Source organism: Sciurus vulgaris, assembly GCF_902686455.1.
Source record: "Sciurus vulgaris genome assembly, chromosome: 4".
Taxonomy (NCBI): domain Eukaryota; kingdom Metazoa; phylum Chordata; class Mammalia; order Rodentia; family Sciuridae; genus Sciurus; species Sciurus vulgaris.
The window spans coordinates 113,020,041-113,164,219 of record NC_136464.1 but is presented as its reverse complement, the minus strand read 5'-3'; the positions used below and the strand labels follow the sequence as shown (position 1 = coordinate 113,164,219).

General features: G+C 34.2%; 1 protein-coding gene, 1 long non-coding RNA gene and 1 pseudogene across 9 annotated transcripts; 1 reads left to right on the top strand and 2 right to left on the bottom strand.

Annotated features, from left to right (window-relative positions):
- Positions 1 to 29,793: 29,793 nt before the first annotated feature.
- On the bottom strand, positions 29,794 to 110,828 carry RBM26 (RNA binding motif protein 26). Of its 7 annotated transcripts, none has more exons than XM_079138184.1 (22): positions 109,110 to 110,828; positions 88,756 to 88,874; positions 87,215 to 87,351; positions 83,747 to 83,835; positions 82,876 to 83,093; positions 80,742 to 81,002; positions 79,724 to 79,963; positions 79,135 to 79,305; positions 78,621 to 78,776; positions 74,397 to 74,508; positions 73,114 to 73,273; positions 70,791 to 70,955; positions 70,193 to 70,324; positions 69,021 to 69,092; positions 59,850 to 59,975; positions 59,558 to 59,632; positions 57,971 to 58,138; positions 56,486 to 56,590; positions 53,272 to 53,472; positions 50,969 to 51,055; positions 40,232 to 40,345; positions 29,794 to 32,629 (listed from the first exon to the last, which is right to left on the bottom strand). In XM_079138184.1, exons 1-22 carry the CDS (start codon positions 109,178 to 109,180, stop codon positions 32,606 to 32,608), a joined length of 3,003 nt encoding a protein of 1,000 aa, XP_078994310.1. In that variant the 5' UTR covers positions 109,181 to 110,828; the 3' UTR covers positions 29,794 to 32,605. The 7 variants fall into 7 exon arrangements, with proteins under 7 accessions (XP_078994310.1, XP_078994306.1, XP_078994308.1 ...); XM_079138180.1 differs by lacking the exon at positions 29,794 to 32,629 and adding an exon at positions 37,656 to 38,489 and having other exon boundaries at positions 109,110 to 110,822; XM_079138182.1 differs by lacking the exon at positions 29,794 to 32,629 and adding an exon at positions 37,656 to 38,489 and having other exon boundaries at positions 79,135 to 79,275; positions 109,110 to 110,819.
- Positions 60,606 to 66,134, top strand: LOC306660092. Its single transcript, XR_013763537.1, has 2 exons — positions 60,606 to 62,276; positions 63,009 to 66,134. It is a non-coding gene; the product is annotated as an uncharacterized lncRNA (long non-coding RNA).
- An 11,982-nt stretch (positions 110,829 to 122,810) lies between the features above and the next one.
- Positions 122,811 to 135,596, bottom strand: LOC306658969 (NADH dehydrogenase [ubiquinone] 1 beta subcomplex subunit 8, mitochondrial-like; annotated as a pseudogene). The gene is made up of 2 exons: positions 135,493 to 135,596; positions 122,811 to 123,464 (listed from the first exon to the last, which is right to left on the bottom strand). The product of its transcript is annotated as an NADH dehydrogenase [ubiquinone] 1 beta subcomplex subunit 8, mitochondrial-like (transcript).
- Between the last annotated feature and the right edge of the window lie 8,583 nt (positions 135,597 to 144,179).

Below are 144,179 nucleotides of genomic sequence, written 5' to 3'. Positions count from 1 at the left end.
TGAGTTTGAAAACCCTGCTCTGTGACATATCTTGCTAGTAACATAGTTTATCTCATAATCATTACCTATGTTTTTTTTTTAAACAAATGTTTTGTTTATTTTTCCAAATAACTTGTAAGTTTCCTAAGGTCATGGAAATGGTAAATACAATTAAAAATTTAAATAAGGCAGGAGGAGTGGAAAGCACTTTGTAAATATAATTAGACAAGGAATTTTGGAAGCTATGTCTCTTTTTCCCCCAAGTCCTGCCAGCACCAAGAGCAGGAAGCTATCTTAGAGCAACCAGGTACAGAAATGGTTTTATTCACTGGAGAAAATTTATAAACATTTTCTGTCCTCTTTTCCCTCACTTCCATCAAATGGACACCTTTTATTTTCATATTAATTGATGGATTCCTTCAGTTTTTTACTTCAATTTAATTTTAATTATCAAACAAAAAATTCTATATGTAAAATTATGCATTGGCAAGATCTTCAAATCCTAAACAAAGAAGTAGTTGAAGTGGGTAAATTCAATAGAGAAAAATGAGGAAAGATGATTTCAGAGAAAAAAAATACGAAATTCAGTAGAGGGCACAAAAAAGAATTTCAATTGTTTATAATGGTTTGGAGATAAGAGAGAAAAAATGCCAGAATATTTTGAGAAAAGAGCAGGAATAGGAATATAGTAGTGATTGAATCAATAAATGAACTATTATTGGGTGCTGACTGCCAGTCAAAATTCTATGCACCTTGCATCACAGGAACCATGCAAGACTGGTACAGTCGTTCTTATCTGAAAGATGGGAATCAAAGTGCATGGAACGTACCTAAGGTTACACAGTTTGTAAGCAATAGCATCGGGATTCAAACTCGGATCTCTTTGAGTGGAAAAACCTGCATTCTTGGAACTAAGCTACACAGTAACTTAACAAAATAAAATAGAAAAAGTAGGCTTGGTAGATGACAATTGGTATAATGCTTTAATTAATAAAAACTTGTAACTTTATTCAAAAAGAAATAGAAGCCACAGAACAATTCTAACAATGTCATGAGATAAACAATGGTGGAGTGGAATTATCCTAATGTGAAATGAATAAGAAGAAGGACGGGTGTCAGGCAGAGAAATTTAAGACCATGGTAGAATTTTCAACCTGGACCCTGACTTGAGATAACACAAAGGAAACACTACCATGAGCAACACTGAAGAGGGCAGTGTCTGCAGTTGACATTGTAGGACAGCTTGGATTTTTTCCCCCTTTAACTTCTCCATTTTTATTTTTTTATTATTTTTTATTTATCTTTTAATTTTTTACAGACTGCATTTTGATTCATTGTATACAAATGGGGTACATCATTTCGTTTCTATATTTGTACACGATGTAGATTCATACCATTCGTATAATCATACATGTACATAGGGTTATGATGTCTGTCTCATTCCACCATTTTTCATGCCCCCCCTCCCTGATAAGTGGAGAAAGACAGCTCAGTTTTTTGGGATGATGATTCTGCAATATAACTTAAAATCCATACAATGTCTATGCCATGTGACACAGGAACCTCGCCTCCCAAAACCTAACTCTGAGGTCTACGAAGGGTAGAGGTAGGTAGAAAGGGAAGCTTGAATGAACAAAATAAAGATGGTTGCATTTACTTATGAAAGAATAAAAGCGGGGACTTGGAAATGTTGCTCAGTGATAGGATTTTTGCCTAGCATGCATAAGTACTGCCTAAGGGGAGGAAAACTCTGGGAATGAATTAAAAAACTAGGAATAATATAAATAGTTGGGGAAATACTAGGTAGACTATGGAACAATATATAATACCACTAAAATGTAAATATGATTGCTTAGAAAAGGATTTAAAAATTGGTCAAAGGCAAAATAATGCATTATATAATAATTGTTTGAAGAGAGAGCTATGCTTAACCTGATTTGAACATTACACTATGCATATATGGATCAAAACATCACATAGTACTCTATAAATAAGCAAAATTTTATGTATCAATTAAAAATTGATACATAAATGTATCAATTAAATGTATTAATTAAAATGTGTATCAATTAATCATATCAATTTAAAAACTGTATCAATTAAAATATATTAATTAAAAATTGATACATAGTACCCTACAAATAAGCACAATTTTATGAATCAATTAAAAATTAAGAAATTTGTTAAAATTTTCAAAGTAAGGCATTAATCCTAAAAACACAGTGTTAGTAGTACTATTTTTGAGCAAATTCTGATCTAAAACACATGTGCTAACTTATTTAGAGTTACTCTGTGAGGAGGTGTTCTTATCATTATTATGTAGAGAAATTTGAGGAAGCTCACGGAATAGATGCCCAAGGTCACACAGCTACTACAGACATTATGCAGGACTCAAACCCATGAAGTCTTGCTCCAAAACCCAAATTATTAGTTTCAGTGGTGATACTACAGCCATAATTATAAAATCCATAGTTAACCAATACAAAAATGAAATGTATGTAAATAAGAAATCTTCCTAAAGAGGAATTACCACAATTTGTAAGTGTAATGAAAGTAGACTAGAATATTAATTAATTTTGTTCCTACTCTATATAAAGCTATGTACTAAGTGTTTAAGTAAATAATTTCTCTGATAACAGTTTCATTCAATCTTTTTTGGAGTGGGAACTTCTGTGTGTTTTTTTTTTCCAGATTCTTGGTTTGGAGACACAAAAATTAATATTTACCAACCACTCTTATTCATATGTAACTACCGAAAATTATACATATAGGCTCATAGAGACTGTCATTCACAAAAACAAAAAATTCAACTCTCATTTATTACATATGTTTTAAAGTAGTAAATAATTCATTCCATAATCTAACCTCTCTGAACTAAAATGAGATGAAACATTTTCAGAGATTTGTGGTCACTCAAATTTTCAAGTTAGATTTAGTTCCTCGGCATCTTAGTGGGTTGTGGAAAAGAGACACTTTGTTTTCTTTAGGATATGACTGTATAAAATGAAATAGTTAAGTATGTATATTCTACATATTCATGTGTATATACATTCACATATTTTTCCATTAATCCACTTCATATGACCTACTAAAAACAAATCACAAAGGAATAGGGCAATAAATGATGCCACTTCCAACTTTTGCAAACCACAGACTATCACTGTAATGTCACATTTCATTTTAACCCAATTTCAAGATTATCACCCTCAATTCTCAAAGGTGATTTAAGCCATATTCATTCTTAAAAGGTTTCAACTTTAGTTAATGCCAACTTGGTTGATGCTTGAACATCACATACCTAATATATTAGTAACAAATTAATGCAGCAGAGCAGTCAGAGGTATTGTTTTAAACAAAGAATATTTTCTTGTGTGACTTCTAAAAACTGACTTTTGACTATAGACATGCTACATGTATTGTTGTAATAGGCATCAAGAAATTACCAACCTAATGTCTGTAAAAATAACATAGTTAAGGTGTCTTTATAACAAACACTGGCCTGGGTTGTGCGTATTACACATACAAATTTTCAAAACACTCATATTATATACTATTTAAACAGAGCTTCTGTGATGGAGTATTGTAAGCAAAGGAGTTTTATCCATTGTTTCTAATACTATTTCAAATAGAATCATTTGAAACCTCGATTAAAAATGTATACTAGTATGTCAGGTCAGGTATTAAGGAATAGGAATATGCGTTTTATGACCCATTAAGCAATTTTTGTTATTTAAGAAAAAGAAAGTGAGAAACAAAATAGCTCATAGGTTTTAAAATAACATAAAGCTTGCCACAACACCCATCCTTAAATTTCTTCTACCAAAAGGTTATATAAAGAAATAAAATTATGGAAAAAAAAATGAGCACATGAAGGGATACACCAGCATTATGAAAATCAATTTAAGAAGTGCAACTGCAGTTGTCTTTCCTGGGTTTTTAATTATGTGTTTGTTTGCCATGGTGGCCTAATTTAGTCCAGAAGATGAGCCAACATTAAAAACTGGTAGGAGAGGTAAGTAATCCCCAGGGTGGGCTGCTTGTGCTCAAGAGTTTAAAAGCTACATAGACAGAGGCAGGAGCCAAGGCACATTTGAGAAGGGGGTCCACATGACAAACAGTGAAAGGCGAGCAAATCAAATTTTTCACAATTAGTTGAACAACAACTGTGACAGGTTTAGCGCTTAGCATTTTCATTTGTGTGCTCAAATTTGGTTATCTGTCCTCTTTTATGCAAATGCGATGTGACAGGAGAAGCTGGGAGCACTGGAGCAGGCCAATCACTCACAACAGGGGCTAGGGCTGCTCGGCTGAGAGGCTGGGATTAAATGGACTGAATGCTGATGGATAAATGACATGAGCCGTGCTGAAAGCCTCATGAACTGATTTAAAACTTCTAAGGGAGGATGCTAAGAATATAATTATGCTTTATGCCCCAGCCTAAACTGTCAAAAATAAAAAGATAAAAGAAGAATATAAATTGTACCAAATGAATATTATCAGCATTCATAATTTAGCCAAACCCAATATGTTTATCCTACAATGGAAAATAGGTAAGATTGCAAAGCTGCGTCCTTATACCACAGGCCTCAGAACTGAAGGAAAGTTTAAAAATTTACAAGCAAGCACAATAGAAAAGAATTCAAGTCACCACAGACTTCTTTTTAAAGGGGTGCCATCTCCAGCAGGACAGACGCCCCCCTCTAAGTTGGTACAGCCAGTTCATCTTCAAAAGTATGTTTACTCCATTGTATCAAGAAGCTTCTATAACAAGAAACAGGTACAAGGGGGTGACTCCTTTGCTCATAGAGCCTTGAAACACAGTCACCAGTACCTGAAAGACTAGAGGGATCATTTCCATGAATTTGCCCCCTGTTCCACCCACCTCTAACATTCTATGATTTGAGTCAAGTGAAAAGGGTTGAAGCATGCTGGACTCTGTTATCCTGTTTTCTTTACCCAGGTCTTATGATTCTGTTGTTCCTACAGTTTCTTAATAGAATGCTTTACAGCACTAGATTTCTTAGTAAAATCTCCTGTCTGAAAACAGATACCTGAACTATTCTCATTTCTTTTCAATATGACTTTACAATTTTCTTTCTTATCACTATGTATGCACATGTGACTTTCTGAGACAACAATGATAATAAACAAAGACAGAAAAAGCCCATATATATAAATATATATATATATAATGGATAAATTCATATCTATAAAAGAGAGAATATAATCTTAAATCATTTTTAGAAAAGGGCAAGATACCAAACAGGACAATACAAGAGGAAGAAAGCAAAGGTGGTAGCAAAGGCAAACCATGCTTGAATGGTTGTATAGTACCCACATTCAATAAAACAAAGACATAAATGTTAAAATTTTCCTAGTAGTGGATGCTATTAGTTAATAGAAATTTTTTTATTCTATAAGAATCTTTGGCATAATTTGCTACTGTAATCCATCTCTTAAAATTCACAAGTGTTTATCATACAATTAACCACTATAGAGACTGTCATAAAATTCATAAAATACTTACTAGTATAAGAAAAAGAAAACTACCAATCCCTAGTGGTAGATATTTGACTTTAATGTGCTGATATCTAAGAAATAATCAAACTCATCCTTATCAAACTAGAATGTTATCAATAAAATGTTTGCTACTAAACCATTCTTGATTATTTCATAGAAAAATATACGTTATAAACATCCATATATATACAAAAAAGTGCACAAACTGTAAATGTGTATGCTAGTGAAAGTTTAATGTAAACATACTGTGTGACCATTACCAACATGAAGAAATGGAGTGCTACCAACATGCACGAGTCCCTGACAAGCCCCTCCCAGGTACCAAGCCCTCCAATTGGAAGCAACCTTCCAAGTTCCACCAGCCGCGCAGCTCTGCCTGATTGTCTTACGATTCATACTGGTTGGCTCACAAAATCTATATTCTGTTGTCTGAATCGTTTGGGAGAGGCATATCTGATTTCTTACTCAATATTACTCAGTATTTGTCTATGTGATTGTACAAGCATCCGTTTATTCTTTTTCATTGCATGATAGTCCATAGTGTATACAGAATGTTCTACCGTTGATGAACACTTGGGTTTCTCTCAGTTTGGGACTATTACAAATACTGTTATAAATATTCTTGTACATTTTCTTTGCTGCAAATATATTTTCATATTTTTGGAATGTGTATATACCTAGGGGTGGGATTTCTGAGTCTTTAGATGTATACATGTATTTTAATGTGAATTTTAATAAATATAATCAGTTGGATCCTCCTTAACAGGCTTCTAAAGTGGAATAAAGTACTCTTTATATAGTAAAGGAATCTCACTATTCCCTATAAATTTTCCTTTTAGGGAAAGAAAGAAAGAAAGAGAGAGAGAGAGGAAGGAAGGAAGGAAGGAAGGAAGGAAGGAAGGAAGGAAGGAAGGAAGGAAGGAAGGGAGGGAGGGAGGGAGGGAGGGAGGGAGGGAAGGAAGGAAGGAAGGAAGGAGAAAAAGGCCAAAATGAAACATACATACTATGCACATAAGTGTCAGCAAGAAACTATTGTGGTTAAATTGAAACTTAAATGTTTATATATCCTAATTCTGTCCCATTGTATGTGAAAAGAAAGAAGTGGAGGTTTTAGCTGTGAACTCTAATGCAATCTGCTAGAGGAGTTCATTAATTGTACTAGAAAATAATCACTTTATTTAGTGATTTTCCAAAAAGCAAGTCAGACTAAAACAAGATACATCTGCCCACAAATCCTAACCTTATATGGCAGAAACAGCATGCATGCTATATCATTCAGATGAGTTACATTTTTATTCAGGATATGAGCCATGTTTTTATTCCTCTAACACATCTGAGTTTTATTTATCTACTTATTTATTTATTTATTTTGGACAGAAGACTGGCTGAGCTTCTAGTTTATAACTGTACTTTTACAGTGAAATAAATGGACAGAGATCCCACTGTTTAGCCAAAAGATGGGCCAGGCTGTTCTATAAGCTGATCATTGCCCTCTGACTCATCTGCTGCCGAAATGGGTACTTAAGCAAATTCCACCGCAACTTTCATCTACTGGGCATGCCAACACATACAACTCAAAGCACGAGCAATGAAACCCTTGGACCAATGTACAGGACTATGCTAGGGAAATTTGCAATTAAGCTCACCCCACTTCTGCCTAATAGGTTTGATTTTCTCCTTCCTTCTCTTTCCCTTCGTTTCCTCTCTTTCTTTTCTTTTTTGAAAATTTACCAGTTTTATTATCCTGAATTTCAGTGTTTTTTTTTTTTTTTTTTTTTCTCTCCCCTCTGAGGGGCTGGGGATCCGAACGAGGGTCCTTGTGCATGCTAGGTGAGCACTCTCCAAGAGGAGCTACTGCTTCAGCTCCTATCCTGAATCTGAGAAAAGTGAAAACAAAAATAGTTGTTACAGGAAACAATATCCGTCATACATATTTAAACACAGAAAAATGCACAGCATTGCCAAATCACACAGCTCTGGAATAACATTTTTAAAAAATTAAGGACTCCTTTCAAAAATTATCTAAGAATATGTCCAAAAGCACTGAATTTAACATGTGATGGGCTTACAGATCTGGCTCCATGAGAATGTTACAGGCCAGACTCTAAGGGAAATGACTAAATAGACTCCATTTTGCTCTGAGACCCCATGTTATGTAGGGTATAAGCTTCTCCCATGGGAACACCCCTCCTCTGTGCTCATCATCAGTTACTTAGTGTGACATGTTTAACAATACAGAATGATAATTCCTATGTAAAGAAAAATTGCTCTCTTTTGATTCCTATTGCTCCTAAACATGTACCATGTGTACAGTGATTGTGTGGATGTTAGTAACCATTCTTTAGTTTGTACCTAGGTAAGGGTCAGTTTGACCCACTTCCCCCTCTGTTGATGATCTCATGATGTTAGTTTGTAATTTTGAATCATAGCAACAGATACTTATGATTCATATGATTTTTGGTATAAGAACCCCAACAACCCTATGGTCAGATCTGTTCTCCCAATAGCCATTTTTTGGGGCATTGTGTGAGAGTCAGCCGGGCAGCTTAATAAAGACTCTCAAATTTGGACTTCTCAGTGGTGATCGGTCTGATCTTAAGTTGCCTCCCATAACGAACAGATTATTTGAGCAACAAAAGGAAACATCCACTAATCAGGGAAGAAAATAATCTAGTTATTTTACAGAAAAAGAACCTAAATTCTAATTTCATTCTTTTTTACATTATTCAGTTAATAATTTGGAGCTACAGAATTTATTAATATTCTTTATATGTATGTATTTAGTCATATGTGAAAATATAAAGGTACAGTACCACAATGACTATAAAGTTTTGGGATATTGTTTCAAAGCACAATTAATATGTTAAACAAAACAATCTCTGTAGTACTATAGTGTTACTTTCTTAATAAGCTATGATAATGTTTTAATAAGCAAATTAGAATTATATCCATTATCACATGTACATATCCATATTGGTAATTTTATTTAATATAATTAACCACCTAATATGAGTCATCTTTTTTCTTTTCAATTGTATAAATCCATTTGTACGAAATGTTAGAATAAATGAAACTAATACATGGTGATAAAATCAGAGCAATGGCTGCTCCTGGTCCCCAGTAGCTTTTAAGAGTTCATAGGGAGAAGGGGTTGGTTGTAAATCTCTTCCCTCCATGAATGTCCCAATTCTGAGAATTTTCCTACTTTTCCCCAGAAATCCACGTTATACACAGAAAGGATTTTTTTTCTCTCTTTTTTTTTTCTTTCATTATTTCATTACACACATTAAGAGCCATGTTTTGACTGACTAACACACAGTTGCCTCATCACTCAGTGGCTTCCACATGATCTTCCTCCTCATGCTGCTTTTACTCTCACAGCACCTCTCATGACACTTTCCTGTCATTTTCCAGCGAAATTTCTTTCTTTTTCCTTTTTCTTTTTTTAGTTTTTTATTTGTACTTTTTAGTTTTACATGACAGTAGAATGTATTTTGACATATAATACATACATGGAGTATAACTTCCCATTCTTGTGGTTGTACATGATGTGGAGTTACACTGGTGGTGTATTCATATATTAGCATAGAAAAGTAATGTCTGATTCCTTCTGTCTTCCTATTCCCATCCCCATCCCCCACTCCTTTCCTTCATTCCTCTTTGTCTAATCCCCTGAATCTCTATTCTTTCTCCAGCCTTTATTGTGGGTTGACATCTGCATATCAGAGAGGACATTTGGCCTTTGCTTTTTGGGGATTGGCTTATTTCACTTAGCATGATAGACTCCAATTCCATCCATTTACCAATAAATGCCATAATTTTATTCTTCTTCATGGCTGAGTAATATTTCATTGTGTATATATACCACATTTTCTTTATTCATCTGTTGAAGGGCATCTGGTTTGGTTCCATAGTTTACCTATTGTGAATTGAGCTGCTATAAACATTGTTGTGGTTGCATCACTGTAGTATGCTGATTTTAAGTCTTGTGGGTATAACCAGCATGAGATTTCAGTTCAATCTCTAAATCCCTCGAGAAACTTGGTCTTCTCCTGAGAGGCCCTTGACTTCTGGTCACTCTTTCCAAATCCCCACATAAATTTCCAAATGGGCCCGGCAGTGCCCCTTTCTCAGCCAGTATACCCTCCTTCTCTGTCTCTGAGTTTCCAGTTTTGGTTAGCATGGTTCAGTCACCTCTCTTTGAAACTCCCCTGAGGTCAACATCCGGGGACATGTTAGTTTCCATTTGAAGTGTCTCATCCCTCCTCTCCCACGCATTCACCTCACATTTCCAGACTCACATCATCTGACCAAGTTTCTCAAATATCAGAATAATCATTATTCATTTACTTAAATTATTTCATTTTCTAAACTCTAACTTAACCAAAATACCCATCCAAAATACAAATAATCTATAGGTGACATTCTGTTTTCAATAATGTCAAAATGTGTAAATTATCTTTCAAGGACACATTTTTATTCATTCTTGAACCCTCACCTCAGTTGTCACCTCCTCTGAGGAATCTGCAGCAAACTTCTTGAGACAAGCTAGTCATTTCATTTTTCAGGTTTCACAAAGCATTATAGTATTTAACAGGTTGTATTATAATTACCTGCCAGGACATCTTCCTTCCCCACTGGGCCATGAACTCCATAAGAGCAAGGACTGTATCTTACTCACCTTTCAATCCCCTATTTCAATTCAATTCAGCAAATATTCAACATTCAGCATTGTGTCAATTTCAAAGTTACCACTTAATAAATATTTCATGACAGAATGAAAGAGCCAAGAAAGATAAATTTACATTTTCTTAAGATACTTCCAGGGATACCCAACTCTGGGGCTCCTTTTCAGAGAAGTCTCTCGGTTCTATCCTTTAAATAAAACTTGCTTTCTATGCTTGCCTCAGTGTTTCTTAGGTGTTCAATCTTCACACCAGGGAAACAGGACTCAGCCCTGATTCTCATCACAGATATCATATTTGGAGGTTCCACCAAGATCATCACCAAGGTGAGCTCCATCATACACACCCCACATATTTCTGAGGTGCGTATTTCTGTTTCTTTCTTTGTAGAGGACAATAATGGGCACTCAACAGCTAATTAAATGCAATTGGTGCAAACCACCATTATACAAGATACAGGTGAGATGATTTGTGGCCTTGGAAGTTCCAAATCACCTGTCCTGTCGGTCAGGCATATTGGGTTCTGCCGAAGCCATTTCTCACTATCCTATCCAGGGTTGGAAACGCATTTGGTATGAGAACACAGTCCCTTATCCTGGTCTGCTTTTGGATGCGTGGAGACGGACAAAGGGTCGAAATAACTGAAAAGTTCTGTCCGGGGCCTCGCCCCAATGAACCTCAAAGGTTTCTCCCCCATTGTCCTCCTTACCTCCCCTATGGGGTATCATGTGGCAACCCATCGATCAAGTGGCATTGAACAAAAGTCCAATGACATATGCCTCTGGATGAGCCGTGCTGCACTCTCCCACACTCACTCCTCTGGAAGATTTCCCCCCAATAGCAGATCAGGCTCTAGCTTTTCAGACTCTAGGGTTGAGAGAAGGACATGGAATAGTTAGTAAGGAAATGCCTGGATTCCCTTTTTTCACAGCTTTTACAAGCCTGTAGGGATTCCCATTGTTGTTTCTGTGCTCCTGTGTGCTCTGCTATTTTCTTTGGCTGCAAAAAGACAGACTTATACCCACAACCCTCTGAAGATTCCTTTGACCCACAGTGAGCATAAACTCTTTATCAGCCTTATCTATTGTTTGTTCTTCTCCTGCCAAACATGGTCTTAATACCAACTCTATCTGATAGAGGTTCATGACCATCAGAGGGAAGTATAAATTTTAATACCTTTCTACAGCTCAGCCTATTCTGGACAAAGGAGGGAAATAGTCTGAGTTTCCTATGTGCAAGCCTAACAACTTCTCAGACCTTGTTTAAAAAACCCAAATTGTGCCAAAAATGTAAATTAGACTCAGCTATGATTCCCCATTCTAGGTGAGGCCAAATTTCCTTTCCCAAAAGTTCATTAACTGATGGGAGGCTCAACACAGACAAATCAAGATTTATTTCAAACAGGGTCCCATGTTCTCCCAGGGAATCACAAGTCACATGGTAAGAATGGATAATCTGGAGGCTATGGGTTATGACTACACAGGTAAGGCAGCAGTTAAATTCAGAGGTCATGTATGGAAGGAGGGGTGGAAACTGCTGACTGCTAAAGGTTCCAGGAGCAAGAGTCTCCAGCATCAGGAAGATATCTCATAGCCAAAGAGATAGTTCCTCAGAGCAGGCACTCATGAGTCCTGTTCTCTTTTTCTCAATTCATGTTCATGTTGTTCATAGGGGAGTCTCATCCTCAAAAGTAATGGGAGATGATATCTTATAATTTTCTGCATCTAAACGTAGCCTGATTACCAACTGGGGAATTTAAAAAAAAAATGATTAAAATGCCCTATGCATGAGGTTTTAGTCAAAACAGCAACTTCCCTTATTTAGATACTGCCAGATCTCTATCTCACCAAGGCTTGCATGTGAAATGCAACCTGTGGAGGTCTGCAGGGTTTGCAAGGCTTGCAGAGAACCAATTTGGGACTGAAAAAAAAAAAGTGTCACTTTTAAATTCAAGACTCTTGTAAGACCCGAATGGCTGGCTACCTTATCTTCCTCTTGTAGTCTACCACACTGCTTTCTTAAAAAGTTCCTCCCTAAACACTATACAACTCTGGTTAAACAACAACTATTATTTTAGAGTATTACACTGCAGTACTGAGTCTAAATTTTTCTTTAAAAACTAAACTTGGTTAATATAAAAACATTGCTGTAATTGCAGTGCTATTACTGGCTTCTTGGTATAATAAATATATCCATTTCTTCCAAGTACACAAGTCTTTAAAGTATAAGGTTTAGAAGAACCAAGGTGCTGTTCTTCAAACTAAGGTTTAAAGTAAAGGTTTGAGACTATATTTCTTGGTTCATAGCTATTGTACACACCCAACATGTTTTTACTCTTGTTAATTTCTTTGTGTATTTTCCTTGTAAACTTTAGCTGTTGTCTGTTAGTGCCTTACAGAAGCATAACTTCTAATATAACAACCTGAGTTAATTTGAGATAATAGGACAGACAGGATGTAAGGATAACTTCCAATACTAGTACAGACCCCAATTAAATAGAAGGGGTAAAAAATGGTAAAGTTATAGACATTAAAGTTAAAACCCAGTACTCTTAATTTAAGACTGGTGAAATTGGCTTGCTGGATGTTTAAGAACAAAGATTAGAGACTAACGTTAAGGAAGTAGAGCGCCAAGAAGAAATAAGCCAATATTTGGGTCTTGTCTTTTGAATCAGCTTAAACCCAGGGAACAAGGGAACTTTTCTAAGGGCTTTCCGACTCTGAGATGCATGACCTAATGATCAGGGGGATCACTTAGACCCTGGACAACAGAAAGCTGCCCAGTGCACATGTTGCAAAGAGGAGGGTCACTGGAGAAGGGAGACGTCCCTGATGCTTCAAAGGGAAGCCCCATAGTTAAGGAGACCCTGACACATCCTGACAGATAGCACTAAAGGAGCTAAGAGGCTGCTCTCAAGTTCCCAAGAGTGACCCCCTGAAGGAACTCAGTTGACTCTTACCAATAGACAGGAACAAGGTCAATTTGACTAGCTTAGTATTAAACACTGAGCAAAATAGTTATAACCAAAGTACGGTGATACCTGGACATTTAAAAGGAAAGACAATAATTCTTTTAATGTAACTTAACATGTACGCTTGTGCTAGCCCCACCAAGAGTAAGTAAAACTGGAAGCTACAAAAGAGGAATTCTTAGACAGGAGTACCTAATTACTATCAAAAGAGACTGTCAGAGTCAGAAGGATTTTTTAGTCAATTTTAGGCCTACAAATCTTCGTAACCTCCAACATAGGCAGGTTGATATATGTTTGCTAGCATGACTGTCTAGCCCTAAGTGACAAAAATAAAGGGATCTCTACTAAATACAGAGGTTATGCCAATAAAAAGGTATTTTACAAAAAATCAGATGACATTAGATATCTTAACCCCACATCTTATGGGGGCATCTGTGACATTATAAAAACTAAGTGATGTGTTTACATTCCTGATAACCTAACATCCTTAAAGATTTCCAGTCCCAAATAGAGGCCATGTCCTCAGCAGCCTTATTATTGAAACAACTTTTTAGTTCTTGCACCTCCTAATGAGAGATTACTGGTTTCTATCATCATGATATTCATTGATATGTTCCAGATGCTACAACATTTATTTTGTATTAATCTTATTCCAGTACTCATGCCTTTTGGTTTCTGTCATAGAAGCACCCACCTCTCAGACGACTTTACAACCTGTTCTTTCTGAACCAGACTTTTGCCACAGACCCTCGACTGATCCAAAACATTCCTAAGAGAGAAACTCAAACTATTTGCCCCATGTAACCACCCCTCAACTCAAAGCAGCCAGAGTGGTCACATCCATTTTCCCTTATAGCCCTAAGGTTTCCTTCTCAGAGATGGGGGTTGAGGCTGGGGGGTGGGGGGGGATAGCCAAAAGGACAGTGTTTCAAATGAATGATTGGATTAGAAGGATGGGGCTGATTCAAGAGGAAATAAAATGCTATTACCTCCAGAGCCCTCGCTGCCCCTATTCACCTGTTGTCAAGATTACCTGCCGCAAGGGAATTGTTCCTCCCTGCAAGCAGTTGTTAATGAATGAATGCCCCTTAGGCCACTCCCTTCCTGCCTGTACCCCTGGGTGGCTTCATTCTTGTCCTTGGATCACTGCACATTTTGGCCCACCTTTTGGCCACTAGTCATGTAGGCAGGATGGGGAAGGAGAGAGCATGAGAACAAAGGAAATCTAAAATGTATAAAAGGGGCAGGACATCCCCACTTCTTTGGACACCCAAATCTGGGGCTGCTTCTATTCAGACAAGTCTATCTCTGTTCTATCCTTTAAATAAAATCTCCTTCCTACACTTGCAAAAAAAAAAAAAAGTTTTGGAAAAAAAAACTCCCTTTATTATTCCTACTTCCAAAATCCATACTTAGATCAGGGTACTTCCAAGATTTTTTTCCAGTTTATTTTATATTTATAAACTTAAATTTAAATGATAAATAATTTGAATTATATAGCATTGCACAAGTGACCTTAGAAGTAATCTAGTCTAGGGAGACAAATAATGCATGGCACACGCAGCCCCCTCTCCACCTCCTGCACCCATACCAGACAGCACTAGATGATCATGGTGCTCTTTCTCATTAGCCCTGACTCAACTTTAGAATTCTCAATTCAGCACTCAACACACTGCTTTCAGGAGTTGGTGGTAAAGATGAATTCTGGTTACCACCCTTGATCTGGTTTCTTCTCTTTTATTGCAGAAAAGCAAGATAAGATTCTGAGAGGTTAAATGACTTTGCTTAGGTGACAGAACTCATTAGTACCAGAGCCTCAGCTAGAACTCAGACCACCTAAGATTCTTTCCACCAGAAAACACTTTAATTTTCTAGTTGGTTAATAGGAATGAATACAAGAAACACTAGTTTTGTTCATTATATGTATTTGTACATAAATATATATGTTATGTGTATTTATACATAAATATAAATATTTACATATATTATTACATATGTTACATATAATATTATATGTAAATATATACTTTGCTATATGTAAATGTATATTTATATATACATACATATAATAAAAATCACATTTTCTATGAAGTATTCTTTGCTTTTAACCAGCTATATGATATAGATATACCTCTGTGTAATATATTATGTGTACTATATGTTATATAATATATACATATGTATTTTTAAGTCAAAGTGACATACCTCTGAAAGTGTGCCATACAAATAGTAAAATACAGAAAAAAATGAAAAATAAGCATTGACTCTTGTAACTGATATCTTTCATTTAGCATCTTAGCATATCCAAGTCATATCTAAAAAAATAATAGCTATGGTAATTAGAATATAAGTGAGACTGGTTGTCTATATTATTTTTGTAACTTGGCTATTAAGTGGCTAACTTTTACAAATTTTCACTGTATAAATTAAAACCATATTTCTCTCCTGAAGCAGCACTGCCACCATACCAGTACAAAAGAGAATCAGGAAGGATTCCAGAACTTTCATAGTGGCATTTTTTTTTTAGATTGCTCAAATGCTATAGATAATTATCTCTATCATGCACAATGTTGATGTGCAAAGAATATACGTAAAAGAAAATAAGAGTTATATTAAGAAGTAAGTGTAAGCTACTGTTTTCCTTTTCAGACCATGAGCTTAAAATTCTCCAAAGGGATGGATTTGTTTTTTCCAGCTGGGGTATGAGAAAGAAACAGAGAAAGTTGAAATAAATTAAAGTCTCAGATTCCTTAGCATTCTTTTCTTTGAGAAGAAAAACTGAAAGATATTCTCAAAGAATCAACACCCAGGATACCTCATTACCAGAAAAAGAGACACAAATGAGAAAAGGAGTAAAGAGAAAGCAGCCCCACAGCCTGAAAATGGATAAAAGAAGACAAGCAAAGGCCTTGGACATGGAACCACACAAAGTTTAGCCATTTGAGGACAAGAAATAAAATGAACTATTAGCAAATAACAATGATAGACTTTGGGAAAAGATGTCTGATTTCTGTGGACCAAGAAAAAGTAGTTGCCACTGACCTCTGATTTATATTTGCACTATGTCTGTTCATTTGTATCACTGCATGATTTACAAGGGTAGCAGATTCACGACTATGACACTGTAGATGTGCCTCTTCGGAGACAGGGTACCAGAGCAAAGCATTAGCAAATCTCTTTTGCCAACAATCCCTGGGAGAAATGAAGATAGCAGCTATGGCAGTCATTTACCTAGTGTCTCTCACACCCAGTAGGTGTCTGTAAACTGTATTTCCCAGACTAACTTGACAGCTGGCTTCCAATTAACTTCTGCCAATAGAAAGCACTATTGGGAGATCATGAGGTAGGGTGGGGAAGAAAGGGAGGAAAGATGCTCCTAACTCCAGCTCTTGTGTGTCTCCTTCCAGCATCTTTCATCACTTTCAGAACAGCCATGTGTGATCCCCTCAGAAGTCCAGGTACCAGCTGTGAGTACGTCCCTTCTCCATGACAGCTGTCTTCTATTCTTAGCTTTTGAGACAGCAGCAACCACCCTCAATTACTTCTAAGCTGTTGTAACTAACACTTATTATCTGTGTAGGTAAAATGTTACAAGAATTTATCACTGGGAGACAAGAATTCAACACATCTACATGCTTTGTTGTATGTGCATAAACTGAATAAAAGATGCACAGTGACCAATCACTGACAGACCTTGAAAGAAGAAATATGATTGTCACAGATCATGATGCCCATCTCTTATTTACACAGTGGTTTGTGAACTGACGAACTACCAGAGAATAGTGTTCTTTACACGATTAATTACAATTGATTACTGTGGCAACTCATTTTTGAACCATGGTATTGGAGTACTGCTGTTAAGTAAGGAAACGATGGTAACTAAAATTCACACATATCAGAACAGTGTAATGCAAGCACTGCCCATATCTACTTCTATTGTCTCAACTATTTGGGTTAAACTTCCTTTTGAATCATAATTCATTTCTTTCAACAAATGCATCTCCAAGCAGACCTGATCAATCTTTCTTTTTGTAAAAAACTCATAATAAGATTTACAAATAATAAGAGCAATCTGTTCCCTCTGTTTCTCTCTTTTTTTGGACTGTCCACGCCTTTGTTGGAACTCATTCATTAGGTGAGTCATGACCATTGACTCATTGGGTTTTTGTGGGCTGCTCTACTCAACTGCCTTTCATTAAAGGATATAAAGCCAAAGAATAGAGGTGAGTTGTACACTTGATGCATCCATAGGTTACATGGGTTGGCACAAAATTTGATAGCTCATTTGCAATTCTTTACCAGATCCTCCTCCAGTCCTAGCAATATGAGGATTTATTTGGATTCCAACCTTTGCCTTTGCTTTTTTTTTTTTTTTTTTTTGGTGGAGGGGCACCAGGGATTGAACTCAGGGGCACTCAGTCACTGAGCCATATCCCCAGCCCTACTTTGTATTTTATTTAGAGACAGGGTCTCATTGAGTTGTTTAGTGCCTCCCTGGTGCTAAGGCTTGGCTTTGAACTCACAATCCTCCAGCCTCAGCCTCCTGAGCAGCTGGGATTATAGGCATGTGCCACCGTGCCCAGCTACCTTTGCTCTTTGCTTGCTACATGTGCTCACTGTGGAATCTCATCTATACATGTATTCCCAGACCTATATCTGCAGCCTAGACATCTCTCCTGAGCTTTAGAAAGCACACATCTACTTGTAAGATATTTCCACTTTGATATCCCAAAAGGCCATGTAGATCAACATTTCAGAAACAAATTCAACTCATTCTCTTATTCTACAAATCCTCTCCCAACCCTGATCTCAGGGTATCTATCACATGTCCATCAACTTGATTTTTCGTCCCAGAGACCTAGCATTTCTGAATTACCCAAAGTCGTCTTTACTACCAGTTCATAACTTTTATCATTATAATGATTGTTAAAACCTGAAAATATAATCAATCCATACTTCCTCACTCTTATCCCTGTCCTCCTTCCATTCCATTCCCTTTCTCCTTCTAAACTTTGAAAACTTTCAGTGATTCCCCAGTACTTTAAGGTAAAGTTCAAACTTCTAACTCTGCTCTGAACCTTCTTTCCGGATTCCTAGTTTCTTGTTTTAAAAAACCCTTTACATTCTAATCACTTCATGCTTCTTTGTCGCTCCTTGGAGTAATTATTTGCAAGAATTATTCATGAGAACTTTTTTTCCTAAATAAGATAATAGAAAAGAGAATGGAATAGGGCAGAAAAGGAAAATTATGGAAGGAATGGCAAAAAGTTTGTCTACTCATGAGATTGAGAAGGAAATAGAGTTGTGATCAAAAGACAGGTCTGAACAGATGCTATTCACTGGGCCTCAGAAACAAAGATTCACAGAGCTAGGGATAGGTCATTGACTTCCTCAGATCAAAGTACAGCTTTGGTGAACACAAAATATAGGATGGGAAGGAACATGGGCACTAGAGGGGCTGGGTGTACTCAGTAAAGCAGAATTCATGCAGAGGCCACTGATTGGCTAGAAAGGCCATAATGAAGGAGCCTGATGAGTTTGGAAAGAAGAATGTTAGAGGTATAGTTGAGACTAGATATTCTAGGGAATCCCCAGAGGTAACGGGGAAAAATGGTAAAAGGTGATGATCTTCAGGGTTCATACAAATGAGGATTATGCAGCAAATTACATTCTCCCTAGTTGAAAAGATGACTGAAACACTGATGGAAAATGTCTTTTTATTTATTTATTTATTTTATTTTTTTTGCGGAGCTGGGGATCGAACCCAGGGCCTTGATGCATGCAAGGCAAGCACTCTACCAACTGAGCTATCTCCCCAGACCTTTTAATTTATTTTTATTGTAAACAAATGGGTGGAAACTGTCTTGAATCAACTGCCAAAATTAAAAATAGAAGGAAATGTTTTTCCTTGTCTTACCTCCAGTTACAATGGAGGACTTATCTTCACTCCTCTCTAAAGGCAATCCCAGTAATTGTATTTTGGGTCTTTTCTCATCCCATCTTTTTGAGTACCTTAAACTATCAGTATTATATACTCTTCATATTGGCACACCTCTCAGAGGAGATACATAAACATGATTAAGGCTCTGGCCTCTACCCTATCTGCCTTGGAAACTCTACTACTCTTAAAAATCTTCTGAAAAAAGGACACAAAAGGGATAAAATAAGAAAGGAAGAAGTCAAATTGTCACTGTTTTCAGATATATGAATGATCCTATACATAGAAGATCAAAAAAAAAAAGAACACCAAAAGACTGCTAGAGCCAATAAATGAATTTGGCAAAACAACAGGTTACAAAATCAACATACAAAAGTCAATCAATAGCTTTCCTACTTACCAACAATGAATCCACTGAGAAAGAAATCAGAAAAACAATCCCATTCACAACAACTTCAAAAAATAAATACATAACTAAGAATAAATCTAACCAAGGAAGTGAAAGTCTTCTACGATAAAACATATAGTACATTAAAAAAATAAATTGAAGAATACCTCAGATGATGTAAACACCTCCTGTGTTCATGGATAGGCAGAATTAATATTTATAAAATGGCCAGACTACCAAAAGCAATATACAAACTAAATGCAATCCCCATCAAAATACCAATGACATTCTCCACATAATAGAAAAAAATAGTCCTAAAGTTCATTTGGAAGAAGAAAAGACCCAGAATAACCAAAGCAATTTTAAGCCAAAAAGGCAATGCTAGAGGCATTACAGTACCTAACTGCATATTGTGCTACAGAACTATATAACAAAAACTGTATGGTTCTGTCATAAAAACAGACACATAGGCCAATGGTATAGAAAAGAAGATAACAGAGATCAATCCACACAGATATAGTAATCCTATCCTTGAGAAAGGTGCCAAAAACATACATTGGAGAAAAAAACAGCCTTTTTAACAAATGGTTCTGGAACACCTGATTATCTAAATGTAGAAGAATGAAACTAGACCCTTATCTCTCACCTGGCACAAAAGAAAAAAAAAAAATCAACTCAAAATCAAAGGATCAAAGACCTGGGAATTAGATCAGAAACTATGCAACTCCTAGAAGGGTCAACAGTCCAGCTTTTAGACACAGGCAATGACTTTCTCAACAGGACCCCTAAAGCTCAGGAAATACTGCCACAAGTTAATAAGTGGGACACCATCAAATTAAAAAGTTTCCACACAGCAAAGGAAACAATTAATAATGTGAAGAAAGAACCCACAGAATGGAAGAAAAATTTTGCTAGCTACTTTTCTAGGATAGGATTAATAATATCCTAGAAGGTAAGATCAATGGTTAAAATATGTAAAGAGCTCAAAAACTTCATACCAAAAAAATAAAATAACCCAATTAATAAAAGGGCAAAGGAACTAAAGATACTCTTTCTTAAAAGAAGAAATACAAATGGCCAACAAATACATGAAAAAATGTTCAACATCATTAGCAATTAGAGAAATGCAAATCAAAACTACACTGAGATTTCATCTCACACCAGTCAGAATGGTAGTCATCAAGAATACAAATAACAGTAAATGCTGGAGAGAATGTGGAGAAAAAGGAACACTTTTACATTGTTGGTGGAACTGTAAATCAGTACAGCCTCAATGGAAATCAGAATGGAGGCTCCTCAAAAGAAAAGGCATGGAATCACCAGATGACCCAGCTATACCACTTCTCCATATTTACCCTGAAGAATTAAAGACATCTTACTACAGAGATATATGCATACCCATGTTTATAGCAGCACAATTCACAATAACCAAGCAATGGAACCAGCCTAGGTGTCCATCAATAGATGAATGGATACAGAAAATACAGTATATATCACAATGGAGTTTCATCCAACCATAAAGAAAAATGAAATTATGGCATTGCCAGAAAATGGATAAAACTAAGTACCACCATGTTAGGCAAACTAAGTCAAACTCAGGTTAAGGGTGATGTTTTCTCTCATAAGTGGGACATAGAAGGAAAAAGAAAACAAAGGTGAGGTGGATCTCCTAAAAAGCAAAGGAAGATCAGTAGAGGAAAGGGACAAGGGGTGGGAATGAAGGGAGGGGTAAAATGCTGGTGAGTGATATTGGCCAAATTATATTGTTATATATTGTGTGTGTGTGAATGTGTAACAAAAAATCCCATCAATATATATAATTACATTGCACCAATAAGAAAAAGAGGGAGAGCAGAGCAGCGGGAAACAGTGCAGGCTTTCTCCATCCAGTCTAGGATGAAGCTCAAGTGGTCTATGAAGTGCCTTGAGGACAATCAGTGGAACTACATCAGAGCTGGTCAGGTCTTCACTATGCTCCAGACCCAGGGCAAGATCCCAGAGGAGGCCTTCAAACGGATGCCCTGAAAGGAGCCCTTGGATGTCGTCCTCCTCTTCATCCACATCATCATTTTTTTTGGTCACTGACCTAGGGCCACACTCATGACTGGGGTTGGAGGTCTGGCTGACCAAGAAGTCAGAGTTAACTTGTAGGCCAGGTAACATAATCTTCCAAATGACTAGTCGTTCTTCGTGTTTTCCCCACTGAAGATGGCTGTTTATCTTCACAATAAAGTGATTTTGCATGTTGTAAAAAAAAAAAAAAAAAAAGGGAAAAAAAATCTAAAAAAAAAAAAACTTGCCTATTTTCTGTCTCTATAACCTTATCTTCTTTTGGCTCCTATATCCATCATTTAAAACACAAACAAGCAAAACTCAAATAGCAACAAAAACACTTCCTTATTCTAAAATCCAGTGGACATTTTTTACATTTCATCTTATCTTACCTTGCAACAGTTGACACTGTTAATCGTTCTCATTCCAAAAAAACTTTCTTTTCTTCCTTGTTGACTTTGGCCCTTAAACTCCCCTTCCCTGTTTTTCTTCATAACTCTTTGGCTGCCCCTTCTAATTCTCCTTTGTAGAATCCGCTTACACTAGATTAAACTGAAAGTTTCTAACTCTACACTCTCAGAGACTCTCATCCTAAGCCATAGATTGAGATTTACATATAAATACATCTCAAGCTTTATGTCTCTGTACTGCAGCCACACTGCCTTCTTTCAGTGCTTGAAATACACCATATTTGATCCCCCTATACTTTTGTACAAATTATCCATCAAGAATACACTTCCCCCCTACTAAACTCTAGCTCAGCTTTCAGATCTCAACTGAACTTCTTATAGAAAGTCTTTCCTTCCGTCATTCCAGATCACGTTAATTTGCTTTACACTCCCATTTCCCATTTTGCAGTGTAAGGTCTTTTTCAGGTAGCATGTTGGTGAGACTATTTCATTTACTACTGGCCATGGTTATAGTGTAACCAGTGAGATAAATGAGTCTGTGGTAACTTCAGAAATTCTCAGGTATGCAAACTGCATTTATTCCTTGTATATATTTGAAATTCTTACTCTCAAGACCACATTCTTTTCAGGGAGCACACTTCCTTCCAAGGCAATTCTCTAGATTCTGTATCTCCATTGTAACTACTTAGATGTCATTCTGGCTTTGCTAACTTTTTGGTTTTTGTTTTTCTAAATTAAACTAATTTTGAGATCATTTTAAATTCACATGTGGTTATAAAGGGAAATGAGGGGGGTATGAAAAATGGTGGAATGAGACAGACATCATTACCCTATGTACTTGTATGATTACACAAATGGTATGAATCTACATTGTGCACAACCATAGAAATGAAAAGATGTACCCCATTTGTATACGATGAATCAAAATGCAGTCTGTAAAAATAAAATTATTTTTTAAAAAAGTTAATAGAAGTGAAAACATTAAAAAACACTGATAATGTATGTCTCATAAGTATGTAAAAATTACATAGCTGATGATTTTGTAAGGCAAGTTACTTGTCAGACATTTAGAAAAGCATAAAAAAAGACTTATCTACTCTTTAAAAAGAAAGATATAATAGAACTCCCCTTTACTAAGTTCCCTCTGATGGTGTTATCTTGCAAAACTGTAGTATCGTATCACAACCAGGATATTGACAGCAGTGACAGTCAAGACACAGAATACATCCATCCTCATAAAAATCTCATTACTCTTTCATAATCAAGCCTCCTGCCCTCCCTCCTCTATCAACTCCATAACCCCCTAAAGACTACTCTGTTCACTTCTAATTTTGGCATTTCAAGGATGTTGTATGAATGCAATTTCACAGGAACCTTTTGAGATTGGTTTTTTTCACTTAGCATTATCTCTGAAGTTTGTTCCATAGTATCAGTGAGTTCTTTTTGCTGAAGAGTATTATTTCATGAATGGATGAACTGCTAAAAGATTATCTCCAGTGTTTTACTATTATAAATAAAGCTCCAATGAACATTTGTGTACAGGAATAAATAAATGCCCAGGAGTGTAAGTTCTGATTCATACAATAGTTGCATGTTTAGCTATTTAAGAACTTGGCATACTGTTTTTCAGAGTAGAAGTATATAGTATTTTCACAAGCAATATATGTATGGTCTCATTTCTCTGCATCTTTGTTAGCAGTTGGTGTTGTCACCATTTTTCCTTTAGCCATTCTGATGGGTGTATGTAGAATCTCTTATTGTGGTCTTAGCTTTCATTTCCCTAATACTAATGATATTCAACATCTTTTTACTTGCTTGTCATTTGTATATATTCTTTGGTGAAAGATCTCTTTATGTCCTGGATGCACATTCTACTTGGGTTGGTTGCTCTTTTATTGTTTTATTTATATATTCTAGATACTAGTACCAGAATCTATGGAGTTTGCATACCTGAGAATTTCTGAAGTTACCACAGACTCACGTACTAGATATGTGGCTTAAAAATATAATCTCCTATTCTGTAACTACTTTTAAAATCTTTTTAAACAGTTTAATAGAACAAAGGTTTTTCTCTTAACTTTGATTATATTCAATTTATCATGCTTTTATGGATCATTCTTTGATCTCAAGTCTAAGAATTTGTTATTTCTAGGTACCAAAGGGGTTTTTTCCCCTAAATGTTTTATAGTTTTAAATGATTCATTTTAATTGTTGAATAAGGTGTGAGACTTTGGTCTGTTTTGTTTTTTGCTTATGATGCCCAATTACTCCAGTACCATTTGTTGAAGAGGGTTTTCTTTCAGTTATTTTTGTACCCTCATCAAAAGTCAGCTGGAGAATGAGAAGTTATACTCCATTTATGTATGCTGTGTCAAAATACATTCTGTCATGTGTAATTAATTAGAACAAACAAAAAAAAAATAAACTGAAAAAAGTCAGCTGGGCATGTGTATGTTTATTTCTGGGCTCTGTATTCTGTTCTGTATCTGTGCATCTATTCCTCCATTAAGACCAGTCTTAATTATAGTGTAAGTTTTGAAACTGAATGTACTGATCCCTCCCATTTTATCTTTTAACAACTGTTTTAGCTAGTACTCTAGTTCTTTTGCCTTTCCACTCGTGTCTACAAAAACTCTTGTGGAGTTTCCAATAGGTATACTGTTGGACTTGTACAACAAATTTGGGACAACTGACCAAGTTATCATGTGGGGTTTTCAATCCATGATCACATGTCTCTCCATTTATTTACGTCTTGATTTCTTTCATCAGAACTTTGTAGTATCTAGGAGTCATACATGGCTCATATTTATACCTACGTCAATTTTTCTGATTGTAATTTTGTCTTTTGTCTCCTTGTGTTCACAGATAGTATATGAAGACAATTGATTTTAATGTTTACCTTTTATCTTAGAACCTTACTAAACTCTGATATTTAAGATTTTGTAAACAGATGGTATTTTCTCTAAATAGGTTGTTTTATCTGTTCGGTTTATTTATTTTTCTTTCTTTTCCTTATTATATTAGCTAGAATTTTCAGCACTATGCTGAATTAACAGTAGACATCCTCCCCTTGTTTTCAGTCTTCGGGGAGTCATTCACCATTAAGTAGAATATTAAATCTAGTTTTGTAGAAGTGTTCCTTTTCAAGTTGATAGATTTATCTGCTAATACTATCTTTTTAAAAATCATGGACACTAAATTTTGTCCAGTACTTTTTGACTGGCATGATCATGTGATTTTTCTTCATTAGTCTAATATGATGGTTGATTAAATATTAAACCAGCTTTGCCCCTCTGAAATAAATATTGCTAAATTCTACTTAATATTTGCTAAAGGTTTTTGTATCTTTATTGGCGTTTAACAGTATGTAGTTTTCTCTTTTTTACTGTCTCTAGTTTTGATTTCAGTATAATGCAAGCTTCGTATAATTAACTGTGTAGTATTCATTCATTCCTCCTCTACTTTTTTCTGGAAAAGACTGTATACAATTGTTAATTCTTCAAATGTTTGGTAGAATTCTCCAGTGAAACAATCAGGATATAGACTTCTTTTTTTTTGAGGAAGTTTTTAAATTACAAATTCAATTTCCTTAATGACGAGACTAAACATCTTTTTTTTTTTAAATAACAATCAAGTGGAGTGACAGGGTAAGGAGAGAGTCCAATTAACAAAATTTGGGGATACAAATATAGAACACTTGTTTCTAAATTTTAAAAGAGCTCTGTGTCTCTTCTATCAAATGTAACCTGATAAAGAATGCTAGTGCCTATCAGCTGCTCTAGTTAAATCTCAGGTTGGAAAGCTATACCCTTGTTAAGCATGGAATCTGAAAGGATGCTGTTGCAGGCCACTGCACATAAGGCCCTATGTGTACAAATTTGGAAACTGCTCTGGTTCAACTGGGTAAAAGCAGTCACAAGTGAGTTATGTTTAAGCATAAGCAAAATTCTTAGGACACTGAACCTTGACATTAGGTCTGAAGAATATGGCCTATGCCTTTGTGTGACAACATAAATTATGCTGAAGTGCTCTTGTGGCTGGGAAGATAAAAAGGCAACTTGGAGCTTAGAGTTTAGGAAGATAAAAAGGCAACTTACAGCAGTGGTGCTTGCCTACAATTCTAGCTATTCAGGAGGCTGAAGCAAGAAAATCACTTAAGCCTACTATTCGAGAAAGCAACAAACATGAGAAACTCTAAAAACATAACAGTGCCTTGAAACTCAGATGGCTGATCACATTCACTTTGAGTGCTTCCCCATGAACATGAGATCCTAAATATACGCTCTTGAATGCACCTTTATCTATGAACTCTTAATGTCTAATGGTTAATAAAACTTACAGTTGGGGAAAAAACAAAACTGTTACTTAATTCTAGTTAGCCTTCAATCTAAATAGAATTTTCACAAATGCCATCTATGTGACCCATCCCTTCCTTTCATCCTTGGCACCTCAAGCTGTTCTTTTGTAAACATTCTTTTAAGTAGGAGGTTCTCTTCTTCAGTGAACATCTTAAAAAAAAAAAAAAGCCCTCCTTCTCTAGGTTAACAAAAAATGTTCCTATGAAATGTTTAGTGTATGTAGTTGTAATCCACTTAAGTACTATAAATATGGTTATGTGTGAGGGCTGTCATAATAAGCAGATAATCAAAGAATATTTTTGCCAAGCTACCCATTTGGCTTTTATTACCTCAGACGTAACCATTGCTAAGTGCCAGAGATTGTCCTATCATTCCTTAGTTTAATATTAAGTTGGTAAAAAAGTAAAATGTAAAATCAGCACATTACCCACTAGACTACGTTTGACAGTTCTCTAACTCCAAGAATGCAAATACATCTTATAATTTCTAAGTACTACTTCTAGACACTTTTATTTTTCAAAAATCAGGTTTGGTCATGTCCGTGACACTGCAAATATTTACCTGCATTTCCAGACACCCTGAAAAACTAAATTCAATGAGATCTTTGGAATAAATGCATTTTAATATTTAAAATCCTTCAAGAATATCAGACACTGGAAAGGCTTACTTTTTTGTGTGATCTGCACTTTATCCTCCCTGAATTATCAGTTGACCTCATTAACTCCATGTCCTAAAATCAAAATCCTCAAATACACTGCATACTTAAGGATCAAGATTCTCAGAGTGCTGAATATAAAAGGTATTACTGTGTGACACTTTAATATCAGGAGACTTATAAAAAGTGAATCAAAGACTGTAAACTGAAGAAAATGCTGCCACTCTCATTGTACATCCTGAAATACTGGAATTCATGTCATACAACACTGTATACTATATCCAAAATGTGCCCATATCCAATTTAAACAAAAGCATTACTATCACAAGGATAACAAGAAAAATATAGTTTGCTGGACATAATTTTCCTATCCTTGTATTTGAACACACAACCAGGGTAACTCCGCATCATGTACAACCACAAGAATAGGATCCTAATTAGTATGTTATACTTCATGTACATATGCCCAAATACACTCTATTGCCACATATATGTAAAAAGAACAAATAAAATGAAAAATATGGTTTACATGCATGAAATTCTTCTTTCCAATAAGATGAATTTTGTTTTCAAAAATGGTTTTATTACAGAAAAAAATAGATGGAACAATTATCTTCCCATTATCTGATTGTCTTTATACTCTACTTCATATTTATGTGCATCAGTATGATCTTCATAAAGAAAACACAAATACTTTTCTGGAAAAAAGCATTTGAAGATTAAAAGTATAGAGATTTTCAAGTTATTCTTAATTGGTGACTGAATTCTTATAATACAGTATTAGAAATGGGAATTTCTGGGCTGGGGAGATAGCTCAGTTGGTAGAGTGCTTGCCTCGCAAGTGCAAGGCCCTGAGTTTGATCCCCAGTACCCGCGGAAAAAAAAGAAATGGGAATTTCCAATCTTGATGCTGCCACTATTCTATGTTAATGAAGATTTGCCATATCTTTCAATAAAGACTACTTCAAGAACATTTTCTTAAAAATGTATAATATTGCAGTTAAAAAAATTATAAAAAATCATAAAAAATCTGTAGTTCCAAAAAAGGACTACTGTGGTTCTCAAAATCCTAGCCACTATGTGTTGTGGAAAACGTCAGTAACAGTCACAACACTGTATCACAGCTTAATTATTTTACCAGGCATGATATAATTCCTGCCATAATATAAACATGGGAATAAATTCAATGAATTCTAACACGAGTGCAAAGAAACTAAACTTAGGCTCTTCTCAAAGCTAAATTATGGCAAGTACCTGACTATTTATATGTATTATCAGCTTTGTAAAAGACCAAATGCAAAATTTATCACAAGTTTTAAAAATCGGTATGCTTTCACCAAGCAATTTTGAGAATGTATCATGAATAATCAAAGGTACAATGATGTATCATGAATAATCAAAGGTACAATGATATACTTGTACATTCAAGAAATGGAAAGGCCCTAAGTACCCCAAATAAGAACTGATTCATTACATTATGATTCATCTACAAATGATGAACTCTTAAAGATACAATTAACTCTGGAAAACGCTACAGAATAAACTATGTAATCATATTTTAAAAATATCTAGTGATCATTTATAGATGAAAGTCATATTATACTACATCTTCGTCTTTTAAAATTTCTTTAGTTTTTCTACAATAACACATATTACGTAAGATCTTTAAAAAGAACTCAAAAGGGCAAGTTTGTTCTTTGTGAAGAAATGTATTGCCGGTTAAGTGAAGGCTAACACAATCCTTAAATACTCTACAGGCAAGAATATATACATATATTCGCAAATATATGTATATATAAAATTATTATACTTTAAAAAGTTTTACCAACATTAACACAAGTTGTCTATTTTACAAGCACCTTTTAGATTTTTTTTAATTAAAGCAGTGAGATGAAAATGCATTTTTGCAGCTTTTTCATAAAATCCATTTGATAAAATTAAGTATGAAATGAACAAGCTAAATGCAGGAAAAGTAGACCAAATCAGATCAGGAGGAGAAAAACCTTAGGTGAAAATTGTGAAGTATAGAAAGAACTTTGAAAGCTTTCAATCGTCTTGGGGATTGATATTGTAGCATTTCACTTTTAGAAATCCATGGAGTTCCTCCTTTGACATCATTATAGTATTTTTATACTTATCATTCCTAAGTTGTTGGCCACCAAATGAATAGAGAAAAATTCCAATAGTGAAGAGGCAGAAACTAGGGAGGAAAGGGAAATGAAATTTATGTATGCATATGTGAGAGAAGTTATTAGGCTATCAACACACCAGAACCAAAATTGACTCAAAACAACTTAAATAATGAGGGGTGAAAAGGGAAGAGAAAATGTGGAGACATTTCTTTGTATAGACAATTTTCAGAATTCTCAGCTGTTATGCCCAATGGGTACATATCTTTCTAGTTTATATTAATATAGTTGATGCAAGATGTAGGACAATTCTAAACGTTAACAACTGTTTTTAGTAAGACTATTTTATTTTAAAATTTTCAAAATATAAAAATAATAAACATTATGGATATTTAACAAATGAAACATAATTCAACTATAAATAATAAAAATGTTGACAACCCCACATAAACCATGTAATACTATAAACATTCTAAGCATACAAGAGTAGTTTTCTAGTTCAAGTTTTGCCTTTGTAAGTTCAAGTTTTATTATCACTTTTAAAAATAAACAAAAAGCTGCTACAGCTTAACCAATTACTTTCGCTCCACTCAAAGAGCAGGGAATATTTTTCCCCATGCCAACACACATTCATGAAATGGGATACTTATGGGCACAGGTATTAAACACTGGAACAATCCAGTCTTCAGACAAAAAACTCCTTTGGTGTTTTTAGATTCAGCAGTCCACAAAAAACTAAGTTAAAATAAACCACTTATTAAAGGAAATCTTGTGCCAGACAATATGTTCTGAAGTAGTACCACTCAAAACAAGTTCAGGATTCTGAGAATCAAAAGTAAACATCTATGAATGCTTTGCTGATACTTAACAATAGTATCTTAAGAACATTCACTAAGGTGCTGGGAATAAAATCTTGGGGACAAAAAAAACACCTCTACACATCAATGCAAAACTTGTACAATGTAATAATACATCTCTTAATAACTCATCAAGTATTCTGTAAATAGTCAAGAATTACTCTGCCTCTTGTTAACTGAAAGATGGCAATTTAAAGCAGAGGAAGATTACATAATATTTTAGTACTAGGAAAATTTTCCATTTGAAGTATGAGAAACAGCCATGCTGAATACATCTTTTTAAATTTTAGTCAAATTAATAACCTTATCAAAATAATCTTTTGGAGGAAGCTGGGCACAAAAAAGTGTAGTCATTCTGTATCATTTCCTTAAATTATGAGGTGTTTCTAATAGGCTGGGCTCTTTATCTGACTCAGCATGGACCACTTTTATAATTATGCTGTTAGATTAGAATAAATCACAAGCAATCATAGATTAAAGCCTAGCAAAGTCTAGGTTCAAAATGATTAATGAAAGGTTTTGTAGCACCGACTTTTTCCTAAGACACTTGAGGGGCCTGTATCACTTTAAAGTATTATTTTGTAAACAAGACCAAAAATATTCAGTTGATCTGTACTTTGAGCATAAATATTTATAAACTCTATTAAAAAAACAAATATAGCATGACTAGAGTGGCTAATAGTGTAAAATCTAAGTATATTGAAAAATATAAAGATATATAAAAGGCTTCCATAATGCAATCATGCAGAGGTAAACCATTCATTACACAAAAGTGATTCTGTACAGTTATCTACACATAGCTCCATGAGAATCCTATTTAGGGAAATAAAAAAAATGAGAACCTTATCTTTAATCAACATATGAAGATTTAAATACATAACTGACCAACTGGATCTCACAGCAATTTTCAAAAAACACAATGATCTTATGAGAATCAAATCATCTTGACTTTTGATTCTGACTGGCATATTCAATTTTGCTTAGATTTATTTTTAATTTAAAAGCAAAGGGAAAAAACATGACAAAATAAAGTTGAAGGTGGTAGTAGGTGGTCCACATCCTTTAAAGAAACAAAACTAAAGAGCAAGTAGGGTCTCTTCAGAAAATGTTCTTTGAGTTCTAACCTAGCAGCTAAACTACTATTATAGGGGCAGGGAATCCTTTCTTGAAAATAATAAATACCAAACTAATCTGGGAAAAGTTTTTGAATTCTCAGTTACTAGTTTGTAAATGTGAACCAAAAGAAAAGTCTAGTTTGAAAAAAAAAAAAAAAAAAAAAAAAAAAGCCTTGTAAGCTACCAGGTAATAACTCTTATCAGGAAGACTTTCTACAATATGACTTTTCCTTTACCATGCTGTGTGTAACCAACGTGGATCAAAACAGATAATTTACATTATGACTGATGTATTTATTAATGCTCTTTTCATTTTTTTATGAAGACAATCACAATGCATACTGGAGGGAAAAATGTAGAACAGTCAGCTTTGCACACAAAAAGTGTAGATAGAACTTGATAGAACTTAAAAAGAAGGTGAAATCAGTGTAACTTGGACTTTTCTAATAAAGAATTGCCACAAGCATAACTTGAGTGCTCAAATCCCTCCTAGAATCTATGAATAATGAGAAATTAATTTTGTGAAAACTTTATGAAACCCTTTGTAAAAAGGATATTTTGAGTGTACATTTAGGATGAGATTTAATCACAGTCTTAGTAATTCTAAGTCATTGTTTATAAATAATTTGTACATACACTTTTTTAAAAACTATGGAACACTTTACGAATCTGCATGTCATCCTTGGGCATGGGTCATGTTAATCTTCTCTGTATCGTTCTAACTTTAGAATATGTGCTGCCAAAGCAAGCACCATACACTTTTTAAAGTAGCTGAAAACTATATAGTCTTTAGCAATGTTAGACACGAACACTATTTCCCCTTGCTTTTAAGATCATCTTTGATGTTTGATTACAAGTGAAGAAAACAGGAAAAACTGTGTAAATTGGACATTTAATAGATATCTTTCATTATTTATAATTCACAGATCATCATTTATTACTTGAAAAGAAAATTATTCTCCTTGTTGATTTTGAAGAGCTAAGAATTAAAAAAAATATTTTGGTAAGTGGTGCCGGCAATGAAGTATATTCATAAGAAATAGGCAAGCTATTACAGTGTGTAAAAATATCTTATTTGTTCAAAATTATTTTAAGTGACCATCGTAATCTCAGAAATATATCTTAAAACCAAGAAAAAATTAAAACCAAACTATGCTTAACTTTTTTAATTCATTTTCTTCATTATAAATTGTTCATGCTCTAATGAACACAGTATCATGGCTTTATAGATTTCCCAGACACAATTCTCAATTTGGCTGAGGTGAATGTATCTCATATTAGGAAACTAAGAGGCCCTGTTCCTTCTTAAGGAGTTTAAAAAAATAATGGCTATAAAGTAAGGGGAAAAAACCTTTATGGTAAGGTCACACAGAGCACACATTCAGATACTTCTGGACTCAGGTGTACTGTAAAGATAAAACGCTAATTATAGTACATGTAAACATCTATTCAAATTGGTAAAGGGCAACAAAATGATAGGATGATATTATCATTAACAGTCGTCTCCGGACAGGAACAGGTCTTGCTCTTGTAGTCACAAAACTAAATTCAGGCAATGATGATCTCTCTCTGCTGGAAAAAGAGAAGACTATTAAAAAAAACTTTGAAAATAGCAAATAATTCTAAAAATTGAGTCACACCATAAATTGATCTCCAACTTTTCTAAACATTAAAATAATCTTTTTGAGAAAGGAATCAAAATCAAAGTTGCAGACAAATTACTCAAAGGATCAGCTTTGGACTAAAGTGATTTTAACAAAACCTCTCTGCATCATGCTTCTTTGAAACATCAAGTTTCCAAAAATCACAGCACTATAACATGGCTCTGACTGAAATTTTCAGCTAGGAAACTTAGAACCTAATCAGGTTGTATATTTTCATTTTCATAGAGGTATGGATAGACAAAGAAAAATTTTTAAAATACGAACTTTAAGATATTTTAAATAAAGCAAAATAAAAGCAAGAACAGTTTTCTTAAAGTTTTCCAAAGACTTCAAAGTAATTGCAAGGTATAACTAATTTCCTTAAATTCCATTCAATGATCATTTCATTCTTTAAACACTCTGTATGATATAAATTCTATACTAAGCACTAAGGTCAACAATAAAATAAAAAGGAACGCATCAAAATGTGACAGTGCCTTGTATACCAAGAAAGACTAACTTTGGATGATGAGAAAATGAGTGAATAAATGAAACAAAGAAACAGGAAGGGAGAGATTTAGGAAAAAGTAAATATAAAAATGTGATGTCAAATTAAAAATGCTTTCAATTTATTAAGTAATGAGCACAAAATACTAACTGCAAATTATTATCAAATTAGGTGTTTTTCTACTAAGCTAGTATGATCTTTCATTAGAAATTACTGACAATGGCGGTCATATTCACCAAAATTTCTTTCTTCCTAAGACTTTCAGGTATCTATTTTAGAAGACTGTTCCATTTGATAAGTATATAATGTCATAGAGAAAAAAAAAGAACTCTCTTTTCTAAAACTATATATACATACCTTAAAACAACTAGCCAGTTCAAGAAGTTAACATAAATAAGTTTCTGATATATGGGAAAAGAAAATTTTCTTTCTGATTTACAAGTATTTTACCCTGCTGATTTAATTCTACATTAAATTTCCATTTTTAATTTATAGGATTTTAAAAGAAAAGTTTTGAGAGAAAGATCAAAAAAGTGAACTAATTTAATAATCATACAGGACATGTGTTTTAAAAGGCCAACAAACTTTTATAAGAGGGGAAAAAAAACTTATAAATACTTATGTAAATTCTAGAAGAACTTAAACTAATTTTCTGTAACTAGTTAACATTACTTGTAAGGGGAAAAATTTATAGACTGATAAAATTTGTATGATACTCTACTACAGTTATTAATATTTCAACATACCAAATAAGCAACTACTTTCTTTTTTAACCTTTATGCCCAACGGTTAGTGTTCCCTGTAAGGCTGGAAATACAGTGTGCCAAAACCAGTTTTAGTAATAAGATATTTCCTTCCATTAAGTTCAGTTATACTTGCTACAAGTTAATCAGCTAAAACAGTGAAGCCTTTTTACACTACTGGTTGTTACACTGGATCATATGACAATAAAACAAAAGCTATGGAATATTCCCCATTCCTGCAACATGTTTTCATAAATTTGTATGGGTATCAGTTAAATACTTAATTTTTAAAAATGTTACAATTATCCAATTACATTTAAAACAATAACTGGTAGAGACATACTGAAATATGTAAAATGACAACTCAACCATCCCTTGAGGTAATCCTAATCAATCTTTTAACCAGTAATATAAAATTTTCCTGTAAGATAACCTATACTGCCCTTAATCCTTTTCCCACCCCCAACTCAGCCTGCAACAGCTCAAATACAAACAGTAAAGCAAAAAACTTGTTAATAGAATTTAAAATGTTTCTACTTTTAGGTAGCCTATTATAAAAAAAGAAAGTAAACTGAAGTGGAAAGGATTTAAATCCATATTTACATAAGAGACTTGTTGTATTACAGGCAAATATTTTTATTTTTAAACCTTGAGTTTAGACGTAAAAGGAGAAGTTATAATAGGGAAATGGAAGTTGCTAGTGAATAGAGAAGTTAATCTATACTTACTAGGTTGAATGGAATTTGTGCTGGCAAATGTTCACATTTGGGAAGTCTATATGTAAAATTGTACCAAGAGACATTATATGAATTATCGTAACTACATCTAAGTTGTTTCCACTGATAAGATGACAGAAACAACAGCAACAACAGACAGAAAGAAATGGTTTATGTATAGTAAACTGCTTTGGATCAAACACTAAAATAGCACCAAAGAAAGTGCACATTTGAAAGGGATCTTAGAGATCATCTAGTCCAACCCCTTTCATTTTACAGACAAGGAAACAACCCTGGATAAGGTAAGAGACTTGTCTAAGGCCACAGTTAGCTGCAGAGCTGAGACCAAAAACTGTTATCTCTTAACACTTGTCCAGTTCTCTACACTAGGTCACCTTTGGACATAAAAAATTAGTGGGATGGACTAGATTGGTGATTCTCAGCATTTGTAATCACACTCGCTAGTAGAAACTCAAAGGCTATTTTACCTCTGAAACTACAATATTTAATACTCCCAAATATTAATGCCTTACTAATTACTGTGGAAATTTCACTAAGACTATAGGTATAAACCTCCATCAGTATAGTAAACCCTCTGAAGAAAAGTTTAACTGTATGTATTGTTTAGCAAAATGGTCCCAGTGACTAAGAAGACCATCAAGAGAGATTTTTGTAAAATTGATAAGAATTAACAAGGGAGGTAATTGTCACCCTATTATTGGAGATTTAAATATGCATTCATTCACTATATTATCCAGCAATCATCTTGAGTGCCCACAAGTCAGGCTTTATGATAAACAGTAGAGATAAAAAGATGAATAAGACATGGTCCCCTTCCTAGAGGAGCTTGTAATCTAGTGGGGAATACAGACATATAAACCAGATAAATTGTATTACAACATAAGTATTGTAACAAAGATATGAACAAAGTGCTGCATTAAAATGGAGGGTAAAAGTATGAACTTCCTAATGACAAAGAAATCTAATAATTTTGTGCAGTATCTCTCTGAGGCAAGAACTACCACATTTACTGTGAACACAATCTCATGACTAATAATAATTAGGAAGAAGGTAGCAATGTAGTTAAAAAAAAAAAAAAAAAAGTTTGGCTGGGCACTCGTGATGGTGGGTTGGAGGGGATGGGCACGCCTGTAATCCCAGTTATCTTAAGGTTGAAGCAGAAGGATCCTAAGTTTGAGGCCAGTCCCGGCAACCTAGTGAAGCCTTTAGCAACTGAAGAGACCCAGTCTCAAAAGAAAAAAAAAAAAAAATTATATATATATATATATGTATGTGTATATTTGGCTGGGGATGTAGCTCAGTGGTGAAGCACTCCTGGGTTCATCCCCAGTACCAAAAAAGCAAAAAGCTGGCACTGTAATCAGAACACCTGTATTCAAATCTAGTCCTTCCACTCACAAGCTATGACTTTGTGTAAATCACTCCATTTCTATTAGTGTAAGTTTCCTTATCTGTAAAATGGGAATTAATAACTACTTAAAAGGGATATCTAGTGTTTTAAATAAGAACATACGAAAGTACAACATGTAGAGAATGAATATTTAGAAATATACCATAAAAATCCATAACAATACTAAGTAATATTTATAATTAAAACCATATTAATGTCTATAAAAGTGTGATTTCTGAACCTAATGAATGTTGGTAATATTCAATCCTCATACTTTGGAACCAAACTGAAACATACTTTTCTTGTGATTCATTTAAAGCAACATAGCTTAAAACAGATAAATTTTAGGACTAGAAATTTTAGGCTAAGTAAATTGGTTAGCTGTTTATGGACTGAAATAACAAAGCAGGTAATTTCAGGTACATCATAAAGGAATTTTACAGTAATTTTTGAAATACTGGGTTAAAATTTACTAATCAAATTATAAAGCCAAAAATCAGCATGGAGATTTAACTGGCCTTCGAAAGATTTACTTTCTTTATAATACCTGTTTGGTGTAAAGAGAAGAAACGTGAGCCTCTGCCAATTTGGCATCTTTCACGACTACTAAAAAGAAAAGAAAAGAAACTTACCTAATGAATCAGAATAGCACATAGTCAACATACAAAAGACTACATAAAAGTATATCATAGACCTAAGTAAAGTTTTTGGTAAAGTATTTTTGACAACTGAAATCTGAGTGTGTAATTTAAATTATAAACAACTGCAAGTCAAAACATTCCTACAAAATTGTATTACCATCAAGAAAATACTACTTCAACCCCAAGTGTAGGGGGAGGTTAAAAAACAAAAACCCCAAAAAAACAGCATCCACAAATAAATTCACTGGCAGCATACTACGGTAGTGGTGGAATTTAGGTTTTGATTGTAAGGTCTCCAATATGGAAGAAAGTGATTTTTTTTTAAAATGTGATTTTTAATATTATCACTATAATCTCAAGAGAGGCAGAAACGCTTGCAATTGAAATGATGGATTTAAAAAATAAATATAATAATCTCCCACCCCCTCATTCTACAAAGAATATATTTATTTCCTGAAAACTGCTATATCAACTTTCAATAATCATGTTTACTTGCCAGAGAAATCCACTTAAAAATCACAATATTTTTGCAAATTTCAAAGGTTTTTATACAAGTATAGGAAATGCACACTTAAGAGTATCAGACTGGAACACTTACCAAACAGTGTTTTCCTAAAGTAGTATCTATAGTACATTTCTTTATTCATACATCTTCAAATGGTCAAGTTTTCTTTCATACATCCAAAATGTAAAATGATGCTTTCTTATTCACCAAATGTTAGCTCTACTTGAAGTCTGGCACCAAACTAATCAGCCTGCTTTTAAATTTTAAGACATCTGTTGAAAATTCATAGTATCAAACCAAACTGAAGTGGTATAAATTTTAAACATTGGATTGTACATTATTGTAAAGGTATCATTAATCATTATTATTGAGTGATTATAGCTCCTTTTGTGATAATTGGGGGGAAGGGTAGATCACCATCTGGAATGGTCTATTTTAATTTTTTCTTTTTTTTTTTTTCCTTTGTTCTTTTTCTTTTTCTTTTTTTTTTTTTAAATCAAGGAACATTGTCTTGGACTTTTTTTTTTTTGTCACTTTTTTTTTCTTTTCTTTTCTTTTTAAGAGACCATTCCACTTTATTTTTAACATCCAGATGCATAAGGACTCATATGTAAAGCAGTCATACACCATTATCATTAAAACCCATGTGGTAAAATACATACACAAGTCCAACAAAAGGCTAATACATAGTAAAGCCTAAGCATACTACTATGTAATATTATGAATACATAACTTGGAGACTTTAGTTAGAGTACTATGTTATCTATTCATTTTGAAAACATTCATTAAGATTTTAAATGCAAATTCATTCCTTATTTGGAGTAAAACAAAATCTTCTAAATTATAACAAGTATTGGGTCATAAGTTTTCAGACCTATTCATTAAATTACAAAGAACCCAAAGAATTCTGTAATGTTCAGTAGAAGTATGTAATAAAAACATTGCATATGTTCTAGTGTGATGTCTTTAGCATTGTTTACTGAAATAAAATGCAAACATCAATCTTTCAAAATACAGGATCAGAAGGTAGTTTTCTTCTCTTTTGTCTATTTGTGAAATCCATCTTCATCACATTTTACCAAAAAATTGTTTTTACAAATATGTAAAAGTACATTAGATAATACTAATGAAACACAGGTAGAGTTCTAGCATATGCCGATCAATGATCAGTCAAATCATCTTCTCCAAGAACGAGATTCATTGTCCTCCTCTTCTTCATCATCATCTTGAAGTAATGAGTCATCCACCAAAGACTCTTCCTGAAACTTTAGGTTAAAATGTATTTAGGAATTTACCCAAAAAAAAAAAAAAAAAAAAAAAAGAAAAGAAAAGAAAAAAAAGGTGACACTTTTAAATACTGATCTCTCTCAGAGTCGAATACAATAGGTATTTTTATAGCTAGAACATTAAAGAAACAAAGAAGAGCAACCTTTATCCACTCAATTATTTCTCTATCATGTCTCTTCTGTTGCTTGCAAGAAACAAGCACCAAATCAATACCAAATTAAGACTCTGTATATGCCATTTCTCCTATCTGTAACAAATTATGCCATCTTCTGTACCTTCAAAATATTACATAATATTTCTTTTAAAAAAAGAAAACATTAGTTTTTTCTGACTCTAACTCTGAACACTAAATCGACTAACAGTTTGTAAAAATTCTACCGAATTATCTATTTCTGCTATATGTAACAAACATTTTATAGCATTCTTTTCTTTTTCCATTCCCTTCACAAAAGTTTCTCAGACTGCTTTTCCAAACTTTTCAAAATACCTAATACCAGGAGCTCTCCTGCTTTTCTCCCCATTCAATTCAAACTCATGGAAGGACAAAGGTATAATCTAAAACATAAAATGACAAATCATGTATATGAGTTTCAAAATATACATTTTATTCTTTCATTTGACTATGGATATGTATAACAGCCTTGAAATGCTCTTCCAACAAAATGAAGTGCCATTATAAAAATCTAACAAAGGTTAAAAAAAAAAAAAATCATTTAGTCTCTTCGCCTTACCTTTATTTCTTAATCTCTTACTTTTCCCTACAGTTTCCATTAAGACTAAGCAAAACAGAGTTGCTTACTTGTAAGTTTTTCGTTTCAAAGTGTTTTCTCACTTCACTTCAAAGGTAAGATGTTCATACCTTTCAGTCATCAGACTAATCACTATTACCCAAGAAAAATACACCCTTCCACACCTATTCTGAAGTTCATGGTTCTGCCTAAAATATGTTTCTCAACTATATTCCAGCCCTAGGACCTGGTAATGGAAAACTATGTTATCACTTTAGGCCCAGTTCCACTGCCAATACCTTTCTTGAAGATTCTTTTGGACAGAAACAATCTCTTCTCCCTCAGGGTTTTCACAGCACGTTGTTCAAATCTTTATTCAGCACATCAGACTGCCTATTATTATAATTAGTTTCTTATGTATCTGCCACCACCCACCTTTCCAGATTATAAGCTCGTTGATGATAGGGACCGTGTCTTATTCATTCTTGTGCCTATCACAGAATCTAGCATATAGCAGGCATTCACTAATGTACTAAAACAATATGAATTACAAGAAAGCTGGAACATTAATACAGTAATTGAATAGAATAGATATCCTAAAACTTGAAATATTACAAGATTTCCTGTGGATAAAAAACCCAATGAATAATTATTATCTTCTCAGAGTAAATGAAAACTGAGTATGTGTGTGTGTATACATACATAAGTAAATATATATGTGGTACACACATACATACATATTTAAAATATGACTTTCATATATTCTCTCTTACGATTAGCAATCGATAATTCTTGTCATTAATCCAGAAAATTTAAGGTTGTCTGCATTTATCTGATATCCCCTGTCTGGAATATGGCTCAAGAACAAAAGCTTTAGGTTGAGATCACAGCCATTTAAAAAATAAAAAAACAAAAACAAAAACAAAAATCAAATTTTATATGTAAACTATGAACAGTAAAGGGCATAAACAAGTGGGAAAAAAAAAACATACTTCCTCTTCATCAGGTTCAACATCTTCTGTTTCCACAGCTGAAATATTAGTTATTGGTTTATTCCATGCCAGTTTTAGATCCTGCCCTTTGAAACGAGCTCCATGAACTGCAGCCTGAAACAATTAAGAACATTGGAGTATACAGCATTAACAATTTCTGAAGAAAGTAAATTTTATAGTGCCTAATTTTTAAATTAAAATAGCCAAATTCAACTGCAGACAACTACTTATTCATTTGATTTTTGGTACTTCTCATTTTACTATTTATGCTTATATTTATTCTTATAATTTACAATTTACTTTTTATGGTTATTTACTTCTAAAATCGGACTTGTGATTCAAAAAACTTTAAAAAAGAAAACAATAATAATTTTTCATTACTGAGTAGAGTTATTTTACTACTGGCCAATACTTGACGAGAAGAAATATATTAATAATACTACAGTTACAACATAAAATAACAATCCCAAGGTACTTCTATTTCAAAATCTTGGCTGTAGTTTCTGAATCAATGTCTATATTAGAATCAATAGGCTAAATAAACTTTATTGCATTTTAATTGTTAATTCAAAAATGACATATACAGTAACTACTAACTAGAAACGTTTAACATATAAGAAAAGGTTGCATATAAAGTGTATTATTATCAAATTATATTAAATGATCACAACTACCATAAAATGTTTGATATGTAACTAACACAAATGTAAACTTCTTAATAAATGAAGGAAAAACTCTGAATTGTTCTATTGAGAGTACAGTATCTCCTACAAAGCTTTTAGTACTGACTATTATAAACCTTGAACTAAGGTAGTAATCAAGTCTAAGTGCTTGCTACATTAAGTAGCTTGTTTGGAAACAGGACATTCAAAGTAAAGTAACATGAACGAACATAAATCAGTGTTAACAACATACTGAAATAACTCATAGTCACAAAAGATTTATAGTACAATCTCAAAAGTACAGCATTATGTGAAATGTAGAAACAATGACATGCTCTGTGACATCTGAACATGAGTTGTGTAATATTAAAGTTCCCAGGTATAAACTTTAAATCTGCACATATAATTTATGATAAATCTAAAAGATTTTGTGCCTATTAAAATGCGGCTGCAAGCTTTTTAGTTCATGGCCTCATCGCAATGTCACAAAACTAGAATTTTTTAAAAAAATTATATGTATTTAAGTACAGAAATAACCTGTAATTTTTTAAAGCCATAAACATTACATAAAAATGTTACGGTAAGGAATTCCAATTATCTCGTGCAAAATGCCTACTCATAAAACTCTTCTTTTCACTCAACTAAAAAAATAAATCTATAGGGCAAAAAATATTACACGTTCTACAAGTTCTTAACATTTTTAATTGTATACATCTCTATATTCAGCACACACTTCAAATTTGTAAGTCTACAACTTCCTAGAATTTTAATTTTTAAACTTTGTAGGATGATTTTTAAAACTAGGCATATATTTAATTAATTAATTAATTTTGAAGTAACAGATTTTGCTTTTTAAAGATGCAACTGTATTCAAGAAAACTACAAATTTTTTGTCATCAGAAACTTTATAGTCCATAATTACTTTCATTCTAAGTAAAAACCATGTTTGTCTAATTAACAAAAAGTTCAAGAAAACAATACTCCAGGTAATTTTCAGCATTAAGTTTTTAAAGAATTCATTCTGCAACTAATTTTCTTTTTATAAAAAATTCAAATTTCGGGCTACAATAAAAAAATCATAATCCATGATTATCTTTCTAGGAAGACTTTGGAATAAAGTCTTACAAATATTTTTCTACACACACACTAAAAGACTTTGTGTATACAAATATGTATGATATGGGAAGATATTACTGGTCTACAACATCCTACTTACATTAGTAACCCATTGTTTTTACAGATAACTTTTGATATTCCTACCATCTAACATTTTTCTTGAAAGACTATCCTATATTTAGCATAATTAAACAATTTCCATACACATGAACGACCTTGTGTATTTGTATATCTCATGTGACTTTTAATAGGATAAAATGTTTCTTGACTTTATCCAAGATCTGGCCTTTTTCTAATGGAAAAGCATTTTGTCTTATTTATGGCAACATATTCGCCAACTAGCTTTTTATTTATAATGCATGTTTTTATTGCAGAGAAAGGGGTATTTACTATTCTTTTACCATGAAGATTGTTTTCAGAAATTGCAGTCTTTTACTAGTAGAAAACTCCTTTATCCAATTTGAATTTATTTAGATATAAAAGACATATTACCTTATTTTTCCCACACAGCTAATCAGTTATCCCAATACTATTTACTGAGTAATCAGTTTTGTTTTGCGATTTTAAACATCTTTATGATCCTCTAAAATCCTTATATATAGATCTATTTCTGAATGTTGCTTTGGTTTATTATTTGTCTATTCTATATCATTACCATGTTAGATTTTATTTCATAAAAATGTAATACCATTCTTCATCCTTTTCATGATACTCTTGGTTATTTTGATGTTATGTGCTCTTCCAACATTTGGAAACTTTTGGCCAACTCCAGTGTTATACTATCTTAATAAGTGTTGTCATACCAATGTACTAGTCAGTGGTTCTAGAGTTCTGCAAGTATTTCATTAAAATGTACTTTAAAAAATATCATAATCATTAGTAAAATGGTAATGAATATCATGTTTACAAGTGCTTTAAAAGATGCTTAAGTAGACCAAGATTTTACGGTTATAAAGGTGTAGGTGAGGCTAAGTGCAAAACTTCACAAACTAAAAGTAGGGTAAATAATTTCTGATTAAGATAAAATTATGTTTCCTCATACCAATGTAAATACAGTCAATCTAGTACAGAAAACATTTCTTTGAAATAAACTACCAAAATACCAAGCTAAAGCCAGAAAAGATTTTTTAAAAATCTAAAGCAATTATTTTCAGACCTTTTAAGAAGACATGCTATAAAAATCTCTAGGTCTTAAGTTTCACAGATGAATTCTAATAAACTTTTAAGAAACTTTACCTAAATCTCAGAGAACAAAAAAAGATGGAAACTTTTCCAGTTACTTTTGATAAAGACCAGTAATGCAGATGCCTGACAAAAATAATGTTTCTTCCCCAAATCTGCAAACCAATATTACTTTTAAAACTTGATTTATAAAGGAAAGAGGAAAAGCCAGGCATGGTGGTGCAAGCCTATAATCCCAGCATCTCTGGAGGCTGAGGCAGGAAGATCAAGAGTTCAAAACCAATCTCAGCAAAAGCAAGGTGCTAAAGCAATAGAGTGAGACCCTGTCTCATAGCCTCGAAAAAAATAAGATACTTGAGAATCAATATAACGAAAGAGGGGAAAGACCTCTACAATGAGAACTACAGAACACTAAGGAAAGAAATTAAAGAAAACCTTAGAAGATGGAAAGATCTCCCATGTTCTTGAATAGTCAGAATTAATATTGTCAAAATGGCCATACTACCAAAAGTGCTATACAGATTCGATGCAATTCCAATCAAAATAGCAATAATGTACCTTACAGAAATAGAGCAAGCAGGGTTGGGAGATAGCTCAGCTGGTACAGTGCTTGCCTTGCAAGCACAAGGCCCTGAGTTTGATCCCCAGTATCTCAAAAAAAAAAAAAAAAAAAAAAAAAACATGAAATTCATCTGGAAGAATAAGAAACCCAGAATAGCTAAAGCAATTCTTAGCAAGAAGCGTGAAGCAGGGCGCATCACAATACCAGAACTTCAACTATACTACAAAGCAATAGTAACAAAAACGGCATAGTATTGGCACCAAAATAGACTGGTAGATCAATGGTACGGAATAGAAGACACAGAGACAAACCCAAATAAATACAGTTTTCTCATATTAGACAAAGGTGCCAAAAACATGCATGGAGAAAAGACAGCCTGTTGAACAAATGGTGCTGGGAAAACTGGAAATCCATATGCAACAGAATGAAACTAAACCCCTATCTCTTACCCTGACAAAACTCAACTCAAAATGGATCAAGGACCTTGGAATCAGACCAAGACCTGCACCTTATAGAAGACAAAGTAGGTCCAAATCTTCATCATGTCAGCTTAGGATCAGATTCCCTTAATATGACTCCCAAGCACAAGAAATAAAAGCAAGCATCAATAACTGGGATAGATTCAAACTAAAAAGCTTTCTCTCAGCAAAGGAAACTATCAGCAATGTGAAGAGAGAGCCTACAGAGTGGGAGAAAATCTTTGCCACCCACACTTCAGATAGAGCACTAATCTCCAGAATATATAAAGAGCTCAAAAAACTGTACACCAAGAATACAAATAACCCAATCAACAAATGGGCTAAGGAAATGAACAGACACTTCACAGAAGATCATCTACAAGCGATCAACGTATACGAAAAAGTGTTCAACATCTCCAGTAATAAGAGAAATGCAAATCAAAAGCACCCTAAGATTCCATCTCACCCCAATTAGAATGGCGATTATCAAGAATACAAGCAACAAAAGGTGTTGGCGAGGATGTGGGGAGAAAGGTACACTCATACATTGCTGGTGGGGTTGCAAATTAGTGCAGCCACTCTGGCAAGTGTGGAGTTTCCTTAGAAAACTTGGAATGGAACCACCATTTGACCCAGCTATTCCACTCCTAGGCCTATACCCAAAGGACTTAAAAATCAGCATACTACAGTGGTGTAGCCACATCAATGTTCACAGCTGCTCAATTCACAATAGCCAGTTTATGGAACTAACTTGGATGCCCTTCCATTGATGAATGGATAAAGACACTGTGATACATATACACACACACACACACACACACACACAATGGAATATTACTCAGCCATAAAGAATAAAATTATGGCACTTGCAGGCAAATGGATGAAGTTGGAGAATATCATGCTAAGTGAGATAAGCCAATCCCAAAAAACCAAAGGCCAAATAAATGATCTCGCTGTTAAGCGGATGATGATACATAATGGGGGGTGGGATGGAGGCAAGAATGGAGAAAGGAGGAACTTTATAGAGGGAAAAGAGGGGTGGGAGGGGTGGGGGGAAGGCAAAATAACAGAATGAATCAAACATCATTACCCTATATAAATGTATGATTATACAAATGGTATGCCTCTTACTTCCTGTACATCCAGAGAAAGCCCCATTTGTTTACAATTTTTTAAAAAAAGAATCTTAAAAGAAAAAATACAAAATAGGACTGAGGATGTGGCTCAGTGGGCAAGTGCCCCTGAGTACAACCCCCGGTACCCAGAAAAAAGGGTAGGAATGATGTGGAAGCAGCATGATAAAAATCCATTTCTGACCAAAACTTCTACAGCTTTTAATAAAACAGGCATAGTTTATATTCTATCTTAAGACAAAAATCCAACATCACACATAATACTAAAAACAACAGAGGCATTTTCATTCATTTCATGACAAAATATTACTGCTACTATGCTTTTAACATTTTTCTGAAGGTACTAGCAACAAAAATAATAAAAAGGATTAAATGTTGGGATCAAGATAAAACCATCATTATTTACCAAGGATATGCTCAAATACCTGAACACTCTAAAACAAAACCATCAAAAGAGAATTTATTAAGATGTTATTTATGAAGTTAATGAGATGAATGTTGGTGGGTGTGTGTGTGCACCTTAAAATGCTCTCAAAGCGTAAGAAAAGACTGAAAAGACTGAGAGGCAATGATGTGTTACAGGAAGATTTAGTATTAAGATATTAATTCTCCCATAAATTATTTTGTAGTTTTTGGAACCAAAAGAGCTTATTTTAAAGTTTACATAAAAAACATTAAAACATACAAGGAAGATTTTAAAAATGAATAACGGGAACACAAGAAAGAATCCACACAAGAACCAACAAATTAAAATATATTATAATAGCAATCAAAATAGTGAGGAAAAAGCACATAAAGAGAAAACTCATCAACTAAAGAGTTCAGAACACATACAAACAAACAGAAAACATGTACATATTATTTCACATAAGCTTGGAAAAATAAGGTTTACTCAATAAAATTCAAAATCTCCCTTTTTTATTCCTTACAAATAAATATCCTATAAATTTTTACAAAGTAAATATGAGATCTAAAACACAAAGAAAAAAATACATAACATACTGGAATAAAACAAAGAAAAATGTTTATTATCTCAGATTATTGAAAGTCTCCAAAATTACAGGGAAAAATTACCTGAACAATTATCTAATACTGCACAAAATACTGAACAAATGAAAATTCATAAATGTCACTAACTTATGGGATGGGGGTGTAGCTCAGCGGTAGTGCATTTGCCTAGAATGTGTCCAGTCCTGAATTTGATCCCTAGTACCATTGAAGTAATTTATAAGCTGATTTCCTAATACAGAGTAGTCCCACCTTATCTGTGGCTTCACATTCCATAGGTTTAGTCAACCTTGGTCCAAAAATATTAATGGAAAATTCCAGCAACAAACAATTCACAATTTAAACTGCCAGAGTATCATGATGAAATTTCAATCCTACCTGGAATGTGAATTATCCCTTTGTCCACAAAGTGTCTATACTGTATGTACTACTTGCCCCCACAGAAAACACTTTTACATAATTTTTATTACAGTGTATTGTTTTATTTCTTGTTGTAAATCTCTTACTGTACCTATTTAAATTAAACTTTATCATGGGGGAGTATAAATAAGGTTTAGCACTGTCTGCAGTTTCAGGCATCTACTAGGGAAGGAGGCTACTGGTAGGTATGCTTTGATAAGAAGGGGACTATTACATAAATAATACAGAAAAATCAATTATTAAGAGAAAATCAGTAGAAAGAAAACTCAGCAAAAATAACAGGCAAATGGTATTAAGTTAACAGAAATAGAAATAAATAGTACATAAATTCGTGAAAACAGCTCAACTTCAATCATAGGAGAAAAGTGAATTAAAACTGAAATGAAAACTGGGCACAGTATCATAACTTTGTAGTCACAGGTTCTCAGGAGGCTGAGGCAGTACAGTCCAATATCTGAAGCCAGCCTATACAACACAGTGAGACACTGTCTTTATTCAAAACAAAACAAAGCAAAAAACAAACTTAATGAGCTCTCATCTTACAAGGATAAAACTGATATCTCACTGTATCAAGAATAAAAAGATGGTCTGGGGTTGTGGCTCAGTGGTAGTGCACTTGCCAGGCATGTGAGGCACTGGGTTCAGTCTTCAACACTACATAAAATAAATAAAAAAATAAAATAAAGGTATTGTGTCCATCTACAACTAAAAACATATATAAAAAAATGAAGACAAACTACATACCCATGATTTTTTGTTTTGCTTTGTCTTTGACGAGTGGTAAAACTACTATATAGTGTGCACATTACAGCAAGAGTGTTAACTTTATTCATGTGTATTCATATATGCATGTATAACTTGATTCATATGTATGCATATATGCATGTATGTACCCATGTATATGTATATTGTTTTACTCCCAGTTCTGACCACTGAAAAGGATTAGTGACTGTAACATACTTAGTGGTAATAAGCATCCCTAGTATTCAGACTGTGGTTTCTTAATACCTATGTTTAATTAAAAAAAGAAAAGTTCTTTAGAAAAGTAATAAAGTCCATGCCTGAAAAAGAGAGTTATAAAGTGAGCCAAGAATACCTTTTTAAAACCAGAAAACAAGGACATTATCACAGATCACTAGTGTCCTGTCAAAAGGATTCAAGAACCACTTTATAAGTCTCCTACTGGACAAAAATGGGACAATCTGAACATTAATAACTGAGAACAATGGATTAATACTCATGAAATGCTTAAATCTATGTGTTCATGACAGTATAATATCAATCAAGCTATATTACAATATGAGCCTTATTGGATCCTTATTTACATGAAGAAAGTTAAAAAATTTTTCAAATATCAAGGGAAGTTAAGTTCTCAATGAACATTTGCTATTTAAGAAATATCATACTTAAGCACGATAGTAGTATTGTTCTATTTTTTAAGGTTCTATTATTGAGACATACACACTGAAATACATACAGACAAAATGACATGATGTCTAAGAATAACTCCAATATTCGAAGGTGAATGTTGTAGTGAGTGGGATATAGATAAAATAAGATTGGCCATAACTGGATAATTGCTGAAAGTCCAGTGTTGAGCCTGTGGGAATTCATTTTATAATTCTAATTTCTATATTATGACCTACTAAAAACAAGTGTCTGAAAGTATTTTATTCATAGGCTTGCACATTCATTTGAGGTTTACTGAAATGTAGGAAGGAAAGCAGGCATACACACAACAGAAAGAAAAAAACAGGCTAAAAATATGACGAAGGAAAAAGAAATAACTATGAAAAGTAGTTATGAGTTCCATGTCTTACATGGAAAAACGTTCTGGAAAACAGTATTTTTAATGAAGTTTAGGAAAAAGGTACAAAATTATACAAATTAAGATTGTGGTTCCAAATGGAACATACAAAATGAGCCTTTCACAAGTTTATCTGACAAGCAAATTCTTTGTTAGGAGAACTGTGCCAAATCAGAGTTCTGTGGAAACTGACAAAAACTAACCTAAGGTATAGGTGCTTAGGGGCAGGAGCTTTAAACAACCACCCAAAACAACAACAACTTCTACTCCTTCAACTCTTGAATTCAAGGCACATGGCCACTTTCTCCCAAGCTTCAAAACCTAGCATTAATTAATTCCACAAGCACAGAGACCATCATATACCATTAATAGTTATTAAGACAGTAAAAGCACACACGAAAAATATTCTGTATATAATTTATCTACTAACATAGCTCTTGCTATAAATTTTCCATTTACTTAATAAATTTAATTGACTTCCTACTACTGATGTACTATTCTCTACAAATCCAATTCTGTACTTCTAAGTTCGGGTCTGACAACATTTACTCCATCTTGCCACTATCCCATTCCATTCATTTGCCAATCACTCCTCATATATATATTAAAAAAAAAAAAAAAAAAAAACAATATCATCAATAATAGCTAATAGAGATTTTACTGTATATCAGGAGCTAATTTACAGATTGTGAATCAGTAAATTCTCACAACTATTAGAAGTCAAGGGATGGGTGTCGAAATGTGTGCATAGAACAAGGTTCTTTCCAATTGATATAAAAAACTATACTTCCGAGTTTGGGATCATAGGCTTCATCTTTGGGACTGATTCTTCTAAGATAGTAACTTAACCATCCCTTCACCGGCTCACTCTGAGAATAAGAAATTGATCTCCTAAAAAACATACTGGTGAAATTGAGAGTATAAAAAATAACATTCTAATCAGTCATGTGATGAGGTTACTTCTTTCTATACCATTTGGGTACTTACTCATCTTGAGTACACTGGCACCATGATAAGTAGACAGGAAAATAAAAAATAATAGGAATCACTTTCTAACTAACCAGATGCAAACCATAATAACGAACTTAACTGAAAACTGAAAGTATTCTGCTTATAGTTTATTCTTTAAGATACTTCGATCTTTTTCCTGGGGAAAATTTCTCTCTTCAGGTATACTTCAATGACTCAATTATTTTATACCTGTACTTTCACCTAGAACTATTATAAATGCTCCTATTGGTTTATAGAAAAACAAAAATTCATATGCTCATCTACAACAATAGTCCAGAAAATAAGAAAAAGGTAATAGTTAGAAATAAACACTAGCAAAAGCTGACAATTTTCTTTTCTCGGAAAGGCCTATCTATATTGAATTTAGATCCTTCTACATTTTTGGTATTAGAATTTCTTTTATTTTATATAATGATGACAATAGTACACGACAATCTTTTTTAAATTTCTTAATCATTCTTCCCTCACAAAATAATAAATGTCAAAAGCACTAATTTTTAAATTCCTAATCATTCCTGTTCCCTGAAATCCAGAAATTTCAAGATTATTTTTCTCACCTGTATTTTTGCTTGTATATAATCAGCTTCAATCTAATTTTTTTTCTTTTCACAGACTGCTATAAAATTTTAAGAAATTTTTGGCTCAAGGAAATGTTTATGGTTTCACAACTTTTTTAACTTAATACCAAATATTCATCATAGCAATGGGAGTTATTTCTTCTAGTTCATTAAGAAAATTCAACTAAAATGGTTTACCCCTAACAGGTAACTCACTTGACATACATAACTAAAACTTACTTATTCTGTTACTTAATAGAACTTCATATAATTTAGTCCTCAAGTCTTTCTTGTATATTAATTCTTGACTTTTCTGATTATTATTCAGTTTGAAAAATAAAAATATATAAAAGTAAACATCTAAGGAAGAAGGGAAGACATCAGGATTATATTTTCCCAGCTTCTATCTTAACATTACCACTCATTCTGTCAAAGCAGACTTTATTTTGGGAGAGTTGAAAAGAAGAATAATGGAAAGTAGGGTAGCTCGATATTCTTAAAAAAAAAAAAAAAATTAAAAAGATATCTAAACAATAAAATTTGACATTCAACTTGGTGACTATTACAATACACTCTCTCTACATACATATATACATACATATATATGTGTGTGTGTGTGTATACACCTTCTAATTATGTAACACTATATACAGAATTGCCTAACTGCATTAGGACATTTCTTATGGCATAAGTTCCACTTCAAATATTCTACTTATTGTCAAACATATTTATTCATTAAATTTAAAAAATCATTAATTAAACCTTAAAACAATATTGATCATTTAAATCCAAATTGTTGATAAATTATTTTTAATACTTACTGCTTCTGCTTCTGCTCTTGTCTTGAATGTAATTACTGCATGAAGTGAAGAGTCATCAATCTGACAATCTTCAATTTCACCATATTGCTTTAAATTAAAAAAGAAAAAAGTATTTCCACCAAAAAATATTTTATAGAACACCTACAGTCCTAATGACGTTAAAAACATTTACTTACACACACACACACCACCCAGAATATATAACAATTCCTACTGGTTAACAGAAAAAAACAGTGAATATTTTATTTTAGTACTTGGTATTGTAAGATAAAGGGTAGCCCTATCTTCCAACCTCACTTCTAATTCCACACTTTCCAGAATTAGTGAACAGACTTGAGTGAGTGATATTATTCTTTAAGTGAAGGTAACAATTGTCAAAGTCTGAGTTCCCTCACTGACCTTCCTCTTATACTTATTACTCTAATCTCAGAACATGCTATTAAACAGCATACTGAATCCTCAGAATACTATGAATTTTTTGCATCAATCCCAATAAATGGGAGTAAAAAAGATTAAGAGAATTTAAATAATCTTCCCAAAGTGATTAAGTACTTAATGAGATGAGAGTCCTGGTGTTTTGATTAGAAAGTTTAACACTCCAAGTAACCATGTTTTCACGTACTGTATATTATATGTATATAGTATACTATACACACTTATAGACATTTAAAAGCTAAGCATAGCTACAGACTGTTTTTAGTTTGTTGGATTTTTTTTTTTTTAACCATATAAAGAAGTAACTTTTATCCATGAAATAATTTAGGTCCCTTATATATTATTAATACTTTCTCACCCCAAACTAAAACTATAATCATAATCTCATTAATAATACACCTGCACACATGAAAGACAAATTCTGTAGGGCATAGTAAAGAGAATGAACTCTAGAGCTAGTCAGAAACCAGTTCTGCCAGTTACTGTGTAAACTTGAACAAGTTACTTCATCTCTTCATGTTTCATCTTCCTCATCTCTAAAATGGGCATAATAAAGGGTGATTCAAATAACTCCTAATATAATGAGTTGTTTTTAAAGCATACAGAATAATACCTGCCATAAAATAAATGCTCTAAGTTTTAGCTATGATTTTTATCTCCATCATTACTGGTTCTGTGGATAAATTAAATAAAGTGTTCTGTTAATCAAATGCGCCCAGTAGCCAAATGGTTCTTTGATTAATGTTATCTCATGTGTTTCAGTCACAGGTTATGATGGAAAAGTTCAATTTTAGACCTATGTTTCTATATAAGATTGGTAATTTAAAATGTGAAATACCACTAACTTTTAAGAAGAGTTCAAATCTTCAAGTACATGAAAGAATTTCCATTTAGGGACTTTGAATATTTCTCAAAGCAAAATCATCTTACTCTCAGCAAAACACAATCATAACAAACTAACCTTGCTTGTTTGGATTAGCATATTCATTGTTAGTTTCCTAATTAGCTGTATAACTATATGAAAGATACTTAAGTTAACTGGATCTCATTTGTGGAAGGTGTGAAAGTGGGGTGCATAGAGGGGAAGAGCTGGGCTAGATTATTGCCAAGTTCCTTTCTAGTTCTCTGATTCCTTTCCTTATCCCTTTGAGTCCAAGCACAGGACTCTTCAGACTCTTCATCCTTAAATATTGATCATTTTAATTATTTCTTAAACATAAACTATTTCTTGTAATACCCCTTTATGTCTTGACAAAGTACATGTTAGCTGCTGCAAGGCAGGAATATAACTGTCAATAGTTAAATCTAAATTTTCTAAAGGTTAAATCATTTTTGTAACTATGTACAAGTTGACCTATCCTTCAAGATCTAAGCTCCAGTTTTACTACCTGATTAACTTTTAATGTTACATTATTTTCCATCATATGTCAGTGACAAAGATACTTTTCTAAGTTACTAAAGTTCTTACAGGTTTTCAAAAACTGAACTCAAATCTATATCATGCTCACAGTTCTAAATTCCATTTAGAAAAAAAGCCCAAGTAACACATTAAAATTTTCCGTAAGTAAATATAAAATAAACTACAGGATGTCTTTGTCTAAAACAACAGTTTAAATCATTCCTTTCACAATTCCTGAAGTAATCCTAAATATAAGAATTTTAACATTCCTTCTAGATAATTAAACAAAAAAATTCTATAGCTCCCATTTTATAATTAACAAAAGATTGCTATGGATTTAATCAAATCCTTTGCTCAGATCAACTAATTTAAATTAGTCATGTCATTTTCATAATTTTTTTCTTTCACTATACCAATTATCCACAATGACAATTATCAGTGATTGTTCTGTTGGGTAGTAAAACAGTACCGCAAAATGAGGAAGAAGATCTTCTCTATCACTCTCTGTAAATGCTGAAATCTCCAACGCTCTGGGACGATGATCCACCACAGCATGACCAGGCACACCTCGTCCACGACCTCGACCCCTGCCTCGGCCATGAGTGGCACCACGGCCTCTTGAATGAATTCCTCTACCCCGACCAGATGAAAGAATCCCTCGTTTCGCAGCCTACAAGAGATCAGACACATAGGCTAAACAATGCAGTCATAACACACTAAGCATATTTTATCTGAAATGTTTGGGATCGAAAGCATTTCAGATTTCTGAGTTTATCAAATTCTGAAATATCTGCATAGATTTTACTAGTTGGACATCCCGAATACAAATCTAAAACTTTCAATTTTGGAGCATTTGGGGTTTCAGATTGGATATACTCAACCTGTTTTAACATAAGACAAGTGTTATAGTCTGGCAGATGAGTCAAACTTTTATTCAATTTGACATCTTATTCAAATAATGTCCTATAAAAGGATCACATAATTTAAATTAGGGTTTTAAAGTGAAAGCTTTAGGTGGTAAGTGAATTCAGATAACAATATTAAAAATTCTGAAATTACTAAATGTGCCTCCTTCTACTTTCTTGCTGTCAGGATACAGTACAAAAAGACCAGGGACTTGGGATTTCTTAAATAGCATACAATTGTCAAATGTTACTTCAAAAGTCAGGTTAATACATAGACATATAATATCTACATACACAATAAATACATTTTCAAATATAACATTCTATTTCTTAACCTGTTGACTCAATGGGTCAATTATAACTGATCAGTTAGGTACAATTAACTCAAAATCTCATTTTGATCACTTATCACTAACATCATTATAAAACCAAGGTAGTGTACTAATTAAAATTCTTCTGTGACACTCTATATAAGTAGTGTATCATTCCTTCATTTCAGAAATATTAACCAAGCATTTGCACTGTGCAAGCCATACCCTCAACAAGCTCAAATCCTAGAGATAAAAAGATATCAAACAGCTAAATTATCTAGTTATACTAATGAGCATTAACTCAAAAATGAGGAAATACTTTAAATATTTGAACAGAACTTAAAGATCTTAAGTGAGCAACCACCTATAATGAAAAGTTTCTTGAAGGTGATTTTAAATTCTCTGATTTATCCTTAGTACCTTCAACAGTAGCTTGCAGGTCATATGTAATATCTATTCAATGAATCAAAGAAAAAAAAATGCCAAGTGTGAGGTAAGAGTTTCAATATAAAAAAAGGGCACTAAAGCTGAAAGGAACATCATTTTCCAAACAGATAAAATTTAGTGGACCTGGATGAATTGAATTAGGGATCAGGTTAGGATTTTTACTTTTATCTTAAGACCAATAAAAATATCGTAAGCAATAATAGAGTGATATAATCAATTAAGTGTTAAAAATGAAATTCCAGCTAGACTTTTAGGAACACAGTAAAAGGAAGAATGAGTTGGGAAACCAATCAGTATCAACATCTAAAGATAAGTGGTGGCAAGGGAGACAGAGAAGAATAAACATTATTTAAATGTGGGAGTAATACAAATAAAATTGGGTAATTAAATGGATAAGGACAATTGAAGGAAAGGGAGGAATCAATAAAGTCTTCTCCCATGTTTCTGGTTTGGGTAACTGTATAAATGGGCTTTAGAAGCACGATACGCACAATTCTGAACTTATTGATGAGGATATTAGACATCCAAATGGAAATGGCAAGCAGGCACAACTGTCAAACCTCTATTGGTATAAATATTTTAGTTTCTTCATCTCAAGGCAGTTAATCTTCACATTAGCTAAAATAATCATCTAAAATCCAAATAATAATGCCAGCTGATATGTCATGCACAGCAAGACAAATACAATATAATTTCATTTATATGCAACATCTAGAAAAAAAAACCCAAACTCATAAAAGCAGAATGGTGGTTACCAAGGGCTGTAGTGGCATGAAGAATGAAGAGATGTTGAGCAAAGGGTACAAAGTTTCAGTTAGACAGGAAGAATAAGCTTTGAGTATCTTGCACAGCATGGTGACTATAGTTGATAATGTATTATATACTTGCGAGAAAAGATTTTAAATGTTCTGTTTTCCTAAAAAAGTATGTGAGGTGATAGATGTTACACATTTTCTAACGTATGCTCCAAGGAATACATCAAGATGCTCCTTGAAAAATAAATTTAGGTAAGCAGGAATATTAATTATATTAATTAGTTGTATTAATATTAATTATATTTTTCAAGATTCACAAATTAAAAGCCTCTAAGAAATCATATAGTCAGGTTAATACATTCCTGCCACCAATAGTGGCACAAATGGGAACAACACAATTTCTATAATATACAATATTTTTAACATAAATCTTATTCAAAATTTTTTATCTTGGGTAGGACATGCACTCAACCAGAGAGTTCTCAAGTTCCTAGAGAATGCAATGTCTACATGGTTAAGGCAATCCTATAACATCCTCTAACTGACAAAATAGGACCTTAAGCCAACTCTGGTAGCTGCTAAAAGTTAGGTCTTTAATAACTACACAGTAGTACTCAATAGATTTCTACGGCACTAAAACAAATACAAAAACAAAAACAAAAATATGACATTGCCAAGAAACTGAAAACAGCATAATCTACAGGAAAAATTTAAATTATCAAATGGTGAATACATGTGCAGGGCCCTGGGTTCAATCCCCAATAACCTCCACTCCAAAAAAATCACGTAACTTTATCATAAGAAAATAATTTATTTTTCCCTTTTAAAACATCCACAGCACCATCTATAGGCAAAACATAAGCAAGCATGTTTTCCAATACAGTTTTATCACTAGAAGTCTGACCTTTAGAGCAAGTTAATGTGTCTTTATATGCAAAGAATAACTCCACAAGAATGCCTGAAAGCCTTTAACAGTTTTTGGTCTCTGGGAGAAAGATCAAAAAGAAATAAAAGGAAAAAAATAAAATTCACAAGAAATTAAGGAATCTGAGCATATAGGTAGAACCACTGCCTCACCTCATTAAATAACATTTTCTCCTGTAGTTCTGAAAAAACCTGTTTCCTCTTCCCTCTTTACTTCAACATCCCAACACATATGGCAGTCAACAATTGTTGACTACAAGGAAGGACATATACTTTCAAGTTAACCACTACAACTATATCTGCTTCTTTTAAGTATACTGTGTAGCTGTGATAAAACATACTTCCAGCTGTAATTCTGTATACTTTCTCCTAAGTTCAGTGACTTCTTCTCCAGCCTGCATCTTCTTATATAAATCCAATTCTGTGTCCAGTAATTCCTTCTGCATCTAAAAATATAGAAATATTTCAGTTAACAATTAATATCCTGCATGTATGCAAACTTTTTTTTGTTTTACAATGAACTTCTACATATTTCCATTTAATATATACATTTCTTTCCTATCTCTATGACTAATACTCCAGTTCAAGCTATGGTCCACCTTTGGTTTACAATACTGCAAGGATTTCCTCACTTGTTGCTAATTCTATGGATTTCCCTATAATTAATTTTCTGTACAACAGCCAGAGTGAGATTTCTATATATTGATATGGAGTATTTTCAGGAAGTAACTGTGAAAACAATTTCAAGATGCTAACAAACAATGTGCTTTTATGTAGGTAAGAATATACACACACATACACGTTTGTGTCTTAGATACAAAGGCATATATGTAGGTGTGTGTGTATTTATGTGTTAAAAGAATAAACCAGAAATGAATGATATCTATTGGAATGGGTCTTCTATGTTTAGTTTTTCTATGTAGTTTGGCTTCTAAATCATGTCACTTGTTTACTTCTTAAAAAAAGAAAACTAAATCAATAAGAATAGGGCTAGGGAGAGGGGATCCGAAACTACATACAATCACAAATAAACCTAACTGTCAAAACCACAACATAGTATATCCAAGGAAGAAAATAAACTAGACCATACTTCTGATGCTACCCAGAGAAGAATACACAGATATTGTAAAGAAAGCAAATATATTCGAAATTTTGGAAGTAATATTATTGTAACAATTTTGGAATTGTTTTGAATGTATTATGGATTCATGTCAATGAATAATAAATTGGTATAATGAAATCAAAGCATCATTATGAAAATAGGAAATAAAATAAAGAAAATAAAAAAGAGGAACCATGTGGCTTTGGATTAGAAATATCGATATGATGATTGTAGACACATATATACTACACACATACCAAGTATAAACACTGTATAACCCTGTATTATATTTAATCACATTACTATATAAAATTATCCTGCTTACTTGTTTACATCCAATAAATTCATCTACCTGGATTTTCCCCTTTCGATCAATCCATTCTGTACAGTACTGTTAGAATGTTACTTCTGTCATCAACCTTTTATACCACCAACTACTTATAATATAAAGCTCAAACAACCATATCATTTTGTCCTCAAGCTACCAATTTCATAATTATTTTCCTAATTACTAACTTTCTAACTATAATGCCAAAGGGTTCAAAAGATCAGTAGAATTTATTTGTTTGTATTTTTTTACTTATTAATGGTGGGATGGGGGAGAATGTTACATATAATGATCAGACTTAGAAAAAAGGATAGTACCTTAAAGTAAAACTGAATCTTAAAAATACAATATTTTTTAAGTAAACAATAATATGAACAGTATATAGAAATTAAATACCTGAGTCTTTGTTTTTATACTTTTTGGAAGGCAGCGTCCAGGAGAAGTAGCTTTGACCTCATCTTTCAACTTGGTAATATTTTTTGTTAAAACCTCTAAAGTCTTCATTATTTCTGCTTTATCTTCAGACTTCATTGCTTTATTTTTCTCTAGCTTTGAAATTAACATCTGCCAAATTTTTAAAAGAGAAAAATCTTAGGATGCTTGCTCCTACTATTATAAATCAAATATAGCAAAGTAAATATAAAAATAAATACTACTATTTCTTAGTTTAGTATTCATGACAAAGCTAATAAATACTAAGTATTGAAAGAAAGAAGATTTGGTGATGCTAACTATATCTCCATTCAAGTCTTATTACTGGTTTACTTTTAAATAAATAAATAAATAAATTTATTACAGTTTGGCTCTCTTAAAACATAAATTCAACAACCAAAAGAAATTCAATTTAATACCTGAAAAGTTGTCAATTTGAAATAGTATCAATTTTATTTTCTCATTCATTTGTTATTATGCTTCTCACTCTAAATGTAGTCTTGCAAGCCAGGAAATAAATAAATATATATATATATATATATATATATAAAAAATGAGAAATTAGGTACAATGTATAACATAATGAGAAATTAGGTACAATGTACAATTACTTTTCTTTGTCACAGGGAACAAAAATCAGTTACCCTGAGAATGTTACCCTCAACATGGAAAGGAAATAAGAAGATGAACAAAGTAACATTGGGTAGAAGAAACCACATAGTATTATTGCATGTTCTCCGAATTAAGATGGCTTTAGTTTTCAATATAAAAGGCCTGTGATTTCTCTTTATAAGGTATACCCAAATTTAAATTAGAAAACACATACATTTCTAATTAAAATGCAGTTTCTATATTTTCAAATGTTCTATACCAACCTTCATTTACTAGATATAATCAAGAACTGACATTAATTAAATATCATAAATTAGAGAAAAATTGTCCAAAACAAATGTCAATCACTTAATATTTACTTCTCCAGCAGTAACATTAAAAAGATATAAAAAGAGACAAGTAAATTGAATTCAGTAACATTTAATCTAATATATTCAAAATGTTAAATTTCAGTAAAAATTTAGAGACATCATCAATTTTTTTCTTCACACTACATCTTTGAAATCTGGTGTGTATTCTACACTTAGATCATACTCAATTGTTAGATGTGGGTATTGGCACAGCACAACACAGGACTAGGGGATTCCAAGATAGTAAAGACAGGTACAAAGCAACGTTGAGATAAAGCTTCCATTTCAATAATTTTTAATCAAACTACTGATAGGTCAATGAATACTATCTTGTTTTAATTTCATGTTGATAACCATAGTTCTGTTTAATCTACACCCATATTTTAATGTTTATTCTTGATCAACATAAAATATTGATAATAGCAACATACATAATACAGATGAGACAATATCATGATAACGATTTCATTTTTACCATTAACATTTCTAATAAATCTGTTTCTCAGAACTAAATACTATTAAAATTAAATTCACAAAAAATTATAACATTTGTAAATACATTTTGCCAAATCTAACTTTAGTATTTTACCTTTTGTGTTTCAATGTGCTTTTCTAAAATTTCTTGTTTCCTTTTCCTTACATCCTGCTGAAGTTTCAGTGCCTCCTGGAGTCAGGTATCAAAAATATCATTAGAATATTACTAATGTGATAAAATAATTCAAGAGAAGAAAAGTGTAGAAGATTGGCAACAAAATTATATGTAAAATTCGGCTACATAAAACTTCTATATGCAAATTTCAGCCACAGCCAACATACATCTTTTATTATTATTTTGTGACAACTTATATGCAAATTTTGTTCAGTATACTAGCTGTACTTACCTGTTTTTTTTTCTGTGCTTCATTATTATCAACTGCAGGGGTAGAAACAAGTAAGGCTTTTTGTGCAGCCTTCAAAGCAGCTGGATTATACACCGTTTTTGTTAGGCCAGTAGATGTAGACAATACCTACCAACACAAATTCAATTTCTTAAAAAAAAGTATAAATCCTTAATAATTTCCTAGGTCCTATCTATGAAACTCAGCTTTAAAGTATTTCTGACAAAATATAGCAAATTGAACTAGATACATCATATACTTATAATAACTAAATCACATTTGATGATCTGAAAGGAAGAGTATGAATGAAGAATAAGTCCTAAATGAAAAATATTTCAAATTACCAAATACCTTTGGGAGAGAGAGCAAAGACAAACATACAAAAATATAAAATCAAGAAAAAACACTTCCATTACCATACTACTCAGAAAATACTAACTGCAGAATACATTAACTACTATCTACAGTGACTAAAGCAAAAACAACACACAAAAGCATGGCACAGGAGAAAACTAGATGCTGTTCTTCAAACAATTTAACATAATCACTTGTAATTTGCAGTTCTGAAATAAATGCATTAGTTCTTCATTTCTTGACTAGCAGTGTTCTCTCTGCTTAAGCTTATTCTCTTTAAACCCAGTTCATAACATAATCAAGACTTTCAAAAAGTCTTCATCATTCCCCTCTTCTACCTAGGTCTTCATATGAAATTTTATACCTCCAACTATCAGGTAAAAATACTACAAGTTACTTTTACCTAGTATTAGACTTAGTAAAAATGACTTGATATGTTGATACGTCTTTCTCCCAGTCCACACTGCAAGGGCCTTGAAACAAAGAACACATCTTTCTCTTCTTCATCCCTCTAGTACCTAAGTCTTACTTATCAACTCATGAATGGTGAGGCACACCACGGCTAAGATCAAACAGCTTTTTGGGTCTCAGTGCACTCATCTATAAAATGAAAAGGTTCAATTTGGTATCAAGAGTCTTTACAAACCTCAAAATGTTCTCCTTCAGGAGAAATTTTTTTTCCTTTGTTCATTGTTATATCTTCTAGATATAGACATTACTAGAACAGTGTCAGGGGATGTGGTAAATACTTAAACATTTTTGCACCCAACTAAACTAAAATATTAGAGGTCAAAGAGCATAACCCTTTCTACAAAAGGGTTAATTCAAAATAATAAGAGTGTTTATAGGCTGCTTTTTCTTTCTTTCAAAAGCAAAACAGTTAAAAGTTTCATGGGGTAGTTCTGAGAAAAGAGCCTAGGGATCTCTTCAGGGAGATCTACAACTGCTACAAAAAATAAACATAAAACCATGTGTGTAAACATGGTTGATTTTCCAGAGGGAAAAAAATATTGCTTTTAAAGTCTTAAAGGAATTCATAACCTAAAAAAAGATTAAGCCAAACACTCAAAGGAAAGAGTAACTATGAGCAAAATCATCCTACTTTTTAGCTCCTAAAATGTTAACATCTGGGTATATCAGGAGTAGCAGAAATCTAATCTTCTATCATAAAATTAGAAAACATCATAAAGATTAGAAACTTACCACTATTCTAAGTATATAAGAATGTCTCATAAGCCTCTAAATGAAATAAAAGTGAAATGTAATTATACTAACTCTGTACAGCACAAATGTTATCAACTAAAGTTCCTAATGCTTGATATATACCAAAATCTGACAGATAATTTTCTTCAATGATAAAAACTAATAGATATTACTAAAGAATATGAAACAGAGTTAACCTTTTTAGTTTGTAGTCTAACTTTGATGACCATTCTCTGTAACTTTGGAGAAAAATTTCTTCTACGCTATCTTACCACACCACAAAATGCCAAACTGCATGATTATACAGAGACAATAACTTGATAAGGGAAGAAACATAAGATAATATGCTGAAAACAGAATCTAATCAAGTACATTTTTCTTTCTTTGTGAAGAATTCATAACAAATTAAAAAGTTGTGACCTAAGATTTCTATACTCAACATAAGTTGCAAACATTGCCCTGTTTTCCAGGATCAAATGTTTACCTCTTACCAAAACCACTGACAAACCTCAAAGCAAGGAAACCCACATAATAAGTTTTATCTGGTATTTCTCTAACTTCAGTGAACAAGAAACACTTCTTTTCAAAGTGTCCTTAACATCTGGTATCAGACTAAAGAGTGTTGCTTCAAAGTGAATAAAAGTATCTGACAAGAAGCAGAAGACTGCTAATAAAGGAATCTTCTCATTTGCCTAGGAGTCCTAATTCCTTTGTTTCATCCAGTAACTTCCATCTCTAAAAATAGGAAATGTATTTCACTGAGTACAAGACTCAAGGACTCAAAGATACACTATCATTTTATATACTCCTACTATAAAAGAATGCTGAATATAGCCATAAACACCAACCATAAAGTACAGCCCAATATCAGCGGTATTTTTTTTTTTGGGGGGGGGGGCTGGTGGTTTTAAAAATACTACATTTAATATAGGAGAAAATGTGGGGTGGGTTCACTTCCTCTCAGAGCAGTGGATTTGGGGGCTAAGGTGGGCAGGCCTCAGAGACAGGATGAGTGGTTTTAGGAACTCTCCATAGCGTTTTGCTCACTTTTAATCCTTGGAGATACAATCCCAATCTGAGAGATACAATCACTTTCTATAGCTGAATTTAAAATATTTATCACCTTGTGAAGTAACTTTATGTTAAAACCTACTGTTAGTCTCTAATCTGTGGCTTATTGCTAGATCAGATGTTCAGCAACCTGTACCTGCTATTTAGAAAAAAAAAATCCTGGGGGATGGGGAGAGTGAGAATGAGGAGGCCGGGTGTATACAAGCCGAGTGTGTCATTGCCATCAGAGTTCACTTTTGGCTCTCCATACCCAGTTTGTGTGAAGAATGTTACTAGGACCTGAGAATCCTAATGTGTTTTTGTTTCAAATCAAATTAAGTAATTTTGATCAACCTAGTGCTAATGTATAAACTCCTCAGGAGTCCTAATTGCTTAGTATTGCTTCTGTATCACTGTATGTAGTAGATGTTAAATGAATGCTGGTTAAGTCAGTGAATCTCCATTTTGTTAAATTAATGAAAGAGTATTAGTTTAGCTACTCTATTTCCAATATCTTACTGGACTTTCAAAACATACCCATAACCACCAAATCAGCGGTATTAAGATGTAAAAATGTCTTAGAAATAATGAACTATGATTGTATTGTTCAGTCTGAATCTATTTGATTCTAGAGTTTACATAGTAAGAGATAACTCTATCTTTATTTTCAAAAGATAAAATTATAAACGGTGGCCTTTCCAATTAAATATTAAGTATGCCCAAAAAACTCATGTGTGAGACAAGGCCAGAAGATATAGAGGGGGGAAAATTGGGTTATGAGACCCTTAAGTCAATCAGTGTGTTAATCCCAATATTAATTAACTGGGTGGTAACTGCAAGCAAGTAGGCTGGGTCACTGGGATGTGCCTTTGGTGTATATATTTTGTCCTTGGAGAGTGGAGCTCTCTCTGCTTCCTGGGTTTCATGTTTCCAGATGCTTTCCTCAGACTCTTCTGCCAAGATGTTCTGCTTCACTTCGTGTCCCCAGGAATGAAGCTGGCTATCTAAGGACTGAGATCTCCTGAAACCATGATCCCCAAAATCATCAGGTTTTTTGGTCGCAGTAGTGAAAAAGCTAAAATACTCTACTTCACTGTTTTACAAATGGGATTTTCTGAATATGCTGTAATTTTTACATATTGAACTTACTATATTTACCTATTAATACCAACTATTTGCAATTCTTTGGAACTTTCTACAAACACCATCATGTTTTCTGTGAGTAAACAGTTGAATTTTCTTCTTCCTAATCTTCAATTTATTTCATTTTCTTATTTAGTGTATAGTTAGACCCTCCTGTATAATGCTGAAACAAAATTATAAGAGTGGACTTCTCTGCATTGCTTCTGATCTTGGGGAGAAAATACGTTATTCAAAGGTGAAATATTAAAAATGGTAAAACATTTTTAAAAATCTAGGGATTGTTCTCCCTTTTTTGGTAGATATTTTTCATCAAAGCAAGGAAGCTTTTGTCTATTCTTAAAGGGTGTTTAATGTAACTAAGACATGAATTTTATCAACTGCTTTTTCCTTCCTTATTCTGTTAATGTGGTCAATTAAACTGATTTTCTAGTGTTAAAACAATCCTAAATTTCTAGAAAAAGTCCTGACTGGCCGTGATGTATGATGTGTTTTCTCTATCAATGGACATTTGGTAATATTTTATTTAGGGTATTTATGCACATGCTCATGAGAGATATTGGTCTGCATTTGCCTTTCTTGTAATATCCTTGTCAAGTTTTGATATCAAAACTCAGAGGATGAGTTGAAAACCACCAAGTGCTCTTCTGAAAAGGAATACCTCTTATTTTCCAAGACAAAAGTCAATTCCCTAATGAGAGAATTTATAATCCATTAAAATGTATTCCTTTTTTCCCTGTGTAAAATATAACCAGTCATAAATATTATAAATACCTGTAATAAAAGAAAAAAAGTTTTTTCTCATGGATGAAAATGGAAGGACAGAGTATTTTGTAAGTTCTACAAAAGATTACTACAAATTAGGTCATCATTCAAGAATACTTTTTTAATAACTGATATGAAATACTTAACAACCATGGTCACTATAAGCAGCTGTAACATTTTTAAAGCAGAAAAATCTCATTTTAATACAACAAAAAGATAGTACTGGAGGAGTTAAGTGCAGGAAATTTATTAATACAATTATTAAGTGGTCAATTTTTACATTAAGTATATAAGCATCTGTTCAGAAAATCTAAATTTTCTTTTTGACATTCTCTTAAAGCAGAACTTAAATGTCCATTTTATACCTATCTTGCCTAATTGGGAATTCTAGTAGGAAGAAAAGGATTTTAGTTAAGTTTAGAAAATATTTTTAAGATTGGCAGTCTGGTTTTTTTCTTAATTATTTTTTTGACTTTTAAAAAATGTCTTAATATTAGACATACATGACAGTATACTCTTATATATAATACATATATGATGTATAACTTAAACTAATTAAGATCCCATTCTTGTGGTTGTATATGATGTGGAGTTCTATGGGTTGTGTATTCATATATGAGCATAGGAAAGTTATGTCTGATTCATTCCACTGTCTTTCCTATTTTCATACCCTTTCCTTTCCCTTCATTCCCCTTTGTCTAATCCAATGAACTTCTATTCTGCCCCTCTCTATCCTCCCTTTTTGTGAGTTAGCATTCACATATCAGAACACTTGGCCTTTGGTTTTTGGGGATTGGCTTATTCCACTTAGCATGATAATTCTCCAGTTTCATCCATTTACTAGCAAATGTCATAATTTCATTTTAAGAACTTTTTAAAAAATCCATTGTATTAAGTATCTTTAATAATTTTTAAGTTATTTTTTAACTGACAAATACTGAATACATATATTGTATATATTTTAAAAACTATGTACCACATGAAGGGCTCAACTGAGCTAACTGCATTGCCTTATATATTTTGCAAACAGAACACTTAAAATCTACTTCTCAGCAATTTTTAAGAATATAATAGTTATTAAATATCGTCACTATGTTGCACTTATCTTTTGAACTTATTTGTCCTAGTTAGCTGAAATATTATATCCTTTGACCAACGTCTTCCCAACTCCCCCAACTCCAAGGTATATTGCCAGTCTGCTTCTGAGTTCAACTATTTTACATCCCATTTATCAAAAAGGATTAAAGGAAGCAAAGGCTTAATAATTTTACAAAGAAGTACTTTAAAAAATATCAAAGAAAAAACTGTATATAGTCAATAGTCAATTTCTACTACAGTAGCTTAGTTCCCAGAAATTTCAGCAAATACTTTCAAATAAAGCATATTTTCCTATAAGGAAAAATAACCTAGGTAGTAATCTTAACAAAAGACAATGTGCTAAAAAATAAAAATTAAAAACTCCTAGTAACAGTTATGAAAGGAAAAAAAAAAAAAAAAAACCCACAAATTTCCCTGATCTTTACACTCAAAGTAGCAAAACTACCCCCCCCCCCAAAAAAAAAAAAAAAAAATCAAAGGGTCACTGGGTGAGGTGGTGCACACATGTAATCCCAGCATCTCAGGAGGCTGCGGGAGGAGGATCACAAGTTCAAAGCCAGCCTCGGCAACTTAGCAAAACACTTAGCAACTCGGTCAGTAAAAAAGAGGTGGGGGTGTGGTTCAGTGGTTAAACAACCCTGGGTTCAATCCCAGGTAACAAAAAAAAAAAAAATCAAAGGGTCTTGAGAACAACTGTATTTTATAGTTAGGCATAGAGAATAAAACTTGTTCAGCATCACACACAATGCCAGTTACTAAATCAATAGCTGAAGTCCCTATATGACATTAAATGTTCTTTCAATTATACCAATTTTCCTTTTAAAAGTTTCATGATATTAATGTCAATGTATCACAATACAATGGGACCAAGATTTGTTTTTTGACAGCAAAAATATCCTACTAAAAAGCATAACATTTTGTATAATAAATACCTAAAACTTAAATGATAAAACATTATATATTAAATTTATTTTTACTTTATTTTCTTAGAATTTAGCAACATAATTTGAGTACTAAGTCTTTTTAAAAAACTAACCAGGATGGTATTATATACCCACAAACCTTTATTCTTCATAAGTCTCTGTAGACTAAGCAGAAGCACTCAAACATCATTTCAATGATCAAATCTACTCAAATAATATTTAATAGCAATTGCAATATCTTTTACAATCAATTAGATTTTAAGTTTCCTCTCTTCCAGACTTCTCACAAAAATGTAATCTTAGAATAAGTAATAATCACTAAAGAATTAATGGGTATCATTTATAGGAAGGTTGTAAAAGTTTCATTTATTCACTTTAACATTGACAGAGGATATTGTACAGATACTAGCTTTGAGCCTTCTCCTGACTTCAGTTTAGGAAAAAGAAATTAAAACCTTTTAAGTAATATTTGATGATGGGGAACATTCTTCTCATCTTCCTAAGAATTCTCTGGATCTTTGCCCTCTAAAGATTCTGAACCAGAACCCTCTAATGGGCAGAAGAGAACCAAGAATATATAAAAATAAAATGTTATTCTGTAAATAAATTCACTGAAGCTGACTATATATTACGTTCTTAGCAGTAATTGTTTTCCCTAAAATTGGTTATTAGTAATTTTTTTCCACAAAGAGCCTACTACTATTAGTGATTTTTTTACAAGTTCAATTAGGTGTTACTATATTAATATAATATATAAACATATATTATTCAAGCCCAAATTGGTACCCATTTTATTCTATAGCTAAATGAAAGACTCTAAAATAATGAAACCCATATCAAAGCACATTACTAAAATTTTGTAAAAACTTAGTAGACTTCAAATTTCAGAGTCTAAATCTTGATATAAATAGATCCTGAACCCAATTGAGCATTTAGATATCTCCAGAATTGCTCAGCAATAAACAAGTACAGCAAATCTTACAGTGTGTTCTTTTCAGTTCCTAAATTACTTATTATCAAGGAGGATAAATCTAATAAAAGTAAACATTTGACATTGCTAAAATTAATAGCACAGACTAAACTGCACAAAAACTGAAAGGAGATAAACCTTATGAAAAAATGTGGTGGTTTCAAGGAAAATGTTAGAAGAGATTTTCAATCTCTAAAGAATGAACAGAATTTAGTTAGAAAGTGGGAAATGCAATCCAGAAAAATTACCACACACAAACACACACAAAGAGGCTGGGGAGGCAGGAAAGGGCAAGGGACAGTAAGTAGAAAAGTATTCCCCAGTGTAGAAAGGAAACCCTACAGCAAAACAGAACTACAATAACTGACATATGGATGAGCTGTAAATCAGGTAAAGTAATTTTGCTAAGAAATTCAAAGTTTTCATAACGAATTAACAGTAAGTCTGACAACATAATGGTGATACATGTAAATAGAGAAGGGGAATTTCAAGATGCCAGTTCAGATATTATAATCAGAGGCCAGGGACCTGAAGGTGGTAGAGAAAAAAAGATATGGACTATAAATGCAATTACATGAGTTTTGAGAATTTTAGATTTTACAGCTTAGAAAATGAAAGTATCACCTAAATAGGGACTAGGAAAAGTTAATTTATATGGGAAAAAGCTCATTTTAGGCACATTATACCTAAAATAACAGAGATGCCCAAGAGAAAGGTCTGATGTACAGAATGATATTCAGATTCAAGTTTAACAAAGTAAATAAGAGAAATAGTATACTTAAGAACAAGTGATGACCGCAGGCCAGCTAGCTCATTGGAATAGAAAGAGCCACGGACTAGAAATAGGAGACATAAGTTCTAGTCTGGCTCAGCAAGTAGATCAAACTATACAACTATTTGTGCCTTGGCTTATTGGGGACTTAGGACTATTCAATTCTAATATTATGAGATTTTACATACCTCAAATAAAACTAAAGATCAGGGCATTCACTCACACCTAAACAGAAAAAAATAACATATCTACAGCAGACAGATCCACAAATGGTCTTAACACAATCTGCAATTAACTCCTCATTCAAAAAAAGAAATAACTAAATGTAATGCCAGGCTACATCAATAGCTGTTAGTAAAAAATTTTTTAAAATTATATTTATATCATCCCTTCCTGTTTACAAAATACTTTTAAAATAAATAATTTTATTTAATCCTCACAAAACCCCATGAGCAAGACAAATATTACCATCACCATTTACCAATGAGTAAAAAGATTCAGAAAGGTTAACAGCACTGCCCAATATCATGCAGTTAGTAAGTAAAGAGCCAGGGTTCAAACTCAGGTAAAATTCCTAGTTCATGGCTCTTACTGTAAGGCTGCCAGAGTTTTCAAACTAAAATGTACAGTGTCTCTAAAGAAAATAAATATAAAGGAAAAACTAACAAAAAGAATGGAGCAGATGGAAATAGAGAGGCAAGTATTAAAATGCTGATGCAAAAAGTAAAAAACAGTAGGCTAATATTTTTTATTTTCAGCAAATGGAAAGCAAAAAGGTAGGAATAAAAGATACAGATACTATTAAGAAGCAGTTTGAAACTATGAAAAAATTAAAAATTAAGATGCCACCTGAAAACATTTACAAAGCCAAGACAAACACATCATGCTATTCTTCTTACCTTTTCAGTTGCTGAAACAGATGGCTTTGATACAAAACCCAACCTGTCCTTCACAGATAACTTAGTTACATTCTAAAAAAATTAAAATGGACATATTCAGTGTTTCCCCAAACATAGATAAGTCTGTTGGGATCTTGAACATTCTGGTTCTACTAATATATAGTGAGACTATGAGTATACTGATACTAATCACAGAAACTGAGGCCTATTTAAAGAGAGGGAGGGGGAAAAGGAGGGAAGAATTGTGTGTAGAAAAACAAAAGTAAACAGTATGCAATATTAATCATGAAAAATTATGATGTAAAATAATAGGTCTGAACCAGGTATTAATTGAAGTCCCTTCCACTGATAGGGAATCATAAATTCTTAGAACCCTATCTTAACAAGTATTAAGTCAGCCCATTTTAAATTAGATTTGGATAATGAAAATATATGCCTGCTTCTAAAGCTTAAAAATACGTGTCCCATACTTAGCTAAAAGATGGCATCTATTAGCTAAGTAGGATACTACATCCTAACTCCATTTACACAGCAAATCCTGAAATATGGAGAAAAAGGAAAAGTTAAGTTTCAGAGACTGAGAGTATAGAAACAAGAAAACTCCACTTAAGTGTGGAAGGAAGTGGGAAGGAAATGATATACGGAGAAGAGCATCCCAAAGTCAGATTTAAGTGATGCAAAGTTTTGAGTGACCTGCTTTAGTACATCAAACAGTATATCAAGCATACTTAACCTGATGTTTTAAAAGCCTTCCCTTCCCAAAAGCTTTCAGTTCAGTCTACTGTACAATTATCTCTGGAACAGGATTCTGATTAAGTAAAAAGATGATGGAAAAAATAAGATTTAGTGTACTAAACTTCATTCTTTAGGCAGTTTTGCAGAAATATATCCTCCACAAAGTGAAAAAGAAATCTTTCTCATCAATGAGTGTTAACTGAAGAGAATTTAAGACTCAAATACCATATAGGAAAATAAAGACAGTGAAAATGTTATGATAAAAACAGTAACTTATAGGTGGGATTCTAAATCTGTAAAGATCACATTTCTGTGTAAAACACATACAACAACTATAATGCAAGTCATGAGGGAAACTAATTTACTAATTAATAGGTTAAAGTTAATTTACTAATAAATAATAGATTAATTATTAAATAGGTAAGACCTTCCATTACCTGAGGAAGGTCTGAACTAGCACTCTGGGCTTCTGCTGGTTCAACAGTAGTTGAAGGTACTGGGCCCAGTCGCTCTTTAACTGACTGCTTCACAACAGGCAAAATGGGCTGCTGTACTAAAGGTTGCATTACCTCAGAAGAAGAAAAAAAGTTTTAAACAAGCTGATTAGTTCAGGAATTTGGAAAGTAAACTTTGTTATAAACTGTACTAAATTATTCATGCATAGAAAGTTTTAAAAATGTAGCTTATAATCAAAACTCAAATGCCTTTCAATTTTCTCCATAGATGTAGATTTTTTTCCATGAACTGACTTATAAAGTACAGAAAGAAAATTTATGGAATATATATATAACTACAATTTACTTAGTGCTTCTGTGAGGACTGTTCTACAGGCCTTACACATACCATCTCATTCTCTAAACTAGGAATTAACTTCACAATTAAATGAGAGAATAGGCTACAGAGATTAAATAACTTTCTTTAGTCTACACAGTAAAGTCAAGATTTCAAGTCCTGCTAATTTCTATACATCTGTTCTTCAATACATTAAGAGCTCTTGAAGAAGGCATTCAATTTCACACAAATCTCTCCCTTTACCTTTGGGGAAGTAGTTTGTAACTGTTGGGTGCTTCCTTCTCTGTGCCAATAAACCTTAATAAAGCGATTGTTTAATACTGCTTCGGTACTTGATATCGCTTTCTTTGCTTCTTCATATGTTGCAAATTGGATAAGGGCACCTTCAGGATCACCATTATATGCAACCTATGATTTAAAAAGTTAAGAACAATGAATTCCTAAAGGAATCTGTTTCTTCATACAGCAAAATTCCTCAAGATGTCAAACACTTTTCCTTCCAAGTAAGATTCCCATCTTTGTTTTCCTTATATTTAAAGTATTACCATAGTCTATTTTTATTCCAGGAGAAATAGTAACCAAGGATTGTCTACTGCATTAAAAGAACCTCTTTTGTTTACTAGCAAAGCTGACTGCACAAATATTATATACAGACACTCAAATTGTTTTTCTTTTTACCTCAAATTTTAATACAAACTAGAAGAAATAATTTCTATATGTCAATGAATGTCATGGCCAAGATCCACACAGTCTGGAGAAGGCAAAGACTACTTTGGAAGAGGTAATCTTCAACTAAATATTATAGAAAAAAATAATTGTACAATATCCCAAATCTGTAATTTTCACAATATTTCTAAGATCAAGAGAACAATTTTAAGGAAAAAAAAAAAAGAAAAGAAAAAGAAGAAGACCTATATACAGCAGCATCAATCACATCTGACACATAAGGAAAACAGATTCAAAGAACGTTTCTAGTGATAGATCTGTACAACTAATAAATAAAAATCCAAGACTGTTCACTCTAAATTTCTTATTCTTGCCTAACAGCAGTGTTTTCCAAAGTATGGTATATAAACCACAGGCTATAAACAGCAATACAGGATCAAGATAAACAGCAATAAGGGATCAAAATTAACAACACAGTCTGAATCTCACTGCCTGGCTCAAACCCTGACTTACTCTCACATAAGAGCTAGCAAATTACTTAATCTTCTGTGCCTCAGTGTCCTCTTCTATAAATAAGAACAAGAATACCCACTTATTAGTGTTGTTTTAAGAATACAACAGGGCTGGGGATATAGCTCAGTTGGTAGAGTGCTTGCCTCATAAGCACTAAGCCCTGGGTCAAAACCCCCACCACCGCAAAAAAAAAAAAAAAAAAAAAGAATACAACAATAACATAAAAAGAGAGTATATAAATATTCAATAAATATTAGCTACAACTATAAGAATAATTTTAGGTAGCATTTTAATTTTAATATATTAGAATTTAATAACATCAATTTCACCAATGTTTAAACAGAACACTAAAAATATTTTTGATAATTTTGCAAAACATGCATTTTATAAATAATAATGATGCAAGTAAAATAAAGACACAGCAAAGGACCAACAAAAAGAAGATATCAACCTCATTAGTAACTGCATAAATACAATCAAAAACAATAGGGAGATCCATGTTTTATCCTAGCTTTGAAATATGTTTTAAATTAATATTTCCAGTGTAGTTAATTGTATGAGAAAAGAAATATTCTGAAAATGTTTTTATATCTAGATATAAATGTGGTAAACTGAACTGCCATAAAAAGATATTAAGAGATATTTAAGAGTAAGTAAACAACTATAAACAACTACTGGGTAATATACATGCTATCGGTCCATAAATATTTTTAAATTTATGCATGTACACAGCAATATATATGAAAGACAATCTAGAATAGCATAAAATAAATTATAACAATTATATAATTTTATATGGGAGGAGAAATGTGTGGAAAACATCAAGCTGAAAAGAAAACATTTCCTTAAAATTCTCCATACATTTCTATTGCCTTACTTCAAACATGCATTTTTCCCTCCATCACTTTTATAGCAGTGCTTTATAAAAGCAAAGAAAGTTCTAAAACATCAACTCAGGATGAGCTATATCTACTAAAATTTATTTTATTGGATTATAAAACAAGTGGAGAAAAACAACACATTATTTCAACATTTTTGATGTCACATAATTTAAATAATACTAATAGCAAGTATGACTGTATCACTTCCTCTCATGTGTATTACCACTTTGTAACACCATCCACCCGTAGGCCTCCGATGAGGGCCTAAGACACTACCTGATCTTGAACTTTCAGCCGCCAAAACTGTGAGTTAAATATGCTTTTTTTCTTTATTGTTAGCCTGCATCAGGTCTTCACTATAGTAACTGAAAACAGACTATTTATAATGGCCCAACTTTAGAATATTAACAAATTTCCATAATATTCTTTATAAAAGTAGTTTTATTATTACATTAAGGTCCTTAAGTAATTAAGTAGGGACAAGAGAATCATTTTATGTCTCTTACCTGTAAGTTAACCAATGTTCCAAATCGACTAAAATGTTCATTAAGTTTGCTGATATTATTTAATTCTGGAGGAACTTTTCTAAGCTCAAGTTTGGTATTTTCATTTCCAAACTGAACCTTCTTCTGGAAGCCTGGGCTGTTTGTCCTATTAAAATTTGGCCTATAAACAAAAATCAAGTTGATCAACACATTTATAAATCCTAAGCCCTACCAAGTACAAAGGAATAAAATTTTACATATAAGATGAAAGTCCAATATTTCTCCAAAACTGAAAGTACTGAAGATTAATAAAAACTGAACTATTTTTCTTCCAAATGGTTTCTAAATTAGTAGTGTTATCATCATTCATGGATTTGCCATAACCCTGGCAAAAGTATTTTCCATACTTTCGATCTGCTCTTATTTAACATATATAGCTAGAAAAGGTACTAATACCCTTATTTAGTCAATTTGCACATAAAACCTTTCTTCCATTTCTGTAAAAGCTAGCTTACTGAAATGTATTCTATTTAAAAATGTTGATTAAATTTTAAATTTGGTTATTATTGGTTCAATGACCACCTCAACCTCTCTCCAGATTAACAACAACAAAAAAAGTATACATAGTACACTTGACATTTGCAAAAGGGACAAAACTGTGACCCAGAGAGGTTATACTATTGGCCTTAAATCACATAAATAATCACAGACAGAACTAGAAACTATCTATTTTAAATATTAAAGTTCAAAAGCATGGTTCTCATTTCAGTTCATAAATGAAAATCTACAAATGACTCATGATACTCTTCAACATTCTGACTCCTTACTCCTTTCACTAAACCTCTCCTTAACAACTCAGTGCCTTTCTAACTTTTCAACCCCTTAACAGCTCTTTCTAGCTCTTAAAGAGAAATGGCCTACATGTTAAGATCTTCCCAGATCTGATCCATACCTTTTTTCCCTAATGATATGGGGTTCATGACCATCCTACATATAGCTAGTATTAAAATATATATCAAGTTAAGTAAAGGGCAATCTCTTTTGGAGGAAGGAAAAGTAGAAAGAGGAAAAAGCAGTGTATTCCTTAGCTACTATACTGCTTTTAGAAGAAAATGCCTTTCCAATACTGAACGATGAACTTAAAAACTTCTAGAAAACAACTTAGATTTGGGGATTGCTTATTAAACAGAAAAATGTAATAGAACAATGTAACATGTTTAAAAGAAAACTACTTGATCTGACACAGTAATAATCCCCAAAATCTGTGTACAATAAAATTCTCCAATTATCCCTTGCCAGCTTACTTATCAAACCAAGTCTTCTTTGTAGGAACTCCAGGCTCCCCAGAACCTATGGTTCTTTTTCTTGATTCTGAATCCACTACTATCCTCATACTGCTTTTATTAGGAGGCTTTTCTGTGTTAAAAGAAAATGAAAGAAAGCATAAATTAATATTCTCAGTTTTTATAGCTACTTCCTTAAATTCATATTAAAAAGTTCTGGCTTTTTGTCCACACACACACACACACACACACACACACATTTATGTATTATATGATATATATATTAGAAGAAATCGAAATATATATTAGAAAAAATAGAAAAGGAAGAGATTTTTAACCTATTTCAAATATATTCTTTCATTTCAAACCTACACATAAGAATCAAACTTTGGATTATGCACAGGGGAGTGATGGGAGGGGTTGGGCGGTGGGAATGGGAAAGACAGGAATGAGACAGACATTATTACCCTATATACATGTATGTACACTACGGTGTGATTCAGCACAAAGTACAGTCAGAGGAATGAGAAGTTATGCTCCATATGTGTACAATATGTCAAAATGCATTCTACTAATTGGTCATGTATAACCAATTAGAATCAATAATTCTCACAAGCTAAATAAAAATGTGATTCTGAAAGCTATTTTTTTTCCTAAGTGTTTTTATTAGTGCATTATAGTAGACATAATAGTGGGGTTCATTTTGGCAAAATTATGTATCCATGAAATATAATTTGCTCCATTTCTTCCTCTTTCCCTCCCCTTGCTTCCCCCTATTCCCTTCCTCTACTTTACTGGTCTGTAGGTCACTTCTTTAAGGGAAAAACTCATGTCACCATTCCCATCTGCCATCACTTTTACCACAATTCCATATATAAATATACAAATAAATAAATCACCTTGAAGCAGAAATTCAGTTTTGAAATCAAATGTACAATCTAAAAGATTCTTTTTTTTGGCGGGGAAGCATACCAGGGATTGAACTCAGGGGCATTTGACCATTGAGCCACATCCCCAGCACTATTTTGTATTGTATTTAGAGACAGGATCTGTTATGGTTTGGATGTGAGGTGTCCTCCAAAAGCTCACATGTACGACAATCCAAGAAGGTTCAGAGGAAAAATGATTGCTAAAAGTCCTGATCCAATCCATAATTTAATCCCCTTATAGGGATTAACTAGTGGTAGCTGAAGTGGTATGGTGTGGCTAGAGAAGGTGGGCATGGCTTGAGCACTCTCTCTGCTTCCTGATCATCACATAACTGCTTCCCTCTGTCATACTCTTCAGCCATGATGTCCTGCCACACCTGGAACCCTGAGAAATGGAGCCAGTCTTCTATGAACGAAGACCTCTGAAACCAGGAGCCCTCAAATAAACTTTTCATCCCCTAAAATTGTTCTGGTCAGATCCTTTAGTCACAGCAGCAAAAAAGCTAACTAAAACAGGGTCTCACTGAATTGTTTAGTGCCTCATTTTTGCTGAGGCTGGCTTTGAACTCACCATCGGCCTCCCAACCAAAACATTCTAAATGTACTGAATGACCTTTAGCAGAGTTGTGAATGAACTAAGTTGCCTAGTTAAAGAGCAACATATTAACATAATGAAAGCTGACCTCACTTAAAAATAAAAATACTCAAGACTGAAATTCAATGCAAAAGAGCTATATCTGCTACTTTCAATATTTTGCACATTTCCTGCTAAAAGAACTTTGGTATAAAATTGCCTTACTTTCTTATAGTCTTCTGTTCTAACTGAGCTTTTGATTCTAGATTTTTCTGGTTGTCAATTTATCTATACAGAGGCCCCAAATCAATGCTCTAGAGCTATTTTCTTCTATCTTCTACCTTTCTCATGGCACTGGCACTTCTTATCAACAGATAACAATTAACATTACACCTCAAATTATTCCATTTGTACAAAAGAAAACCTATAAGACAACTTTCTCCTTCAGCTACTCTTTCTTCTCTGTAACTCCCTCCATATCCCATTCCCAGCCATTTCCTAAGAACGTCTACACCCGGCTAACTTTGTTTCCTTATTACCTACTTTGCTCACCCGCTCACTGATCCTTTGAATATTGACAGCTGCTTCTATTATTGCACTTAACTTGCTCATACTAAAATCAATGATGTCATAACTTGTTGCTTAGTCAAATACTTCTCAGTTTTCCTCCTACTTGACTTCTAAGTAGCATTTTCCTCTCCTTAGGTATTATCTTCACTGAATTTTCAGGAATTCCTACTCACTGCTTTTGTCTTGTGCCCTTTTGGCTTCATTTTTACAGTCCCTTGTGTAACTTTCCTCATTTACTTGGGCTTTCTCCTCTCAGTCTACACAATCTCTCTAGGGCATCTTTGTTTTTTATGGCTTCATTCATCTTTTTCAATGATACTTAGGAGTACAATGTGTATGTGGGGGGCAAGGGGGGGTAGTTTTAAGAAGCACAAGAAAGGGTTTTAGAACTTATGTTAAGTTAAACTTGCAAACTTTGATAGAGCTTCTTTGATCTTGCCTTACCTTCACACTGTTACTAAGATGGCAAAAGATTAAGAGCCAATGTGCTACATATCTTTGACTCCAAAAATCTTTATCTTCCAGTGAGCTATTTCTCATGGACCTCATACTTTCAAATTCTACCTTTTACTGGATATTTCTACTCAAATAACTCATGGGCACAATTAAAAACTTCCAAAACTAAATTTATCTTCCAACCAAATCTGTTCTTCTTTCTCAGTGAATGATATTATCGTTTGCCTAATTATCCAGGGCAGAAAACTGGTACCTAATTTTAGCCTTTCCATTTGTTCTATGTTATACCCCACAATTCACCAAGTTGTAAATGTTGTCAATTCTATTAAACCTATTTTAACACTTACCACTTACTACCCTACCCTAGCTACTATCACCTCTACTACAGAATTCTTTACATGACTCAAATGGCCTCTTGACACCCTCCATATCCCTTTCTTCCTCTGTTCCAAAAACAAAGTTCTTTCAGTCTCTCAAAAATATAATACAGACAGTGCACATGCTTTATCTAGCTTTATCTATCTCCTTTCTCTAGCTAAACAATTCATCCTCCATCTCCACAGAAGATCAGGTAGAAACCTCTGACCTAGCCTTAATGAGAGTCACAGTGCAAGCAGCAGTTCCCACACTCACTAGAATTTTAAAGACAGATGTGAGGAAATAAGCATATTTATTAAATATCCTCTAATCTCAAAGAGGACATAAATTTGAATTAAAATGTTTCTCACACTCCCATCACAAACAGTTCTTCAAATATTCAAGAAAGATGCTCAGAATCTGACTGATGGCTGCCAATGAACAAATAAAAAGCACAAAGTATAAGTAACCATAAGTTTACTAATCCACATTAGGCAATGACTGCTACTAAGTTGAAGTTTTAATCACAACTAATGGGCTTTGATTTTGTTTAGTCTGGATAAGTAAGACGGCAAGAAAAGTCAGAAATACACTTAAGGTTTTAAACTTAATTCAAGTGGTTAAGGAAAAAGACATATTTTACTAGACCAGATAAACAGTCTCTATTATGTCTGGTAAGTCCTTGGTTTCCCTGTATCAAATGTTATCTGTAGCAAATGTTTTATATTTCAAATTAGTGTGAACTCAATTCTTCCTCTAAACTTACTTATCAGTTTATACCTCTAGTTCAGCACTTTTGTTGCTGCCCTGGTTTGTGATGGTATTAGTGTAATTTTTAGAAATTTAATCTAAAAGTCTGTTTCCTCTAAGAAAATTTAAAAGATGAGTCACTTCCTGACACAATTCCTACTGCTTAAAAATATTATAAGCTAACCAAATACTGGATTTTAACGTGTCAAAGTTAACAAAAATAAAATCTAGATCAGCACAAGTTTGTAAAGATAATTTCATTATCCAAACTAGAACAGACTTAAGGAATTAAAGCATTACTGTCAGGAGTTGAAATGAATCATTTAATGCTACGAATGAAATAAAATAGAAGAACCTTCCCCCAAAAAAAAGTTACCTGAGAAAAACATGCTTCTGGGAAATTTCCTTCTTAACAGAATACAGTGCCCCTGTACTACAAATACAAAAACTACACATTACCTTTTCTCTCATGAGAGTCCAAAGAATTCAGGGAATAAACAAAATCACTATCTCTTACCCAACCCAAACAATTGCAGTAGTAACTATTCTTTATAAATGATTTCCCACTTTGATATCATAAGAATGATAAGAAAAGATGAACCACAGTACCTCTTGGTGGCAAATCCATATCCCCTGATGTTAGTCCTATCAAGTTAGGCCTTTGTGCATGCACTCTGTGTCTATACATAGGTCTGGAAGTGTTTGTTATGCTTGGGGCTTCAGGATTGTAGCCATCTGTGTCATATGTATCTGGTAATACAAAAACTGTAATTAAAAAACAATTATAAAACTCCATGTGGTAATTTTTAAAATGCTGATAATAGAAAAAGTAACTCAGATAACATATTACTAACACACAAAACTTAACTAACATGTTTTATTTGTATTAAAAAAAGTTTTGAAAAAAGTGCTATAAAGAAGAAAATTAACAGTTTTCTTATAAATTATAACTGAGGGATTATTTGAGTACATTCACCAAACCAACATTGTGTCCTATTTTATTTTAGTGAGAAAAACTGTCCCAACACAGAAATGAACTTTCTAGACATTTTTAATTCCCCATCTAAAAACTCTGCTTTTTAAAACTACATTACACTATGAATAGAGAGGGCCAAAACTGCACCTGCAGTAAAAAGAGAGGGTGGAGCAGGAGGAGGTTGGTGATGAATGCCAGTTGTTACTACAGTAGGAACAGAACTGGTTGCAGAGTTTGGGGGAGCATCCATGCCAGATGGCTGCAAAGGAGGAAGTGGAGGTGGTGGTCCTGTCAAAACCAAAGAATAAGAAATATCATCTGAAAGCAAACAAATAAAATAAATTATTATACATCCAAACATGATATTCTCACTTATCAAACTGTAACATTTTCTACAAACACCAAGATCTTACAAGTAGTTTTCTATGGCACATCATTCTTTTAATGTATTCCAAAAGAGGTATGCCTTAAACTATAAAGGAACTACAGGCAGATAGGATATATCAGTGATGTACATAACTCACAAGGTCATTCCAAACCACAGAAAATGGTTTGGCATAGGCTGTAACATGTAGGTATATTATAATGAGAATATATTGTTTAATTGGTTTCTATAAGTCATCTGTGGAAATTCTTTAGATGCTTTTAACAAAAGCAAGTTATCAAATTACTGACTTTATAAAAAGTATACAAATAAACAGATAATAAAAACAGACAAACAAATATATCCTCTGACCTGTTACAGGTGGGAGACTGGGTGGTAATGGACCTGGAGGTGGCACTGGGGGTCTGAGATTCACAGGTGGGGGTGTAAGAATTGGTGGAGGTGGGGGGAGTCCAGGAGGAGGTGGTCCTTCAACAACAGGAGGCTGTGCTGGGAAAGGCAACATGCCAGGAAGATTCACATCTTCTACAACTACTGGGTCACTTCCATGATCAAAAGGGCACATGTCTCCTCTCATACAAAAACCCTTTTCTGTGAGGAAAGTTAGAAAGAAACGTGAAAAGCCCTGGAAATAAAAAACGTCTCTAAGTTAAGAAAACTAAAGTATTTAAAAGGTAACTGTTTTCAATATTGGATACAAGTTTAATTAACTGACCATTTCACATGAATCATCTGCAAATTTCCAGTAATCTAATCAAGTGAAAATACATCTAACATACACATTAAAAAAAAAAAAAAGTATCATCAGAATTAAAATAAGTCTACCCAGTTAGCAAATAATATAAAACTGGTATATAATTTCTGGCATGTTTTCTTATTAAAAACAAATCTTCATTTAAATCTCTTGTTTAAATCTAATAGAATACTGTGACTATGGTATTAGCACTACTTATAAAATTCTTACACCAAATCCTTATGTCTTCAATTCTTATAAAAGTCTTACATAGGCAATGTTTACATGTCAAGATCCTTCTTACATTGTGATAATCACTCATTTCTAAAGAAGTGATTTTTGTTAAAAAAAAAAAAAAAATTTGTAGTTAATTTTCTTAAAAATAACTCAGTAGATAATTATTCTTATTTGGTAAACTCCACCAACATATTAATAAATACTATTTTTAAGCTGATACTAAATTATCAGTGGTGACTAATGAAAGTACAATAATATTAGGGAACTTACCAGGCAATAAAAACTAATTTCTAACTATTTCTACTACCAGAAGTTAATTGAATAACTATATAACCTAAAGAATTTAGGAAGCTGGAAATATTAATTTAATACTTTATAAAACAGTTGAGAAAGACTTACCATCATAGTCTCTACACCTTTTCTTTGGCATTGGTGGTCTTACAAAAGAGTTATGGTCCACCTGGTCTTCATGAAATTCAGACCAACTTTCAGTAGTGTTATTACCATGATGAGTAGGTGCAATTACGGTAATGGTACTGCTCAAAGTAGGTACAGGATAGTGGCCAGAAGAGATACTGGGTACCGAAGACACTGGAGTGTAATTATTTTCTAATGGATCTGTTCTATCCAGGTCGTATTTAGGCTTTACTAGATCCCTTTCTGCAACAAAATATAAATGACTTGTAAAACTACACCCTATTTAAAAAAAAAATAGAGAAAAAAAGAAACCCCACACAACTGTTTACCAGATTTAAGAAATATTTTTGCTAAACCACAGAAAGTTTAAATTTTGCACAATCTTTGTTTTACTTTAAGGACTACTCAATACACACTGTTCCAAGGTAAGTTATTTCAATATGAACTAAACTATAAAACTATACAAAGATGCTGTACTTAATGAGTGTTTCCTGTGCATTTGTTTTCAGAAAAAACAAATTTGTTATTTCCTTTATTGCAATCTTAGTATGTCCACAAAACAGAGTATTTAATAAAAAGCACGGCTATTTTTCCTGTGATAAATATTTTCTTTTCATCCACCTAAATATAAGACTTCTTAATAGTGAACACAATATTTTATAAGAGAATGGAGTCGGGCATAGTGGCGCCTGCCTATAATCCCAGTGATTCAAGAGGCTGATATAGGAGGACTGCAAGTTCAAGACCAGTCTCAGCAAATTATAAAGGCTGTAAATCAACTCAGTGAGATCTTGTCTCAAAACAAAAAGTAAAACGGGTTGGGGATGTGGCTCAGTGATTTAGTACCCTTGGGTTAAATCCCTAGTAGCAAAAGGAAAAAATAAAAGAGAAAAGAATGGATGAGCAAAGTTCATATTAAATATAAAGAAAACTAGGCTCTGTATGACTTCAAGAAAGACAAAACAATTAAGAAAGTTAAGTGAAGCAATGTGTGAAGAGGCCTAGTATACCTACTCACAGTGGCAGAAAATGTCATAAGAATACAAGTACAGAGCTTATATAAAGTTCATTAACAGTATTAAAAGTAGCAAAAATCTAAGTTTGACTTAAAGTGTTTTATTCAAGGATGTTTTATTCTAATATCTGCCTTTCAACAGTACATACTAGGGGGAAAAAAATCACACAAGTTGGAAATGACATGATCTTGCAAATATACATGTCTGAAATGAAACTTTTAAACCATTTAGTACAGGTTCTGAGGTATAACCGATAAATAAAAATCTAAATATAGTGTACAACATAAGTTGTGATTCATATATATACCTGTGAAACCACAATCATAATCAAATCAAATATACTCATTACCCCCAAAATACACTCATATCTCCTGGTAATCTATAATCCATTTTTCCTACTTCATCTCAGGCAACAACTGATTGGCTTTTTGTCATCACACCTTGTAATTTCTAAAATTTATATATATATATATATATATACATACACACACACACACACACACACACACACACACATATGGTATGTACATATACTTACCTGAATTCTTTCACTCAACATAACTATTTTGAGATTGATCTACTTTGTCAAATACATGCATCAATAGTTCTTTCCTTTTTATCCATGTTATGGTACAACTGTGTTTATCCAACTACTTATAGACACTGGGGTTGTTTCCAGTTTGGGTTATTACAATTAAGCTGCCCTGAATATCTGTGTGCAAGTCTGTATGAACACATGCTTTCATTTCTTTTACATAAATAGCTAAGAGTGGAATGATTAGGTCCTTTGTTAGATGCATATTTAACATTTTATGATTCTGCCAAAATGTTTTCCAAAGAGTCACTTTCTTAGTGACTGAATGCAGTCTTTCACTATAGCTATCCTGCTAAATGTACAGTGATAAATATGGTTTTAAGTTCCATGGAATAAACTTTTAAAATAATTGTTTTAAAATATACTTATAGGCCACAAAATACACAACAGACAAAAATGAAGACAAAATTGGCAAAATGCTGAACAATTTTTAAAAATCCTTAATGGAAAATTTTTCACAGTAAACGAATGCTAACAAAAACATAGATGAACATGTATTATTTACCCCTGCTTCGTGTTCTGCTTCTGCTTCTAGTCCTGCTTCTATCTCTATCCCTGTCACGAAGCCTCTCTTTACTCCAACTCCGACTTCGACTCCTGCTGTAGCTGCGACTTCGCCCTCGTCTTCTATTGTACCGGTCTCTGTATGAATCTCTTCGAGGAGGGTTTCGATCATAATCTCTTTTGCGAGAACGATCATCTTTTTTCCTCTCATCACGACTTCTACAGAGACATGATCACTTTGATGTAAATAAAGCTAAAGTGGATAGGGTAGAAATCTCTAAATGCAAAAAACTGCATTTAATTCCTGTAACATCATTATTTTTTATCCTACCATCAGAACCAAGTATGGGAAACTACCAAAAAAACTAACATAAGTACTCTAAAAACATTTTAAAAGGAAAAACTCTTTTAACATCATAACCCTTCATCTTATACACATCAACATCTACACAACTAGTCATCTGTTCATAAAAGCATCTATACCTGTGTTTACATACCTGTCTTTACATTACAAACAGTACAAATAGTCTTGTACATATAGTCAGGCATGTATTACATATATCATACTAACACTTTTGAAACCTTAAGGGAAAAAATAATGTAATCACATTAAAGAAAAACTTCAAGCAAAAAGTAATCTCACATTAAGATTCCTCTGGAATCTTAATAATTGTCAAATATTTTTCTAAATCTTTCTCCCAAGATATACAAACCTGATCTAGATTTTCTTGGTAGAAAAGGACCTAGTTATACTTTCCTGGACAAATAAAAGAGTAAATATTACCTGTCCTTATGTAAAAGATAATCAGTCTATACATTCTTATAAAAGACAATCTCAAAGTCTAAACATTGAGTATGATTTAATGAATTACCTATTTTCTCTATACCGGGAGCTTGACTGGGGAGGACTGTGATTTAGCCTTCTAGAAAACTTCTTCTCTCGCTCTTCTTCTTTTGTAATCTGATATTAAAAAAAAAAAGCAAGAATTTAGCAATAATTATATTTATTGTGATATTACTATTTCAATAACATAATATTTAAATTAATTTATATAATATAGGGGCAAAATTATCATCTATAGATATGCAAACAAAATAAATTTCTCTATTCAATATAATCATTTAACCATAATGGAGTCTGCTCAAATTTAAAGTGAAGAGTAAAATAATTCATAAATATTTGTCTTAAATAATAGTGGTAAGAAAATGAATATTTAAGTGTCCTCATTTAAATATAATTAACAAAAAGATACTTTAATTTCTTCTTTCAAACATCTAACATATATTTCTATGTTTTGGTTTCATAGACTTAGTCTCATACCAAATACATCAAAAAATATAAGAGAATGATAAGAACTAACCAAGTATTAAAGAAAATATCTGAGGGCTGGGAATGGGTACAAGGCCCTGCACTTCATCCCCAACACAGGAAAAAAAGGAGGGAGGGGGAAAATATTTGAGGAAAATATGTATAGAACTAAACAGTTTCTCATTGCATCATGTCAACTACATCAGAAAATATTCCCTTGATCAGTGCTACTTTTTCCAGATTGTACAGCCCAGAACACTAGTTCCACAGGATATTAATGTATAATAAGAGAAAAAGGGATTTACATGTTAGGCAAATACAGGAAATACTGAACATATCTTCTATAAATATGTCAGGGCTTAAAATTACTCATCTGAATTAAGAATCCTATTCTGATGCACTTAATCTATAGACAAGGTACACATATCCCATTTAATACCACCTTTTCCATCATCCCTTTGCATAAGAGCCTCTCACTATCAAAAGTGTACCACTTGAATAAATTAAATGGAAATTCTACCAATAGATCAAACTAGGAGAATTTCTATAATGCCTGCAACAGTTTACCTTTCCATCAAATACTTTACTTTTCCCACCTACTCCAACTTTCCTCTCAACCCAGACCAAAAAAAAATGGATACTAATACAACCTTCCCAGTGTACTTTTTCCTTTCTATTTGCCTCAATTGTCCTCTGTAATTTACGTTGTCAGTCATATTCCACAGCACCTGCTCAACTGGAAATTTTTAATACACCATAGCATTTTAAACCCGAATTGCCATCTGGCATTGTGACAATTCTAAAAGATCAGGTATAAATATTCTACACACTGGTGGAGAAATAAGTGTTAGTGCATCAACAAATTTAAGACTAAGGCTTTACCACTAGCTTTGGGAAAAGAGTAAGACTAAGGCTTCATCAATAACTTGCTTTGAGAAAAAAATGTTTCTCAAACAAAGAACCCAGGATTTACTCAAGTTTTTTTTTTTGTTTGTTTGTTTTAAGAATTAAAATTAAAGCCCAATGTGGTAGCACAGATTTATAATCCCAGTTATTCATGACTAAAAGGATAACTTGAGCTCACGAGTTTAAGACTAGCTTGAGCAACACAGTAAGACCTGTTTTGAAAGTAAAATAAAAAAAATACATATATATATATATATATATATATATATATATATAAAACTTATAAGAGCAAAAATCTGAAACCAACCCACACTTCTATCAATGGCAAAAGCTTAAATTATTATACATATTTATGTGGCACAAGAAATTGCAAACAAAATATGTACTGTCTCTTCCTAGTATATCCCACATAATAGTAGGTATGAAACATGCTCAGTTATAAAATTACAATTCTTATCTTCCCCTGCAGATAGATGTGTCTGGGAGGTTTGTGTGTGGGTTTGACCATATATAAAAATATATACACATACATATATGTAAATAGCTTCTGTATGTATACATGTATATACATTCAGAAAGATAAAAATACATTTGAGAATTATTACATAATATATGTAAATATTACATAAACTATATTGCTTATATCATGTGGGAAAAGAATACAAAGAAGGGAAAAAAACAAAGATCACAACCATAATTTCCTTGTGTTTGACTACCTTAAAAATAGTTTCTTGGGCTGGGGAGATAGCTCAGTTTGTAGAGTGCTTGCCTTATAAGCAGAAGGCCCTGGGTTCGATACCCAGCACCGCAAAAAAAGTTTCTTACCAAACAAATGAAGGATAGAAGTACATAAATCTATCATTCTGTTTTCATAGGACACAAAAAGAAAGACTCCATGTCTATAAAATACTATGCATAAAAGAGTTAAGAGTAGGCCTAAGCCTGTAATCCTTAGAGGGCCTGCTTATAAGGCTGTTCCTTGGCTGGTGTTATGCTCTAGATCTGCAATGTCTCTCAAAAGTTCAAGTGAGAGTTGAAGGCCTGTTTCCCAATGTAGCATATTCAGAGGTGAGGCTTTCAGAAAGTGACTGGCTCATGAGGGCTCTAACCTCTTCAGTGGATTAATCCATTGTTGGCCTCATGATTTAAATGGACTGTTTGGAGATGGGAACTAATTGAAGTAGATCCTTGGGGGCATGTGCTTGGGGACTACATTTTGTCCCCAGTCCCTTCATCTAGTTCTCTCTTCTTTGGTCAGTATCCTTCCTTTGCCACATCCTTCCACCATTATGTTCTGCCTTGTCTCAGACCCAAAACAATGGAGCCAGTTAATAATGGGCTGACACCTCTTAAACAGTTAGCCAAAACAAATCTTTGCTCCTCTCAGTTGTTGTTCTCAAATATTTTCATCCAGAAATGAAAAGCTGACTAATAGCTGGCTTCTGTAACCCTTGATTTTGTTAGGGTTCCCACCATTCACTGATTAAGAATGACTCACTGGCCAGGGACAGTGGCGTACACCTATAATCCCAGTGTCTCAGGAGGCTGAGGCAGGAGAATCACAAGTTCAAAGCCAAACTCAGCAACTTAGCAAGACCCTGTCTTGAAAAATAAAAAAGACTGGGAATGTGACTCAGTGGTACCCAAAAAAAAAAAAAAAAAAAAAGAATGACTCACTGAGTCTGACTTGTTTTTGATAACAACATGGTTTATGCTGAACACCTACTTTCCTTTTGGGAGTACAAACTCTTTGTAAAAACGTACTAGGTAGAAGGCGCCTACTACAAATAAAAACCCTGGGTACTGAGTCTCTAACAAGCTTCCTTGATTCACATGTGTCATCACAACTCTTCCTAGGGGAATTAACACATTCTATGTGACTTTAAGGACTTTGAAAACTTCCGTCTATATTCCACCAGATTTCACGTAGTACACCTTTTCCTTTTACAGACTTCTGCTTTCTGTTGTGTTAAGAAGTCACAGCTAGGAGTATGACTACATACTGTGTCCTGTAATATCAGCAAACTGAGACAGATCTTGAGGATTCCTAACACAAAGATACAGAAAACTCTTGTGCTTAAAGAACCTGTAAGGTATGACTATAAGATATAACATAAATTCTTACCTCTTCTTTTTTTATATCTTTTTCTTGGTGCTGAAAAAACTCTACCTTCAGGCTTCCTGATGATGGCTGCTCTGGAGGAGGTAGATAACTTTTTGTATTCACAGCATCAAAAAGTTTTTCCACAAATATCTGTGTCTCTAAAAATAAAACCAAATAAACTAGATTACAAGACATCTAAGACAGAAATTCTACTCTCTTATACATCAGACTACTAATAATATATGATGAAATATATCTTGACTTATATAAAACCTAGAAATTATACTAAGACCAATAGCTTCCTAATCAGTGTATAATGGCACAAATCCCATGTAATAATGATTCATTTAATGTACTTTCAAGGTGGGAGAGAATGGCTACAGCTTCTGGGCTAGTCATTCCCAGTCATGACTTGATATAGCTCACACACTATATAACACAAACACTATCATTATCTAGATATGGGCAAAGTGCAAATACTGAAAAGCAACATAGCTAGAAAAGAATCAAAGTTGTTTCCTAAGTGATACTAGTTTTAATAAACATTTAGTCATTTTCTTAATCTTTTAAACTATGTAAGAAAAACCATTAACATGCTTTAAGAATGAGCATATTCCTATAATCCCAGTGGCTCGGGAGGCTGAGGCAACAGGAAGTTCAAAGCCAGCCTTAGCAACTTAGAGAGACCCTGTCTCTAAATAAATATAAAAAAGGTGAGGAGAAAACTTGAAATGTTACCACCATTTGACCCAATTATCCCACTCCTCAGTATATACCCAAAGGACTTAAAATCAGCATTACTACAGTGATATGGCCAGCTAAGTTCACAATTGCTAAGCTATAGAACTAACCTAAGTGGTCTTCAACAGATGAATAAAGAAAGAAAATGTGGTACATATACGCAATGGTATATTACTCAGCCATAAAGAAGAATGAAATTATGGCATTTGCAGGTAAATTGATGGAACTGGAAGCGATCATGCTAAGTGAAATAAACCAGTCCAAAAATTAAAACTAAGGTTGAATGGTGTCTGTGACATGTGAATGCTGACTCACAATAGTGGTGGGGGAGAGGTTCACCGGATTGGGGCAGGGAAATGGAAATGGGAAAGACAATAGAATGAATCAGACATAACTTACTATGTTCATACATGAATATACACAACCAGTGTAACTCCACATCATATATGACCACAAGAATGGAAAGTTATACTTCATGTATATGTGATATGTCAAAATACATTCTACTGTAATGAATAACTAAAAAGAACAAACAAATTTTAAAAATTTCTATATAAAAAGGGGCAGATAGGGATATGGCCCAGTGGTTAAGTGACCCTCTGTTCAATCCCTGGCACCAAAAAAAAAAAAAAAAAAAAGAATAAGCATATCAATGAGTAAGTTTCCATTTTAAATAAACTATGGATATAATCAGAAACAACACTGTTTAACTTTGTTACAATTACATTCTATCTCTACTAAGTTCTTTTAATGCTCTGTGGATAATTTTATTATAAATAATTAATTAAAACAAAATAGTATTTTAAAACCAAAGGTCTTACCTTTCTGAAGAAATACATCCAGTTGATCAATACATAATGCCTTTAATTCTTTTTCACTTTTGTCTTTCTTTACCAAAGCCAGAACATATTTTGCTAGGGCTGATGGATCTGCATCACAGCTAAAAAAAAAAAAAAAGTAATGTTGAAGGGAATTTAGTCATAAATAACTACACATTCTATAAATTCCAGGTACAAACTGACTTGCATAAGATATAACAAACAGTTGTGAATTAATAGGTGTAAAATGCACTGGCTTATGCAAGGCACTGCATGTTAATACACCTTTTATGTCATAAATTATATTAAATTCATACAAGGAATGATACACATAAAAAATGACAAAGTTTTCATATCTTAGAGAAATCAGCTTGTAAAAAGGGTAGAGAAAAACTTTATACAGTTTGTTACCATTTGTTGGAGGGAAGAAGAAATCATGTATTCAGATAATGTTTGAATAATACATATGATTCAAAGGACAGGAAGGATTGGGGTGGGGGGGGGACTAATAACTACCGTTACTTGTGTCGGGGGAGTGATGGAGGGATCCAAGAGCAGAAAAGACAGGAAGGAAAGTTTCTAATGTGTGAATCATATTCATCCTACTCAAGAAAACCAAGACAATTATTTTTAACTAAGCTAAAATTGCCATCTATTTAATTAGGTGATCAATTTACACACCATAGTAAATGACAAAAAAATAATAACCACTAACTGCACCTAGTGTGTGCCATGAACTCAGCTCATAACTCATTATGTAGAGCTCTAACATTTTACTCTAACATTTTACTTTGAGCTTGGATAAAGACTAAGCAGGGTACTCAAAACTACAAAGTAAATTAGCAAATGAGTCAAGCTTTAAACCTAAATTTCATTCTCCAACATTCACACCTTTAACCACTACACTAGATTACCTCTTACAAAGAGGTACCCAGGAACCAGACCTCCAATTTATGTATTTCTATAAACATATAGACATACAGTAATCAAATCCCTAGCCTATTACTTTTTAAAAGTCTTCCACATCTTTACCTTCCCATATCCTTAATTGCTGCTCAAAACAGTTCTTCTAGCTACCTCCTTATTATATTCTCTTTTCAATTTAATTTTCAAAGACCGTTATTTCAAACAGTCTCTAAACAGTATCTCAACCTCCTATTCCTTTCCTTTCACCATCCTTCTAAACTCATGGGTTGGTGAAATTCCTACCTAGAATTGCCATCATGTCTAGCCAGCTAATTACTTTTTAAAATTTGTTAAGAATTCAAATTATACACTAGAATCAATGTTTATAATTTCATATTTAATACCAAAACTACTTGTACTTGGGAGGCAATTTTTCTTAAGTTCACTCCATCATTTCTATATTCTGAAGACAAAGAAAAGGTACATAGTTATCAAATATGAGTAGAAAATAAATTGAACCACACAAGTTTTAATGACATACCAAAACATTGTGAGAAGGAACAGAAAGGCAAAACATGTCCTCCTTTTCATTTGTATTAATTAAAAGCACCAATACATTATCTGAACATCTAGTAATGATAATCTGCTATGCAAAGCTAATAAAACCATTTAAATTCACCTAATCAAAAGAAAACTATAGTCAGATGGTAAGGGAATATTTTTGAAAAGTCTCCATAGCAAACAAGACCATTCAGATATTTTACTACACTAGTTGCCACTGCTCCTAACAGGTTTGTGATCTGAATGACTCAAAACTTATCAGAACTAGATTCTTTCCTCTACTGAAAAGCAGGACTAAAATCTCCTTACAGATCACAAGAAAGCGGGTAGGGAAAAATCAAGATTGGAAAATGTGACATACTTCCTTCCTACTTAGAAACCGGTTCTGACTCCATATTCCCTGTGTACTTTTTAACCACCCTAGCAAAACAAACATAAAATCTGCCACTAAAGAATGATTCTGACCAAACTGCTTTAACTTTAATTACTCTTCCGTGTTTTGGGGGAAGAGATGGGAGAAGGGGAGCAAAGAGAACAAAAATGTAAAACAAGAAAATCAGAAACTACCAAATAAGGAAGGCAGGATATCTGACTTAAAAACAGCATTGCTGGAAAGCAGGCAAAGGGGGAGCATCTTAACTAGTGAAAAATGCATTAAAATGAAATTGAAGTGTGAAATGGTAAGGGGGAAACATAAATCGTAATGATGCAATAAAATTGAGAAATAGAGAAAAATAGTATTGCTCTCCCATGTAGCAGAGAGTGCTACTGATTGAAGTTCTATGTGCTACCTTTTATAAATACATTTTTTTTAAAAAACAGATTATTAGAAAATGCCCAAGATGATAAATGGATGTCATTCTAAGATGGCTTACTGAGAGATTCTCAGCCTGGAGAAGAGAATGTCAGACAGAACTCAGTAATCCTGCAAATAACTGAAGGACTATCATAAGGAAGGAGGATTACATTTATTCAAATGTCCTCCATGGGATATAATTACAAAGAGTAAATAGAAGCAACAGCTTTTTGTCTTAAAATAGATTCTTTCTTTTTTTTTTTTTTTAAAGAATCAGAGGCCTCCCCAAAGCAGAATAAAGTGTCTGAGAGTTCTTCATCATTAGAATGGTTTCAAGTATAGGCTGAACAATCCCGGGCAGATAAGCACTAGACTAGATAGTAAATGCCCCGCAAACCTGTAAGAGTACAATCTTTAAGTTTAATTTTGTTCATTAATATGGTGTAAATACATGAAATATCCCTTCCCATCACTGATCTACGTACCTATATATATGAAAATTAAAAATATTTTTTAAAAATTATACTAGGGGGGCTGGGGATACAGCTCAGTGCTTGCCTCGAAGCACAAAGCCCTGGGTTCAAATCCCCAGCACCACAAAAAAAAAAAAAAAATTATACTAGGAATCAGATATTATGACAAAAAGTTTTACTGAAAAATTGGAAATTCAAAAACTGATTTTCTTAACTCTTAGAAACTGGGTTTTTCGGAAACTTTTCATCTTCATGAAGTTTGAATAAAATAACTTAGGTTTGGCTTGGTAGTTATCTTCCAATATTGTATTAAATACTCAAAAATATTTAATATGTATTCAGGATGGCAGACATTATTCTAGATGCTGAGGATATAACTTTGAAAAGAATGGGGCTGTGGCTCAGTGGTAGAGCGCTTGCCCTCCACATGGGAGGCACTGGGTTCAGTCCTCAGCACCACATAAAAATAAAAAGATATTGTATCCATCTACAACTAATAATATATATATTTTTTAAAAAAGAATAAAGTACCTGTCCCCACAGAATTTACATTAGGGGTGAGAGAAGGACACACATGTACATACACATATACATGTGAATAAAATGTAATGTCACTACAGATTCAGTGCTCCATAGGAAAAAAAACCCTGGGCAAAGGGATAATGCATAAAGCAGGAGGAAAAACTAGAGGGAAGAAAGGAGAGAAGGGAGCAGAGAGGGAGAGAATGAGTGAAAACAGATACAACCTTATATAAGATAATCCAGGACTGACTCTGACAAATTGTCTTAAACAGAGATCTGAATTTAGACAGGGACTACAATGGAGTACAAGATGTTTTATGGGAAAAGCCCAGGCCAAGAGAACAAGAAAAAGAATCTGAGGCAAGAGCCTAGTTGACACAATATGAGGGAAAAGATTCCAGTGAAACAGGGCAAAATGAGCATTCACCAATATTTAGATTCCCAATCTTTCATCTCTCCAAGGATTTCAAATTAATTGCTTCAGTGAGTTTTGGCAAATTAAATACCCAGATCACTATAAAATCACTCACATAATGATTTAAAGGCATAAAATTAAAACTTTATCAATCTTTGAATATTCCATGTGAAGAATACAACAAATAAGAATGTCTTTTTTATTTTGGAGGTTCACCTTCATTCATACTTTTAATAAGCACAGGGTAACAAAGAGGGTTATTTTCTTCCAGCGATATATGAGGAAGGAAGTATATAAACTAAATAAATTTGATAAGCCAAAGTAATACAGAATATCAAATGTTATAATAAAATCTCTCCCCAAAGAACTGGATTTTCATAATATTGTTTAAATGACATGAATCAAAGTGCCCCAAGAAAAAAAGGCTGCAATCTTTGCTAACATACTCATCACATAATTATGTCTTAGTTCATAATTTAGGATTTTTCAAAACAGTAATGAAACAAAGAAAAGTTATAACACTCCAGAAAAATATTTCAGAAAGGAGTTTGTTTTGCTCAAGTTTCTTGGAGGTTTTAGAAATTCAGTGGAAGATAGCTAATGGAATTTAACCCAGCTTCCATTTTCAGTAATCTTGAAAAAGAGCTGGAGGTGGTAGTGGGAATTAAAAATTAAATTTAAATATGTTAACTCAGTAACTGTAGAACACGGATATACACCCACATCTGTTCCTACCAATTTTTCATTTTATATTCATGAAGGATACCTAATTTGCATCAGAGTCATGATTCTATATTCTGTACTTATGATTACTTTTAAAAACCCAAATTTTAATGCAACAAGTATGATACATACGCTGAACTTTTTAATTGCTGTAGTTTATTGTGCAGTTTCATTCAATCCAAATAAAGGCAAAAACAGATTATTTGTGGTAACTGTTAAAGTACACATTATTCATTAAGAATTATTACATACCCAGTTCATTCTATAAAATTACCACCAAAACATATTTAAACATGATCTCTACATAAGAATCGCACAATCCACTTAATTAGTACAAAAGCTTATGATATGTAATTTAACACTGAAAACTATTTTCAGTTCTTTCATCTAAAATCATCCCAAGAAGCAACAGTGATTCCTTCCCGCCTTTATAAGAGGGGATCCCCAGTGTTTTCTCAGGTTCCCTCTATGTAAAAATTAGAATTCCAAAGAGTTTTTAGGGCTATATCAATCAATATTTATCATACTAATAATTAAAGTGAGAAAGTTTTTAAGTAGTTCAACTACTACAACTTAGCATATTATTTTCTTGAAGTCATCAAAAGGAAATATTGCTGCAAATAAATGAAAAATCCAAAAGCATAACCAGCTTCAGGCATAGCTGGATCTAGGAGTTCAAGTGATATCACTAAAATACTATTTTGCTTTCCCTTTAGTTCATTTCATTTTTAGGCCATACAGCAATAGACCCAAAGTGGCTGAAGTTTTTCTCATAGCCACAGAAGGTAGTCTATCATTCTTTCCCTCAGTATCTGTACTGCCCCATGAAAATGACTCAAATTCCCAGCCTGGGTCATATGCCCACTGCAAGGTCAGGGATAAGTAGAAGGGCAATATGGAAGCCCACAACACAACTCCATATTTAGGAATATGTTGATATTTTTTTATTCCAATTCACAGTTGAAGTATTTGAGTTTTCTGGGAAAAGGCTGGTTTCCAATAGTCATTTTAGTTACATGGTACCTAGTTACAAAACAGATCTGAGGTGACCCATTCCTTCAGTTATTAAAAGGTGACCAAAGGCAGAATTACTCAAGAGAAACAGCACTAAGGACTACAAATAAAAAATACTTAGTACTGCCATTCTATTGTATAAACTAGACCAAGTCAGTTAAACCATTAATATGTTTCTCAAATATTTAAAAACAAAACAACATACTGGTTCATATTGTGTGGCAGGCTACACAACACACACATTCATTTCTCTTTTTCTAATATTGCCAAAAAGTTTTTCTAATACTGATAACAATGCTGAATATTTTCATTGAAAAGGAGTAATGACAGATACTTTTTGATTCAGAAATCTCAGGACTAAGGAAGTTCATCTGTAGTTTCTTCATCTGAGGAAACAGCTATTTTGTCAAATTAGAAATAATTATAAATGTGTACAGGGAAGGCTTTTTTGTTGTTGTTGTTGTTGTTGTACTGGGGATTGAACACCGGGTGCTTTACCACTGAGCTACATATCCAGTCCTTTTTATTTTTTTTATTTTGAGACAGGGTCTAGCTAAGTTGCTCAGGGCCCCACTAAAGTTGCTGAGGCTAGCCCTGAACTTAAGAGCCTCCTGCCTCAATGGATGAAACTGGAGAATATCATGCTAAGTGAGATAAGCCAATCTCAAAAAACTAAAGGAAGAATGATCTCGCTGATAAGCGGATGAGGACATATAATGGGGGGTAGGAAGGGTTAGCGTTAGGGTTAGGTTTAGGGGTAGAGATAAGGAGGGTGGTAAGAATGGAGGTAGGAAGGACTGTATAGAGGGAAAAGAGGGGTGGGAGGGGTGGGGGGGGAAAGGGGAAAAAACAACAGAATGAATCAAACAACATTGCCCTATGTAAATTTATGGTTTTTAAGGAAAAAAAAAAAAAATCCTCCTGCTTCAATCTTCCAAGTCATTGGGATTACAGGTGTGCACCACCACACCCAGCAAGAAGACATTAACCTGGTAAACATAACACAGGTTCAAGAATTACTAAAGAATAAATTATATTAAAATTTTTTAAAGTTAAAATGCCCATATTTACACCTAAAAATAAGCTTTATTCAAATTCTGGCTATATTTTAAGTACTATATCTGCTTTCAAGCCCACCCACTTAGATCTAAACCATATTGTTAGTCTTTCTTTGAAGAAGTTGAGTATTGTTTTAAAAAGAAAAACATGGACTGAATCCCAAAACACCTGGGTTTTTAAATTTCTAATCTGGCATTCTTTCTACTTATTCACTAGTTATATAATCCTGGGTTAGCATTTTACTTCTCTAGGCTTCAGTTTACATATTTTTAAAATAAAGACACTGAACCATAACATTTGAAAAAGTGAGTCACTTTAAGGAATAAAATGTTAAGCTTTCCCCATCATCGCACCTTTTCTGCTCTTCCCATCCCCAATAAGTTTTAGCTAACTGAACTTTAAATTTCAATATATTGTTAGAATCTTCAGAGGCAAAAAAAAAAAAAAATTTTTTTTTCCCTTTATGTCTTTTTTCAAGAGCCACAGGATCCCATTTTCTCAGAACACCCAAGCAAATTTTAAAGCTCTGGGAGGGATACATAACAACTAAATTCTACTAAATAGAAACATTTTGTGTATTTCTCCTAAGCCGAAGACCTAAAGATCTGTACATATTTCTATCACTGTTACAACTGTAACTGTTCTGTTTGTCTGTTTTCCCTCAAGGGAATTTAGGTAACTATGTCTGCCTTTTTCCCTAGAACCAACCACAATGTATTAAGAAGTATCTACTAATTACCAACATCATACCAAAGGTCATACAAAAAAATCAGATGCACAGCAACCAAAACAAAAAAAGTATGTGAATTCACCTATCTGTCACAGACACAAAAAAGTAAATTAAAATGCCTCTAGCATTTTGACAAGCTATTTTTCCTTTGACAAGTTCTTTTCTTCCCATATCCTAACTACTCAAGACTTAACCTTGTGTGCACATTTAGCACACATTTTCCAAGTTTACCACCTTCTCTCTTGCTGCCTCCTAGACTAAGTAACGCCTACAAAGTCCAAGTTTAGTCATTTCCCAATTCACTCCTAAACTAGAATGAACAATGTTCAGTAAAATAACCTCCAAAATACAAGTTAAATATCTACACACCATAAGCAACATTCTTGAAAAAGATCTGACCAAGTTGCTCCTACTTTAATTAATCTTCTCTAATATCCCCAAATATCCAAACTCCAGGATAGCAGTAAAACCTCCTCTTAAATCTGAAATCAACAAAGGCTATGTGGATTCAAAAGCCATTTCTTAGTCATAATGAATAGTGGTGGTTTCTCAAAACCTCATGTATCCTCACAAAACTTATTTCAATTTGGCCTACTTAATCTCATCAGAGGCACCCAAATGTTAACACAATTCAATTTGGGAAATAAATTAAAAAAAAAAAAAAAAAAAAAAAAAAAACTATATACTGGTAAGAATTTTATGCAGCAATTTTCAAAATGGGATCTACTTCTTTCAGTCAGTATGCTATTATAGAATTACTTTAAAAGGTAAAGTACTTGAGATATCATGAAAGAACATAATATAAGCATTACAAAGGACCCTGTGTTGGTCAGTTTTCCATTGCTAAAACAAAAACCTGGGATAATCAAATTACAAACAGGTTTGTTTTAGCTTAGTTTTAGAGCTTTGGGCCTGTGGCAGCAAGTCATGATGAAAACTCGCAATAGTACAAAAGTACTTACTTCATGGTTAGGAAGTGAACAAGAGTGAGGAAGTGGATGGGGTTCCACTATCTCCTTCAAGAAAACACAACAGCCTCAATGACCCTACCTCCTAAGTTTCTACCACATCCCAAAAACACTAAGTCTGCGGACCACCACTTCAACACACAGCCTTATGGGGAACATTCTAGATTCAAAGTGTAGCAGTTACACTGACAATTTCTAATTAAATATGCCCCAAAAGGTCAGAAGTTGTACGCCTTAAAGTACCAGTTATCGTCTTTTAAACTGATACAAGGAACAACAAATAAATGACCTGAACTGCACGTTAATGTTTATGTGAGGTTAATAATCAAACAAAATTTTATTTACAATAACTGACTTCATTTAAAATTTCATAACTTTTTTTCATATCAACTTTTAAACAAGCAATGGAAAATAAATAACTGGTGAATGTATATGTAGCAACAGGGAGTATGGGAATATCAGAATTCAGAAAAATAAAAACAGTCTAGAATTTATAACGACACATTACATTATATACAGTCACTTGTTAAAAATAGCTTTTTGAGATCATTGGGGGGAATTAACAATGCAATACATGACATAATTAAATAAGTTTATCTGGATTACTAGGTTTAAAGAAAAAAGAAAGTATCTGGCCAAGTTTCCAAACATTCATTTTCCCACCCTTTATATGGTGCTTGGGATTGAACCCAGGGCATTCCCACATCCCCAGCCTCTTTTATTTTTATTTTGAGACAGGGTCTAGTTAAGTTGCCCTGGTTGGCTTGAACTTGGGACCCTCCTGTCTCAGCCTCCCAAATAGCTGCACTTACAGGCTTGAGTCACTGCACCCAGCCAAACATCCAGTTCTTAATCCTAAGAAAACCTCCAACAGTAACATTAGATGATTTCTGGCAAACAATTCCTACTAATGAGAACAAAGTGTATATACACATGGAAAAATACACAGGGGGAAGACGTATATTTATACAAAGAACAGGAAAACAACCTAAATGATAGGAACAAAATAATTACGTAAACTGTGGTATGTCCACACAATGACACTGGATTTCAGGAATTTAAAACATAAAAACTACATATTATACTATAAGTCCCAGGGAGGGGACATTTCAAAGTCTTCTGCTGTTTGCAATCTTTTCACTCTGTTAAAATTAATAGGCTAGCTTTTTTCCTAAAAAGTAATGAGCTTGTTGTAGTTTGAATTTCCCCACCAAAACTCCTGTTGAAATTTAATCCCCATCATGAGGTGGAACCAGGTGGGGCTTTCAAGGAAGTAATCAGAATCAGATGAGGTCATGAGAGTAGAGCCCTCATGATTGCATTAATGACTTTATAAGTGGAAAAGAGACCCAAATGAATGAGCCTGTTCTGCCTTGCTATGTACTGCTCTTCCTATGTACTGCTCCATGCCAACTGCCTCAGGACTTCAGTCTTCATCAGAAAGAAGGCTCTCACCAGATGTGGCCCCTCAACCTGAAAATTTCCAGTCTCCAGAACTGTGAGAAATAAATTTATTTTCTTTATAAATTACCCAATTCGTGTTACTGAGTTACAGCAACAGAAAATGGACTAAGGCTGGTCACAACTTATATCATAAACACAACACTATTCAAACAAATTACATTATGTTTACTTAAAGGAATACTATGGAGACAATGGAAAGAACAGGATTCTACTTAAATATATAACCCTATGGCAGGATATGCAGTGTTACCTGAAATATCGTTGCAGTAGCACAGAAACAATGAGCTAATAAATCTTAAAAAATTATCTACCTACTTAAATATGTAATACATGTGTTAACTTTTACATGTTTAGAGTATATGTGAGAATAAGGAAGAGGACAGAAGACTCACTTTTGGTTTATATTTTTATACAATTTGAATTTTAATTAAAGTAAGCATGTAATATTATCAAGTAAAAAGATTTAACAGGAAACTGTTAATCTGGACTAAAAATAGTACTGATATTATTATAATAAGTATATAACATTATCCTAACAATGGAATACTACTGAACAATAAAAACTAAAGGTATTTGTTACAGTATGGATAAACCTTTATAACATTATATTAAAAAGAAGTCTTACTCAAAAGAATACATAATCCATGATTCCATAAGTATGAAGTTCTAAATAGGCAACACTAATATATAGTGGGAAAAAAATTCAGAATAGTGATTTCTTCTAGTACTAGGTGGGGGTCACAGGAAGTAGAACGATGGAAACTTTTCAGGGTGATGTCAACCTTCTTTACCTTGATGGGAGACTGGGTTACAACAATCGATGCATTTGTCTAACTGATTAAATGGTACAATTAATATCTATCTGTACAATGATTGTACAAAACTCTTAAAATTTAAAAAGAGAACTAAACCAATGCTAAACTATAATGATACACATACATTAGAGGGGGAAGTGCACTGATGCCTACAATTCACTTCTAAATGAATCAAAGAGGACAGAGTGATATATACACTAAAATGTTAATGGCATAATCTAAGTAATGGGTTTACCACCATAAAATTCAAAACATATTTCTTATATATTTGACTTCTTGTATAATAAAATCCTGTGGGGGGAGGGTCAAGAAAAAACAGATAGAAAATTCTGAAAATGAGTATTATTAACAGGGGACTAAACTTACAGGGATTACAAACCCCCACAAAATAAAAGTGTGATATAAAAGACACAGATCGATAAAACATAAAGAAAGTTAGAATAAAACCAAATATACATAAAAGTGTAATATATAATTAAGGTAGCCTCTCAAATCATTAGGAAAAACACATTATGCAATTTTATATGTGAATATAAGAAATCAAGAAAGCTGGATCCATAGCCTCTTCTAAATATATTTCAGGTGGATAAAAGACTCAAGTATTAAAAATAAGAAGACTGTCAGGGGTTATGTTGCATGACTGTAATCCCAGCACCTTGGGAGGCCGAGGCTGGACAATCAGAAGTTCAAAGCCAGTCTCAGCAACTCAGTGAGATTTTGTTTCAAAGTAAAAAATAAAAAGGGGCTGGGGACATGGCTCAGTGGCTAATCACCCTGTGTTCAATTTCTAGTATCAAAAAAATTTACAGATACTATAAAGCACATGTATGATACCACTGGAATGCTCTGAAAGACTATTTAATCTCCAGCACAGTATGTCACAGTACAGTATGATTTGTAGTATGCCTATCATTTATTAAAGTTCATCAACTATGATAAATCAGTTGGTACTCTAGCAATGGATAAGCACTATTAGTGACAGCTATCAGTATATTATCTCCATCACCAATATCCTCATCTCAGAATACGAAAGGTTTTGTGTAAGTTACGAACAAATCCAGACTCCATGAAATAAAGGATAAATTCAAGTAAATAAAATGAACACTTTCTGTATTAAAACAACTTCCAAGCCAGGTATGGTAGTACATGCCTATACCCAGCCACTTGGGACACAGGGCAGGAAAGCTGCTTCAGCCCAGAAGTTTGAAGCCAGCCTGGACAACACAGTGAGACTTCATCTCCAAAAGAAAAGAAAAGAAAAATTACCATAAGCAGAATCAACATAAATGTGAATATGGAGACGAGAAGTTGCAACCCATATAGTAATTCCTCAAATATATGAAAAATTCCTAGAAATAAACTTTTTAGGAAAGCAACAATGTAACAGAAAATATAGAAGTAGTACAGAGAAAAAACATATAGATAGATGAGTAAATTAAGAAAAACTTACCAACAAAATTCATGAAACAAATGCATATTAAAACTACATTAGCAATTCCACGTCTGGATCGATGCAGAAAAACCACAATGAAATCCTTGAAAATGACACATGAAAACACAAAATATCTACAAAGTCTCATACCTATTAAAGATGCTGGTTTTGGGGCTGAGGTTGTGGCTCAGTGGTAGAGCACTTGCCTCGCACGTGTGAGGCACTGGGTTCAATCAGCATCACATAAAAAGCTAAATAAAAAAATAAAGGTATTGTGTCCACCTACAACTAAAAATATTTTTTTAAAAAGATGCTGATTTTGTGTAATCAACCAATCTTCCATCAACCAAATTTTAGTCCTAAATGACTTCACTAGTGAAGAATACAAATAACTCAGAAAAAATAATTCTAAAGTTTTTCAGAAAAATAGGACAGAATGATTGTCCACTTGTTTTAGTATTAGCACATCAAATCCAATTGTTTTTAAAATATAATGCGTCATGAACAGGCAAGATTTATCACAGTAATGCAAGACTAAATTAACATCTAAAAGTCAATCCATGTAAATAAACCACACTAACAGATAAGAGGGAGAAAACTCAATATGTCATCTTAACAGATGCAAAAAAATAATAATCTTACAAATTCAATACCCTTTCATGACCAAAACTGCAATTAAAAGAGAATTTCCTCAATCTGGTAAAATGACACTTGTAATATATGTGCAGAGGAGAAAAAAAATCAAACAAAAGATTTGTAAGACCTTGACAGAGAAAAGGATAAAATTTGCCTGTATATTGGTAAAATACATCTGACAGTATCATAAGTAAGAGATCTCAAACTTACCCCACTATTTACATAAACAAAAGATTCTAAATATAATCTCAAATTCATTCCCTTTTCTTTGGGATAAAGAAAGTAAAAGAAGGGCTGGGGATATAGCTCAGTTGGTAGAGTGCTTGCCTCCCAAGCACTAAGGCCCTGGGTTCAATCCCCAGTACTGCCAAAAAAAAAAAAAAAAAAAAAAAAAGTTATTAAGAAAGTAAGAGGAAGAATAAATACTCCTGGGAATCATTTTGCTCAAACTTGAGTTAGTGGTTCTCAGTAAATCCACATCACACATGAGACTATCTTATTTTCTATCTTACTGATAATACTATCACTGTCTCTTGATTTATGCTTATAAAATGATTTTGAGAAGTACTATAAAAGTGCTAAAAGAAAAAAAATACTAAACTTAATTTTGATTTACTTAGCAACTCAGTGAAAAGTCAAATAATACAGCAGTAAAATGTGGTTATAAGACTCAACTTGTCAAAAGTTAAAGGGATAAAATGGTAATAAAAAGCATTTTTGCCAACAATTACAGAATATTAACTCTTCTACCAACTGTAAAATTATCACACTAAAATTACTAAAGCAACTTTTTTGTGCAGCCGTATGAAAGAAGCAATCCTGAACATAGTACACGTAATAACACTTTGGGTAGATATTAATATTCTTCAATATTCTTCAATGTCTCCCCCCGCCCAAAAAAAAAAAAAACTAAGTTACCTGAATAATTTTAAGCTTTACATTTCTACTCTTAAAGGTACTATGAAGTAAAAATAGAGAAATAGGCCCAAAGATTATTTAATCTTCAAACTGCTCATATAAGTTCTTCTCTGAAGTAAAAGTCAACATAACCAAGAATCATAATGAAAGTTTAGTTTTGCAGAAATACTCATATAAAAAGTAGGAATATAAGTACAAAGATAATTTAAGCACATCGTTAGATTCTGTAAGCTAAGCTAAAAAGAATGCAATTTATTATCTAGAAATGCTGAAATTTTGGATTAAGCAGAAGGATATTTAAAAGGTTGGAGTCAGGTGTGGCGGTGCATGCCTGAAATCCAAGCAACTTGGGAAGCTAGTCAGGAGGATCACAAGTTCTAGGCCAGCCTCAGCAAGTTGGCAAGATCCTCTCAAAAGAAAAAAGGGCAGGGGGGAGGTCTGTGGGATGTAGCTCAATGATAAAGCATCCCTGGGTTCAAATGCCCATACCAAAAATAAATAAAATGAAACAGGTTGGGCATCCATGTCTAAAGAACTGAAAGGGAGAAAGACTAAAGACAGAAAGATTTGTTACGAGACAAATCATGCTGGTTTAGATAAGGAATATGAGCTTCCTACTAAGCAATGTCACTAAGAATTTTTAAAAGAACGAGATATGACCTGATAATTAAGTAGGGGACAAATAGAGGAGGGAAGAGACACTAAAATATAAAATTTAAAGCCTGGATAATCTGCAGAAATGAAATGAAATTAAGTGAACCTAAAGAATGTTTCTTTTCAGAAACAGGTTAAAGTTCAGGTGAAACATGCAGGCAGATATACAATTAGCAAATGGAAATAAGAGCTTAAAGTTTTGAAAGTAGTTAAGTTTACTAAACATGTTTATGTGAAAAATAAATGCACACAGCAGAAGTCCTCATGTGGAGTCCATTAATGAGCTCTGAAATTTGAAGCAAATGTTGAAGTATACTTATACTTAGTAAGGGAATCATACTTCAGATCTTATGCACCAATGGCACAGATTATTAAAAAAAAAAAAAAAAAAAAAAAAAAAAAAACCCTTACAGCAATTATCTTAGTCCATTTGGCTATAATTAAAAAAAAAAAAAAAAAAAAAAAATCCCAGACAGGCTAATTTTTAATGAACACAGACTTTTGAGCTCCCTGTTCTGAACCCTGGGAAATCCAAAATCAGGGCATTAGCAGGCTTGGCAATTCTGGTCCCAAGATGTAGCCTTGAAGAAAGGAACAAACCGTTCCTCACAAGGTAGAAGGCAGAATGGCAAAGAAGCAAAAGGTGGTATAAAGGTGTTAATCCTACTCATGAGGACCCAGCCTTCATGGCCTAATCACCTCTTAAAAAGGTCCCACCTCAGGTGGGTGTGGTGGCCCAAACCACACACCTGTAATACCAGCAGCTCTGGAGGTGAAGGCAGGAGGATCTTGAGTTCAAAGCCAGCTTTGGCAACTTAGCGAGGCCCTAAGCAACTCAGTGAGACCCTGTCTCAAAATAAAATATAAAAAAGAGATGAGGATGTGGCTCAGTAGTTAAGCACCTCTGGGTTTAATTCCAAGTTTAAAAAAAAATATATATATAGATATAGATAGATATATATAGTTATAGATATACATATAGATAGATGTAGATATAGATATAGATATAGATACCTGTTACATGAGCCATTAAAACTTGAACATGAGTTTTGGAAGAGACAAAACACTCAAAACCACAGCAGAAATGAGTAAGACATCAGGAGTAAAAATGATTATGAGAAGAAAAAAGTCAATGTAAAGACTTTGAAAAATACAATTCAAAGTCAAAAAAAGGAACTAAAGGCAATAAGACTAATTCGAAAAGAAAAAGAGCCAAAGTATTAAGGATCCAAACAAATAGGAAGTTAAAACGGCACTACCAAAGGTTGGAGGCATATACCTCAAAGCATCATTAACATTGTCTGATATTACACACATAGGTCAAAGAACATAAAACTTTAGTCTTTACATTTAGTAAACAAATTCATTGATAACACTGAGGTACACAGTTTTGGCTGAATACACATGGGAAGAAATTATATTACAAGGGATTAAGAAATGGGGCAAATAAACAAAAAACTAATATTGAATTCCACAATTTATCAGTGAAAGGAAAATAAAGCCAGTAAAAAAGTGACCAGAAGAAAAATACAATTTTATTTTTTGTTACTACTCTTGTTGAGTCTTTCCTCCTTAAGGAATAGGACAGTGACATACTTTGCCAAAAGGAGCCAGTAGAAAGGGAAAGATCAAAAGAGGGCAACATGATCAAAAGTTCAAAAGTCAAAAGATCATTTTGCAAACTCAAAAGAACAATTATTCACTTAAGTTAGGAACAAAATAAATTTTAATGTGGTGAGAAAGGCATATTTGTTAGTAACAAGTGTGGATGATGGGGAAAATACCACAAAAACTTCAAGGAAGTTTCATTATTGAGCTCTGTCAAGGATCAATAACCACAATGGCTTTAAAATTTCGTCCTTTTCAACAAAGTTACTATGAAAATGAAAAACTAAAATGGCGCATATAGAAATAGGAAAGAAAACACTATTCTGTAGTAGTAATTTAAGAACACGCATAGCCCTAGAGTCAAAAGGCTTGAGTTCAAATCACTGTGAATCTTAACTGTGAGTATCTTAACTGTGTTTCTGTGCCTCTGTGTCATCATCTGCAAAACAGAGGTAACAATGCCTAATAAAACCTGGAATACAAAACACTTAAGGATGCATGCAAATGTTAAGATGGTAGTGGCAGCATTAGTAGAGACAAGAGAAACAATAACAACAGTAGTGTAACCTATTAGTGTTTAATCAACCAGTATGTAAGAAAGAGGAAAAAGCTAGGCTCTTTAATATGTGTCTCACTAAATCCTTGCAACTACAGAGGGAAACCAGTATAATTCTCCCTTTTATATCCAAAAAGAAAGAACAGGTTAATTTGCCTAGCACTCAGCTAATAAATGGCAAAAGTGAAATCTGAATATTGATCTACATAGACAAAAAGCTTCTTTTCTTTCCACTACACAATACTACCTCCATAGCACAATACAACAGCAGAAGCAAAAGACTAGATATTCTGTTCTTCACAACTAAACTTCAAAATCTAGGCACAACATTAAATCTATCTGCCTCTCTGTTTTCTGAAAAATTGAAAAGTTTGATTACTACATATTGAGGTGTATCTTCAGATTTTAAAAAAAAGTCTATAATTTATTAAACTGTGGACATTTAGTGATTGTAAGCCTATTAAAAAGTTTTACAATAAGCAGAAAACTTTTTGTTTAAAAAAAACAAAACAGAACAGAAGAATTTAATTTTTTGTTCAAGGACTTCACATGAATGGTAGAGGACAGACCAACATCTAGTTTTATATTATTATTAACAAGTATGACTAAGCAAATACTTGAGACAACAAATGACATTTTAGTATCTATATTTTCAATAACTTTTGGAAAAAACTCAAAAACACTGATCCAACTACAGAACTCATAACCAAATAAAATACAGACTTACAAACTTTTATTTCATGCTGAAAATGCAACCAGGCATTCAGCCCACCTCATCTCCATCAATCTGAAAACTCATCTGCCCTAAAACCCTTCACTGACTTCCCTCTATCCTTCAATAATTTCCAAAACTCTTAACATGACTCAACAAAGTACTATGTGATCTGGCTCCTCTCTCTGGAACTCTCCACTACTATACTTTTGCTCCTTTTTTTATTTCTTTCAATCCCTCCAAGACATCTTTTCTCTCTTTTTAGAATCTTCATATTATCTGTTCTCCAAAACCTAGAAAGCTTTTATAGGTCCTGTTTCCATTCTTTTACCCCAGCAAACTACTCTTCATCCTTCCATAGCATGCCAGGAAGGCCTTTCCTGACCTCCCCATATATTTTGAAAGCATTCTGAACTTCTTCACAAAAACACAACTTTGTAATTTCTTGTTCAACACCTGTCTTCCCTGCCAAATGGTAAATGATATAAAGATAGTCATTTCATGTCTTGTTTCCTACTACTTCCCCAATATCTGGCATACTGATGAGCCTTGAATAGGTCAAGTGCTCAATAAAAATTTGCAGAATAATTTAAAATCTGTGGTAAATCCAAAACCATAAAATACAAGTAGCTAAAAGTTCTATATAAATCTCAAGTTATATCTTATCCTTGGTCTTTCATAAGTTCCTCTCTCAAACAGATGTAGTTTTTCAATTACAATGTTAAGCTGAAGCAAAAAAAAAATCCCATCAGATAACAAAACTAAGGTTACAAACCACTGGTCTTAAGAAACATTAGAATCAGTAAGTCATCATCTAAAAGAATCCACCTGAAATGGAAGTAAAGGGTCAGGAACACAAAGTAATTGTAAATATTCTCTTTTAGGTTAATGGAAAAAAAAAGGGGGGGGGGGAATGACAGTAAAGCTGATTTGAAACTGAATACTTAATTGTTCAAATTTTAAAACTGAATGCTTACAAAAAAATGGAAGTTATTTTAACACAAAACATTTTCCAAAGTTTTCTGTTCACTTCTTACCAAGCACTAATTACAAACCAGGCAGTGTTCTATGGTTTTCTTAATACATATTATTCCCCCCATTTTACAGATGAGGAAACATGGGCATTAATTTATCCAATATGATACAGCTGCTAGGGAAGTGGCAGAGGTACAAAACATTAGGCCCTTAAGTTCTTCCCTCTCAACTTCTGTACTTGCTCCCACTCTTTTCAATCCACTGCAACAGAACTACTTTATTTTTTTATCTTTGTTGACTTGGGGTTTTCTTGGGGTACTGGGGATTAAACCTAGGGCTTTGAACACACTAAGCGCATGGTCTATCACTAGCTTACATATTCCAGTCACCTGAAATAGAACTTGTCTGTCCTATTCTACTCCAGTGAAACTCCTTTGCCAGGATTACCAATGACCTCCACCTTGCCAGATATAAGGGCCACTTATCTGCCTCCATCTTTTTTCATCCATTCTGCATTTTCTATCAAGTTAATGACTCCCTTCTTCTATCACACAGTTGTTCTTTCCTTTAGTAACACAGAGTCCAGTTTTCCTACCTCAGTTCTAGGCCCTCCTTTCTTCCCTACACATGATTCCTAGGAAATCTCCCACAATACTATGACTTTATATATCATTGCATGACTACAAATTTCTGTAGTGCTGACCTGAGTTCATATATCCAAATTCATACCTGACATCTCACTTACGTGTACAATACCTCATACTTAATAATCAAAGCCAACCACTTTCCCCTTCTCCCCTCAACCTGTTCTCTCTTTTAGCCTATCATCAACCATCCAGTTGCTTAGACTGACTTCTTTGGCATCATCCTTGATTTCCCTTTTCCTCATCTCCCACAGCCAATCTACCAGCAAGTTCTACCAGATCTACTTAAATATATTTGGTTCTTTCAGTCTCCACTATCACACTAATGCAAACAACCCACATTTCTTAACAATATCCTTCAGAATAGGCTCCTTCATTTCATTTTTGCCCCTTTAATCTCCTTTAGACAAAGCAGGCAAAGTTAAAACAATCAGTCCTTGCATGCTTCAAATCTTCTTATATCTTTGTATTATACTTTAAATAAAATCCTGATTCCTCACCATGGACTAAAAGATTCCCTATGAGTTGGCACTGCTACTTCTCCAACTTCTTGTCTTTCCACTCTCTCCCCCATCACAAGATTCCCTGCAGCCACAATGGCCTTTCTCTTCCTGGTAACACCAGAGGATCATGTCTGCTACTGGGCCTTTGCATCTGCTCTCCACTCTGCAAAGAACGTTCTTTCCCCAGACTTTCACACAGATGGTTCCTTCCCCTCCTTAAATGTTGCTAAAATGTGACCTACTCAAAGGCCTTCTGTCTGACCATCCTATGTGAAGTGGCCCCCATTCTAATCATTCGTTTCTTTTACATGATCCTCTGTTATTACAATGGTCATAACACTACTGATACTATCAACATCTGAAATGGTCCTATTTACTTGTTTACTACACCCTGTCAGCTTTGGAACTTAAAACCTCTGTTCCTAAAGCAGTACATGATAGGAGCTTAATAAATGCATTAAATAAATAAATTTTCCCCATTATATTTTGCTTACTGTGAACCAACCAAGCCTGATAAAGCACTCAGTCCATAATCTATTTTGTATTAACAGGGAAGTTATTAAAACACTCCTTAAATTTTCCAACCGAAGACATTTCAGAACTCAAACCTCATCCGTAAGCGCAGTCCATCTACAGCATTCCACTTAAAACTGCTAAATATTCCATATGAATGGAGAAAATTTTCTCCCACCTCTCCAAGTGAACGAACGTGTAGGCGGGAAAAGGGAATTTTACTGGGCACCCTAGCACCTGTTACATCTTCAATCAGTTAAGAGAAGTGCAGATGAGCCAGACAGCACATGGGAGACGTGGCCTTTCTTTCAGGGATTGTACTTAGTTGAAATATGAGATATTTAAACTAGAACTGTCCTAATCCATAATAGAGACCATTCACTTCATTAAAAAAAAAAAAGTAAAATAGTCTGTAGGCAGGAGGTTATGCTCGGATTCACTAAAAGGAAAAGAAACGGATTTTGAGGCCCTCAGAAAATGTGTATGCAAGGAGGTTGGGGTCGGTCTACACATAACGGGAAACAAGAGGAGAGGCACGCCGGTTCAAAGCTCAGCTCCGCGATAAAATAAAGCTCAGCTCAGGCTCTCAGCGTTACACTAGGACCTGGACGCGAAGGTGGCCCAGGAGAAAACAGAGCCCTGGGACCTGCGTTCACCGCTTCGGCCTCCACCGCAGGCACTTTGGAGAAACACCACAGATCTATGTGTCTGCCTATCCACCACAGCCATCCCTGCAAGGAGATATCCCCCGCATACTCACATGGGCTCGAGAGTCTTGCTGAGCCAGGACTTGAGTGCCTCGAAGTTTTCAATGATCATTTTAGAAACCATCCACAGCGGCCCCGAGGCCCGTCACACTCCTCCGCCCGCCCAGGTCGCGGCCGCTACGGCCGCCGCTGCCCCCGCCCCCTCCTCCGCGCGCCGCCCGCGTGGGCCGCGGTGGGAGGCGCCGGTGGCAGGTTCCCGCGAGCCCCGATCGGCGAACAGCTCCGCGGGGATCGCCGCAGGCCGCGAGTCCTCGGGGTGCTAGGAGCTCCCCCTTCCCGGACCCCGGCCTGGGCTGAGGCAGCAACGGTTTGCCCGGGCCCTCCCCCTTCCCTACTCCCCAGCGAGTCTTCCCGAACCGGGAGCGCGAAACGCGCTTAGACCCGGGCTTCCTCTCAGCTTCGGGACTAGGTGCTTGTTGGCAACGCAAAAGAGGCAAAAGTAAAGAAGGCGAAGACGAAGGGCAGCTCAATGGGAACGATTCGGGGGGTCTTCCCGGCTCCCAGCACCCCCAAGAAGATGGCTGCCGATAAGTCTCGCGAGAATTAATGAAGTCTCGCGGTGACTCCCGGAGACTGCTGGGAAGAGACGTAAGTTCGGCAGAAAGCGGACTGGACAAGTTGGGTGGTTTGGTTTGCGCGTTCGCGTGGTTTGCTTGCCTGGTACAGTTTTACCATGTGGTTCTCAATCTTTAAAGACGAAGCCTTATTACAAGGTCCGAAAGGCAGCTTACTTCAGAAACTGCGCGAGCCCGAGCTCACCCTCAATGAGAGGGCCGTCGCGTGTTAACTGGAAAGAATCTGCGGGATGGAGTGCCCTTTGAAAGAACGGTCTGCCACCTGTTTACCTCAGTACCCTACCAGTACCACACACTGCATGTGCTGTGGTGTGGACAAGATCGGTAAATACAGGCTAGTTTAAGGTAAATCACTGACTCTCCAAAGGATTAGAGTCCTATCCACAATTACCCGACTTAGTAACCAAACCCTAATGACCTAGGGATACCCCCAAGACAAAGTTGAGATGACTTTGACAGCTTTCGGATACTTTCCAGCCACCTGAAAGATAAGTGTTGTGCCGTTTTAAAGTAGGGAAGATTTATTTAGAGCAGATTCAGCTCCATCTCAGAGAAATTACCTTGTATCGAAAGAGAAAGCTTTCATATCAGCATCCCCAAAAAGTAAACTTCCTCTCCTGAGAGGTCCAATAAGTTTGATTCCTGAGTTCTATTTATTTTATACTCCTATTAAGACTAAGTGGAACTTTGCAAAGGGTCTAAAATCAATGAACTATAGTGGAATGGAAATATTCACAAACTGAAGACACATAAGTAGACCAATAAAGGTCTTTATGAGAGACACAGCAGTATACTAAATTGTCCTTATGAACTCTGAGTTTATAATTTGCTAGAATGAAGCGTCCTTAAGCATTAAGTGAAAAGATTATCAAGTACTAAGCTAGACGTTTTCCTAAAATATAGAATCTAGAGTAGAATGCAAATTAGAATCCAGCTACTGAATAGCCAGGGTGTTAAGTAAAGTGATTTAGATAAGCAAAATTAGCCAGAAACAAAAGTACAAACATTCATGATTTTACTTGCATGAGGTTTCTAGAGTAGTTGTTGAGAGAGAAAATAGAATGGTGGTTGCCAAAAATGAGAGGTGAAGGAGGAGACAGGGAGAAAAGAACTTCAGTTGTTTTTCATTGAAGCTAGCATTTCAGTTTGTGATGCTAAAAGTTATGAAGAGGAATGGTGTTTGCACAACATTTTGAATATATTAAATGCCATTGGATTGTATGATTAAAATGCTAAATGTCATGATACATGTTATAATAAAATTTATAACTTCAATATTGCTGAGAGAATGAAATCTTATTTTGTTTTATAGCCTTGTCACAGTCTGACTTCACCAATATTATGAAAATAATCTCCAACTGTTCCATAACTCTGCTTCTCTACTCAAGCCTTCCAAAGGTCTATCAAATACCAGAGATTCCAAGTAAATTGATTACTCATGTTATTTCCCACAGAGAATGCCTCCACTTCTTTTTCTGAATGCTCAAATCTTGCCCATCCTTCTCTAGGACCAATGCTACTGTCCTATTTTAAGGTCTTCTCTTATTCTTCCTAAACAATCACAACAGTTTGGTAATCTCTGTGTTTTAGGCTGCCCTCATATCAGTTCATCTTTATTCGTCATCATCATTGCCTTTAACAGCAATAATTCTAAAACTTGGTTCTAATCTGTCACTTCCTTGCTTAAAATTTTCATCAACTTCCACATTGTCTTCAAGATAAAGAGAATGTTAAATATTCTGATAAAACCTTTCATAAATCAAATCCCTACCTGTCTGCCTAGAAATGTATGTCAATACCTTTAGGCTTTTTTCCCAGACATTCTGAACAAGTTTGAGTTTCTTGAAAAAACTGTGTTTTTCTCTCACTACACTTGAGCCATTGCAAAAGGTATTCCTCCTTTTCATTCGAAGGATTCCTACTTACCATCAAAATTCAGTGCATATAGTCACTTTCAGGAATGTATCCCTGACCTTCCTGCTTTAAAGTGATAGTCTTTCTCACATCAGCCTATGCTTGCTTCTATTATAAATAAATCCCTCATTGTTTTAGTAATTATCTGATTATCTGTTTCTTAATAGACTATAGCTTTAATCTTCTACTCAAGATCAGCCCGTGATATATACAATTTTTATTCACAGTAGTTGGTGTTGTATAAACAGCTGCAAATGCTGAATTAACAAATACAGAACCATTACTCTGAGGGGAAATACTGGTTAGATGCCTGTGAGCTGCTAGTCACATTTTTGTCAATCGGTCAATAAATAATCATTTTTATGTGTTTATATCTAAAGCATCTTATTTAATATATATTGGTGATTCATTCACATTGTACTCATGACTCTATAACTCATGCCTGAACAAAGCTTATGTAATACATGTATTTTTTTTTATAAGAAATATCACAGCCAGGCACGGTAGTGCACACCTGTAATCCCAGTGAACTGGGGAAATTGAGGCAGGAGAATCTCAAGTTCAAAGCCAGCCTCAGCAAAAGTGAGGCATTAAGCAACTCAGCAAGACCCTGTCTCTAAATAAAATATAAAACAGGGCTAGGGATGTTACTCAATGGTCCAGTGCCCCTGAGTTCAATCCCCAGTGCCTCCCCCTCCCCGAAAAAAAGGAAGAAAGGAAGGAAGGGAGGGAAGGAAGGAGGAAGGATCACAATCTTCAACCTTCTTGCACTCAACTAAATAGCACTCCAGCATTACACTTGGGAATCATTTTAAACAGTAAAATTATCAATGAAAAATCACAAATATTTTTTAAATGGCAATAAACAGATCATGAAGGGACACTTGTTTCCATATTAGAGTTGAAAAAAAGAAGTCAGAGGATTCCCTTGTTCAATCTTAGCTGGGAATATGAACATTGGGTGACTCAACACCACCCAGTTCAGGTCTACAAAATGACTGAAAAGCCACTACAAGTACTGATTTGGGGGTTACAAGTAATTTTAGTAAAGTCAAAAATTCAGAATCTGCAAGTAATAAGATTCAACTATATTTTTTGAACAACCAAAGGAAACCTTATCATTTCCATAAAATCTTTCCTGCCCACTATAGGTGATAGCAATCTCTTCAACTAAATGCATAGAGCAGAGCTTGCTAGCATTCCATCATTAGTCATTGTTGCTCCCTAGCATGCTTCTCTTCCTCAAACATTTATTATTAATCCCACTTCATTTCACTGGTTCATTTTCTTTGGCCCTTTCTTCAAAGGTGGAAAAATAGCTAATGTGATATCGGTACTACTCAAAGAAAACAGAACAACCACCATAGACTTCTTCCTCTATTCAGTAACATGAATATTTTGACATATTCAGTATTTGGCTAACCAGTTAACATTTTCCAATGCATCATGCTCTTTCAAAGGTCTGTGAGTTTGTTCATGCTGTTTCTTCTGTCTGGAATGACTTTCCTTGTTGCTCAAATGTCATTTCCTCACTGATAACCTATACCAAGGTACTTGGTTCCTGAGTGTATAAGTTAAAACATTTTATTTAGTTTTCTCATCTTTCTCAGCTCTGATTATGAGCTCCTTAAGGACCCAAACTTAAGCTTATTTCTCTTTGTACTTCCTTAAATTTGCACAATATCTGAAAAAGAACAAAAGTTTATTAAAGGATATATGTTTCATTATAAATAGGAAGAAAGCAGAATCAGGAGGAAATATTTGAACAGGCAAGGAAATGATATATTGTCTAGTAGACTACAACTCTTTATGGTTTTTTACCATGAGCTGCCTTCATCTTTTAAATTCCCTGATCCCAGGAGTATTTTCTATAGTGTGTTTAACTCCTCCTTATTTCTTGCAGTTTTTTGTCTTAAATGATACAGTATTACTCTCAATATTGCTTTTGGAGTTTTGTTTTAAAACTCAACCACGTGAAGCAACATAGAGACAAGACTATTTCAGGCACACGTAATAGTTCTGTGGGATGTTCCTGAGGTAAAGAAGAGCCACAATCTTAAAGAAGGCCAGAGAGGTGGGAGGTATCAAGGTTGTGGGAGGAAAATGACTGTAGGTCATATTAGGGGTTGGGGGAGATTGTTATGATTTTTGAACTGAAGTTTATTTAAATTTCATAGGAAACTTCTGAAAGGTTTGCAGTGTGACAGAATCAATTAAAAACACAACCATACTACAGAGAGAACTTAATTAAATTTGAAATTTTAAAAATAAAAACATGAAGGAGGTAATTGTCCTTGAACATAATAATAATAGCAGGATTTGTATTTTCCTGGAAATAACATCAGGGTTATGTTACAAAGGAAATATATTTTCTAATCTGAGAATGCTAACTACTTGCAACGAAAAATAATGCTTGCTGTGGTGAGGTATGTCATAAGTAGGAGATACTTTAGCAATTGCTGTTGATACACACTGGGACTAGAAGTCATACTGCCATTTCCACCTCATAGGACCAGAGTACTTCTGGTATAAAAGAGTTTGAGCGATAATCACCAACTCCTCAGTGGGTACTCTATTCATATCCATAATTAATTATAATGATTCCATTTCCAGTGTGGAGTTGTTATGGAACTATTGTATGTGGATATGGCCATGGTAAGTAGTAATCAAAACATAAAAAGGATATAGATGCACATGTACATATATTGCATATTCATTACACACACATATATATAAAATCTTGTACAAACTGCCACAAATAATGACAGGTAAGTGTGAATTTTAGTACAGGGGATGCAATATTATTGAAAACTATGTGTCAGTGAAATGATGTAATGTGTATGGTCAAAGCAATTAAAAATGGGATAAGGAGAGAGAGTATCAGTGAAACAGGACTCCATTTATTGGTGAAACTGAATAGTAAATTATACTTACTTTAGCTTTAAATGTGTTTGAAATTTTCCATAATAATAAAAAATGTTTTGTAAAAAATTTATCAAGGCAGGGAGACCTAGAAAACAAAAAGGTATCTGGGAATGCCTAACAGACTGGCTAGAATGTAAGTTCCATGACAGAAGATTTTACCTGTCTTGTTTACAACTCTGTCTCCAGTGACGAGAATTTTATAGTACTTAGTAGACTCTTAATATACATCAAACTAATGAACACTGGAGAATTAAAAAGCGATCCTGGAGGAGAGTCTGGCATCTCAGACTGAGGGTAAAGAATACTGGGTTTCATTTATCTATCCTATAACATATGGCATTCTATTAGCTGTTATAAGGATAAATACCTCAAGAAAGTTACCCCCAACAGTGAGGGGATTCACAAACTTCTACCTTGGGATTGCATAACAAGTAGGTATTTGCATATTTATATACATTTGATCCCTACAGAGTTGTTCAAAGGGTCTCTATCTTATTTCATTCCTGTTAATTTCAACATTTATTATAGAAAGTGCCTCCAACCTGTGAGCCAAAATCAGAAGAAAAAATAAAAAGCACAAAGTATACCCTATCCTCCCCTAATTGGAGTGGGAGAAGGAATAAATATTCTTTTGAAGAAGTTGCACCTCTGCATGCTTTTTTTGATTCCTTAAGTATCCTTAGGACAAAATTGTCTGTACAAAGGTAATGATGTAGAACCTATATTAGTGCTCTTGAAATTTACACCCATTATTTTGGGGACCAGAACCTGAACAGAGAAAAACATCCAATAACATTGGAGTAAGAGACATCAGGCACAATTAAATGTCCTTATAACATACTTTCTAGAGGTTTGTTTGTTTGGGGGTACTAGGGATTTGACTCAGGGGCAATTTACCACTGAGCTTCATCCCCATCCCAAAAGTTTTTATTTTGAGATAGGGTCTTACTAAGTTGCTTAGGGACCTGCTAAGTTGCTGAGGCTGGCCTCAAACTTGCAATCCTCCTGTGTCATCCTCCAGAGATGCTGTATGCACCACCGTGCCCAGCTGAGACACTTATCTAAATTTTTAAAGTTGTATTGTCTTAAATCATGGTCACCAGCATTGTGTGGGTGTGGAGCGCTTTTAATGTAGCTAGTTTGAACTGTAGTATTCATTAAGTGTAAAATATGCACCAGATTTCAGAGACTTAGAAACAATAGCAACAGAAAAGTAAAGTATCTCAATTTTTACATCAATTACACAATAAAATGATAATATTTTGGATATACTGAGTTAAATAAAATATACAGTATTAATGAAATTAATTTCACCTGTTTTTTTGTTTTGTGCCTTAGTATTTTAAAATGTGACCTCTGGAAAATTTAAAATTATATATGTGGTTTACATATATTTTTATTAGTGCTTTTTTAAAATGTAAGAATTTTTGCTCCCCTTTGGAGTAAAATAAAGAACTCAGGGTGGGAGGGAGGCAAGAATGGAGGAAGAATGGATTGTATAGAGGAAAAAGAGGGGTGGGGAGTGGGTGGGAGGGAGGAAAAATAACAGAATGAGACAAACATCATTACCCTATGTACATGTATGATTACACAAATAGTGCGACTCTACTTCATGTACAACCAGAGAAACAAGTTATACCCCATTTGTGTACAATGAATCAAAATAAATAAACAAAAATTTAAAAAAAGAATTCAGTGTACAAATAGCACAATTCCTAGTCCTCTTACTATGTACTTACCTTGGTATGTTTTGGAACCCTTCTATAAAAATACTGCTGAAAACACCACTGGCGTTTGTTCAGTTTGCAAAGTTCAGGTGTGGTAGGACTCAAGATAGGAAGGATATGTTCAAGAGAACCAGCCAATACTGCCAGCAAAGGAAGGACCACCAGTCTCCCTTTTGTGAATTACCAAATAAGGATGGCTACTTACCAGCAGATGAATTATTGCGTGGAGATGAACAGTCCCAGTGAAGAAAACAGAGCATGAATATATAGAGGAATTTATTTATTTATTTATTTATTTATTTATTTATTTATTTATTTATTTATTTATTTATTTATTTATTTATTTATTTATGGGAAGGGATTCCAGGGCTTGAACTTAGGGACACTTGATCACTGTGACACATCCCCAGTCCTATTTTGTATTTTATTTAAGGACAGGGTCTCACTGAGTTTCTTAGTGCCTCACTTTTGCTGAAGCTGGCTTTGACCTCTTCGCTCCTGCTACCTCAGCCTCCCAAGCCACTGGGATTACAGGCGTGTGCCACCGCGCAGAGCTAGAAGCTTATTTTTTAAAGTGTCAAATTAAACATGAGAAATATCAGACAGAAGAACTTTCCTGCCTGTATTTTATAGTTAGCTTTATTTTTGTTTTCAAATGAGAGAGCAATATAATATTTTGGTGTACAAGGCCTTAAAACCTTAATCTCCTCCTACAAATAGGCCATGCTGTCCTCCATTCTATTTTTATACAATTAACTCCTTCTGTGTAGAACATTTACCATACCAACCACACTCTTCCCTTAACTCTTCAGGACTTATCTTAAAAATCACTTTGACTAGGAAGCCTTCTCCAATGGGGCCCGAGGTGAAAGTGTTTATCCCTATTATAATGATGTCATACCAGATTGTTAATATTGGTTTGTCTACCACATTAAAAGATTAACTTCCTTGAAAGGGGAGGTACTGGGAATAAAATTGACTAAATTATGTTGTGTGCAGTATGAACATGTGCTAATGAATTCCACTAATGTATATAATTATGATGTAGCAGTAAAAATTTTTAAACTTTAGAAAAGATTAGATTCCTTGAAGGCAAAAGTTTTTTTTCCATACACAATTTTATTTCCAGAATTCTACTTGAAATACATACTACATTTTTTAAATTGTCATTTATTACATCTTCTCTTCTGTAATAGTAATCGTGCTCATGTTAATTGACACTTTTCTGTCTTTGAAGGTGCCACAAAGGGGAACCTTTTAATCCAGAAGAGAGATTTTTTTTTAAATAGTCTTTCTTTGATAGTTGTCATTCTTCCAAAGAAGAAAAAATAAACTGGTTTTAAAAAAGAATTACAAGATTTTTGTTTGTTGTTGGATTGATTTATATTTTAAAGGGCTAGAAAGGTAGAGGAGTTTAAAGGCCCCAAAATTTGTTTATACTTCCCATATCCATCCATGCCTTTGAGAGGTTTTCTCCCACACTGATTCTAGACTTAACCAAGTGATTTACTTGTTTTGACTAATCAGATTAAAGTAAATATGATAAGAAAAAATAAATGTGATACAAGCAACATCTAAAGTGATTGCACATTGGGGCTTGCCTTCTCAGGAGCTCATTGGAGACCTACCAAGCAAAGGAGTCCTGCCTGCCAACCACCAGGCATGTGAATGAGACAAACCTAAACCCCAACTTGTTCGTCCAACCTAATCCAAAAGAATTCCCCAGGAACTCACAGAATGGTGAGAGGTAATAAAATGTTTTTAAGTCACATTAATTGATACATAGCCCAACAAACAAGCCAAACTTGTGACACAGCTTTGAATTTCACTCCATCATTAATTTAACAAATACTCAAGTTGATTTACCTGTATAAAAAGATTCTTCTTTTCAGCATGATTTAAGTAACTCATAATATCAAAGGAAATATTGAACAAGACTTCAAGTCAACAGGAACCAACAAACCCCTAGGAATCATAGCAACCAAAACTTATCTATTCATGGACACTTTCTGTAGAATTCTCCTACATTTAAATGATTCAGTGACAATCTCCTACCCAGGGCACCTCTCTTTAAGACTCAAATTTATGGGGGTATAGAATCTAACTGACATTGTCTATCTCTTTTACCAAGGAAGAGGGATTTATTACAAAATGATTATTTGGCATGCTAAAAGTTGTGACTTTAATACAGTTTATATTTTAAGAAGAATCAGATTGATTTTTTCCTTTAACATATTAATACCTATTTGTATATAATTTTCCAGACAGTAAATGTTAGTTTAAGTTAGAGTGGGAGCTTCAAAAGACACGTTTTAAATCATAATACACAAAAAAGTACACAAAAATACTCAAAACTGGAGCTGGGGCTATAACTCAGCGGTAGAGTGCTTGCTTAGCATGTGTGAGGCACTGGGTTCAATCTTCAGCACCACATAAAAATTTAAAAAATACAATAAAGGCATTGCATCCATCTACAACTAAAAAAAATTTTTTTTAAATACTCAAAACTAATGCAAGTTATCATTGTGTAAGATTTACTAGTAGCTGATGAAGAAATAATGAACTTACAAGGTTTTGGGGGGTTTTCATTCAGATTCATATTCTTTAGATTTACATTGTGTTCTGTCTCCTTTGAGTTTCCATAATCCCTACAGCCTCCATTAACCTCTCCCCCTGAACTCTCCTAATACTTAAATGAATTATAATTACATGAATTTATTTTTGCCGAATAGATTTTAATATGTTTCAGGATAAGAATCGGGTTTCCTATTTCTTCATATCCTTGCAATTCACTCAATAAATATTTAAAATTTTAGAAACTGAATTGGGGTATGGACAAACTAGTTTAATGTCTTCACATTTACAGAAGCCAAAATTGACAGAAGTCATGTAGAATGACTTTTCCAAGGTCACTTCAAAAGGTAATAGAAGAAACAAGTTACCCACTGTAAGATCCAGGGCTATAATCAATCCAGGACTTGTTAATTGATAAATGCAATTGCTATTTAATTAAAAATAGACTGGAATAAAGAAATAAAAACGCCTCATTTAAAATATTAAAATAAAAACTAGGTGCACACCTGAAATTCCAGCTCCTTCAGAAGCAAAGGCAAGAGGATTGCAAGTTTGGGACTGGCCTAAGCAATTTAGCTACATTCTGTCTCAAAATTAAAAAATTAAAAGGGCTAGGAGTGTTGCTCAGTGGTAGAGTGCCCCTGGGTTCAATCCCCAATGCTTCAAAGAAATTTAAAAAAAAAAAAAAAACCTAACCTTACAAAATAAAGATCAAATCACATTACTATTTATGTATTAGTTGGTTTCTTAAATATTTTGACTACAAAAATATGAATATATAGTAACAAAAAATTTATGGGAATGCTTCTAATGATGGATGCAAATAGCAAATGTCTTGTATGTTTTGGTAATTATGATTGGTAAGTATGAAAAGCAAAATACACAAAGAATTTGGTCTTTTAAAAATCTTTCTTTCATTTTTATTTTGGTTTCAAGACTATACAAGTATAGATTTACTGATTGACATAAATGGAAAGCAAGGGTTTGCCAGGCAACCAGTGAAGGAGAATGCTTCCTACTCTACATCTGGCTGCTGGAGGATTTTCATGATCACTGTTTTAGTTAACTTTTGCATCACTCCTTCTTTCTTTTTTGGATATTTTTCTATAAATTTAATGCTGGGATGAGTGTTTTAAAAGGTTGATTGATGGTCCAAAGGCATTAAACCAAGAAATATTGACCACTCTTTTTACTTTGTTTTTGAAAAATGTATTAACTAAAAAGTAAAAAAAGAAAAATCATTACATTTGTTATTCTGTTTTCTCATTTACTGTATGCCTTTCAAACATTTTCAACTAACTTTTGTTGACTTTATTTTTGGCAATTAAAGATTGATAATATGTTTTTTAAGTATATACCATACAGGAGATTCATGAAATATGGCAACTTATATGTAACTCTCTTCTTCTTTTTTACAATTTCAAGTCTTGTGTCTATCTTGAGCACTGCTCTTGAGGATGGGCAAGTACTACGTTAGTGATTCCCCCAGAAGCCTCACAGAATTGACTTTCCTCCTCTATATTATGTTCTTTGGTTAACATGAGGAAAAATATACTTAATTGTGTACATATACACAGGAGCAATGCAAAATAGAGACTCAAGGATGGATCAGGTAATGAAAACTTATATAGCATCCCAAGCTGCAGACAGGAATAGGGCCCTCGGGCTTCTAGAGGTGGCAGTAACACAAGTTATGAGACAGGGAGGACAGGATATACATGGTAAATAAAGGTTGTCTTGTGCAGGTAAAAAGTCAATCTGGTAATAAAACTTATCTCTAAGAAACCTTGGAAGAATAGATAATTGTTTGGGCATGTCAATCTTTCCTCTTTTCTGTGATCTGAGTTAATCTTCCCTAGTTGAGAAGATTTCTAGGGATGGGATCCATGACAACTGAGTTCCTTTTAGAGGAATCATCTTTAGGCAGATAAGGGGCACTCAGAGATACTCTCCACTTGTATCTGGTTACCCAAACATCCTTGGTTCAAGTCCTCATATTTTGGGATGTCATTTCCTGAACTCTAACTATTTACCTGCCTATTACTGTCTCTGGGGGCAGTGCTGGTTAAAATTTAACCCTTGGAATTCTAGAAGACAAATGGTAAGTATATATGTACATGTACATAAATTTTACTGATGTAAAGAATGTGTGGCACACAATTTTCAAATAATAATAAATTACATAATATCCTTTATTACATTAGCCTTGGAAGTCTAATAGTTACTTCCACCATATCCAATTCATTAGAGTCATTAGGTATAACTCATACTTACAGGAAGGAAAATTAGGTCTCACTGTTCGATGACTAATTGGTTTTCACAAAATGTTTCAGTTGATTTTTCTCAAAGTTTGTATCTAACATTTTCTGCATGACTTTCTTACATCTAGGCAATCAATAAAACAATAAATCAAATTCAGGTTTATAGCATGTGCCAATTTCCATGGAGGCAACATTCCCACCACAGGTGATTCCAAGTTAGACAATATGACTTCATTGAATGCAGAGTTGAAAAGAGATGTTTACCATTCAAATACAATTATACAAATAACCTGAGTATAAATAATAATAAAATAAAGTCAAATAATTAGGAAATGATGAATTTTGATTATTTATTAGTTTGTTTTTAATATAAGTAATGCAATTTTTAGCTTGTAGAAGATAGTTTTTAATAAAGGCTGGATATAACAACTAGCTTGCAAAATTCTTGAAAAATGACTAATAACTTCTCATAGACTGATAAAAACTGGCACCCACACAGCACTGACTAGAAAGCCCTTTGCCTTCTACCACATGTGGAATTTCCTGTATTTGATTGAGTGAGTGATTGATTGGTACTGGGGATTGGACCCAGGAGTGCTTAAACACTGAGTCACATCCCTGGTACGATTTTTTAATCAGATTTAAGTTCATCAATCAAACAAGAAAAATAAAATCTTACATAAGAGGCACTGATAGTTTGAGAGAGGAGATTCAGTCAGAACAAAAAGAACAAACAATAAAATTTATAAAAGAGAGATAAAAATCTGAACTTTTTTAAAGGCATTCTTACGGAAGTTGAAGTACAACATAAAAAAGTTAAAGAATTTAGTAGATAATAGAAGGATGGGATGTCCATCACCAAGATACTTTTATGCAACATAAAAGTAGAAATCATAAAGTGAAAACAGGTAATTGAAATTTTGCAAATTTCATAAATTTCATATGCTGTCATGACAATAAATTAAACAATATAAACACTCAGAATTATATAAATCATTGCTTAACTATGCAAATATTTTATATTCTTCCTAGCTTCCACATATGCATATGGTATTTTAAATCAATGAAATATTAACATATGAACACAACATGTAGGTTTATGGTTCCTGCAATTTAAAGATCATAATAAATTTAAAAACCAGAGTCCTCCTGTATGTATTGTGGTGTATGTAGGACACTTTCCTGCACAACACACTTACATAATATTACTTTTAGAGATGTATCAAATAGTCCAGGCACATACTGAAAAAAAAATTAATATTTATATTAAAATGCTAAATTTTTTCTTGCCAATATTAGTGGCATAGTAGCATAACTTAAAATTTATAGAAAATTTATGGAAAACAGTTTAAAACTGTTCTTCCTAACAATGGCAAATTCAATTAATGGCATGAATCATGTGCCAGTTTTGTTTCTAAATAAAAACAGAATACACTCTGATAATGCTACTATAAAGCCAGTAGAGGGAGCTCCTACTTTTTTGTTTTGTTTTTTAACTTAAGAGAATTTTCTTTTAAAACCTACAGGAGTCTGAAAATAGTGTTATAATTTAAATTAAAAACTGTGTTAATAGACAAAAAATATACTTCTGGTTAAAATCATAAATTCATTACTTTATAAAAAGATGCCAATGTTGCTTATTTTATTTAGAAATGGCATTAAAATTACATCCTTTCAATTTCTTTTTCTTTTTTTTTTTTTTTTTTTTTCTTTTTTTTTGAGTTTTATTAGGGATTTCAGTAAGGTTAAATCTCTAGAAATGAGGGAGTCCTGGTTAGAGGGCACAAAAGTCCATGGTGCCTGCTCAGATCTCATAGTGAACCACTGGCTCAGGTTCTTCGGTGGGATCACCTCCTCCTTCCAGGTACAGATTATTATAAGGATACTGCTTTGGCCACACAGGGTGGTAGGTGGGGTGCTTCTCCCTGACTCAGAACATGAAAATCATGAAGGCCATGAAGCCAAAAAGGTGCTTACACATGGTATTCCAAGAAAGGGGTGTGGGGGCTGTATCCACACGGTTCCTGATGTACATGTCTAGGTCCCAGTGTTTCGGTTCACCCCAGTTCAACCTTAGGTGTGTGTGGTCCCAGTCATACCATGGATCTCTCTCATGCTGTGAGCGATCAGGGAGCTCCGGGTGGTCGCCATACCCCATGCCATCATCTAGGTAAGATTCGTAGTCTTCCACACGCTTAGTATACTTCTTGGCGGCAGCTGCCCGTTCTGGGGCCTTAGGATAGGGCCCCAGCAGCATGTCCTTGGTAATGTGGGAGGCTGTCCGTGCCCCTAGCGGCACCACATTCCGGGCAGACCTTTGCAGCCACCGAACTCCCAGAGCCCCTGCCCCGGCCTCGCGCTTCTCTTTTTTACTTTTTATAATGTTTTTGTGTGCTTTTATATCTTTATTTTTATGTGGTGCTGAGGATTGAACCCAGTGCCTCACACATGCCACGCAAGTGCTCCACTACTGAGCCACAACTGCAGTCCCTTAACTAACTCTTTTTTTTTTTTTTTTTTTTTTTTTTTTTTATTGTAAACAAATGGGATACATGTTGTTTCTCTGTTTGTACATGGCGTAAAGGCATACCATTTGTGCAATCATAAATTTACATAGAGCAATGTTGTTTGATTCATTCTGTTATTTTTTTCCCTTCCCCCCACCCCTCCCACCCCTCTTTACCCTCTATACAGTAGTTCCTTCCTCTATACTTGCCCCCCTCCCTAACCCTAACTCTAACCCTTCCCTCCCCCCCATTATTTGTCAACCTCCACTTATTAGCGATATCATTCGTCCTTTGGCTTTTTGAGATTGGCTTATCTCACTTAGCATGATATTCTCCAATTTCATCCATTTGCCTGCAAATGTCATAATTTTATCATTCTTTATGGCTGAGTAATATTCCATAGTATATATATACCACAGTTTCTTTATCCACTCATCAATTGAAGGGCATCTAGGTTGGTTCCACAGTCTGGCTATTGTGAATTGAGCAGCTATGAACATTGATGTGGCTGTATTTCTGTAGTATGCAGATTTTAAGTCCTTTGGGTATAGGCCAAGGAGTGGGATAGCTGGGTCAAATGGTGGTTCCATTCCAAGTTTTCTAAGGAATCTCCACACTGCTTTCCATAGCGGCTGCACTAATTTGCAGCCCCACCAGCAGTGTATGAGTGTACCTTTCTCCCCACATCCTCGCCAACACCTGTTGTTGCTCGTATTCTTGATAATCGCCATTCTAATTGGGGTGAGATGGAACCTTAGGGTGGTTTTGATTTGCATTTCTCTTATTACTAGAGATGTTGAACATTTTTCCATATGTTTGTTGATTGCTTGTAGATCTTCTTCTGTGAAATGTCTATTCATTTCCTTAGCCCATTTGTTGACTGGACTGTTTGAATTCTTGGAGTAGAGTTTTTTGAGTTCTTTATAGATTCTGGAGATTAGTGCTCTATCTGAAGTATGATTGGCAAAGATATTCTCCCACTCTGTAGGCTCTTTCTTCGCATTGCTGATAGTTTCCTTTGCTGAGAGAAAGCTTTTCAGCTTGAATCTATCCCAGTGGTTGATTCTAGCTTTTATTTCTTGTGCTATGGGAGTCCTGTTAAGGAAGTCTGGTCCTAGACCAACAAGATGAAGATTTGGACCTACTTTTTCTTCTATAATCTGCAGGGTCTCTGGTCTGATTCCGAGGTCCTTAATCCATTTTGAGTTTAGTTTCGTGCATGGTGAGAGATATGGGTTTAGTTTCATTCTGTTGCATATGGATTTCCAATTCTCCCAGCACCATTTGTTGAAGAGGCTATCTTTTCTCCATTGCATATTTTTGGCCCCTTTGTCTAGTATGAGAAAATTGTATTTATTTGGGTTTGTGTCCGTGTCCTCTATTCTGTACCATTGATCTACCTTTCTATTTTGGTACCAATACCATGCCGTTTTTGTTACTATTGCTTTGTAGTAGAGTTGAAGATCTGGTATTGCAATACCTCCTGTTTCACTCTTCCTGCTAAGGATTGCTTTAGCTATTCTGGGTTTCTTATTCTTCCAGATGAATTTCATAATTGCCTGCTCTATTTCTGTAAGGTACGTCATTGGGATTTTAATTGGAATTGCATTGAATTTGTATAGCACTCTAGGTAGTATGGCCATTTTGACAATATTAATTCTTCCTATCCAAGAACATGGAAGATCTTTCCATCTTCTAAGGTGTTCTTTAATTTCTTTCTTTAGTGTTGTATAGTTCTCATTGTAGAGGTCTTTCACCTCTTTTGTGAGATTGATTCCCAAGTATTTTATTTTTTTCGAGGCTATTGTGAATGGGGTAGTTTTCCTAATTTCTCTTTCTGAAGATTCATCACTTATGTATAAAAATGCGTTGGATTTATGGGCATTGATCTTGTAACCTGCTACTTTACTGAAATCACTTATGAGCTCTAAGAGTTTTCTGGTGGAATTTCCAGGTTCCTCTAAATATATAATCATGTCATCAGCGAACAGGGATAGTTTGAGTTCTTCTTTTCCAATTCGTATCCCTTTAATTTCTTTGGTTTGTCTAATTGCTCTGGCCAGAGTCTCAAGAACGATGTTGAATAGAAGTGGTGAAAGAGGGCATCCCTGCCTTGTTCCAGTTTTTAGGGGGAATGCTTTCAGCTTTTCACCATTTAGAATGATATTAGCCATGGGCTTAGCATAAATGGCCTTTACAATATTAAGGAATGTTCCCACTATCCCTATTTGTTCTAGTGTTTTGAGCATGAAGGGGTGCTGAATTTTATCAAATGCTTTTTCTGCGTCTATTGAAATAATCATGTGATTCTTGACTTTAAGTCTATTAATATGGTGAATTACGTTTATTGATTTCCTGATGTTGAACCAACCTTGCATCCCTGGGATGAAACCCACTTGATCATGGTGCACTATCTTTTTAATATGTTTTTGTATGCGATTTGCTAAAATTTTGTTGAGAATTTTTGCGTCGATGTTCATTAAGGATATTGGTCTGAAATTTTCTTTCCTTGATGAGTCTCTGTCTGGTTTAGGTATCAGTGTGATATTGGCTTCATAGAATGAGTTTGGGAGGGTTCCCTCCTCTTCTATTTTGTGGAATACTTTGAGAAGTATTGGAATGAGCTCTTCCTTAAAGGTTTTGTAGAACTCGGCTGAGAACCCATCTGGTCCCGGACTTTTCTTTGTTGGTAGGCTTTTGATGACTTCTTCTATTTCAGTACTTGAAATTGGTCTATTTAAATTGTTTATGTCCTCCTCATTCAGTTTAGGCAATTCATATGTCTCTAGAAACCTGTTGATGTCTTCGAAATTTTCTATTTTGTTGGAGTATAGATTTTCAAAATAGCTTCTAATTATGTTTTGTATTTCCATCCTGTCTGTAGTGATATTTCCTTGTTCATTCCGAATTTTAGTGATTTGGGTTTTCTCTCGTCTTCTCTTTGTTAGTGTGGCTAAAGGTTTATCAATTTTGTTTATTTTTTCGAAGAACCAACTATTTATTTTGTCAATTTTCTGTATTGTTTCTTTTGTTTCAATTTCATTGATTTCAGCTCTGAGTTTAACAATTTCCTGTCTTCTACTACTTTTGGTGCTGTTCTGTTCTTCTTTTTCTAAGGCTTTGAGCTGTAGTGTTAGGTTGTTTATTTGTTGAGTTTTACTTCTTTTATTAAATGCGCTCCATGAAATAAATTTCCCTCTAAGTACTGCTTTCATAGTGTCCCAGAGGTTTTGATATGATGTTTCTTTGTTCTCATTTACCTCTAAGAATTTTTTAATTTCCTTCTTAATATCCTCTGTTATCCATTCATCATATAATAGCATATTGTTTAACCTCCAGATGTTGGAATAGTTTCTGTGTTTTACTCTTTCATTTATTTCTAACTTCAATCCATTATGATCTGATAGAATACATGCTAGTGTCTCTATCTTCTTGTATTTGCTAACATTAGCTTTGTGGCATAATATATGGTCTATTTTAGAGAAGGATCCATGTGCTGCTGAGAAGAAAGTGTATTCACTCTTGGTTGGATGGAATATTCTATAAATGTCCGTTAAGTCTAAATTATTGATTGTGTTGTTGAGATCTATGGTTTCTTTGCTCAATTTTTGTCTGGAAGATCTGTCCAGTGGTGAGAGCGGCGTGTTAAAATCACCTAGTATTATTGTGTTGTGGTCTATTTGGTTTCTGAAATTGAGAAGGATTTGTTTGACATACATAGATGAGCCACTGTTTGGGGCATAGATGTTTATGATTGTTATATCTTGCTGATTTATGCTTCCCTTAAGCAGTATGAAATAACCTTCTTTATCCCTTCTGACTAACTTTGGCTTGAAGTCCACATTATCGGAAATGAGGATGGATACTCCAGCTTTTTTGCTGAGTCCATATGCATGGTATGTTTTTCCCCATCCTTTCACCTTTAATCTATGGGTATCTTTTTCTATGAGGTGAGTCTCTTGCAGGCAACATATTGTTGGATCTTTCTTTTTAATCCAGTCTGCCAGTCTATGTCTTTTGATTGATGAATTCAGGCCATTAACGTTCAGGGTTATTATAGAGAAATGATTTGGTTTCCCGGTCATTTGGTTCATTTTTAAAATTTTGTTTATTTATTTGTTTGACACAACTTGTTTCCTCCTTTATTTGACAATTCCTTTAGGATAATTCCTCCCTTTGCTGATTTGCTTCTTTGTTTTTCATCTCTTCCTCATGGAATATTTTGTTGAGAATGTTCTGTAATGCTGGCTTTCTTTTTATAAATTCTTTTAGCTTTTGTTTATCATGGAAGGATTTTATTTCATCGTCAAATTTGAAGGTAAGTTTTGCTGGGTATAAGATTCTTGGTTGGCATCCATTTTCTTTCAGGGCTTGAAAAATGTTGTTCCAGGACCTTCTAGCTTTTAGGGTCTGGATTGAAAAATCTGCTGATATGCGTATTGGTTTCCCCCTGAATGTAATTTGGTTCTTTTCTCTCACAGCCTTTAAAATTCTGTCTTTATTTTGTATGTTAGGTATTTTCATTATAATGTGCCTTGGTGTGGGTCTGTTGTAATTTTGTGTATTTGGAGTCCTGTAAGCCTCTTGAACTTGATTTTCCATTTCATTCTTCAGATTTGGGAAATTTTCTGATATTATTTCATTGAATAGGTTGTTCATTCCTTTGGCTTGTTTCTCTAGGCCTTCCTCAATCCCAATAATTCTTAAATTTGGCCTTTTCATGATATCCCATAGTTCTTGTAGATTCTGTTCATGATTTCTTACCATCTTCTCTGTTTGTTCAGCTTTGTTTTCAAGGTTAAATATTTTGTCTTCAATGTCTGAGGTTCTGTCTTCCAGGTGTTCTATCCTATTGGATATGCTTTCTATGGAGTTCTTAATTTGGTTTATTGTTTCCTTCATGTCAAGGATTTCTGTTTGGTTTTTTTTCAATATCTCTAACTCTTTATTGAAATGATCTTTTGCTTCCTGTATTTGCTCTTTTAACTGTCGATTGGTGCGATCAATCAATGCTTGCATTTGCTCTTTCATCTCATCATTCAATGCTTGCATTTGCTCTTTCATCTCCTCGTTTGCTTCTCTGATCATTTTAATTATGTACATTCTGAACTCCTTTTCTGTCATTTCTTCTGCCATGCTGTCATTGGGTTTTATTGATGTAACATCTAGATTTGTTTGCAGCATTTTCTTTCCTTGTTTTCTCATGTTGTTCAGATATCAGTGGACCGCTGAGATATTGCAGATTTCCTCTGTTGATTTACAATGACCCTGAAGATTTCTATATATATCCCCTCTTAGCCTTCAGTAGGCTGAAGTCTTGGAGGAGGTTGATAATGCGGTGCTCCACAAGGAAGCTGCCTCTCTAGGAGTAGTGGCCTTCAGGTGGGGTATATTCCCTGCTAGTGGGCAGAGGTGCCTCCACTTGTTGACCAATGGTCATCCAAAGGGGACCTAGGCTGTGGGCTGAGGCAAGGCCTGTTTGGGCCTGAGCCTCTGGTTTTACTGTCCTTGTGGGAAACCTCACCCAGCAGGGAAGACTCACCCGGTGGGGAGGTCTCGCTGGTCAGTTTCCTCCTAGAGGTTCCCCTCAATTTACATCTACTGCCTGGGCTGGGCTGCCTTCCTCTGCAAAGTTTCCAGGGGCCCGGCCCTACCTCCTGGGCCTGGGAGCCTCACCCTTCGCAGATGAATCTCCTTAGGCTGCCCCTCCTCAGAGAATTTGCCCATAGGCCTGGAACCTTCGCTCCGCCCTAAGCCTGTCTCTGTGCGGCTCTTCCACCCAGAAGCCTCCTAGATCCTGGGACCCTGTTCTGCACCTAATCGCCTGGCTGCGTGGCCCCTCCTCTGAGCAGCCACCTGTGGCCCCGAACAATCGCTCTGAGTCCCAGAGACCCGCCACAGGCCTCTTCCTCCAGACAGCTGCCCAGTATGCCGGTGCGGTCACTAGGAGTCCAAGAAACTCACTTCGTGCCTCCTCCTCCCACCAACCACCCGTAGCCCGGGGCAATCAATCACTCCGAGTCGAAGTGACCCTGCCCGTTCCTCCTCCTTCTCCAGATAACCCCCCGGGTGTTCAGGAGCAGTCCCTCTGAGTGGCTCTGAATCCACGTGACCCGCTGCACGGGTCCTCTGGGCCACCGCCCGGAGCTCTGGTGTGGTCCCTCAAGACCAAGCGTCCCACCACGCTTCTCCTCCAGGCAGCCCCCCTGTGTTCAGGAGCTGTCACTTTAAGACCAAATAACTCACCACTCGCCTTCTCCTCTGAGCAGCCGCCTGGAGCGCTAATGCAGTCACTGCGAGTCCAAAGGACCCGCCGCGCTCCTTCTCCTCCTTCTCCTACTCCTCCGGGCAGGCCCCGGGGTTCAGAAGTGGTCAGAGTCCAAACAGCTCGCCACGCAGCCCCTTCTCTGGCAACCGCCTGTAGTTCCCGTATAGTCGCCCGAATCCAAGCGGCTGCTCCTCTTCCTCCTCGTCCTCAGGGCAGGCCCCGGGGTTCAGAAGCGTCGTTCTGATTCCAAACAGCTCGCCGCGCGGCTTCTCCTCTGGCAACTGCCTGCAGCTCTGGCGCAGTCTCTCTGAATCCAAGTGGCCACGCTCCTCTCCTCCTCCTCAGGGCAGGCCCTGGTGTCCTGAGTCCACACAGTTCTCCCCGCCTCTCCTCCCCCGGGCAGCCGCCGGAGCCCCAGTGGCTGTTCCGAGTCCCAGCGCTGTGCCGACCGGCCTCCTCTATGGCGCTCCAGCGGGGGGAGGGGCGTCTCGCCGGCAGTTCTACTTCACAAAGTTTCCTGCGTTCCGGGACCCCCGTCCCATCCGGGATGCCCCCCCAGGGGGTGAGAGTCACCTGGCTACTTTGAGTTGGTCCCAAGCGTCTCAATATCTCCTCTCTTGAATCCTGAGTTCTGGAGCAACACGTAATGCAGCCACCCTCTAGGCCGCCATCTTGAAAACCCCTCAATTTCTTTTTCTAATAACCTTTACAACAAAAAGTTCCTTTGACCAAGATTAGTAGCTATTGAAATGCAGACTAAACTAAAATGAAAAGTTTCCTGCTACAAGCAGAAAACATAATAGATAAAAATATGACAAATGTGACATGTTTTAAACGTCAAACTAAACACATAATTTAATGATTTTCCAGAATGTCATACAGTACGAATCACGCAGTTCACAGTACTGACTTCTCTTATTTAGAAGTATAGGGGAGGCAGGTGTAGCTTAGTGAGAGAGCATTTGCCTAGCACGTGCAAGGCCTCGGGTTCAGTCCCCAGCACGGCAAAAATAATATGTGCTTAATGTTCCTCCGTGTTTTTTCAGAACATGGTTCATTTCTTTCTAACTCTCTTCCTTATCTCTTGCCACTCCCTTCCAGTGCTAACTTCTCTCTGGCTTTTACCTGCTTTTGTTACGCTCTACTTTGCTTAGGATTTAAGTACTTGTTTTCTAAGCAATTTTTTTTTTTTAATCCTGAAAGTTTAATAAGTGGTTATCATGATGCCAGTGCAGATAGTTGGGTTTAGTGAATAAAGATTGGATATAGGAAGCTCCAGCTAACAGACTGAATAATTGTAGACTGATATAATGGTGACAATGATAGAAAGAATAAAGGGGAGACAAAAAATTCAGAATCGCTACAAGTTCACATTGGCAAAGCTTTGCGATGCTGAACTGCTACAGCAGGAGGATGAGAAAGGAAGTTGAGGTAGTAGTGGCCAGCATTATTCATAGCTTCTCACTATAATGCATAATTGAGGCAAAAATAATGGAACTAAACACATATATGTATATATATACACATTAATGTTTTTGTATATATGTATTTAAGACAGAGTCTTATTTTTATGTTGCTCAAGCTAGCCATGAAATCTACCTTTTAAACAAAAATATTCTTGTCCCAGTTCTACTCATATTGCATCCACACAAAATAAACCCAGGCATTTCATGACATACCATTGGAGTTTGATTGTGGAGATACATTACATCAACTAGGACTTTTGTTAGTTATTAGCCATAGAGGACTAACTCCAGTGGCTTGAACACTTAAGGGTTTATTCTTTTATATAAGTGAAGTTCAGAAATAGGTGATCCACAATGGAGTGGGGTTCCAAAGAGCAACAAGATTAAAGTTCTTCCATTTTATTCTGTCATATCTTTTTTAATACATGACTTCCACCCTCAAGGTCACAAATTCCCACTGGAATGCAAAAATCACATGTCCATTTCAAGCAAGAATAAGCAGAAGGTTAGGGAGTAAATGGGTCATTCAAGATTTCTGTGAATAAATCCCATCCTGTAACTTCTGCTGATATCTGTTTGGCCAATATTTGGTTACACAGACAAATTTCTCTATATAAGAGGCCAAGAAGTACATTTTTAAAGCTGAGATGGTTGAATAAAATTGAAATTATGTTACTAAGAATGAAGATAAAAACAAATATAGAATAAGATACCACTGCCTCTATCGTATGTGCCAAACAATTTAAGAAGGAAAAGAGAAAAGGAAAGGAAATATATTGACTTACATTACAAAACTTAGCATATCTCTCCATAGGCATTCCCAATATAGGTGATTAAATCATTTGAAAATTGATTTTTTTTCTCTCAGGTCAACTTTAGTTTGGAATGGAAACAAGTTTAGAAATACTATCTTCTCAGAGCAGCAAAATAACTACTCCAAAAACCAAGCTTCCTTTCTCCTACTTTAGCAATCCCATTGGTAAGAGATCACCTGTTTCTTACCCATTTCATCATGAGCCAGGGCAAGGATTTGTGGACCTTAGTGTTACATGCCCATTCCTGAGCCAATCATTGTGGGTAAGACATGTGCTGCTCTGATTCGTCAGATCTGCTTCATGAAACCATCATCCTGGGTCAGTCCCAACTCTAAGTTCAGAGAGGCATATTTTCCTAAAGAAACTCAGCATGCTGGCACTAGAAAAAGGGTGAATATTTAGATGCTAATCAAGAAAAGATGGCATTCTTATTCTCAGTAGAGAGGTTAAAAACATGGAAGGAAAAAATGGAGGTATCTTCAGTCTAGAAATGAAATGACAAAAATGGGAAAAATACTTCAGATTAAGTAAACCCCCTGCATGATATCCTATTGTCTTTAATAATATTTAAAAATACAATGTCTGTAGTGAGAAAGAATGCCACAAGCCAATGTGGGTAATACTTTGAGCTCTGTCAAAAGTATTTAAAGTTCTAACATAACAACCAAAATATCAAGAGGAGGATTTGCATAAGTGTGCTATTTATAGGGATATTTATTTGTGGTAACTTCTTTAATACCTAAATCATGGAGATTCAAAGAGATGCACAATCATAAATTAATCCTTTCAACACTCTGTAACATAAACCCAGGGAAAAAGATTATGAAGAGAATAGAGCACAAAGCAATGACGTGGTTTTTTCCAAGGTCGTGAATTCAATCAGTGGCCAACCAAAGCTGCTGACTCCCAAAATATATGACTCATTCTTTTCTACATTTCCATACCTTTTTATAGTTTATCAAAAGGATTGGTCTTTTTTAGCATGGGAGGGGTAGATGATTGTCAGAAAATGAAAATGGCCATATGCTCGAAATTCAGCATCATCTGCCCTAGGGAAATAATAAACAAAAGAGGAGAGAACAAATTCTCAAACGAAGAAGCAAGTAGGGTATAACAGAAAAATCTATGTAGAAAAGCTACCAGTAGTGAAATATAGTTGATAATGGGGTGTAAACTGAGGTCTGAGAACTTTTGAACAACTTTTGTACAACAGTAAGGACACTTAAGACTAAGTGCTTTTTTTTTTCTCTTTTCACACAATTTTGTACTTGTGGAAAAGTTTCAAGAACAATACAAAGAATTCCAGAATAGTCTGTATCCAGATTCCCCAAATGTTAACTGTTGTTATTCTCACATTCTTCTTTCTCTTCCATTCATTCTGTGTCTCTGTCACTGTCTGTTTCTGTCTCTCTTGCTCTACACACGCACACACACACACACACACACACACATTTTCTGAGCCATCTAAGAATAGGTAGATATGATGCTGCTTTCCTGCTGCATACTCCAGTATATATTTACTAAAACCAGGGACATTTTCTTATATAACCACAGCATAGCTATCAAAATGAGAAAATAACATTGATACAATACTACTAGGACACAGCCCTTATTCAGATTTCATCCACTGTTCTAATAATGGCACATAGAGCAAAATAATTCAGTTTTCATATCTCTTTACTTTCCAATATTAGGAAAAGTCTGAGACTTGCTTTGTATTTCTTGAAGCTGACTTTTTAAAAGCCTATTGAACAATTATTTTATAGTGCATCCCTTATATTGGGGTTTTTATGTTTTCTCCTGATTAGATTCATGTTTTGCTCTTTTAATAGGAATAACAGAAGTGAAGCTTTGTTCCTCTCAGTGCCCCATATCAGGAGGTACATGCTGTTGATTGGTTTCATTATTAGTGACATGAATCTTGTTCATATAGTCGGCTAAGATGGAGGCTGTCAGGTCTCTCCACTTTAACTGTACTATCTTATCCATTATAATTAACAAATGCCTTGTGAAAAGACATTTTGAAAGTATATAACTATCTTACTATTCCTCATTTGCACACTAGTTTTAGTATCCACTCACTTTTTCTCCCCAGTGTTTACCCTCTGTACCAGGCACACTCTTTTTGCTTGCCTAGCATTCATTCACCATTTTTCTGTCATCAGCAAGCTGAGTTTCCTCTAGGGAAATGAAACTTGTTTGTAAAATGTCATGCCATGCTAAGCTTTGGCATAGTTCTAGGACTTTTATTATAGACTATTTCTCGTAATCTCTAGAACACTATATTCAATTAGATAGAGAGGTAGAATACAATTTCAATGTTTTTTTTTTTTTTTTTCCTTTGGACTGGGGATTGAACCCAGAGGTTCACACTGAGCCACATCCCCAGTTCTTTTTATTTTTTATTTTGAGACAGGATCTCACTAAGTTGCTTAGAGCCTCACTAAATTGCTGAGGCTGAATTTGAACTTGCAATCCTCCTGCCTCAGCCTTCTGAGCCACTGGAATTACAAGTATACACAGTGATGCCTAGCTCAATTTCAATATTTCTAACAATGAGCTAAGGACTTTAACGAGCCCGAGGGATCTTAATGGGGGAGGGATGAAAATATTCTTGAAGTGACTTATAGAGATGATTATACCACTTGATGACAATGCTAAAAATCATTGAATTGTATATGGAGATGGGTGAATTTTATCATATATAAGTAGTATATCTGTTAAAGGTGTTAAAATAGGGAAAAGTTGATTTAAGGAGAAGATAAAATGATTTGAATGAGAACACAAAAGCAAAGGCCAATTAATGTCATAACTTCTCTATAATAATTTACATCTAAAGAAGGGGTTGTTAATCTTTTATATCACAGGCCCCTTTGGCAATTTGATAAAGCATATGGATCCTCATTCAGAATAATTTTGGAATATATAAAATACATAGGATTACAAAGAAAATCAATTACATTAAAAGTTATAAAATTGTTTTTGTAGTATAACAACATTAACTTTAAAGATGTGAACATTTAAAATATTGGCAAGTCAAGGTTAAATTTTAATTTTACAACATTCATCAGTGTGAAGATTGTTATTGCTCAATATGAGTAGGAACAATAAGCTTTGGGAGGGCAATGTGCACATCATGTGAGATGTCCAGTTGATATTCAGTTTTGTTTTGTTACAATCTAGATTCTTCAAAATATATTACCATAAATATAATTAAAGTTTCCATAGCTTACTTAACAAGAAATGTGTAGGTTCTCTCAAGGAATTGTGTTTTAGTTGGTTTGGACTACTAAAATGAGCTACCATAGACTGAGTAACTTTAAAAACAAAAATTTATTTCTCACAATTCTGGAGACTGGAAGTCCAAATGAGGGTACCAGCATGGTGAGGGTGCAATGAGATCCTCTTCAGGGTTGCAGATTGAAGACTTCTTGATATATCCTTGCATGGTGGAGAGCAGAAAGAAAGTAAGCAAACTGTTATATCTTTTTATAATGGCACTAATCCCATATCTGTGGGCTCCACAATCATGATATAATCACCTACAAACTCATTCCCTTGTACCATTACATTAGAGGTTAGGATTTCAACATAAGAATTCTGAGGGGACACAAATATTCAGTCCATTGCAAATAACAAAATTCTCCATATCTGTTTGAGTTAAATTATTATTATGAGATTATATAACTTCATGATCTGGAGGTCCAGAATTGTCCTCTAGTTGGCCAGCTCCTGTGCATGAGTGTCTGTAGATGGGGAAGCTGAGGACTAATACTAAGTATTTTTGAAGAAAAGATGAGCATAAATATTATTTTCAGATATCTGCAACAACTTCACTGTATTATCCAGCCTGTGTTTTCTATTGGTGACAAAGTCACTGTGTCTAAGATTTTTGTCAGCATTCATACCTGAATGACTTCCAAATTTTCAGTTAAATGTTGCTGAAAATAACTTTGTGATTTTTTTTTTATCTCTTCATGTTCAAGGACCCTCTGGATTCCATCTATGGACCTTTTGTGCATTCAAGGAGTCCAGGTTAAGAATTCCTTCAACTTGGGGCTGGAGTTGTGGCTCAGTGGTAGAGTATTTGCCTGGCATGTGTGAGGCCCTGAGTTCAATTCTCAGCACGACATATAAATAAATAAAATAAAAGATCCACTGACAACTAAAAAAAAAAATAAGAATTCCTTCAACTAAATAAATTTATGATTCTCTTATTTTGCCTATTTGGTATGATTACAGAATCCTTAAGACATCATAAATACATCTGAAAAGTCAGAACATGTTAAGAGAAGAGGGAAGTGCCTAGTTTTATCAGTGTCAGTTCTAAAGACTTGAAAATAGAATCCAGACTCTCAGTTTCTTTCAATATTCTTCTTCATAAAATGTGGTCTAAATACTTTGTGCTATTTAAAAAGCAATGACGATGAGACATCTCTTTCAGCTCTCTCTTTTCTAGGCATTATTCCAGCCTGGGGTTTTTCTGCCTCATCACTTGTGTTAGGAAGGAATTGATCTCCCATTTCTTGTTCTTTTGTCCAGTTTGAGGATTTTTCTTTTTGCATTCTCATCTAAATTTTGATATTGATTTCTTCTTAAATTCATTGCAAGAAGTCACTCTGTAACCTGTTCTTAAGTGGTTAATTATTTCCTACTACAATACTTCCTTAATCCCAAAATGTTATGAAGTCCTTTATTTCTCTGAAATAAAAATATTAGACATAAGTTTTCTGTTAGTCATGTAATAATTAAAAAGAAAGATTTCTGGAATTAAATAAGGAATTAGGTGCTTCAATTCAAATTTTGCCAAATAGGGTGCTTGTATTTCTGAGCCTTAGGTGGAAAATGAATTTTGATGTCTTATACAATCTCTAAGGTACTTTTCTTATACAATCTCTAAGGTACTTTTCACCTCTAAAAATCGAGTGAGTCATCTGTATCAAACACAGTCACTAGTGGACAGTGTATGCTATTGGAGTCCCACCCCACCTTAACCTGACTGGCTTGCCCAGCCCATAGCTTTTATGAACCTTTGCTGTTAACAGCTCAAAGCTATTCCCCATCTCAGAACGGCTCTCTTCTCAACAGAACAGGAGATTCAGGAGATTAGAACAGCCACCCTCTTGAGAATTACAACTTCCATCCAATATTTGACTGACATGGGGCACAAGTTAACCCCTTTCCCTTAAGGAAACCAGAGTCCCATGGAGCTATGCTGAAAGCAGTGCCTGATAAGATTGCATCCTTCCTAAACTCTCCCAACCCTTTGTACTTTTCCTGAGAGCCCTCCCTCAACTAATCATTTCAACAAGAATCCCCATCTCAAGCACTCTTCGAGGGAACTTGATAATTACCTAGAGAAGGAGATTACCTATCAAGATACTTAATAAAACTTGGTAAGTAATATCTTACAGTAGACATTCAATAAATCTTTGCGGACTGACTGATTGAATGAATGAATGGAGTTAGTCTGCAAATGGCTAGAATGTATCACATAGTTTTTAGCAAATGTGTTGAGAATATTCCCTAGCAAGTACTATAAATATGGCTGTACATCTTCCTCTGACCCTTTCTGATAAAATTAATTCATTTCCAAAAAGATTTTTCCCTAAATGCTTACTTAAAATTCAGCAAAGTCTTCGCTAACCTAACCACTAGCCCAAGTGATCAAAGTAATGGACTTAGTATTTAGGGAGAAAAGGAAGGCTGACAGCTCATATTCCCAGAGTTTGACACCTTTGATTAATTATTTATTTCTAATATAAGGGGATACATTATCAACTTAATAGCAATACATTATTAAGAATGTATGAGAAGTCAATGTTGTAAGTGCTCAAATGTGAGGCTAACTTTCAATTATTTAGTGTTAGAAATGAGTAATGTAGATGAGGGGGTTGGAACAAATTATAAAGCTTGTACCAAACCACAGAGATCAGACAAAAATTTCATTTATTAACATTTCTTCTTTTAACTAATATCCCAGAGGATTTTTTGTTTTTATTTTGTTTAGTGGAAAATGCAGTTTTCAAAACTTTTTACTAGAAGGAAATTCTCTGTAATTACTTATCAGAACAGTTCCAAATACAATAGTAGTTCCTGTTTTTCAAGAAGAGTAAAATTCTGGATATCAAAAGTTGTGTGATAGCTCCATTGGTGCTTGGACCCTGTTGTCTACTTGGTTCTGGTTACCAGATCCCTGGCATCAAGCTATGATCTTTCAGTGGGTGTCCAGTTGTTAATGAGCATCTGTTGGAGATCATTAGTACATTCTCAATTAAATATAGTACAAGTTTCATTATTTTTGCTTCTGTATTGTGATTTCAGTGCAGCTGAATTGCAAAAAATAATTGCCTCCCATTAAACTTTCTCTGAAATTGAACTCCATTTACATGTTATTGAGGGGCATTATAGTTCCAAACAGACATTGTAAGATCTGTTTTAACCGTATGAAGTGAACATTTATTTTTCTATCAAAGAACATAAGAAAATATATCTACGAAAATGAGTGAATGTTTCTTAAAATGTAGCATAAAGTAGGCATTTTCAACACACAATGAATAAAGTGCTGAAAGCTCCTTGTATTAGTTTGTGATGACTTCCAAACTCAAGAGTAACATAGGCTGTCCTCTTATTGTGACCCCACATGGTCTTTCCTCTCTGTGTGCCCACATGCTATCTCCTAATCTCTTTTTATAAAGACACCAGCAATATTGTATCAGAACCCACCCATATGCCGTAATTTATTTAAATTACCTCTTTAGAGGTCCTATCTCTACAATGTCATTCTAAGATACTGAGGGTTAGAGCTTCAACCTAATAATTTGGGGGGCAGACACAATTAAGCAAATAGCACTTCTTTATATTGGTCTTATAATTTTGGACCAAGTTTATATACTACAAGAAAATAAAACTAAGTACTGAAATTATTGTTATTAGTCTATTTATTTTGCAGTACTGGGGATAGAAAACAGGATCTCACACTTGCTGGCAAGCAGTCTACCAGTAAGCTACATTCCCAGCACTTCTTTTCTTTAATTGTATTTTGAGACAAGGTCTTAACAGGTTGCCCAGGTTGGTCTTGAACTTGTGATCCTCCTGCTACAGCCTTCTGAGTATAGCTGGTATTACAGGCATGCAACAGCACACCCAGTAAGTACTTAAGTGGTATGAATTATAAAATCACTCTTTTTCTAGTGACTTGTTTAAAAAATTGTGTGTACTAGTTACAGTTTAGTATTTGTTATGATCAATATTAAGATTCCATCTGGTCAGAAACAAACATGTATTAATGAGGCTGATGAGATAAATTGAACTTCAATTTTCCAAACTTTCCATGTAAGTAGAAGTTAGAACTCTCTGATTAAAATAAAGGGAGTGAGTGCTAATTATGCAATTCTTAATTAAGCATTAAGCAATTAAGCTAATTAAGCATTAAGTAATGTCTGAACACATGTTGTGTCTCATCAATAAGATAATTATGTTATATTTTGAGTATATATATAATTATGTTACTTTTTGAGTATTAAATTACAAAAATACTTTGTGAGATAAGTGAGGAAAAATTTGGGGACACTTTCCACTATTTTGCAACTGTTATTACAGTCATTTCAGCTAGCTGAGAACTTTTGCCTTTAGTGAAAAGATTTAAAAAGGTAGAACAAACTGCACTTGGAACTCTGGCATTCTTTTTCAACCAAAAAACAAAAACAAAAAACAAAAATTTACAACCATCAGAAGATAAAAATCCTGGGAAAATGGAAAAGATTTGTCTTTGTGTATTATGTATGGAAATATGTGATCCACATCATCTATGAGAGAAAATCTTTATATCAATTTTGTAAAATATACATACCTTATTTATGGCAAATATAAAAAATATATACACATATATTTGATATTGGATTCATCTGTTCACTGTGGAAGTTAGCTACAGACTTTTTGTAGAAGCCCTTTACCAGACTGAGGAAGTTCCTCTCTATTTTAGTTTGTTGAGAGTTTTTGTCATGAATAGATGTTGGATTTTGTCAAAAGGTTTTCCTGCATTAAATTGATAATGACCATGTGCTGCTTCTTTAGATTTTTGTTATGGCGAATTGAAATGATTGAATTTTAAATACTGAATCAGTCTTGCATTCTTGGGATAAGTTCCACTTTATTGTAATGTGTTTTTCTTTTTGTATATTGCTTGATCTTATTTGCTAATATTTTGTTGAGGATTTTTGTGTCTCAAAGAGTTTTATAGAATAATAGTTATTTCTTCTTTAAATGTTTGGTAGAATTCTTGAGTGAAGTAATCTGGGCCTGGATCTTTTTTTCAGAAAATTTTAAACTAAGAATTCAATTTCTTGAATAGTTAAAGGACTATTCAAGTTCTCTATTTCAACTTAAACGGTTTTTAGTAGTTTGTGGTTTTCAAAGAATTCCTTTGTCTCATGTGCATAAGGGTTATTAAATTTATATGCATAGACTTGTTTCTAATATCACATTATTATCCTTTTATTATCTGTAGGGTCTGTAGTGATAACCCCTCTTTCATTTCTGATATTAATATTTTGTTACCCCTCTCTTTTTCTTTTAGTCTTTCTGGAGGTTTATCAATTTTACTTCCCTCCCCCCCCAAAGAATCAGCTTTTTGTTTCAATGACTTTCACTATTGTTTATTTTCAATTTCCTCACTTCTGTTCTCATCTTTATTATTTCCTTTTTACTCCCTATCTTTTGGGCTTATTTCTTCTTCTTTAGCTTGTTCCTAAATTAGAAACTTACATTATTGATTTGAGACTTTCCTTCCTTTCTAATATAAATATTTAATGCTATAAATATTCCAGTAAGTATTGCCTTGATTACTGCCCCTCAATTTTAAGGTTTGTTGTATTTTAGGTTTATTAGTCCTCTGTCTGATGTCATCAGTATTTCTCCCAGTTTGTCAGTGTATGTTGACTTTATGGATGGTATGTTTTGTCATGAAAACTTTTAATTTTTATATCAAAACTTATTTTCTTACTGACTCTAAATTTTGAGTCATAATTAGAAGTCTTATACCTGGATTGAAGAGGAATATCCCATGTTTCCTTCTTAGATTCCTAATCTGTTTGGAATTTATTTTTGAGTATGGCATATGAATCTAATCTTATCTTTTTCCAAACAGTTACCCAGTTGTTCTGGTACCATTTATTTAAAAAAACATCTTTAGCCAGGTGTGGTGGTTCACACCTGTAATTTCAATGACTGAGGAGGTCGAGGCAGGAGGATCACAGGTTCAAACCCAGTCTCGACAACCTAGGGAGGCCCTAAATAACTTAGAGACACCCTGTCTCAAGATAAAATATTAAAAAGGACTGGGGATATGGCCCAGTGGTTGAGTATTCCTGGGTTCAATCCCTAGTAGTCCCCCTTCACCTTTAATTCAATGGTTTAAGATGTCATCTTCATTATGTACTAAATATCTTTAAGTATTTGGGTTTAAATCTGAACATTCTTTGTTTCATTGGTTTGTCTATTCATTCATGTTCTGGTTTCCCACAGTTTTGTTTCTACTTTTGTTTTTGTTTCAGTACTGGGGATCAAACCCAGGGGATCAAACCCAGGGGCATTTTACCACTGATCTACATCCCCAGCCCTTTTTGTTTTTTATTTTGAGACAGGGTCTTCCTAAATTGCCAAGGCTGGCCTCAATCTTATATTCATCCTGCCTCAGCCTCCTGATTCACTGAGATTATAGGCCACCACGCTCAACCCCTCCCCATAGTTTTAATTATAAAGGATTTATATGTAACATGTTTTAATGTCTAGTGGCGCTAGTTCTCTTGAAAGTTTTTCTTTTTTCACTTATTTTCTGGCTCTTCTTACCTTTTTGTTTCTCTATATGAACTTCAATATTGACTTGCCTAATCCCATAACAACTTGTTAGTATTTGTATTGATTCTGTATTGAATTTACTCTTAAATTAAGTCCAAAACTTAAGTTTGCTAAATATTTTAATATCCTGACTCATTCAATTTATTCATTATCCATTCTAATTTTGTGTTATCCATGGATTTGAGTACTATGCCCTCAATATCATAAGCCCTATCATTTATCAGAATGTGACCCATTAGTGGGCCAAGGAGAGAACTCTGCATCGATATACTAGACACATCCTTCCCAGGCAATATTGACCTGTGAATATTTTGGTGATAGATGTTCCAACATTCTCTAATCCAAACCATCCATTCAACTCATATTTCACGAAATGTTTCATAAGTGTTCCACCTTGTCAGATGTGGCACTGTAGTTCAAGCCACAGTGGAGCTAAAGCCATTTTCACTATTTGCTCCAAAACCAAATGTATCAGTCTTCTCTTCTAGAAACATGTATAAAATCAAAGGACTGAAGTTGTCCCCCACTTTGAATAGTATACAACTTAACTGAAAACTCCATTATAGTGTCCATTTGGAGGGGTGTGTGTCTTGAAGATATGGGGTTCCATCTTACAGAGTACATGCAGCATATGGTTTGAATAAGAAGACTATTGTATGGTAGTCTCGCCCTCATGTCATTTGGGAATCAAGGGGTGGATGTGGGAATGACTTCTCTTACTGCTGTGCCTAATAACTCACTGCACAATTTTTGCTGACTGTCTTAGAAATTTTGAGCTCTGCTCAATTGGAGGGCTTAGTTCCCTGAAGGGAACACTTCCAGCAGAAGACCAATCTATGGTTCTATTGAATTAAAAATTGAGATTACTACCTGCTGGTTGAAGTTCTTTTACCACAAACTCAAGAGGAAGAAAACAAAAAACTTCCACTGATTGGTATACTAAGCCACAATTACCAAGGGGAAGTAGGGTTGATACTACACATGGAGGCAAGAAGTACTATATCTGGAACTCAGGAAATTCTTTGTACTCTCTCTTACTAGTTCCATGCTCTACAGTTGTATGAAAAACTCAGCAACACCCCTCCCCACCAAAAACAGAAGAAAGGAGGATGAAAAAGCAAAGTTTAAAAAAAGGCAAGATAATTGAAAATACAGATCCCTTCAGGAGTTAGGTTTTGATTCCCAAAGGTGTAGATGAAAACTGAGTAATCAAAGTGCAAGCTGTGCAGCTAACAGTGTATTTGCCCTGCTTTGTAATATTCCAGCAGGATTCTGCATTTCACACTTGCCCACTAGGGGAATGTTAGACTTTGCCAGTAGGGGGCACTGGTGTGTGTGTGACCCCACAAAGAAAGAGCAGGCAGTTACTTCCCTTCCAGATTCTGTTCCTTAAATACTATTACTTATAACAGATCAGTAGCCAGCTATGCATATGTGCTCTGGCTGTACTCTGAGGCCATGATATCCCTACAAGCTACCACATCTGAGCAACTGTGGTCAACTGTCCCCTTCTGATGATGGTGAGCCTCTTCTAGAGACTAATATTAACCCAGACTCTGGCAACCTCTTTCATCTCTAGTTGGCCCTATATTACCCTGCTAGTTGTTGTCTTTCTGAACAAGTCAGAATCTTAGCCTAGGGTTGGGTGTCAGCCTCCTGGTACTTAAGTCCTTGTCTCTGCACAGACTAGAGGAGCTACAGGAGTATCAACTATTTTACAATTGATACTTCTTGACACCTTTTATTCATCTTGGTTGATGACCATCTACTATCAAACAATTCCTTATGTTGGACTTTTCCTATTCAAATAACTGGTGCAATTCTGTCTCCTGGCTGGACCCTAATGCATAAACCTTGTGTCTTAGTCCACTTGTGCTGCTATAACAAAATGCCTGAGACTGGGTTATTTATAAATAATATAAATTTATTCTCACAGTTTTGGAGGTTGGGAAGTCCAAGATCAAGTTACCAGCAAGTTTAGTGTCTGGTGAGGGCCATTTCCTCATAGATGGGGCAATCTATGTATCCTCACCTGGTGGAAGGGCAGAAAAGCAAAAAGAGACAAATGGTTCCTTCATTCCTTTTCTGAAGGCGTTAATCTCATCTTTGAGTGCTTTATCCTCATGATTAATCCTTTCCCAAAGATCCCTCCTCTTCATACTATCACATTGTG

Excerpts from the sequence above, each read along its gene's own strand:
- RBM26 (XM_079138180.1), bottom strand. The coding sequence starts at position 109,180 with ATGGTTTCTAAAATGATCATTGAAAACTTCGAGGCACTCAAGTCCTGG. Across the intron at positions 78,777-79,134 it reads ACCCTCTCTTTTTACTGCAG|TTTTTGTATTACCAGATACA; the intron begins GTGCAGTTTTGG and ends TTTTAATTACAG. Across the intron at positions 74,509-78,620 it reads TATGGATTTGCCACCAAGAG|AAAAGCCTCCTAATAAAAGC; the intron begins GTACTGTGGTTC and ends CTTTTAACACAG.